This window comes from Rhinolophus sinicus, chromosome 12, assembly GCF_057876585.1.
Source record: "Rhinolophus sinicus isolate RSI-liver-muscle chromosome 12, RSI-T2T, whole genome shotgun sequence".
Classification (NCBI taxonomy): domain Eukaryota; kingdom Metazoa; phylum Chordata; class Mammalia; order Chiroptera; family Rhinolophidae; genus Rhinolophus; species Rhinolophus sinicus.
This window is the reverse complement of record NC_142512.1, coordinates 36,419,429-36,523,756: the sequence shown is the minus strand read 5'-3', so window position 1 is coordinate 36,523,756 and position 104,328 is coordinate 36,419,429. Positions and strand designations below refer to the sequence as shown.

Sequence of the window (104,328 nt, the reverse complement as noted above, 5' to 3'; positions counted from 1 at the left end):
GAAGACTTACCTTTCACTGTGTTCTCTTGTACCTTTTGGATTTTGTACCATATGCATGTGTATTTGGACCATATATATGTATAAATAAATATACATTTATTTGAGAAAATAAATGTTAAACATTTAGAGCATTATTCAAGTACAAGGTCAAAAAACCCCAAACACCCAAATATGACCACTTGCTGTATTCCCACTGCAGATTGAAGCTGAACCACAGGGAAAGCCAGAAAACCTATTCCTGAGGCCTTTGGGAAAAGTCACACAGGGTGACCCAGAGACCCACCAAGAGAAGGGGACAGGGGAGTGACCCAACAGACCTCTCTCTTAGGTGTGTCACTCAAGCTGGGTGAAGGGTGGCAGGTCTTGAACTGCACATGGTTCCCTTAAGGGAGATACCAAGGATGCCAGAGTAGTTAAAACAAAGTAAAGCAAAACAAACTCAGTACACCGGGCAGTGCCTCCCCACCCCCACCCCGGCTCCCACAGCACAGCTGTACACTTTATGAAAACCGCCTCGAGGTGTTGTGCTAATCTGGTTACTTGGTGGTCCCCTACCTCCAGTGTCAATTCCTCCAAGGCAAAGACCATATCTTGTTCATCCTGTGTGTCCAGGGCCTATGCCCAGCCCTGTTTACAGATTACATGCAAGTGCCTAAGGAAAGAAAGCTTCTCATTGCCCCACGTCAGGCATCAGTGCAATTGTTACTACTGCACCAACCAACCGCAGCAGTTTACAGCAACCAAACAGCCTTCCCTTCTATTCCAGCCGAGCTTCCTACAATCCTGTAAAACAGACATTATTATTACCTTCATTGAACAAAAGAGGAAACGGTCTTATTTCTACCATCTCGTATTTTGTGGCGTTGTCTTGGCCAAGTCATTTCACTTTGGTTTTGTCATCTGTAAAATGGAAGCCATTGTTGCTGATATATCCACAGGCCAGGGAACACCTGAGAATGCAAGTGTTCAAAAAGGTGACTAGCCAGAAGCAGTAAGGGAGGGGCAGAGGTCAAATATAAACCTAGGCTTTTGAAATGAAATATTTCTGCTGCCCCACCAAACTCAGGTAGTAGCTATTAGCTCCTTATTATATAAGATGGTGCAGAAATACTTAGAAAGTATTTTTCTTTTTTCTAAAAGATATTTTATTGGGGAAGGGGAACAGGACTTTATTGGGGAACAGTGTGTACTTCCAGGATTTTTTCCAAGTCAAGTTGTTGCCCTTTCAATCTTAGTTGTGGAGGGCGCAGCTCAGCTCCAAGTCCAGTTGCCATTGTTAGTTGCAGGGGGCGCAGCTCACCATCCCTTGTGGGACTCGAGGAGTTGAACCGTCAGCCTTGTGGTTGAGAGCCCACTGGCCCATGTGGGAATCGAACCGGCAGCCTTCGGGCATTAGGAGCATGGAGCTCTAAACACCTGAGCCACCGGGCCAGGCCCCAGAAAGTATTTTTCTCTTCTTGCTTTTAGTCGTTAGGAATTTGTTAGGAGAGAGGGGACAGACAAAGGTATACTTTTATACTTATTTAGTAACCTTTTATTGAGTAATGCTATGTACACAGGTGCTGGGGAGGCAAGTACAATTATGATACAGACAAAAAGAAGAAATTTTTAACTTCTTATTGCAGGCTGTTGCCTGTAGGGAAAGTATGTGAATCAGAATCCTGGAATATTAGTGCTGGAAGGATTCTTAGGGGTGAATATAGACCTTCTTACATAGATGGGAAAACTGAAGCCCAGAATGGGGAAAGGGCTTGACCAAGCTGCACAAGTTAGAACATTCAAGTGGTTTTTAATGAGATTTATTAGTGAGAAAATAGTATTGGTCCTTAGCTTCTGATCCAAATGGAGGGAAGCAGGGAAAGGTGGAGTGCGTGAGGAGAAGACAGGAGGGGGAGGGTGGAGTCATCCTGCAAAAGGAAGCCAGGGAGCCCAGAACAGGATCCAGGACCTCGATCCTCTCTCTTCCCCCTGGTGGGGAGATCCTTGAAGCCTTCCATTCCCTCAACAGAGGATGCAAGCAGAAAAAGAGGAAGACTGGCGCATCAAACTCTGAGCCCAGCCTCGGAGCGTTTTCCAGAGCCTCACTCCAGGGACTGACAGTGGAAGGATAGGAATTCTCTCTTTTCTGCCAGTTGTATCTCGCGATGTGCTTTTTCCAAGTCACTTCACCCCCTCAGTTTTGTCATCTGTAAGATGGGGCCATTGTCCCTGCCACATCGCAGGCCAGGACGGTTTAAGAGGATCAAACGAGAGGAGAGTAAAGCCGAGATTATTCGTGCCTGGCTTTTCCTGCAAACAGTCTACCCCCTCCCCCAGGACCTGTCCCAAAGAGGCGTCTGGAAATTCAACAGAGCCAGTCAGTCTGGGAGTTAAACAATCAGCAGCCCTACGCGGAGATCCGCCGAGACAGAACAGCTATTCAGACGGCGGGGGCGGTGAGTGGGGGCCTGAGCAGCGAAATGTGGAGAAAGAAGCGTTTCACACGCGTCCCCTCTCGGCCCACGCTCGTTGCCATGGTCGCCCCCCTCCCCGCTTCGCTCGCAGCCCGCACGGAACCCCGGGCTCGCACGGGCCTCGGCGCCCGCAGGGCGTTCCCCTGGGCTTTCTGGTTTGTGGTGGAGGGAGCGCGGAGCGGGTCACGTCCAGGAAGGACGAGTCGCCCGCGGCGAGGACCCGGCGTCCGGCGGGCAGCGGCCCCCGCCCAGCCCGGCCACGCCTCTGCAGGCGCCACGTCCCGGGAAGCGAGCAGTCGCTTGGAGCGACGCCCTCTCGGGGCAGCGCTGGGCCGCGGCGGGGCGGGGCCGGGGAGCCCCGCGACAGTGACCCAGGAGCCCGCGTCCTCGCCGCGCCCGCGTCCCCGCCACGCCCGTGACACAATGGCCGTGGGTCTGCCCTCCCCACAACCCAGGAGCGCCGCGCCCGCGCCTCTTCCCAGCCAGACGTGACGCTTTCCGGAGTGCGGAGCGTCAGCTCGCAGTTGGAGGCGTACTGTCGCTCACCGACCTCCTTTGTCAGCTCCGGATACTTGCTCAATTGAGAGTTGGCAACTTGGGGTCCGAAAGCCACCCGGAGAAGGAGCTCAAAGAACTTTCGCGGGGTCCTCGCCTCTGCTGCCTGGGGTCAGGTCTGGGAGCATTCCTTCTGCGCTTGGCTAACACGCTGTAGGAGCCAATGGGGAACTATAGGATGATAACCGGTGGCAGAGAGGGATGTAGAGCGCCTATGGGGCAACCCTGTGCGTTTTACTGATGAGAAAACCGAGGGGCAGTGAGGGGGCTGACTTATTCAAGGTCAAGGTCCCACTGTAAGTTACGGCACAGCCAGAATGGGAGCCCATGTTTGTGTAGCACAGCCCAGTGCGTTTCTCCAACACTCCCATACCCTACCTCAAATTAAATCAAATCCACCCTGAGGCTGAGGACAACCAGACTTTTTGCCAAGAGTGGTTTGGCTCAATTAGTGAAATGCCTGAAAAAATGGAAGGTTTCTATTAAAAGCTGTCTCCACGGGCTCAGAGTATTATAGGCGCTCACCCACTGGCTCCACAAATCACCTGCACAACTTCCTCTACATTGGCAGCCAGGCCGCTCTAGACCTCCCTGCAACTCCCCACCCCCCAACCCCTTGGCATTTTCTTCTCTGGCACCTGGAAGGGGCAGAGATGCCCAGAGACCTGGTTTGACCCCTACCTCCTGTGTTTCTTTGTCTTAAAAACATGCCCAAGGCTGGGAAAGGAGGTAGGGGAACGGGAGGTGGATTTGAGTTTTCTGCTATCGTATACCTCCAGTTGGGGTTCTTCCACTCTACCACAGGCCGTTCTCAAACTGTGTCCTAGCTCTATTTAGACATCCCTGCATTCCTGGTCTTTATGGAGTGCTAATTTAGCCGTTATCCAAACACACCGTGGCAGTGTTTCAGACCACACCAAGGAGGACCCACCACATCAAATGTGGCTCTTCCTAGATCACTGCCCTGCCCCCAAACATTTCAGAAAGGAAATGGCCAGCTACTGCCATTGTGGTAGATTGCAAACCTTAGCCTGGCCAAGACTTGCTTTGGTCAGGATAACCCAGAGGGGGAGCGGAGAAAGCCAGCTGAGAATCTGGATCACTCCCTCAACCTGTGGGTGCTTTAATCAGACTTATTAATGAGAAAATAGGGGTGTTGGTCCTTAGCCTCCTTAGCCACCCAACCCCTCTAGACATTCTGTGCCTCTCTCCCCATTCCCTTGGAGAACTCCTCCATCTTCTCACTTATTGAGAAACACTACCTCATGGGACACTGGGATGACACCTCAAAATGCTTTCAGATGACTGACCTATGCCCAAAGAAGGAAGAGAGGCATGTCTAACCCCCAAGTTCTCTTCATACCTGAGTACATAATGGATACACATAATTTCTTTGTGTCCCAGGGACCAACTAGGTTGGGACACTTGGATCAAGCGCCTCTTGATTTGAGGGTTTAGGAATCCTGGGCCTTTTAGGTCTCTGTGCCTCTCCTGCATTAGGGCCCAATCCTGGAAGTGAGGTTGAGGTCATTACATACTTTTTTTTAAATATTTCCCCCCCACCCTTCACCAGGCTCCTCCCCCCCTCCAGATCAAGCTGTTGTTTCTCAGTCTAGTTGTGTAGGATAGCTCCCTGGCCCCTGGCCCATGCTGGTATTATGAGCCTTGCGTTCCCCCCTGCTGAGGCAGTTGGTCACAAGTTGGTCACCAGTCGTCGCTTACAGCAGCTCATGACAACTCTCACCAGCTGCCAGCCACTCATGCTGGCTGCTGGCCACTCACGCTGGCCACCAGCTACCCATGGCGGCACACAGTAGCCCATGGCGGCACACAGCAGCCCATGGCGGCACACAGCAGCCAGCTGCAGCACACCACAGCTTAGGCCAACCTCCAGCTGCTCATGGCAGCCCAGCTCCAAGGAGAGCTGTTGTTCACAATCTTAGCTGTAGAGGGCGCAGCTCACTGGCCCATGTGGGAATCGAACCAGCTGCCTTCCGTGTGAGGAGCACCGCGCTCCAACCGCCTGAGCCACTGGGCCGGCCTCGTCATAGACTCTTCAGTAAGGAAGCCACTGTCAAGATCCACTGGCCTGACCCTCTCATTTTGTTGTGACTCCATAATTATTTATTTGTATATTGAGTACCTGCCATGTGCTATAGTTAGATGAAATGATCAAGACAACTCTCTTCCCTCGAGGAGCTCATAGTAGGAGCAGAAGACAAATAAGTCTGCCACTAATTACAAACAATGTGATAAGAATTGTGACAATTATGTGCAAAGTGCAGGAGTGACTGAGGAGGGAACAGCTTTGCTTGGGGAAGAATCAAATATACAGAGGATGTAATGCCTGAACTGGGTTTTGAAAGATGAATGTTGGCCCAGAAAGGTGGGTTGGGATAGAGGCTAAGTTAGGACTAAAACCTCGTTTTCTAGGCTGGTGTTCTTTCCATAAAACGTCACTCTTTCTATGATCTTGAGATGATTTGCTGGGGAAGCTGGAGGCCTGAATTCTTCGCTGCCTGAAGTGGGGCATCAATGCAGCAGCCTGGGAAAGGCCGTTGCTATGTTCAGCCTTGACCCAGTATCCATCAGCAAGACCAGACCTGCCTGGGCAGTTGAGGGAGGAAATGCGAGACAACCTTTCAGGCAGACAGCAGTGAAGATTTGAATCCTTCAAAATCTTGGCATGGCCTGGAAGGACGGCAGGGTCTAGTTGTTTCATTTATCCTAGGCAAGGAGAGGAGAGGTAGTTTCCATTTCTCTCTCCATTTGTAAGCACCAGACACATAGCCTGGTGCATTTGATTCTTGATTATCTGTGTGTGGCTTATCCACTGGTGAAGAAATTGTTTCCCAGACTTTTTGGTCCCTGCTATCTGGCTTGTGGTGCTCAGAGGATGCAAATGTCTCAGCACAAGACAAACCCAACTCCGAATGGCAACTTACTACATCACATGTGCAATTAATTATAGCATGAATGTCCAATAAAAGTGAAGTTACGTTCCATTTTTTTTATCAGTCTCTATATTGCTTCCACTCCTTTAAAATATGAATAAATTGGAATGTTTATATTATTTTGAAAGACTGGAATAAGAGAAATATCAATATGCAAGTGAAAGGATGAGAAAGGAGTGCTACAGGAGGTCCTGAGACTAACTTCCTGAGGGATGGAGCCTCAGCTCTGCCATGAACTTGCAGTATGGCCTTCGGTGGTCACCTCACTCCAGGAGTCAGTTTCTTCACCTATAAAATGAGGGATGAGTGTGGGGACAGAGTCCCAGAGAGCAGTTTCCAGGCTCTCGGCCTCATGTGGAAAGATGTGGGCTCACATAGTAGATGGCCATCAGCTGGAACTAGTTGGCCATCAGCTGTAACCAGTTAGCCATTGGCCACTGATACAACTGCCGTGGCTGAGCCAGTAAGTGCGGATTACAGTTTGCAAGGGGTTGGTTGGTTGGTTGGTAGGCAGAGAAGCAGACGGCAGATTGTGGATCGTGTGGCTCCTGCTTCCTGTGTCTCCAACCCAGCCGCCAGCGAGAATATAGTGGTATGACTCCCCTACCTATGGCTCCGTGGGTGTTCCTTTTTGGCCTCACCATATCCTGCGTTCTTGGGTGGGGAGTGGGAGCTGAGACCCTGCATGCCAGTGAGATGTCAAGGAATGTAGCACATGGTGTTTGACTTAAAGAGTTTTGACTCTTGACCCTAAAGCCCATCTGCCTGACTTGATCCCTACGTCACGTGGAAAACAGTGTCTCCTGGTGATTATCTAGCACATCAGTCCAGAACAACAAAGTGAAGGAACATACCTAGGATTGAGAAGCAAATGCACGTAGCCCAGGCCTGGGCGAGCACATGGAGAGGGAAGTCTGGGAGGTGGGCTCAGGGACAGGCACAAGGACCGGATGCTGGTGACAGGGCTGGCTTTGAGGAAAACCAAGGAGGCAGAAGTGGCTGTACACAGTCCTTCCAGTTATTAGTCAGGCGGCCTTGAGGGAGCCTGCACTCCTGCCATTCCCCCACCAATGGTTTAATTTAGGGGGCAGCTCTTGGGATTCATTCAAATGGTCCCTGATTTCGGTGGAGGTTTCAGACGTTCCACCATAGGTGTCTCCTGAGCTGGAATCCCCGGCTGTCTCCCTGATGTGTCTCTAGGGTCTGCAGACTTGGATCATAAAGAGATGGAAAAAACCAAATCCTTTGAAAAGGGCCCTGTTCTTTCACTCAAGACAGTGGGTGTGGGTCTTAATAGACCCAAACCAAACATGTCACATCATCCCCAAATACCTAATTCTATTTATTCTCCTTGTGGTAGCGACTTGGGCAGAAAGATATGGCTCCCTGAGGACAAGAAAGGTAAATAAGGGAGTCTTAATTTGTAACTAGCTAATGTTTGAAGTTCTAATTCTGTAACTTTCCAGGGTGAGCACTATTTTGTGGTCTAAGATTGTCTGGGATATTATTTGCCAGCCCAGGCCACCATCCTTCACCTCAGCTGGCCTACATTCCTCTTCTTCAGCGCTTCTGCTGCTCCAGGTCTGCACTGGGCTGGCATCTTCCCAATGAGTTCGCTGGGTTTTAATCCACCACCGTGCTGGCTTACAGGAATGAATATCTTCTCACCTGGGCCCAGTGTGAGGCGAAATGAAAAACCCAGCTGTGGAATCAGCGCACCAGTCAAAGCAGCTCAGTGGCTTCCTAAACTGATTTTTGCAAAGTCACAACCAGAAAGCCAGCAAAGTAATTTCTACAGGCTGAATACCGACTGTTCTCATTTTTCAGTTCAATATTCCTGACTCCAAGGGGCATCCCTCATTACTCTGACTGGTCGATCTCTATTCCTCTGCTTCTGGCCCTTTCAAGGCTTGACCTGGTCTCCTCACACATGAGGGACTGTGCTTCTGCATTCATCCTCCAGGGACCCCTGACTCCCACCCCACATCAACACCCATCCATTTACACCAGGAGGAGCCTTCTCTGCAAAAGTCTTCTTTGGATTAATCGGTACCCACCCACTCAGGATGGCCACACTCTGTGGTTACCATTCCGGCCATCCACTGACAACATTACATAGTGTGATTTACCACTTTACATGGTTATTAACACTTCCTGGGCACCAGTGGGCAACACAGAATCCCAGCCCAGAACACAAGGTCCTGCAGCATTTTCTTCCTCCCTGTCTTGTCTCTAACATCACGTCCAGGTGCTTGGGACAGTGGCATGGCCTTAAGTCGGGTTCCCTGGAAACTGATGATTTGGGCGTGGAAGTCTTTACTGCCCACTCCCACTCCTCCTTTTTAAAATGAGCCTTCAGATAGTGTTGTTGGCACAGGCCTTATATCAGTCAGAGCTCTACTAGGAGAAACAGAACCAGCAGGAGATGTGTGTGCGTGTGTGTATGTGTGTTTTATATATAGAAATAGTTTTAGATATAGATAGATATAATTGATATATTGCAAGGAACTATACAATTGTGGGGGGCTGTCTAGACGAGTCTGAAATCTCTTAGACAGGTTAGTAGGTTGGAACTCTCAGGTAGGAGCTGCTGCAGCAGTCCACAGCGGAATTTCTTCTTCCTCAGGGAAAACTCAGTGTAGATCTTAAAGCCTTTCAACTGATTAGATGAGGCCCCCCCAAATTATTGAGGAGGATCTCCTTTACTTGCAGCCAACTGGCTGTAGCTGTTGAATACCATCACAGCAACACCTAGATTTGCGTTTGATTGAATAAGGGTACTGTCGCCTGGCCAAGCTGACACACAGAATGAACCATCATTGGCCCAATGGCAGGAAAGTCAATCCCATACCCCAAATTTGTGTTGATTTCAGTCAAGATGAGTTGTTGCCTCATCCAGAGTGGAAGGGATCCAATGTAATCATCTCATCTGCAAGTGGCTAGTTGATCTCTGAGGAATGGTGGCGCCGTTATCAGGGGCATGGCATTGCTCTCTTACCAGCAAGCAGGTCGGTTGGCAGTAGCTAGATGAATCTTGGTGAGTGGCCGCCCATGCTATTCGGTCCAGTTATAGCTTTCATTCCCTACCTCCGTGGATCTCCATGCAGCCAGAGTGAGTACTGGGGTGACAGGGGCTGGCTAATGTCTACTGACCCAGTTATTCGGTCTGCGTGGTGTGTAGTGCATCTTCTGCTGGGTGCACTGATGTGTAATGTGAAGATCTTCGCATTGCATGCCCCTTCCCATAGGCCCGTCCGCATGTCTCTTTCCCATGCCTCTTTGTTCCTGATCTTCCAAACTTTATTTCTCAAGTCCCTAGACAACTAGTCAAGCTATCTGCCACTGCTCATGTCTCTGGTATAGTCTTACCTTGAACGACTTCTCTTTCCATACGTAGTGAATGTCCAGGTGCACTGCCAAAGCTCGGCCCACTGGGAGGATTTTCCTCGCTGCTGTTTTTCAGGACTACTCAGAATAGGACTGTAGTGCAACAACAGTCTGTTCCCAGCTGGCATCCAGCAAGCCAACCCATCTGTGAACCAGGCTCTGCTTTTTTTCCCTCTTCCTTCTGATGATCACAGTGAACTACCCCACCCCCACTCCCATGTAGCCACCACACGCGTATGCAAAGGGAGAGGCACTGGGCCGGCCGGTGGCTCAGGTGGTTAGAGCTCCATGCTACTAATTCCGAAGGCTGCTGGTTCGATTCCCACATGGGCCAGTGGGCTCTCAACCACAAGGTTGCCAGTTCGATTCCTCGAGTCCCACAAGGGATGGTGGGCAGCGCCCCCTGCAACTAAGATTGAACACGGCACCTTGAGCTGAGCTGCCAATGAGCTCCCAGATGGCTCAGTTGGTTGGAGCGTGTCCTCTCAACCACAAGGTTGCTGGTTTCGGCTCCCGCAAGGGATGGTGGGCTGTGCCCCCTGCAACTAGCAACGGCAACTGGACCTGGAGCTGAGCTGCGCCCTCCACAACTAAAATTGAAAGGACAACAACTTGAAGCTGAATGGCACCCTCCATAACTAAGACTGAAAGGACAACTTGAAGCTGAACGGCACCCTCCACAACTAAGATTGAAAGGACAACAACTTGACTTGGAAAAAAGTCCTGGAAGTACACACTGTTCCCCAATAAAATCCTGTTAAAAAAAAAGGAGAGGCACTGATGTAATGGTGGCGGATGACATAGGAGTCTGGGCCACATGCTTGTGTAGCTTATTTGTACGTCTTGTGTCCTCTCTTCATTTGTCAAGTTCAATCCTGGATCTATTCCTTGCATCTTAGAGTGCTACCTGACCTTATGCATTGGTGGGTCTGACAGAATCAAGCTCAAGATGGGCAGTTCCAGCTGCATGAACTCTGATGGCCATGGTCAGGTGTTCTGTTTCTATCAGGGTCCAGTGGCATTCCAGAAGCTGTTTTGCAAAAGGTTTATAATGATCTTATGCAAATGGCATGGACCTGCTCCAGATCCTATGTGTCTACATAATTCTCTTATTGGGACTTGCCATAAATCCCACATCATTTTTTCACCAATCCCTCTAATGCTGTACTTGTATGGCCCTTATGTACAGATGGTAGGCCTGTTTGCAGCATGGCCTGGATCTGGTACTCCACTCCAAAGATTTGTCCTTTATTTTGGATGCCCTAGATCACTGGACATCGAAACATTTCACCAATGGGGCAGGCCCTCAAATCTTCCTAAGGCTTATTTTCCACCCTCTAGAATACACGTCTTAGCAAAGCCTCCAAAATACTTGCCACTTCTCGTCTATCTAGTCTGCTTAATATAATGTCATCAGTGTAGTGGATCAGTGTCATGCTCTTCAGGATGTCCAGCCAAGTCCGGTCCCTTTGGACTGTATTATAGCAGAGGATGGGAGAGATGACACAGGTGGGAGGTAGGGGGAATAAGACCAATATGTAAACTTTAATCTATCTAACGTGAATGTAAATTTTTTCTGACTTTCCTTGATAGCGGTGGGAAAGAAAGCATTCACTAGATCAATGGCCACAAACTATGTACCCAAGCCTGTGTTCATCAGCTTTAGCAGAGATACCACATCTGACACAGCATCTTTCAGTGGGGCTATTACTTACTGAGTTTGCAGTTGTCCATTTTAACCCCCTAGTCTCTGTCTGGCTTTTGCAGGGGCCAAACTGGCCTCTATTCTGCAAGCATCCGATCATCCCCATTGTTACTGGGGAGTGTAGTTGTGTAATGTGGGCTCTGGCCTACAGAGAACAGGCACTTGGAGCTTCTCAGTGACGATGGAGGCCCTCTCACCAGATATTTCTTATCCCTTTGATAAAAGGGGGTATTCTCCAGGCTGTCCTGCAGGATACGGTTCGCTGTTCAATTTTCCAGCTTTTCTTAGTATACCCACTCTAGCATGCCCACTTCTCTGAGCCTCTACTTACTTGTCTTCTATAGCAGTTTTCACTTTCTGCTTCTCTTAGCGTAGGCCATTGCTTTCTTCCAACTTCCAACAGCCATCCCGGCAGCATGTTAGCACCAGCTCCTGGGATCTTTGTTAGAGGCCATTATCAGAAGGCTCCCATATTAATAAACTCTCACTTATCCAACCTTACACCACCCTACACCCTTGGGCCAGTCCCATAATACTGGCTTCTGTCCGTTCATGCTGATTAGGTCCTGCGACTTCAGGATATGGAACCTGGTCAGAATCCAGTCAGGAGACAGAAACCACACAGTAATTTGAACAGGAAATGTTTAAAATGTAGAAAAATGAAGTATAACAGGGGCCTGGAGTAATGAAGGCTTGGCTAATAAAAAAACAAAAAGAACTCAAAAGAGTGTAGGGATAGTAGATAAAAGGAATGGTCACTACCCCTATACTGAGACAGATCACCCAGGGAAGAGGCCACCTTGGGGCTGACACCCAGATCTCGTTGAGAGGACAGTCAGGACTCATTGGATGGCAGAAAAGTCACTGTGCTGCTGAGCAGCTAGGACCTTCTGGAAATCTGCAATGCAGAACTCGCCAAAATCTGTCCTTGAGGATGCCTGGGAAAGCCATGCACGAGGTGTGTCATTGGAGGCGGTCCACTATGAAACTGCGGGAGAAGGCTGCTGGCTGCTGCCGGCTGCACACGACACACTGGGCAAAGGAGAAGCTGCCTGTGCTGCAGCAGGCTGCCAAGAGTAGCACCCCAGACCTGGGAAGGAAAACCCCTTTCTCCTGAAGTTTCTCCATGGCCTGCTAGTGACAAAGCTTAACGCTGTGCCAGCTGGCAAAGGAGAACTATTTGAGGGGCTCAGATCCATTCTCACCAACAGGCAATGAAGGATATGTGGGCGCTAAGAGACAAAAATTGACAACTGGCAGAGTCCTTCTCTTCCTGGGAATGCTAGCACTTCCCTGGCTCGTGTGTTGTGACTTGAGCCTCGTTATTGGTCTGGGGCCAGGAGAGAGGTGGGGTAGATCCAGAGAGGGGTGCAGTATTGCAAGGCAGAGGCCTCTGCACCCTCTTTAAGCAAGAGGGGAACATCAGCATCTTACAGGGAGGAACGAATCACATGTTCACTCCTCCCAGAGGGTTCAGGGAGCTCTGGGATTTCATGGACTCAGACGTCCCCATTAAAAATCTCAGGGTCCCACCATTTCCCAAGCAGGGCCCTGACCTTGTCACAGAAGGCTTGCAGTGGATGAGAATTGAACTCTACCAGCTCTGCCTCTTCTATCATTAGTCATGGGCCTCACCCTCAGTTTTCTTAAATTCTGGGTGCAGAAGGTGAGAGTTTCTCTCTAGACGCTGCCAAGGCAATAACTTTACTGTGGCGGCATAACAAACTATCACAGATGCCTGAAAGCAATTCTGTAGGTAGGGCATCTGGGCAGGCTGAACTGGGTCAACTGTGTCATATATCGTGTTTCCCCAAAAATAAGACTAGGGCTTATATTAATTTTTGCTCCAAAAGATGCATTAGGACTTATTTTCAGGGGCTGTCATCCTGAAAAATCATGCTAGGGCTTATTTTCCGGTTAGGTCTTATTTTCGGGGAAACACGGTAACATAACATAACCATAGGAGTAGTAGCTCATGGTATTAACAAGTTCCCGGGATTAGGGTGTGGCATCTTGAGGGGCTATTTTTAGAGTTCTGCCTACTGCAGTTCCCCTCTGGCTTCCAAAGATTCATGTCCCTCACAAATGCAAAATACATTCACCTCTTTCCACGGTTCTCAAGCTTCTCATCCTATATTATGGCATCAATTCCAAAGTCCAAAATCTCATCTAAACATCATCAGCTCAAAAATCCAAAATTTCATCATTTAAGTCAAGTGCAGATGAGTCCCGAGTATAACCCTTTAAGTACAGCTCCTGGACACCATTGCTCTCCAATTACGGACCCGTGACACTGAAGAAATAAGTTCTATGCCCCCAACACTCCCCACATGCAATGGTGGGACAGGCATAGGACAACAATTATATTATGGTTCAACAACTATATTTTAGGAAAGGTCACCAGTCCAGAGCTGTGTTTAAATCCAGTCGAGCAACTCCATTAAGCTTCAGGCCTGGAAATAACCCTTCATGCCTCTTGACTCCACCCTCTGGGCAGTCAGATCCACCCTGAGTCACTCACTCTTCCTTTTTCATGAAAGATGATGGCACATGTTTGTAGCTGAGTTTTGTGAACCGGCTTCCTGCCAGTAAAATGTGGGGGACCCAAAGCCTTCTTTCATTTTCTACTCTTGTCTCTTCCAGTCCAAGCTCACAGTGTTTCTGCAGGTCTGAAGTTCTCAAGAACCTTGTGGACTTTGCATGGGCACAGGGATTCGCTCCATTCGGCAAAAGGTTCTCCCCATGGGTCTTTCTGGGATAATACCTCAGAATTCAGCTTCTGCTGAGAAGGCTAAGGGGAAAATACCCTCAGCTTCCTAGAGGTGCCCTCATTTTGATGGAGATCTAAAGAATTCCCTTGCTAAGGGTTAAACTGTGTCCCTTGCCCCAATTCATATGGTGAGATCCTAACCCCTACTGTCTCAGAATGTGGCCTTATTTGGAAATGGGGTTGTTGCAAAAGTAATTAGTTAAGATGAAGTCAACATAAACAGGGCGAACCCACAATCCAATATGACTGGTGTCCTTATAAAAGGAGAAAGTTGGATACAGACATGCACACAGGGAGAACACCATGTGAAGATGGAGGCAGAGATTCAGCTGATGCTTCTACAAGCCAAGGAGTGCCAAAGATTGCCAGCAAACCACCAGAAGCTGGGGCACAGGCCTGAGACAGGCAGATGTTCAGTCTTCAGAAGGAACCAAACCAACCCTGCTGACACTTTGACCTTGGTTTTGTAACCTGAAGAACTGTGAGACAATACATTTTTGTTGTTTAAGCCACTTAGTTTGTGGTACTTCAGTGTGGCGAACCTAGCAAACTAATACAACCTTGAATCTCGTGACTGACTGGTCTTTGGGTCTTTCTGGAGTTTCAGCTGAAGGTTGAACAGCCACGCACCCGGGCTTTCCTCTATGCCAGTTCTGACAGCCATTTCTGGGTTTTAGTATCTTTTGCAATCAGGATAGGCTGAGAATTTCCCAAATCACCAAGTCCTGGTTGCTTTTTGTTGAATAGTTCTTCCCTTAATTTCTTTCTCTCCTCTTGTATTTTACCATAAGCAGCAAACAGAAACCAGGCTTTGCCTAGAAAGTCTCGACTAAATATCCGGGCTCATTGCTTGTAAGTTCTGTTTTCCACATAACTGCCAGACACAATTCTGCTAAGCTTTCTACCTCTACATAACAAAATTACCCTTCCTTCAGTTCCAATAACATATTCACTTCCTTCTGAGCCCATTAAGTGTCTTAAAGTCCAGGTTTCTACTAATGGTCTGTTCATGGAGATTGAGGCTTTCTCTAAGGCAATTTAAGATCTTTCTATAATTTTCCTCATTTCTGACCAGCATCTTGAACATTGTATTTCTACCAAAGTTCTGTTCAAGGCAACCTAGGCTTTTTTCATCATACTCCTCAAAATTCTTCCAGCCTCCACCCACTGCCCAATTCCAAAGCAATCCCACGTTTTTAGGTATTTGTTACGGCATCCCACCTCTAGATACTCACATCTGTTTTAGTTTTCTATTGCTGCATAATGACTATCACAAATGTAGTGGCTCTAAACAACACAAGCCCTCTGACTTTCACACTTGGCCTTCAGTTGGTGATTGAACACGTCTGGCCTTTCATCTTTCCTTAATGTAGCAAAGGCATTCACCAAAAGCCTTCAGATTCAATGTCTTCAGAATTAGTACCTCCCCAACCTCTCAAAGGCCTGTGATATTACCACCTCCCTGCCGTTCCTTCCCTTCTATGGTTCACCACTAGTTGAGTTTGAAGAATTGTCCCACTTCAGCATCAGAAGGCTGTCAGTTCCACCTATCACTAGTGTGGGGGCAGAGCCCCAGAAAGTAGTTTACAGTCTCTCGGCCTCACGTGGAGGGGTGCTGGCTTGGGTAGTAGATGGCCATCAGCTGGGGCTGGTTGGCCGTCAGCTGTAGCCATTGAGCCATTAGCCACTAATATAACTGCTGTGGCTACGAAGGAGAGCCGAGGAGAGTGGAGGAGAGTGAAAGAGAGTCGTCGGTGGGTTGCAGACAAAACGGACAGCAGGTCGCACGTCCAGTGAACCCAGCCTCCAGTGAGACCGTAGTGGTATGACTCCCCTACCTATGGCTCCGTGGGTGTTCCTTTTTGGCCTCACCATATCCTGTGTTATGTGGGGAGCGGGACCAGAGACCCTGCAGGCCTCCCCGCACGACAACTAGTGATGGAGTCTTCACTACCAGCTGCCCAGCATGGGTCCAAAATCCCATTTTACAGTCAGCTTCCCTGAACCAGTCCTGGCACCAACTGTATGAGATCAGGTTCCCTGGGAACTGTCTCGAGTGTTGAGAATCAACCTGGAGAGACTTCAAGGTAGCAGGATTGGACAGAAGTCAGGATGGGCAGAGCTGAATTGTGATGCTTTCACAACAAAGGCCTCAGCTGACCTCACAGGGGGTTCGGGAAAGAGTGGCTCTTCAAAATTGCTCCACCTGGAGACAATAGGTCCGGGTCTTTATACCTCTGCACCAACCAGTCATTGGATGTGGGCCGCCCCTGGGGAGGGGAGGAAGTGTGACTTTGGGGGAGGTGGCTGTCTTCAGCTGGGAGCAATTCCTGGAGAGAGACAGCTGAGAGCTGTTAGCACAAACACAAGCAGCAGGGAACGTGAGGGCCTCAGTCCTGAGTGGGAGAATCTGGGTGGCATACCACCGCAACCCCTGCGACTACTGTTTTTTCTATCTCCTAAGAGCCTGTCTATTGCTGCACAATAATTTATCTCCAAACTTAGTGGCTTAAAACAACAAACACTTATTATCCCATAGTTTTCTGTTGGTCATGAATCTGAGCTCAGCTTAGACAGTGTCTCTGGTTCAGGGTCTTTCATGAGGTCATCAAGCTATGGGCGTGGGCTACAGTCACACTTGGAAGTGGGCTACAGAGCCCCCTTCCAAGTTCACTCATACGGTTGCTGGCAGACTGTTCCCGGTCATGTTCTCCACAGGTTGCCTAAGTGTTTTCATGATGTGGCAGCTGGTGAGTGGAGCGAGACCACGCCCAAGTGTTTTTGTAACGAGCCTTAGTAGTGACGTCACATCACTTCTGTTATATTCTTTTCTGTACAAGCAAGTCACTGAATCCAGCCCAACTGAAGAGGAGAGGAGAGGATGAGAGTAACAGGAGGTAAAGATCACTGGGGCCATCTTAGAGCTGTCTGTCACAAATACTCCCTGACAAAGACTGAGCTGAGCATTTTACCTGCATTGCTTTGTTTATTTATTTATTTATTTATTTATTTATTAATTTTCGTCTGGCGCGGCTTAGGCCCGGCCCGGGAGAGCGCGACGTCACCACATCGATCGGAACATGCATTGCTTTCTTTAATCCTCACAATAACCTTAAGGGAGTTGCTATTAATATCCTCTTTTTCAGATGTGGAAACAGGCTCAGAGTGGTTAAATAACTTGCTCATGGCCACACAAATTACCGTGTAGGAGAGAAAATTGAGCCCAGTTTTGTCTGTGAACAAGGCTGTGTTTCTAACTCCTTTATTATACCGTCTCCCTCAACATCTTGGGAAGCCTCAAAATTGTTGCAAAATATAGAAGCTAAATAGGGTGCTACTATGCTTTCGGTGCAGGGACTGAGGGACCTGTCAGAGGGCTCTAAAATCAGGCATTTCCTAACTCGGAAAGTTCAGGAATAAGGCTGGGAATGCAGAAAAGCAGGCTAGAAGACTGGGTGGAGGGGAATTCTGAAATGGTTGTTACTGGTGAGATCAGCTGCGGACATGAGAAAACCCTCCCTCCTTTCCAATTCATAGCTGCTAAGTATGGATTGGAAAAAGGAGTAGCAGGGACCTAGAAACGAATCAGCTAAAAGTATTATTCATTTATGACCAAAAAAGTTAACCTTTTTGCCTACAGGACTGTGCAGTTACAAGCTCCTAGTAACTGAGATGTAAATCTGAGGGCTGTTCCAAGTCATCTACTGCTGTGTAACAAACCACACTAAGTCTTAGTGGCTCATACAGTAATTTATTTCTAGCACTTCTGTGGGTTGGCTGGGCAGTTATTCCGCCGGTGTCACCTGGGCTCCTCGTCTAAGCACGCATCTAGTTGGAGTGTCAGCTAAGCTGAAAGGCCTGAAATGTCCTTCCCCACGTTGGGAGTCTTGGCAGGGACAGCTGGGACCTCTCCATGCAGTCTCTGGTCTTTCAGTGCTCTAGCCTTAACTTCTTCCCTCGGCAGTCATGTTCCAAGAGAATAAAGCAGAAGCTGCACAACATCTTGAGGCCTAGACTCCAGAACTTGCACATCATTTCTGCTGCATTCTCTTGGTCAGAGAAGCCACAAGCCCAGCCCAGATTCTAGGGAATGGAGAATGGCAAACCTCTTACTGGAAACTCATGGGGGGAGGGGCAAGGGCGTTCCGCAAAAGGGTGTGGACACAAAGAGGTCTGACTCATCCAGGGTCATTATTATTACCATTTACAGTGGAGATCTTGGGAAGGAAGTTTATTATGACTTTGGTACTGGCAGTGGGTTACCGGTCTATGAGAAAGGGCTGCAATGGGCCTGAGATTTGAACTGTCCCTACTGAAGGTGTTGGAATCAGCAATGGTTAGTCTGTGCCGAGGGCTGCAGAGCTCAGACCCAGTCAGCAACAGAAACACATAAGACTTCAGATGTTGGAAGATCCAGTTCAAACAACCTGATTCTATACAAAAGGGAATTCAGGCTGCTGTTGGAATTCAGTAATACACGTATGAGGTTTGACAATTAAGTTCGTGAACTTGTTGCAACGATGTCGCTAACCTTTTTTGACATCAGAGGGATTATTCATTATGAATTTGTACCAACTGGACAAACAGTTAACCAAGTTCACTATTTGGAAGTGCTGAAAAGGCTGCATGAAAAAGTTAGACAACCTGAACTTTTCGCCAACAATTCATGGCTCTTGCATCACGACAATGCACCAGCTCACGCAGCACTGTCTGTGAGGGGAGTTTTTAGCCAGTAAACAAATACCTGTATTGGAACAGCCTTCATACTCACCTGATCTGGCCCCCAGTGACTTCCTTCTTTCGCCAAAGATAAAGGAAATATTGAAAAGGAAGACATTTTGATGACATTCAGGACACCAAGGGTAATACGATGACAGCTCTGATGGCCATTCCAGAAAAAGAGTTCCAAAATTGCTTTGAAGGGCGGACTAGGTGCTGGCGTCAGTGCGTAGCTTCCCAAAGGGAGTACTTCGAAGGTGGCCATAGTGATATTCAGCAATGAGGTAGGTAGCACTTTTCTAAGATGAATTCGCGAACTTAATTCTCAGACCTCGTATGCACTGCTTTAGAACAGGTTTCCTCTAACTGCAGGCAGGACTTCTTAGCGGGTCTTTAAATTAATTTGGAAGTTCATGATCAGCAATTTAAAAATAGGATAGTAAAGGATAAAGGGGGTCAAATATGAGATGACAGAAGGGGATTTGACTTTGGGTGAACACACAATGCAATACACAGATGTATTATAGAATTGTACACTTGAAACCGATATAATTTAGTTAACCAATGCACCCCAATAAATTTAATAAAAATTTCAAAAAAGAATAGGAAACATCAAGTGTAGCACACACAAAGGTATTTTTCTTGACTCTTTAATTCACTTATATAAATAAGCTCATAGGTGTGCATATCGGATAGCCGAATAATGGAAAAATACCTATCTTACTATGGGTCATGGTCAAAGTTTAAAAGCTACTGATATGTTGAGGTGGGAGGAGTATCTACTTTAATCAATAAAAAAAATGTGTTAACATCAGTGTCGAGTCAGAGTTACAGGATGATCGAGAGTAAGAATGGTAATTCTAAAAAAAAAAAAAAAAAAAGAATGGTAATTCTGTGATTTGGGCAGCTTCATTCTGTTCTGAGAGGTTTTAAACAAAGGGAACCCTGAACAGTAAGATTTCCTTTCTATATGCTTACCTCCTTCATTGGAATCCTTAGACAGAACAAGACGGGGCGGGTCCTGAGCCCGAAAAGGTTGTGACGGAAAACAAGCAGTCTTCCCGTTGGCTGCCATAATGGCTCTGCCGGAAAGCCTCACGCGGGTCTCGCCACCTGACATTTTATCAGATAATTACTTGTTCATTGTCCCACTGGAACATGAAACATGTGCTTCCTGACAGCAGGGCTCTGTCTGGTTCACTGCTGAATCCAGGGGCTAGCTCAGTGCCCAGCACACAGTAGGCAGGCAATAAACATTGGTGCCATGAACAAACGGGCGGAGGAATAGATGGCGGTTGGGCAGGAGGAGGAAGCTCATCCTAAACGCCTCATTTTATGGTCATCGCTTTTCACTGAATGTACTTCGTAAGCTGTTTCCATCTGTGCTTATTTTTCTTCAAACCAGTTCAGAATGCAATCATGCTGCTTTTTTCAAATACTGTTTTCTCGGATATGTTCGGATTATTGCTCAGCCGGACTGAGTGGTGTTACTAAAACCAATCAGCACGGAGCCAGGCAGCACCAGAAAAAGAGAGAACTAATCACTTTGGCCAGCAGCCTTGAAAACACGTTCTCCTTCATAAAGAGGTCAGCAGGGTTTGTGGGCGGGGCAGCCTATTAGCGGGACGGAGACAACTGTTAATAGGAGATCCGGCTTGTTCATTTTACAGATAAAAAGGCAAGTAATTGAGCAAGGAGACCTCAGAATGTTGTCAACAGAGAATGAGGAAGAAATGAAGTGAAGAAAGACACAACGGATATGACTACTTTTTTTTTTTTTTTTTTTTTTTTACTTTGACCATTAGCATTAAGTTGGTTACCGTACACATCCAAAGGCCCAGCATCTTGGAAATATCATGAAGTGGCACACTTTGTACCAGAGTCTCACAAGAATAAAATAGACAATGCTACATCAAGTGGTTAAAAATACACAAAAAAGTAGTTTTAACAGTCTATAAATTTTTTATACTTAAAATCATGATTGAGTTGAAATAAAAAAGTGCATTTCAATTGCTAAAAAAATAATATTGGTATAGTTAACACAAGGGGGAAAATCAGTACACTGAGGGATCTGACAGGATGCTAGAAAAAAGATGACTCAGGGAAGCGAGGCTAGTTTGGAGATTCAGGAGGGGAGCTGTTCTACCTCACTGCGCTTCCTTGGGGCCAGGCAGCTCTCCTCTCCCTAGTATCTTTCCCATCCGAAGGGATCCTGTCCTACCTACCTGTCACATCCCCAACTGAAAGACTCTTCTAAACTTCTTTGCAGCATGAAAAGTACCTGCCCTACATGAGTCAATTTGACCTTCAATCACGTCTTGGCAGAGGTAGGAGAGGGACACTGCCCCCTTCTGGACTTGACACAAGTACCCCAGCCACACGGCCTCAATCCTTAGGACTTGGCAGGCAGAACAGGGACCAAGCAGCTTCTGTTTTGTCAAACTCCTTTGGACAAATGTTCAACATTCAACAACAAGCTTTGTAAACCTAACACTAAACAATTCCTGGCAAGCAAACTGGATATTCTTTTCTATAAGAAATGAGGAAAAGTGCAAATGATTTCAGTACTACTGGGGAAAACAAAAACAAAACAAACAAGTTACACCTGGCCACCTGTTACCTAAACCACTCACAGCTTTAGTTTCTTTTTTTTTTTTTTTTTGTCAAGTGTTGGAGTTACAGGTGGACACATCTATCTATCCGTATTGCTCAGGGTCAGACTTGGCTGGGAAAAGGAGCCAGGCAGATATCTGTTAGGAAGGCCATTCCAGGTGCAAATGCCTCCTGGCTCTACAGGAAAATGGTTACGGGCTGGTGTTTCCCTTTAGTTGATGACCTGCTTATTGTGAAGGTGATGCTGCAAGGAGCACAAACAAGACTCATGGTCAGAGAGCTGATGAGGGTTAGGAGGGAGCCCTAACACAAGTGACAAACTGAATTCTAACTGGGAGGGGGACTGGCTGCTGCAGGGGACCTCCCTGACCCCAGGATTTGCTTCCGGTGTAACAGACCTCCACTGGAGCAGAGCAGTGAGAAGCGCGTCCTCCTTCACACTCCAGAGTTACCCCCACTGCTCTTGTCCTACTCAGAGATGTGATGTCCTGCGCTGGTGGTAGGATTTGGAAGAGAAGTAAGGAGGGTGGCCTTCCTGCTCTGTATTTAGCACACAGCGGATTCCCCGGTGGGAAGGTCCGGGCTTTCAGTCTCGGGACACCATTAGTTTAAAACAATAATGAAGGTGCCTGATCCACAAGGACCTATAACTGACACATCAAACGTTGCATCATGAAGGCTGAGCAACTACTGGACTTAGTAATAAGGGAAAATGTCTTAAAAGGCAAGATCTACAAATAAGCATTGAGCCAAGAGAGGATATTCTATAAGAGACTTAAAAGCGGGATCTTTCTTTAGAAGACTTAGAATCAAGAAGCTAAAGTACTTTGTCGCTCCCTTGTGGACAAAGCCAGTACTGCTGATGGACTAGAACAGAGCCTACATCAATAAATGAGTAAAATGCATATTCCAACTTCCAGAAGATTGAGATGGACTCATCTGATTTTCAGAGGCTGCACACATATCTACGGGGATACAACTTTAGAAGTTAACACCAAAATGATGCGACACGGTTTCTTTCTTTCTTTTGAAAAACCTAATGAGTTGAATAATCAAGCTGACATTTATTTCTAGGAGGGTTTGAGATTCTAAAAGAATAAGATATCTCCCACTGACTTTCAAATGCAATTAAACACAGTTTCGAGTCCTTTACAGGGTATGAGTTGGCATCTCTGTCCTTGTGATCACATGGTCCCTTTCACCTGTAAAAGATGGGGAGGAAGCTGTGTTTGTTCAGAAGAGCCGAATATTCAGAAACTACTTGATTCTTTGGCACACCCGGTACAGAGACAGGCTCTTTGGTTGATCAAAACCAACAATGCAAGTATCAGATTTCCTTCTGCAGCAAAGTCCAGCTTCTACCCCTTCTTGCCCCATCCCCATTTCCTACATGTCCCCCAAATCATTTTCAAGTAATCTGTAACACCCTATCCGTCCCCAATCTCACCAGAGAAGCTCCAATAGAGTAAAAGGAATCTGGAACTAGAAAGTAGAGGGGACACTCTCAGGAGCAAGGGCCCTTTGATACTTGCACCAAGTATTTCTTATCACAGAAGACAGGAAACAAGCCAACAGTCTGTCTCTGGGATGTGGCTCCTCCCAGTGTAAACTCAGCACGGTGCTCCCACTTGTTACTACCTGTGACTCTGAAGAGAAAAGCCACATGTTTCAAAGGGGTCACTTTAGGTCGCCAGTTACTACCTAAAAGAGGCAGACTTCTAGGTCAGTAACAGGGAACTATCAAGGCAAATGAAAGCAAAAAGTATTTAAAAGAACAAGGAACACTTGCTACTTATTTCTGTAGGGACCTACCTTTTGCATTTTGTCACTAGTTTTCCCATTGCAAATAGCCAGTGAAGCCCTCCAATGTCTTGAATTTATTCATTAACAAACGTAACCAATTCTCACACTTTTGCACTGTCCCACCAAAACACACCATCGCCAGATAAAAAGGATGAAGAATCGATTAACAGCTGCCTTCTTAGACTCCCACTTCATGTGGTTATTAGTTAAGTCTCGAAAACCTGAGCGTTAGTATTATTAACTTTAAGAGGCATGACATTTTACGTCAACAGGAAAGATTTTAACTAAGGCCAAAATACTCAACCTAATAGCTTTCATTCACTTAAAAAAAGAAAAAAGAAAAAAAAAAACCAACACAACTCAATCCAATTTCCTCATTTTAAAGAGTTTTCAGTTTTGGAGAAGAACTGAAAGGGAACAAGAGACGTGTACACAGCCCAGACTTCAGTTCTGACTATGAAAGAGTAGCCAATTGTTAAAAGATGTTTTATTAATAAGGTGCTCACGTCACATGGAGAGCACACTGCAACTCCCTTTTTATTACATCCTTCATATATTATCTATCAATCATATTTTTAAAATTAATTATATGAGAACAAGTAGAACAGAAAGTATCTGGAAATTTAAAAACAAAAGGATGTCAGAGGCAGGTCAAAATTCAATAAAGGACTTTTGATAAACCCAGAGAGCACTTTTCAATTATTTGACTACAATGAAATTGTGGGTTCAACCTTGCAGAATGTTTCTGGAAGAGAGAGGGCACACAGGAACAGGGCACAGCCACAGCAGCATTAATCAGAAAGGGGAGGCATTCAGGACCAAGATGAGAAAAAGAGGCTCAAAAGAGATACTCAATGACCTTCATTTTAAAGGAACATCTAGTTTCTGGTGAAAGAAAAGAAAATGAAGAGTAAGAGAGGGATAAAATCTTTCATCATGAGAGATGCAATAAGTGAATAAAACATAAATAAAAGTTAAAAATGTAACCTAACCATTGTATGAGGGAACAGAACAGAAATATGTTCAGAATCCTCATCCAAGGTTTGAGCTGTTTTGTTAAGCCAAACCAATCGGAACAGGGTGAGTTCCAACAGTCACGGAGAAGGAAACAATCAGAGGTAGGATTCAGACCAGGAACAGAATGTTTCAGGATGCTGGCTTTTTGAAGGCACTCAGGAACAGAGTGAGAGAGACTGAAGCTGCAGTGAGATAATGGAGGCTTAGAGAGAGGTGTATACTCACAGATCTGTCATATGAAAATAAAACAACTCCAGGAACATTGTGACAATACATGTATTATCGAGTAATAAGAGTAACAAGGTAGAAATCCACTTTGTAAGTAGTTTCTTACAACAATATAGCTTCTACTTAGGGAGTAAGAAAGACAAGTTTGTTTTCCAAATAGGCAACTCTGCAAAATAGTTTTACCTTAAATGAAGAATTTGTTAAATGGTACATTATCTGGTTCTCTAAACAAATTTACTGAAGTCAAGCTTCAAAGTTGGGACAACCAAGGAGTTTGATTTTCCTTTGAATCTTGCAAAACCTATCCTCTAAGACAAAAAGATCTGATCATAAAGTCTATAAAAAGGCTACAGAGTATAAAAGTATAGAACTATGAAAGTGGATATATTGATGGCAACTTTTATGGCTTCCATAGAAAGTGTAGAGAGGATCTCTGGTTTGCTTTAACGAGGTAGTGTCCAGGGTTGGAAGGTCATCGTTACCTATTATAAATGCTACAGATGACAGAAGCAGGTTAGCTAGGGCGCTGTTATTGCATAATGCCACTATCTCTAATGGCTAAATGACCTCTCATTCCTGAAAAAATGATCTTTTGGGAAATTTCCTATCTTGGCTTAGGCAAAGGAAAATTAAAACCCAATATTTACTTGCTCAATTTTATAGTTTGAAGAATTCCAGGTGAGTTGATTTTCATAATGGTACATAACTGATAAAACTCTTAAATGTAACGTAACCCCTTTTCATTCAATCCTTCCCATCAGTCTAGAACAGCATCGAAATGTGGATCATGTGGATCAGCAATGTAATAAAACCTGTCTCGTCTATACAGTAGCTCAAACAAAAACGTTTCTCTAACTTTAGTTTTCTTTTTTTTTTTTTTTTTTACAATAAAACCCCACCTACCATCTGTGTTTTACTAACTGAGATCTGCAAGATGGGTAAATATATATACATCTGCAATGGATTCCTATTTTTGCTTGATCGTCTCAAAATTTAAAACTTCCTGTGAAATCAAAATGAAACGAAACATACATATCCATTCAACAAACATGAAAACTGCAAAATTTTTCAAGAAGTAGGAAATTCAAAGTTTACAAGCATCTCTGAGATATTTTGCCTTCAGTTAGTATAGTAGGGACAATCAAATTATAGGGAGCGTCTAACCACAATGAAAAGGTACCTCCAACAAATGTAGCTTTTGAAAAGATGGTACAACCATGGCACTGGCCATGCTCAGTCATTAATTTAGAATGGTTCATGTACATGGTAGACTGTAAAAGCATACGTAACTGATTTGCAAAGGTTTCTTTGAACTACTGTCCAGTTTTATGTGGTGACCTCCCTGCCGGCTAAAAATAAGAATCAAATCACAAATATATGTGGAAATGAAGCCGCAGGCCTTTAAACTGTTCATGTTATTTTCTTCATTCAAATTAAAAAATCTAACTATGAGCTTATCTGACTCAGTTTGAGAAAGCAGCAAGCAGCCTTTCATTAAGGCTAAGAGTTTATATTTGAATGAAAAATCCATGAGAAAAGAATAGGAAAAGAAAAAAAAAAAAAGGCAGTATCAACTCAAGAAAGTCCCTGGGAATTTTCCTCAAGTCTTAACCCTAGCAATGACACAAGCCTTTGGAGACAGTAAAATTAAGTAGTGAGAAGCAGCCTCAAGTTGATATCTGTATAATGCTGAGTTGTGGCCCTTGCTGTCTTTAAAAGACTTATTTAAGTACAGATAAGGTCTGAGAACTCAAACTCCACCATAGTTCTTTTTTAATAAACAGATAGCAAGTAGTAAGTTTTGAAGAAGTCATGGGGTGCTGTACTATATGTGGGACAGAACACACCACACAATGTCACTTTTATCTTAGTAAAGGTTCCCAATCAAATTTTTAACCCTGAGTTTGAGTCTCAAGCACGTTAAAAACTGCAGCACACATGTTTAAGGCTTAATCCCGCAGTTCTTACATCCACAAGCATTCAAGTTGTGAATATTCTTAATGCATTTCATTATTCATAGGTAATATGACACTGATGAGGAGCCATTATGTTCTGGCAGATTTTCCTGAAGACCAGAAATCCCGTCAGAAAAGGTATACTTATATAAGGAAAAAAATGGGAAGGTTCCAGATTGTTCCACAGTACATTTAACTAGAACTGTACTGTGTGACAATGGTGATTTAAAAAATAATAATAATAATCCTTTTTTGCTTCTGTTAAGGGTGGTGGTGATTATTTGCTTAATACTGGTTTTCCTATGTAGCAGATACTTTCTTATGGCTATATTCACTTGAGTAAAAAAATGAAAGATGACTACCTGAATTTTCCAGTGTATAATTATAGTACACCTCATAAAACGGTTGATTCAATGGCCTCAAGTCTAGAATTCAGAATTGCTGCCCAATACCTAATTAAATGTAAATTTAATTAGAACAAAATAAGGTATAGCCAATTAATTAAGCTGTAATTTACATCTTTTTTAAAAAAATTCATTTTAATATTATAGGCTTGGTAATGAAATAATGATAGTTATAGCTACGTAAAGGTGTAGATCCACAAACTTATCATGGAATGCAAAGGAGACTGTGGGAGTAACGGGAGGCAGACATTAAAGATACAACAGCCATAAACAAGGAATTAACTTTCCTTATTAGTATGGGTACCTGGGTGTTCAAAGAATGTATACAAAGATTTAAAATAACATTCTTTAGACATGATGTCCGAAAACAGGAAGAAAAGTGTTTGAGATACTTTTCTGCCTCATTCCAAAATTTTTCTACGCTCATTATAGAAGACAAAGGCAATAATCAGAAGGAAAAAAAAAAAAAGGAACTGTTACACCAAAAAGCTAGTAGAGAATGCAATGTTTCAAAAATAGGGACTTAACCTCAATGGAAAGAGTTCCATTTTTTCCTACTACAGAGCTAATCAGCCAGAAAAGTGCTTGAAGTATGTCTGCACATTTAATATTAAAAATAAAAATAAATAAAAGCCAGGGTTCTGATTCAGGCAATGATTTAAGAGCCCGAGGAAAGAAAAATGAAGAAATTTCAAGACTGAAAAATCAAGGGAGGGGGAGAGAGAGAAAGTAGACTGAGCTTTGGAACTCTGAGATAAAATAATACAAAATTTTTAGCTACAATTGCATCTAGATAGATTTGATCAGTTAAATACATGTTAACCCTTCTGGTCAGCCTTTCCTATAATAAGCTCCGGATTGTGCTCTTTTGAAGTTTCCCAAAGTTGAAAAAGTCACCTGCCTAAAGGTATTCGGATGCTGCTGTCCTTATCACCTCGGAACACTGCTATCACATAATTATTTGCAGAGGACAGGGCAGCAAAATGTAGGCGTTTTCGTTCCCTCACTGCAATTCAAACTGTGTTGGAATACCTAGCTCAAAGTTGTGGATCTCTCCAGTGATACAACAAACATTTTAAAACTCAGAACCAATTTATGTTCTCATCCAAACTTCTCAGCCACTATCAGCAACATCACATTTGTGATTTTAGCGTGCTGTTTTCTCTTTTCATAACAATTCTGGGAAAATAAAGCAACCTCAAAACGAGAAGTGGATTATGAGACTTCAATTTGTCATCCCATAAAGGTTGAACATGAACACAGTTCACAGGGAAGTGAGAAAGGACGTGACTGGGATGAAACCATCTCCACTACTTCCTCCTCTTAGCAGTGAACAGCTTTACTCTGATGTTCAAGACCTGCCAGCTTCAGGTGACTTCTACGGAAAAGGCCCAATACTCTGCAAATCATCCACTTAATGCACTAACTGAACCGAATGAAACATGGAGGACAGGAACATGTCAGTGAGCCCAACAGACACTTGAGTGTTAAGCAAAGATTTAAAAACTAACAAGAACTTAACGCCAAGTTATGAAAGCAAAAAACCTTATTTTTGCCGTAACCTGGTCTGGAGACCTTCTCAAATCCATCTAGTCTCTGAAGCACCTTTGAGTTGTACGGATGTAAGAATAACTTTGAACTATAGAAGTTATATGCATCTTTAAGAATCACATTTTGATGATTATAAAAAATTTTTTCTATTTTACAACATAGGTCCAGCTACACTGAAAAAATTACACTGCTTATTGAAATACATTTCATTTTAGAAACAGACTACTAAAGAAGTCTATACAAAAACTCTAAAATAATTTCTGTAGTAAAATAAAGGGTGCATTAGGAGAGCTACACAAAGAAGAAAATTTCCATCTTTCTCTATAATGCTTGATATACTGTGAAACATGGCTAGCTCAACTCTGTAGCCAGCACCAAAAGCTGAAAAGAATTACGATACACAGTGGTACAATTAATGCTCTGGATTAATCTCACAGCCTTCCCGATTAGTACAAAGGAAACCAGGTCTGTCCCCTCTTTGAGGAGAAGTCCAGGATATAAAAGCAAGCATACCTCATCAGCTGATATGAAATTATAAAATTCCACAAGTCTGAGTATCTGAAATTTATAAAAGTCACCAGAAAATGCAAGCAAATCGGGCTTTAGTTTGGTGGTTCCCCTGGTTTAGATGACAGTTCCCTCCGTGAGCTTAAGGTGGGTGGCTTGTTCACCCCCTTGGATGTGCTGACTCACCAAGACATGGACAAAGCTCTTGGCGGAGGCTGAGGAGAGTCTGACAGTGACAGAAACGCTCCCCCACTCCTCTCGGCAAACTCACACGTGGGCACTGCACTCGCGGAGAACGCACGCGAGGAGACGGATGTTAATGAGGCTGTGCGGAAGTGTTCTTCTCCGCCAGGTGCCGCAGGAAGGTGTCCTCCCCCTGGCCTCTGTGGTTTAAAGGCTCGCTCTTAAAGAGAGCTGGAGGTGGGGGCAGGTGAGGGACTGGGGGGATGGGGAGATGGTGAGGGTGGTGAGGGTGTGGGTGGATGTGCAGGTGTGAGAAGGGGTGCGGGATGGGTCGAGGGGGAAGAGTGTTTACAGGATTCATGTTGATGGGAGGGGCAGGGGTTGTGGGTGTGTTCCCCACAGACGGAACTGGGGTGGCTGGGGAAGTTGTCAGTGGGATCTGGACAGCAGGGGGCACGTTCACGGGGCTGGTCACCCGAAAGCACTTCTCCTTGTGGGCCTTAAGCATGTTGGAGAAGCGGAACCGCTGGCCACACACGTCACACGGATAGGGCTTCTCGCCTGTGTGAGTTCTGCGGTGCCTCTTCATGTTGGGGCGGCTGGTGAAGCTTTTGCCACAGATTTCACAGATAAAGGGTTTCTCTCCTGAAATGAACACAGACAGAAAAACATGCTTAACACACTAGGCGGTAATTATGTGCTCCTGTTTTTCCTCATATGAAAAAAGATTAGCGCTCTTCTCCCTGATGGCGTATTATGTTCTAAGCAACAAAGCAAGAGTGTCCCAAAGTTAGGACTTAACAAATAAGAGCAGACACGAGCACGACTTACACACAACCTATCACCTGGGCTTGGTTACAAAGAAAGGGCATCTGTAGCAGTGATCCTGCCCGTCTGTCCTACGGGAAGGACTGTCCACAAGGCTTTCTTTCCCGTGCTCAAGGACACTGACATCACAGGTGAATCTCTGCCTCTAAATTTAGGCAAGTTAATCTGTAAGCAATGACATTCCAACCAGAAGTACGACTTTGCTGACAATGTCCTGTGCAGCAAATTAAGTCTCGTGTCCACTCGTACATACTCCTTAGCACTGGGCTTACTCTTTGGTATCGGACTTGGAAAATACTGGCCAGACTCACCCTACAGCGTGAATTTCACACTGCAGTTTTTTTTCCCAACGGGAGTGCTACTGGCATTTCTTTATTATGTGGGACTACATGGCACATTTGAAGAGCACGCAGCATTCCTGGCGCCAGGCTACTACTATTACGTTGGTGCAAAGGTGATTGCGGTTTTTGCAATTATTTTTAATCTTTTAAACCGCAATTACTTTTGCACCAACCTAATAAATGCCCCCAAGAGATTCTGATGACAAAAATGTCCTCATACCATTTTCAAATGTCCATGGGTGCGGGGAGAGTTGAGAAGGGGGCTACTGCTCCTGGTTGAGAACCACTGGCCCAGTGAGTCAAAAAGGAAACACAATCCTATAGTTCTAAGGGCACTTAGGGAGAAGTCAGGTTTGGGTTCTAGGCGCTTCCTAACTTTCCTTCGGACTTATTGCTTAGTTCCAAGTTATGTCTGCCTGCTACTCTCCCCAGGCTATAGTGGGGAGATGGTGGCACATGTCCATTAATCACTGTATACAGAATGCTGAGCTGAGGGGAAGACTGCCTGTTACACGTGCTTCAGTGAGCATATGCTTGTACTTCTCAGTTCCTTCATCAATTCTCAGTGCGCCTGGCTTGCGTCTTCACGGTAACTCCTGCTGCAAGAGAGTACCGTCACTTCAATTATTGCTCCCTTTCTTTCCAATAGGTGGCCCTACTCTACTCTATAAGTAATAGCGATTGTGTACTGAGTCTTACTGTGTGCTCGTCACTGGCCTACTCACTTTACACCTATTAACCGTGGTGGTCTTCACAGTAACCCACCAACAGACCGACAGACCCTATGAGGTAGGTTTCTTATTACCCCTATTCTACTGATAAGGAAACTAAGAAACTCAGCCAAGATTCTATTCTATAGCGAGTGGCGAGCCAGGTTTTAAATCTCTGCAGTCTGGCTCCAGAGTCTACGCTTTTGACGCATAAACCCCAGCCCTTCACACCTCACCCCTCTGCACATCCCTGCGTACCCCAAGCAAAGTTATTTTCTTACTGTTTTCCTCCACTTTGGGACCCCTTCTATACCAGGAGCAAAGACCTCTTTACCTATATCATAGTCCTTATTTCTTCTCTCTGCCTTTAAAAACTGATTATCTCCTGTTGCTCTCCTCCCATGGAAATCAGAATTTTCCTTACTTCCCTGACAAAGAGTCGACTGAACAGTCAGGAGTGACCTGTTTCCTCCATCTCCGTAATCACCAGTACTATTTCCTGATTATTATATTTCTCTTATCTTTCAGCTTTTCATTACTCAATCACTGCCCCTGCTCTTCACTGTGATTTTATATTCATCTTTCTAGATAAGTTCTGAACCCAGCTTGTTTTCCTTTTTAATCCATTTCGTCCAATCACCTTAAAAACTTCAAATTCTATGTTAAATGGAATGGATTAAATAAATTATGATATGCCCATCTGATGCAATGTACCACTAAAAACAATATTATAAAAGTATAGAAATATAATTTTTAAAATGTTTTAAAGATTTTTATTAAAATATAGCAAACATACAATATGTTAGTTTCAGGTGTACACTATATTTATTCAACAGAAATGCAATTATTAACATGAAAATCTATACTCAGTTAAGATTATCTACAGTCTACTAAGTAAAACAAGCAAGTTATGAAAATGTGTGCATGGCATTATCCACTTTGAATGAAAAATATGTATAGAAAATAAATGGAAAGAAGTACAACCAATGTTACCAGTGATTATTCTCTAGGTAATGGGATTATGAGTGATGTCTTACTTTATTTTTTAAACTTATATGTACTTTCTGTTTTTCTAAACTAAACATGCTTCACTTGTTTAAATGCACACCTGTTTTAAAAGGCTTTAAAAGCACAACTGTTTGATAACCTATCGAACTCCTCCCTCCTGGATTCTCCAGAGTAGGTATTCTTCACTCCAAACAGCCATATGGAAACAGAGCCAAAGGACCTACTCTGATTATGTGTCTAATGGGAGCAAACACTCGCCACTTGATTCACTAACACTTCTTGGGTACACTGGACACTTCATTCGCAAACAGCATGGATTCGTTGTAAGTTTACTAAATGCTTAGACGTTTAATTTTCTGTTATGTGCTCAAACAACCTGGATCCAATCCTGGCTCTCTCTAATCATCTCTCATTTGTAGTCTTGCAGGCTATAATGGTTTGCCATAGAAACAGCAAAAACTATTAGAACTGGCCTACCATAAATCCATGGATTCAAATTAAAATGGGTCCTTTTTACTGCTTAATAATCTTTTACTCATTTCTTAATGTCCTACCAAATTGTCCACATTTGTTGTTCCAGACATACGCTCACGATCCCACCTACTTCTAACTCTGATTATTCACCAGGCCCCATCTCCTGACTGTGCTAATGACTGATGTCAAGGTTCCCCTGAAACCTCAAAGTATGATTACAATGAGGCTGAAAGAAGGAAAAATCAAAATGTAATATTTGAAATCAACCACCTGTATAACGTCCCACTTTAAGGAAGAGCTAGTAAATGGATGGCTGGAAGATTTATTAACAGCTAACTTCATCAAGGTAACCAGAACAGCCTGTGTATCGATATAGCTAAAGATCTGACCCGTTACACATGACAAAGCGAACCTGATTGTGAGGCACAGTATTGTAATGAGGCTGAAAAAAAACATTCTAAATGAAGACAGACAATCTGCAGGGAAGACAGGAAGGAGGAAGAATTTAGTTAGACGTCTTTTGTACTGTTCCAAGGAAAAGGCGATCTGGCCAATACACACAAGCAATCCAGTCTGCTTATTATGAGTGTCCTTGAGTAGCATCAGAAGTCCCTATATCGATATATCTAGCCTAAGTCTCTTGCTTGAGCTTTAAACCCATTTTGTAAACTGCCCGCTGGATATTTCCACTAGAATATCACATAGACATCTCAAAAGAACAAGTAAAAAAATAAATTCATTATCTTACCTAGCAAACCTGCTCCTCCCTCCACTATTTATCTTGACAAACGGTATATAAGCCCCAAATATGGAACTAACAATTCCCTCTTCCTTCCCACACCACTGATATCCATTCAATCTCCAAAGTTCCTTACACTTTACCTTGCCTATCACTTTAATTTCCTCCACTGCTATCACCACAGTCCTTATTATCACATCATTCACTGCGGGACTACTGGGTACGGGACTACTGCCAGTATCCACCTGACTGGTTTCACCACCTCCATTCTTGCTCCCCACCCTCTAACCCATTCTCCGCACTGTAGCCATAGTGACCTTTCACATAGTTGTGTCACACTCTGCTTAAAATCATTCCAGAACTTCCCACTGTCCCTAGAATAAAGTCCAAATTTTTTTACCAGACTTTTCTTGTTTTTCTCTTTGCGATCTGGTTCCTGCTTACTGCTCTCCAGTATCATGTCTTATCATACTCTCTGCCCCGCACCCCTAATCATCAAACTCTAGCCAACTTCTTTTAAGTTCCACGTACTTACTATGCCTTTATCACCAAACCACTGTTATGCCTTGCTTGTCTATCACCCAACCTGACTATAAGCTCAGTGAACCTAGGGACTATTTCAGTCTTGTTCATTACAGTAGCCCCAGTTAGCAGATTCTTATACATAAATATTTGCTAATTCTAGGACAGGTATTCCCCCCTACTTGGTAATACTCTCTGAAACTGACATATACTTACAATCGATGGCATGCCATTGTTTAATTTGCAGGACTGTTTTAGTGGTACATAAATTACGTTTGTCTTACAAATGATGGCTTCATGGATTCAATGAAGTATGGTACTCACCATTAAGATTATTTAATTACCTTGCTTTGCTGTAATTCCTTGTCCCTGACAATCTTTTGATTATAATTTAGCTTCTAATATAGTTTATTCTTTAGGCAAAGAATATGCTTACCAAAGACTATAAGAGTTCTGAACCACTTGCCACTCAGCCTTTTCACTGTAAATTAATAAATTAGCAATTTTATTTATATATCATTAAGACTATTTAGCACACCCCACTCCCTCTGATCCTGATCTACTTGAGTACACTGACAAATTCTAGAAGCTGCGAACCAGACTCTGGATGGTGCTTGTTGCCTTTATAATGTCCTGTGTATCCCTCCATTTTATGACTTGCTACATTAAATTTATATCAGAATCATTAAGAATGTAGTTCTGTAGACTGATGTAGACTAATGTAGACTGTCTTGGATAAATTGTGTAATTTCTGAGCCTCAGTTTCCTCATCTGAAAAATGAAGACAATAATAGGTGATTGTGATAAGCTGAAAATACAAGGAAAGTGCTTAGAATAGTATCTGGCACACAGTACACATTCAATGCACTTTAGTGCTATTGTTATTATTGTTATTACCACAATCACTATCATTGAATTGTAAGCTCCTTGGGGGGAAAAACAAGTCTTAATTCATCCTGTGTCCCTAGGCACTTAGCGCTGTGGCTGGTACAAGAAGAATCAGCAATTACTCTATGGGGAACTCACCCTGAGTCCATCCACAACATCCTAGGAAACCCTGCCTGAGGGCTGGTCAGTTTCCCTAGATAAGATCTGCCTCACTTCTCTTTAACTGCAAACAGCCCAATCAATGTCAGTTCCTGCAATGGCCTTAATCCCCATCAAAACATAGTCTAAATGTGGTTTCATCCAGCCTTAAGAGAGCTATCCCTCTTCTTTAAAGCTAACCCTTCTCCTTGTATCTCCTCAGGTACTACTGTCATCCTTATTTAATATCAAGGAACCAGAGGCTGACAGAGGTTGTCACAATGTCACTTAAGGTCACAATGCTAGTAACTGGCAGAGTCAGGTTTGTCCAACTCCACCATACATCTATTTTCCCAATTTGAGTATTACAAACAGTATTACAAGGCAGGTGACAAACCAGGGGAAAGTATTTTAACACTGGTGTTAAACAAGGTCTAGTACATATATTAGGTTGGTACAAAAGTAACTGTGGTTTAAAAGGTTAAAAACAATTGCAAGAACCGCAATTATTTTTGCACCAACCTAATGCATAAAGAGCTATTATAAACATTAAGAAAAAGTCAAACATTGCAACAGGAAGATAAACACAGAAAAGGTACAAGCAATCCAGAAAAGAAAATATACTGATACTCAATAAACATATGAAAAAATGTTCAATTTTACTTAGTAATTAAGTGCAAGTTAATACAATGGAAACCATTTCTCATCTATCAAATCAGCAAGGATTTTATTTAGCATTGGAGAGGGTTGGGGAAGTAGGTGTTTTCACGCACAGCTGGTACCAGTGTATGTGGATGGCTATTTTGCAACATACCATCAAGTCTTAAAAATGTACATATCCCTTTTCCCTCATAATCCCATTTCTAGGAATTTATCCTAAGTAAATAATCATGAATGCATTTAGCCACAAATTTATCATATATTATTTGTAACAGTAGAAAAATTAGAAACAGAAATCTAAATGTCTAATAGGGAACTGGCTAAATAAAAATGGAGATAACATGCTTTACTTTATAGGACTGTTGTAAAAATTCAATTATATTGGTTAAATGAGAATGTATGTAAAGCACTTAAGATAGTGTCTGGAATATATGTGCATAATAAATAATGGCTATTATTACAGCAAATTTACAAGAAGGAATATTATAGAACCATTAAAATGATATTGCTACTAATGACAATATAGTAAAATAAAAAGCAGGTTAAAATAAAGTATAAAGACCCACTTTTGTTTTATTATTAGGTACACGAACACATGAATACTTATGCATAGCATTTATCTATATGAAGAAACTAAAGAATTTTTAAGAAGTGTATGCCAAAATGTTAACAGTAGTGCAGTGATAAGATTATAGACCATTTTTATTTTGTTTCCAATTTTCATATTTTCAAATATAGTTCAATAAGCATGTACTACTCTTTTAATGAGGATAAAAATGTATGTAAGATTATTATTATTATTTAAGTAAATTTAGGTAATTATATTCCTTTAGAAGAAATAGGAAACGTTCACCTTGCCTATCTGGCCAAAGAATGCTTAACATAAAATTTTATTTAACAAATACATTAATCACAGACATATACACTCTGGATTCATATTATGGACACTTAAGGGTCTGAAGAAAGAATGAAGGACAAAGGGGAAGGAAGAAAGAGAAAAAATGCAGAGAAAAAGAGAGGAAGGAATGGGGAGACAGACGCACAGGGAGAATGGCAGAAAACCGGAAATGAGTGCAGAGGCAGAGGCTTAAATGGCTGGAGGTCCCTTTCAATCTTGTGACAAACATTTACGGGGCACCTACTATGTGCCAAGCACTGTGTATGAATTTCACACAATTTCTGCCTTCAAAAAACACTTATTTTCTGTCAAGTTCATAGTTTCCTGTTGAATAACTAAAAATTGAATCCTAAAACGTGACTCAAAACTTAGAGCCTATCCAAGAGCCACCAAATTAATTATAAGAGAAGTTGTTAAGTACTCCATATATTCTGCTATCCATTTAGGCTTCTAAGTTATTAACTTTTGAGGTGTAATTTACTTAATTCAATTCCTCTCATGGTCTCTTATCTAGTCAAATTCTTAAAATCTGAGTTTGCTCTGCTCCGAATGGGGAAGAAGTCTACCAGGCAGGCATTTTTCTTTGGACTTCCACAGAGAAATGGAAACTAAAGCGATCCAGTCATGGGCAGAATTTCCCCACCATTAGTTAAGCAAAAAGAACAGCAGGCTAAGCAAGATAACTTCTTATGGTTCTTTCTAGCTCTGCTACTCTGTAACAGACTAACAGAACCAAGAATCAATCCTATGATTAGATTTTATTTAGAAACCTGAAAAATGTTTCATACTGTGCAATTTGTGCAAAGACAGCTAATTCTGGTAAGACTGAGATACAATGATGGTGTTTAAAGGGGGAGCTGTTACTTTAGCCAGCTCCTTGGAAGGTGGATAGACAAATGCTTACAAGATTCAAATCCACGCTATGGAGCATATACCCCTGAAAACACAAAGTGGATAAAATACCAAACCTCATTTGATGGGTGTGTCCCTGAAAAGGAGTGAATTTTGGTACAGCAAAGCCAATCAAGCCTGACGACTACTGAGAGGGTATTCTATTTAAGGCAGTCAGTGTCCTCCATTTTTCAAAGGTCTAGAACCTGTTGCTTAGAAAAATAATATGCATATACACAAAAACAAGTTTTGTACCATTGCAGGAGATCCTGTGCCCCAAAGAAAGAATCCATTTTCTTGAAGGAATGTGCAGGTAAAAGGCCCTAACAAATAATCCTTTTTAAATAAACTGAGTTATGAAAGCCTAATTATTCAGTATGACAAATTGGTATGTTTCTGTATCGGGTTTATTTAAAGTGGAATTCCCACTCAGAATGCAAACCGGTGGTTTAGATTTTTAAACAGACTCACAGGTGATCATCAATCAACAAGTACGTGAGACACAGCTGTGCCCTCCCCCAGAAATTCTTACCAGTGTGTGTTTTCATGTGCTCGTCGAAGTACTGCTTCATGTTGAAGTCCTTGCCACACCACTGGCACATGAACTGTTTGTGCCCAATGTGGATGCTCATGTGGGAGCGCAGCTGGTACTTGTACTGAAACCTTTCGTCACAGTTCTGCATTGGACACAGGGGAGATTTCTGAATGCCAAGCACAGCAGCTTTACATGAGCCCACCCTACAGTCTCTGAAACAGGTTTATTTTTCATTCGCAGAACAGAACCTGCTTCTGTCAACTATTTGGCTCTGCTATATTTCTGCAGCTGAGTTATTCATAAAAGGGACATTTCTCATATAATGGTCACTGACGTATACCCAACTTCTCTGAATTACTAAGAAAAATAACTCATGTGTTAGTCCCAAATTTAACTTATCCCAAGAGAGTTCACAATGTGTTAAAAATGACATTTCTCTCAGAGCATGTGTTTGAGGTTCTGTGGAAATGCAGCCTGGCGCCCGGGACTACAGCACACCCTTCTCTCACTGCCTCACTGTCCACACAAAGGAGAGTCCCTAGGCCTGGGCCTGGTGGGTAGCACATTCCTTACCTCACATCTGAAGGGCTTCTCTCCAGAATGCTGCAAGGAGTGCACCTTGAGTGACATACTGCGTTTGAATGATTTTCCACAGGTTTCACATGTAAAAGGCATGTCTTTCGTGTGTGCTGCAACACAGAATGCACTTACACTCAAAATAAGTCCATCCCAAAGCCCGAACTGAAAAAGATAGGTGTCCTACTGTAAGGTCATCATGCCAGCTTCACTTTCTACACGCTAATTTGGGAGGCTTTAATAGCAATGTTCTGAAGAGAAAAATAAATAGCAATGTTGAAAAACCACCTGGGTGTGGAACACTGTATCACCCAATTTGGTGATGCTTCCTGAAGACATGTTGTTGCATTTAGTCTCAACAAGTCAAAAGTGACTAAAGTAAGGCAGGTCCTCATAGCCTGCCCAATCTAGAGCATAAAACACACCAAAGAACAAGGGAAAATTATAGGTGTGAGAGAAAAGCGGCCAACAAAACTTACCAACCATATGTTTCCGCACATGAGCCATGGTATAGAATTTCTTCTCACAAATTTCACAGGAAAATTTCTTCTCTGCATATCCATGGACAATCTTGATATGTTCATGAAGGGACCAGAGTTTCTTGAATGATTTGTTACAGGAAACACACTGAGCAGGATAAATAGAAATAATCTTTATTTACAGGGCCTCACCAAAAGCCAAACCTGCCTACTGGCAGATGGAATGGGTGTGCTTTCAATTCACGGCACAAGGCCAGAATCCAAACAAACGCTATTCCTCCATGGAGTCCACGTTCCAGCACCATCGGTGTGTTCTAGTTTCTAAGATGCATCTTTTAGGGACACTTTGGGAGTATGAAAACAATGGCAAAAAGACAAGAACAAATGGAAAGTGCCACTAATATCGAAGAATTAACTGCTTTTATCAAATTTGTATTGTACCAAAAAAAAGAACCTTCAAGTTTTTAAAAAATATATGGATTACCAAGAGCAGTTGCCTCCTACACATGGGTCACTATGCAGTATAATAGGTGTTTACCACAGATTACAAACTAATTTAAAATTAGCATAAATAAAAATAAGGTAAAACACATTAATAGTTACAGAGCAGAAGTATAACAATGTTTTTGTACCTCAGAGAATGTATTTAGAGCCTTCATTAATACAAATTACTGAGATTTTGTATTTTCTCAAATCTAACTTGCTCTACCAAATATTTCCCTCGGGCAGAATTTAATGTAACCTCTACAGTGTTAGGATCATCCTCCCTTTCCCCTTAGAGCCCAGCTCCGCGTCTCTCATATAAGCATCTATAGGAAGCACATGCAACCTTTCCTAGCTCTTTGTAATATGAATTATTAATAGTCTAGTGTATCAGGCATAAAGTGTATCAAACTAAAATGATTCTGGTTAAAGCAGAACAATACTAGGAAGTTCTACGTAACCATCAGACCCTGGGATACTTAAAGGAACAAGTTGGTATTCACTGTAAATAAAGATCTCTTAACATTAGTGTCACTTCAAGAAAACAAGGACTCTGAGAAGAGTTAAAAAGATAAGCCTCTGGCTGGCTATTGCTCGAGAAAAGCACAGACAGCTCCTTATGAACCATTTTTTGGGGGCAAGGTTTTAATTTTTATTTGCCATAGGTCATCAGGATTATTAGGATCTATACATAAGAACAAAGCAGGGTTCTTTAGGAAATCTAAAGAGTTCATTTAGCGGCATCCAAAAACCTGAACACAAGTTTAAACGTATAATGGTAAGGAATAGAGAGGAAAGTCACAAAAAAGATGTATTAAATGTTTCTGTACCTTAATAAAGCAAATTTAAGTTTTTTTAAAAAAGCTACATAAAGGTCAAGATCAAGATACACCTTTTCAGCAATGAATCACTACCAAGCCTAAGTTCGACCCCTAGGGTGCAGCACTGAATCACACTCCCTTTGGCCCGAACTGTTGGAGAAAGTCACCACCAAGCAGGGCACTGGCAGTTACTGGAGGGTATTGGCATCATGACTCAGTCTTCTTTTATTTACCCAGCGTTTGGGAGATCAAGTCACAACTGGCAAATCAAAAAGCAGTGAATTTTTAGCAAATGTAAATTATATTTTTTAAAAATCTCTTTCAAGTAAAGCAATGATCTCAATTGTTGATCAAAAAAAGCAAGAGGAAATGTGAAAAGTAAGTAGCACTCCAGGAAACAAAGCAAAAAACAATTTCGTCTTTTAAAAGAAATTTAGCTTAAATATGGTACAAAATATGTCTATTTCACATATGGAGACATTAATAGACTTACCTTTTATAAATATTCATTGCTACGCATTCACATGTACAAACCGATAAAGCCCAACATAATATAATTCACTCGCATAATATAATCACCTCTTAACCTATCACAGTACAGTCCTTTCAAGACACCAGGCTGGTTTGCACACCATGTTTTGTTACCTTACCAATATGGTACAGTAGCATTACATAACCCTACTGCCAAGTGGGCAACATTTTCAACCAGCTCAGCCTCTGTTTAAAGTTTGCACATTCCCATGGGCTCAGCCTCTTGACAAATTTAGTGTTGTCATCTCTCCACTGGTAAAAGCAAACTCACTCCTGGAGGTCTTCCATTTCCACGGGTCTCAGTCATTATGGTTTTTGTCAGCTGCTCTAGAATCTGGCATCCTTTTAAGCCTAGAAAGGGACCTTTCTCTACTCCTGAACTTTGCTCAGTATTTCCCACCTTGACAGAGAAGATGCCAGAATGAATATATTACATGTCCTACCACAGTGAATCTCAGTGCCAAGTCGGTGTTGACTCTACCTCCTGGGAATCACCTACAACAGATCCCCCTGCCAGTGTACCTGGGTTCCCACTAGTCCAGCATCAGTTATATTTAATGCTTGTGAAATAAAACGTTAAGCTTGGGTTTTGAAAAGACCAAAGCAGGAGCTTTTAAAAAGAGAAATTGGTGAAATCTGTCCCTTCAGCCTCTATTGTGTTTATTCTCTTGGGCGATACCAGGTGAGTCTGAACAGCCAGGTTCTATCCTGGAAAGTTTGCCCTCTCGGTGATGAAACCTACCTGAATATTTTTTTCACAGTCTGTTTGCTGGTGAAGGGACAGCTCACTTTCCAGGACAAACTTCTTGCCACACTTATCACAAATCTGCATGCGCCTATGAGTAACGTTCATGTGCTTCTCCAGGTACCAGCGAGTATTAAAGACCCTGGGGCACTTCTCACAGGTCAGAGTCTCTTTCTCTTCACACTTAGCTTTCTGGACTGGTGCTTTGGGCTCCTTTGCGGCCCGCTTCTTACGCTTAGGTGGCTCTACACTCTTCCTACGACCTCTTGTAGTTCTGGGAGTAGGGGAAGTGGCAGCTGCGGCAACAGAGGCAGCTCTCCTCGTTCTCCTTTGTGTAACGCTGACTTTCTCCACTATCTTCTCCTTTTTCTTCTGCCTTTCGTTCTCTCCATAGTCATTGCTGTCATCTGTGGCCTCTTCCTCACTCTCTTCCTCTTCCTCCTCACTGCTTGTCTTAAGAACAGGAGTCTCTTTGGACTGAGAAGAGACACCCTTTTCCCCTTTAGATACATTTAATGTTTGATTATTAAGGTTTACCTCCACTATGATCTGCTCCCTTTTGTAAGAGACTTCCTCCTCTTCCTCTTCTGTGTCATCAGAATTCTCCCGGTCTTCTTTAACAGCATGCACGTCAGACACTGCTCTTGTCTCCCTGAAATATGGCTGTTCCTCTGTTTCATGGAGATGCGGTTTGCTCATCTTGGTGTCCACTAACACAGAATAAGGACTTCCTGATTCCCTTTTGTACACTTTGGTGGACAGGTCAAGCTCTTGGTTGGCACCATGATAAAAGGTAGATGGCACTTGACCACGACGGCTATCCTCCTGTGCCATCCCTGCTACATGCACAGCACAGTTTTCAACCAGCTCCTGACAGGAACTGGCTGTGTGGCTCATTGGTAAGTGGCCCAATTTATTAAGCAGTTCAGACTACAGAGAAATAGCTTTAAAACAGGGTAATTATGAAGACTCAAATCTTTTTCCATCCACAAAGAATCAAATGAAAAATAGGTATTCCTGGAACCTGTGTGCAATTCTTCCAGTGTTGCAGCACCAAAGCATAAGTCAAAAGGTTTGGTATTATGGCAAGAGCAGAGCACTAGTGACTTTTCTTTTGAAGAACGCTCCAAGTGACTTGGAGCATTTTATCTACAAAGAAAAACAAAGAGGAAAAAAGGTCAGACACCACTATTTCTTCTTATAGCATGAACTTATATTATAAAACAAACACAGCTTAAAATAATTAAACTATATATATACAAATATGTATATATATTTCTTTATCTTGCTTAAATGGTTCAGTGTGGGCCATTATTTTACTGGGTTACATGAGTCATTATCCACCCAGGGTACTGAGATACCCTTAGCACAGCGCCTAGGTGTTCAGTACATATTTGATGACAGCTAAATGAATAGCTACTATTGCATAGCATCCATTATCCTACATGCTATGGGACATACTGATATGTCAGAATATACACTTGTACATGGTCTCTATCCACAAGGAGTTTACAGTCTTGTTATGTAATATGTGTCACACATGAAACATGCAAGCGCTATATACTGGCTGGCTTTCTTTACATGATTAGTCACTACAACCCACCAAAATGAGAGCTCATAGAACAAAAATGGTTGTGGGCTAACTAACCACTGTGGACCAGGAAAATAAAACAGCTAATTGACCTAACTCCTGTAGAGAGAGAAAATGTCCCTGGCTTTAAATAATTTATAATCTAAGTATAGATACTACTATAGATATTACTGTTTTCAGGTTTATTGGAGTAATTTCAAAGTTGCGAAGTATTTTTAAATTTTTTCTATCCATAGCTCACTAGATCTACTCAATAACTGGGTGATTTTTCATGTGTCAGTTGCACAGAAGTCTAAATTCTAAGAAACAGTAACCATCAGGTTGATATGGTTCCAAGAAAAATAAAACCATCAATAAAAAAAAAAAAAGATCAGAAGGGCACATAATTTGCTTTGTGATATACCTCACACTGCTGTTTAGCCAATCACCTAAACTCTGGGTCATATGATTATTTCTGCAAGCACATACCCTGTCTCGTTGACGAAAGGAAAAATACTGCTTTGTCCTTTTTGTGCAATGTGCACATGCATTGCAAAGGTCCTTATTAATTATTTCTATTTAATAACTACCACAAAACTTTGGGGTTGATTTTTTTTAATTACAAATTTATTGGGGTGACAATTGTTAGTAAAGTTACATAGATTTCAGGTGTACAATTCTGTATTACATCATCTATAAATCCCATTGTGTGTTCACCACCCAGAGTCAGTTCTCCTTCCATCATCATATATTTGATCCCCTTTACCCTCATCTACCACCCAGGGTTGATTTTTAAACTATTCTTATCTTCCATGTTCTTTCTCTTTATGGATGTCTTCTTTTAAAAAATTATTTTACTTTCGTTTTAGTGAAAGAAGTGGTGATAAATGCCACTATGTTTTACTTGTCATCTGAATAGATATATTTATACTTTTTTTGTACTTATGAATGAGAAAAATTATGCCTCTGAGAGGCTTACTAACTTGTCTAAGATCTATTCAATAATAAAAGCAATGTGTGACCCCAGGCCTGCCTGACTCCAAAGCTCCTGGTCTTCCTATTTCTACTATGACACATAACACTCCAAAAAACAATTTAAAATCAATTATTCCTGTAACCACGTATCTTTTTGCAACAAACAGTTTCATACCTCATATTTTAAGTAGAAAAATCCTGGTAGCTTTATTTTGCATGTGCCAAAACTTCTGACCCATGGAAATAAGGTAAACTACTATAAGTACTGTTAAATAAACTTACTCAGATTAATTATCTCAAATTAAGCAAGGGAGGAGAGACAGTAAAATTCAATTAACCAGCAAAAGCTAGGAATTAAATAAAATGTAGGAAGACAAAGAAAAGTAAATGAAGGGAAATCCCCCGTGGTAGTCATAAATGCATTCTTCCCAAACACTTCTGGGTGCGAGGTAGGGCTGCATTTTTTAACCCTGCCCCCTCCCTGTAGCTGGGTGGGGCCCTCTGACTACTTCTGGCCAGTAAATCATGAGTAAATATGACACACAGAAGGCCAGGGCATTTTCGAACCAATTTGAGACCCTCCAGACCTCTCTTCCCTCTGCCACAGGGACCAGCCATCTTCAAGGTGATCACTTCTATCAAGCTGGTTCAAGGGATTAAAATGACCTACAGGATATGCACAGTACAGTGGATTTTTTAACAATTTAATTGTGTGTGTGTGTGTGTTTGTATGTGTTTCCAGAGTGTGTTTGTTAAAATCACTGAGCTCTTGTGTTGTTTACTCCTGCAGCATCATCTATCCTAGCTGATACAAGTGGGATCCAGAAGTGGGGTGCTGTCTTATCAAAAAAAGTAAAATATATGGAAAGGGCTTAGGAGCTGGGTAGGAGGAGGGAAGGAAACTGTTACTGGAGGCTAAAAGGATAGCAACTCGTACTATGCAGTGGTCAGATTATTGGTAAAACTATCACCTAATTATCTCAGATATAGACATTATGCCACAGAACTTACAGCTCTAGTGGGAAAATGGACTATTCAGAGAAAGTGTTGGTTACTGTGGGCTGCATTGGACAAATTATTACATGAAAAGGATGAATTCAGAAAAAAAATTGATCTGTTTATAATCAGGAATAAAAGGAGTCCAGAAAGTCAGCGATTTGTAGGGTTAGAAGCAAGTGCTTAACATAAAACTAAGAAGGTCTTTGAGCTACAAATGCTAATTAGAATTCAGTCTTGAGGCAAGGGCCCAGTGGAAGACTTGGCCTTCATAACCATTGATAAAATACTCCAACTGATTAAGGTGGGCCCCAATAAAATAGCTTTTCTAAAATGAGACTAAAGATGAGGTTTTCTCACCCAAGCAGTGTCTTAATCTGTATGGCTACAAACCATATTTCCTAACGTGAATTAGTTTAAATGTTATTAGTAAATAGAGAAATTATGTCAGTAACACGAGAGTTACGTTGGTTTACACAAGATTTTTTTCCTGCAAGTTAATGTCTGAAGTGATCAGGAGAAAGCTGTCTCAAAAACAAACAAACAAACAAAACCATAGCAATATATGAAGACCTTAAAAAAGCTAAACATCCTACTTCTGTACCTTCCTTTAATGCAAGTGGTCAGCTGCTTCATGGGCCACTGTACTTTCCACTTTATATCCGGTGAAGCTGAGAGTGTTTCTCCTCCTGTGTTTAGAAACGAAAGTTTCTGATTGCTAAAGCCTCTACCACACCACAGACCAAAATTTTTATTGTAATGAAACTGGTCTCTATTGTAAGCTAATAGCTTCAAGACCCAATCTCAGAGGAGGAAATAACCAACCACGGATTAACTCTATAGAGGTTCAACTGACTGATGCTGGGTGTATAGGCCAGTGGAGATTTAATACGCTGCTATTTTTATTACACTTATTATAGTTTTTGTTAGCGCACAGGTTAGTGTTCCACAGATTTTGAGCGTTCTGTCCCAATGCATAAGCTCTGTTTATTTCAGTGTATAATTTTGCAGAATTCGGGAACGCATACATGGAATTATAGCAGAAGTATCTGTTCTCAAAATGAAGTCAAGGAAGAATTACGGGACCAATAAGGCAGAGCTATGCAGCAAATCTAAGAAATATGGTTAGAAAAGAACTATGGATGTGGCTAAGGAACGTGGAGCTGACCGGAAACAAATAAAAAGCCAAGGAAGTTTCTGAGAGTTACACTGCCAGAAGAACAGCAGCCTGGGCTAAAAGGGGCTGTGACTATTCAATACTTAAAACGGTCTTTGGGTTCCCAAGCATCTACGGCAGGAAGTGCCTAAGAAAGCTGTTCATCCCCTTCAGGGGGCATATTCCTCAGTGCCCATTTTGGATATAGCCAAGGACGAGAATAGAAAAAAAAGAAGATCCAAAAGGATGAAGCTAGGGAGCAAAGAAAAAACAGACAAGTGAGCTACTGCTAAGAAGCCAAATCAGCATCTATTCAAGAATATTCCCCACCCCTGGAGGGGGCCCATTTAATGACTGCTCAGGATTCCAGAATCTGCGGCAGTCCATTGACTGCTATGTCGCCTATTCCCCCGCGGCCTTTAAAATGGGAAGGTTTTTTGTTGTTTTTAATTATCCTGCCGTTAGTCCCAATTGTACATTGTATGTGGGGGCAGATCATTTGTCAATTGCTTTCATGGGTCTCTGGATCAAAAAGAGCAACATCTGGACCTGATGTAGAAACCACTCCGCATCATCTCCTCGTAAGTAGGCAACCAATCATCACACCCTTGCTTTACTCAGAAATCCTAGACTTCGACTTTGATGCCAAGATTGGATAAGACCTTGGGGTTCCCTACCTTGGGAAGGAAGAGAGTGTATTTTGTCTGTGAGACAGAATAGAGTGGATATCTGATGACCAAAAGGATGGTGCTGTTTACCAAGTATTTTCAGCTCTCTGTCCCCCTGGCACAGGCAGTGCTGTGCTTCCTGGTCCCCCATAGTTTCGTGGGACAGGACTGGTTCTGGCCATCATGTTGCGAAATAAGTGATGTGAGTCACTTCTAAGCTACTGTGTTTAATTGCTAATGAGAGACCTCTGGACCTAGCATGGCAACCAGTGGTGTGCAAGATGTGTGTTCCCGCAGCCTGAATCACTGAGCCATAGGAGCAGAGCTCTCCTGCTGACCTATCATGGCCACACAGTGGGAAAGAAATCCTTCATTTTTTCAAATAAAAAAGTTTTTTTCAATTACAGTTGATATGCAATATATTAGTTTCAGATATATAGCATAGTGGTTAGACATTTATGTTAAGTTACGAAATTATCCCCCCAGTAGGTCTAGTACCCACCTGATAGCACTCACAGCTATTATATTATTGATTATATTCCAAATGCTGTACTCTACATCCCCAGAAATCCTTATTGTTTTAAGCGACCAAGATTAGACAGTGGTTTGTGACTGCAGCATAACCTCGCTAATGTAGCTCTTTATGAATATGTAGATCTATACACACTACATATCTCAATTGTCTGTCTTAAGCTAGACAGCAGAGACAGAATCTAAGTGAAAAAGTTAAAAAAAATCAAAGACAAGCGGCTGAATTCACAAGGAATTCTCTACTTAATAAATTAGCAAATAAGACTATTCTTTCTTTTAAAAATTAGAAATAAAATGCTTTATTCTATTTTAAATGAGGTGCGAATATATGCATTCCCATGTGAACCTGAAAGTGACATCTCGCCACTATTAAAATCAGGAATACTCCCAGAAACATCAATAAATCTCACTGTCACAAAAGAAGATGCAGTCTAATCGTTCACTTTGAAACACACATGGGCTGTCTGCCCACATTTTACTTTCGTCATTTAATTTTGGCACCTTTCCCCTGTTTGAGTTTTGGTAATAATCTTCCTTTATTTTCTTTCCAGAAAACTTAAAATAGCTCCTAAGGGCAAAATAAAGTAACCTTTACAAAACCAAAAACACATTAGGGAAATTAGAACCTTCCATGTTCCATTATCCAACTCTTAATATGTATCCTTAGTTCTAACTTATTATAAACCATCTTAACTTAGTTTTTCAGAAGCATCTCTAGGTGAATACATTGAGTTCTAAGAACCTGAAAGTAGATAGAAAAAGCAAACAAGAAATAACCCTCATTGGTATTTAAAGCTGTTTACATTCACCTCTCTATGGTATTAAAATAACACAAGTTCATCTGTTCTTAGAGATCATTTTCTACTGTTTCATAAAATAAATTCCAAAAGAAAGTGGGTCAGTCCTAAGTGTCTTGCTATAATTAATGTATGCAACTTAGGAAAAAATGTGGTGTTTATGTTAGAGGGTATACAAATTGAGAAGCAACGAGTCCTGGTACTCTAATAGCTTGACCAGCTACTGGGGAGAAAATACAATTTTAGGAAAAACAGTTAGAGAACATGACAGTATATTATAGCTAGCAAAGTACAGCTTCCAGAATGTGCCTTTTTCAATGCCATTTTTTTCCAAGTGGACTACGAAATAAGTTTACAATCTTCAAGAGTGTTTATTTAATTGAGTTTTAAAAGGAAAACAATTAATTTTGTTCCACGAAAAGTTTTAATAGTTTTTGACAAATTCAACAGTTTTTTTTTTCTATTAAAGTATGTACCTATGCACCCTCCTCATACATTAAAAAGGTTACATCTGGGATGAGTCTTTTCAAGTTGAAAGGGCAACCTTGTAAGGTACATCAATGCTACCTCTGCTTACTCCACTTCCTTCAGAAGCACTTCCACAGACTTCCAAGGCACTGCCTGACCCTGGGCCTGCTTAATGGAGAGCTTTCTAAAGCATACAACTACCTATGAGGATCACGCCAAAACTAAAACTACCAAGAAACGGAAAGGAACAAGGAGGGAAAGATAAATATATATCAGCAAAGTTCTTCCAAAAAAATGATCCACTAGGAAGAATGAACAGGATGAAATTTAGGTCTGTAATCGTAATGGTCTGGCAATTTATTCAGAGCTATGCTACTTTTGCAGAAGGCTACTCACTTCTTTCTCATTTTAGGAAAGGATGCTAATGACTTTTGCCAAATAGCAACTAATCTCACAGTCTTTGGATGGTCAAATCATTATTTAACTATGTGCTTAATATGAGTAAAAAAAAAAAAGTGAAGATCTGAAAACTTAGAAGAGAAAGAAATCCTATCTAGTTGGAGAAATCAGGAAAAGTTTTGCGAAGGATAGTACATTTCAGAAAAGCTTGAAAGACAGGTAGGTTTTAGATTGGTAGAAATGAAGGCCAGTTTTCATGGCAGAAAGTCATTTCTAGTGAAGGAAAATCAGAATGGGGTAATAATGGGGTATATTCCTGAACAAGAGACAATTTAAGTTGTTTAGTTTTACTAGACTATAGGGCTTGTGGAAGGGAGCGATGGTAAAAACTATTGCTATGTTGTAGCCAACCTTGAAGGCTGAGATGAAAAGTTAATATGGATGGCAAAACAGAACCATCAAAAGTTTTTAAAGAAAGAACTCATATGATTAGAGTTGTGCCTTACAGGGGTCAAATTATATGACCGCAGACAACTGTAGGCCTATGTTTGTATCTTTGAAATATATAGCTAATGAAACAAATATACAATTAAGCAAGAAAGAAGAAATTTAAAATAAGTAAGGAAACTTAAATGGAAAAAAATAAAAGTAGGAAAGTAAGATATACCAGGAATTAGGATAAAATCAAAAGCACAAACCATTCTATACTAAGTCCTATATCAGTACTGACTAAAATTAAAATTGAAAATATTTGAATTGTAATTTTAAAAACTTTTTTACAAAAATGTGTGCCTTGTGAAATAATTACTTAATTTACCTATCTAGTAAATAAATAGAGTTTAAAATTATATCTATACTAAAAGCTTTATTTTTTCTTAATACTTGCCTGTAATGAATGAAATCTCACTATGTCCTGTCGTTTCCTTAAAAATAATCTCTAAGAGTAAGAAACCTTTCAGTCTACTTACAGTGTAACATGGAGGTCTGAACTACTTATGATGCTAAACTGCTATGTCATTTTAGCAAGTGTAGTAAGAATCATTTACATCCCTCCGATCTTGTTCTTTTATTGTATAAAACAAGCCATAACATTATGGCAAAGAATGTGTGACCAAACAGGCTTAACGATGGGACCAATAACTAGGGTTTATATTTAACCTAATTTTGGTACTGTCAACCCTTAAATTTTACCATTTTATATACCTCAGTCTGCCAACTTGAAAACCAGGAGCTAAGAAAAGAAACTGCAAAACTGAAAACCTTGGTAAATTCTACATTCTGATCTACAAAATGCATATAGTGGTTGAGATAATAATTTGCATTTATATGATGCTGTATAGTTTACATAAAGCACATCCATCATATATTTGTTACACAGTTATTAAGTGCCTGCTGTGTGTTAGGCACTGTAAGAACTGGAGCCATCAAGATGTTGAAAGGTCTAACTGGGGAGACAGACATGAAAACCAGTAATCACAACACAGGGATAAAAGGTAATCACAAGACAGCTTAGCACAGTGGTGAGGAGTACAATCTGTGAAACCAGAATGCCTGCATTAAAACCTGGGGCTGGCCTGGTGGCTCAGGTGGCTCAGGTGGTTGGGGGGCGCTGTGCTCCATGCTCCTAACGCCGAGGTTGCTGGTTCGATTCCCACATGGGCCAGTGAGCTGCGCCCTCTACAGCTAAGATTGTGAACACCAGCTCTCCCGGGAGCTGGGCTGCCATGAGCAGAGGGAGCGCAAGGCTCATAATACCAGCAGGGGCCAAGGAGCTGTGTCCTACACAACTAGACTGAGAAACAACGACTTGAACTGTAGTGGTGGTGGTGAGGGGAGGCAGAAGAAGGGGCAAAAAATAAAATAAAATAAATAAAAAATAAAACAGCCAATTACTTAAAAAAAAAAAAAAAAAAATCTGGCTCTCGCACATACTAGCCAGGTGGCCTTAGGCACGTTATTTAACCTCTCTATGCCTCATATTCTGCATCTGTAAAAATGGAGAGAATAGTGCCTACCTCATGGGACTATTACTGGAATTAAATGCTTACAAGAGTACTTAGCAACAGTAAGCACTATTATTACTGTTTCTTGAACACACTCATCAATATATACAATGTATAGTGGCAGTGTGGAAAAGGAGGTGAGTCAAAGAAAGTTTCAGAGATGAGCTAACGCTGGAGCTGGTCTTGAAGGACAAGCAGAAGTCAGAGATGGAGAAGGGAGGTAGGCAAGTTGCACACAAGAACCACTATATGAAAAAGGCAGGAATGAAACCACCTAGGTTGTTCCTCTTATTTAAGCATCAATGCCCTACAATGACTTGGAGTGTTGTTCCTATTTCACAGCTGAGGCTCAGTTGAATAACCTTCCCATTGTCACTGCTGGTAAGTGCTGAAGCAGGGACTAGAACTCTGGTTTTCTAACTCCTAGTCCCAGTTCACCCACTGTCTCCTATTGAGTCAAATGATAAACAACAATTATCTCAAAGATGCACTTAGGCCTTGAACAAAAAATACCTACACAACACAAAGTAGAACAATAAATTTTTTTTGTTTTTATTTAAAGGTCTAAATTTTATCCTTGGCTAGTGGAATTCACACCTCCCTTCAGAATGCCCTGTTATATTAATTCACACCAGTACATTTCAATTTGATCACCTGCAGTTTGTTTCACAGTAACCACTTCTGACAAACAAAAGATTGAAAATTTAAATTATATTTTAGTTAAATTTGTTGCAAAAAAAATTGTTCAGTTTTCAATGGATAAAACCTAAAGTAACTTAAATTTGCTGTGTAAAGTGGAAGACACAGATATAAAATTTACAGTGAAAAGGGTTCTCTATCATAGGATCTGTTTAGTCACATACTTACAAATGCCCTTCGTTTCCAAAGCTGCTCACAAAATCCACCTGGGATACTCTAGAAAAGCTACCAACACCAACATGTAAGTCAACTTTACAACAAACAAAACCTCAAATGACATACGAGTATATCACTGGGCCGTATTTTATTTTATTTATTTTGTTAAGGAGGGTGCAGCTCACAGTGGCCCATGTGGGGATCGAACCGGCAACCTTGGCGTCATCAGCACCATGCTCTAACCAACTGAGCTAACTGGCTGCCCCTCACTGGGCCATACTGTAGATAAACATTATAAAGAGTTCTCAGATGCCTATATTTTATATCATTGAAAAAATATAATTAATTTTAGTGCAATCTCATCTAATAAATTTTAATGTCAGAACCATATGAAACAATTATTTTTTAAGCAGTCCATCTAATCCACTACATTGAGAAATACATAGCTGGCACCTTTGGTTTTAGACAAAGCTTTTATAAAAATAAAATTTCACTGTCGCTTTTTACATATGCATTTAAATCATACTGACATTGTGTTTCCTCAATAACATGCAAGTAAAGCTAGCAGGAGAGGACAAAGGCGAGGTACTCCTCCTAGATACTACCTAATTACCTTCAAGCATCAACAACCTCACGTTTCCATATAAGACAGTAAAACTACTGTGCATTACTCATCACACAGCTGCTTAAGCAACCTTAACTTGCACCAATAACCCCCAAGGGCCAAAGAAGAAATCAAACACTAAGCAGGCTACAGCCGTGCCTGGATGATCAATGTATACTCAAAACATCTTTCCATCCTTCAATTCAATTCACAAATATCGTCTCAACAAAGAAGTTATTTTTAAAAGCAGGGTAAGAATTTTACATTACTGTTACCTTTTCCACTAAAATCTGACCATTAAAACCCTGACTACGTGAGTGCTTGAATAACACTCAGTGTCCTTAAAAGCAAGCAGAAGAACATATCCACAATATACACAACCTTGGAAGGTCTCAGTCTTAAACACCTAAGGTAACACCTTCGGTTAGCACTGAGACAGATTTAGAAGGTACCGATGCTCACACTACGGCTGCCTGTAATGTAAGCCATGATAAGAGGCCTGTGTACATGTCAATTTGACTAGATCACCGTGAACTTGAATTAAAAACTCATTTAGAAAATGAAAATAACTAAGGAATGCCCTTATTACATTCCCATATTTTACAAAAATTAAAATCACAAATATTTTAGATGTGTGAACATCAGGAAATATTGGAATTTGATTTATATATTTGACCTACCAAAAGACAAAGGACTGTTATTGTTTCATCATTAACAAAAATTTTTTTGACACTTCAAAAATTAATACTTGGGTGGGGCAGACGGGTGGCTCAGTTGGTTAAAGCATGAGCTCTGGGCAACAGGGCTGTGGTTCGATTCCCACATGGGCCAGCGAGCTGCGCCCTCCGCAACTAGAATGAAGTCAATGAGCTGCCGCTCAGCTCCCAGATGGCTCAGTTGGTTGGAGTGTGGGCTCTCAACCACAGGGTTGCTGGTTTGACTCCCACAAGGGAGGGTGGGCAGCGCCCCCTGCAACTAACAACAGCAACTGGACCTGGAGCTGAGCTGCGCCCTCCACAACAAAGATTGAAAGGACAACAACTTGATTTGGAAAAAATCCTGGAATTACACACTGTTCCCCAATAAAAATCCTGTTCCCATTCCCCCAAAAAATAAAAATTAAACAAATAAAAAATTCATTGATGGAATTAAATGGTATTTATTCATTACTTTTAAAAAAATTAACACATGGGGGAAAAAGTTTAACTGAACTAGTCTTAAACCAACAGGTATAAACAAACAGTCTAAGACACAAATATATGAAACCAGATGGGAAGGTTTAACCCAAACCATGACATACCCAAATCATGGCTCGTGGAAAAAGACAAATTGCTAATATACCGTCTGCCTTTTCTTTCCCATAAGTCTGTATGTTGCTCTCCTTAGCAGCAATTCTTAAACTTTAGAAAATCTTTGGAAAACTACAAATCTTTTCTCCCAGAAAAATGAACAGACAAAATTTTACATGCAGTTTCAAGGAGTTGGCCCATTCCCTGGATCCCATTCCCTTAGAGGGGTCCAAAAACCCGTCTAAGGACTTCTGTTACAGGGCAGAGTTAACTTTTTCATATTTGTAATGTACATTTAGATTAGGTTTGTAAATTAAATTTTTCTTTACCTTCTTTGCTCTTCTTCCTACCCCCTTTTCACCCAATATCTCCAGCATATCCATAGTCATTAATGAATTAACAGTTGAATGAAAGAACATCATTAAAATGTAGAAACAAAAGATCTTAGCATGAACCCCTTATGGCACCAAACCAGGTGTACGACCCTGGACAAACCAATTAATCTCACTCAATCTCAGTGTGTGCCCTGTAAAGCTAGAACAACAGTACTCAGACCTATCTAATCTGATAACACAGGAAAAGTTCCTAGTACATGGGGCTTTCAGTTCTGGCTCCTCCCTATTTGAGAAGATTTTTCCTTAAGAAGTTACAGATTATGGATGGCAGAGCAGAGATTTATGTAATTTTAGAGTTTGCTGCATGCATTTTTCCATAGTAAACCTGAGGTAGTGAAAATGGGAAAAAGGAAAAGATTGGGAAGAGAAAGCTGAAAAAAATAAAATAGGCTACAAACAACCAAAGAAAGAATATAAAATGAACGTTATCAAATTAAAAACGTCTGTGAGTCAAAGGGCACCATCAAGAAAGTAAAGAGACAGATAGGAAAAAATATTTGCAAATCACAGATCTGATAAGGGTTTGTATCCAGAATATATAAAGAACTACAATTCAACAATAAAAAGACAAATAGCCCAATTTGGGCAAAGCATTGACTAGACATTTCTCCAAAGATGATATACAAATAGTCAACAGGTACAGGAAAAAATGCTCAATATTTTTAGTTATTAGAAAAATGCAAACCAAAATCACAATAATATACTACTTCACACCTACGAGGATGGCTATAATCAAAAGCTGGAGAGTAGCAAATGTTTGCTGGGATGTAGAAACATTACTGATGGGAATATAAACTGGTGCAGCTACTTTTGAAAACAGTCTGGCAGTTCCTCAAATGTTTTAACCATATGACCCAGCAAATTCCTCCCCTAGGCATGCACTCAAGAGAACTGAAAATATATATTCAAACAAAAACTTGTGCATAAATGTTCACAGCAGCATTACTCATAATAACCAAAAAATGGAAACAATCCAAATATACATCAACTGATGAATGTATAAATAAAATGTATGTCCAAACGATGGAATATTAGTCATAAAAAGGAATGAAGCACTGGTAATGTTGTACAACCCAGATGAATCCTGAAAATGTTATGCTAAGTGAAAGAAGCCAGACACAAAAGAAGTCAATCACAAACTGTATGATTCCATTTATATGAAATGGTCAGAATAAGCAAATCTATGGAAACAGAATGTGACTGACAGAAGCTGGGGGTAGGAAGAAAGCAGGGAGTGACTGCTAATGGGTTCCAGGTTTCTTTTTAGGGTGATGAAAATGTTTTGGAACTAGACAATGGTGTTGGTTGTTACTTCTGAATATACGAAGAACCACTGAATTGTACGCTTGAAAATGATGAATTATATGGTAGATGAAAGTATATCTCAATAAAAAATAAATAAAATGAAACAGACTATCAGGACACTAATAGTCCAAAGGTGATATTTTATATTAAAATGACATTACTGATGTACTGAATAGGTCATAAACTACAAACTGCGCTCTAACAGCAGTGATGCAATGAGACTGAGTGCTGAGAGTCAGAGCATCTGGACAGGCTCTACTTGGGACTCTTCCCTACAGCTGGGCAGGTAACTGCATTTCGAGACCTCAGTTTTCTCCACTATACACTTAAGTGATTCCCTTCCTCCACTGACATTTACTGTTTGTGCTGAGCATTTGTTTCCATTCTCCTGCCTAACTCATCTGGTCGCCTACTTCCATACAGTAATGCCCAACTTTTTCAACATTAAGGGCTACCATATATTCCCCTCTCCTGCCCCCCTCCCTGCCCGTACCCATTTGCCATGTTCCCACAGAGCACTGATTCAAAAACTTGTAAGAATTTGCATTCAGGTCATACTTTTTATTTTTTTACCAACCAAATATAAAAATAGCCTAGCATAGCTTTTTGGTTAGACTGTCCAGCTTTGCCATAATTTCCATTTGACTTTTCGAACATGAAAATTAGTTTATGACTCTCAGATTGGGGACAGACACCTGGATTATCTACAGCCTTGAAATAAGTATGACACTAAGTTGGATTGAGACCACAACCTTACCCATGGTATAAACACTTTCTCAGGGTGGAGAGAGACATCACTACATTTAATATTGTTCCTCGGATGATTCTATTCAATCATCTGCCTTCATCAGAAAGCATTTAACGCAACCTGCCAAATGGGATGCAAAAGAAATCCACGAAGCCTCAGATACCTGCCGTATCCACTGCTACCTTTGCTTTTTTTATTTTTTATTTTATTTATTTATTTATTTTTTAGATTTTATTGGGGAAGGGGAACAGGACTGTATTGGGGAACAGTGTGTACTTCCAGGACTTTTTTCCAAGTCAAGTTGTTGTTCTTTCAGTCTTAGTTGTGGAGGGCGCAGCTCGGCTCGAGGTCCAGTTGCCGTTGCTAGTTGCAGGGGCACAGCCCACCATCCCTTGTGGGAGTCGAGGAATCAAACTGCCAACCTTGTGGTTGAGAGGATGCGCTCCAACCAACTGAGCCATTCGGGAGGCAGCTCAGCTCAAGGTGCCGTGTTCAATCTTAGTTGCAGGGGGCGCTGCCCATCATCCCTTGCGGGGCTCGAGGAATTGAACTGGCAACCTTGTGGTTCAGAGCCCACTGGCCCATGTGGGAATTGAACCGGCAGCCTTCGGAGGTAGGAGCATGGAGCTCTAACCGCCTGAGCCACTGGGCTGGCCCCGACCTTTGTTTTTTTTAAATGTCCCTCCTCCTTTTTTCTAAAACATGAGTTGTAGGCTGAGCAAAACAAAACCAGATAACAATGCCACAACTGTATCAAAATTCAAGGCAAAAGTGCCCAACTACTCTGTAGGTGGCGAAGAGCAGAACTTTACTCAACAGCCTGTTCTGTGTTGGATGCTGGCAAACTGACCGATGGCTCCGCCCCCTTGGTTGGGAAATACAGCGGGACACAGAGAAGAGGGGTCACTGGGGTTTGGGTTGGTACCCCAACCACACTGAGCTACAGTTAACGAGTCTTCACTGGACACCCAGGGTATCAGTCTTGGAAGTGGTGGGGCTGTGCTACAAGTGCTGCTACTCATACATGGCGGTTTTCTGCGAACGCCCACATCTCCTTTTTCCCTCCAAAGAGAAACAGACTTTCAATTTTTTTCTGATTGTAAAGGTGAAGCTTATAGGTCAAAAGGGTTTATACACTAAGTGTTTTCTGTCTAATTCCCATACTCCACGCTTTATTCACAAGCTTTGACTATCAACTACATGCAAAGGACCAGGGTCTAATATACGTATAAGGAGACGATATTTATTCATTTATTCCTTCAAATAATTGTTGTATAGGCCCTAACCATTACAAGCGTAAAATTTGTTTGGGAAGCAAGAACTATACACCAAAATAAGTCACAATTGTCAAACAAAACAAATGGTATTTAAAAGGTGCCATATAATTATTTAAAAGGGCAAGAAAGATGGAGAGTGGACAGGGTGTGGGAGGCCCTGCGCAGACAGAGCATGAGATCTGTGCTAAGTTCTGAAGAGTGGGAGGGAGCTGCAAAGGCCGAGAGGAAATTAGAAGACAGGCTGAGGAGAGGGCGATGTGAGTAAAGCTGTCACCATGAATAAGCACAGTATATTCAAGGGGTGGCAAAGATACAGGCCTAGCCAAAGGAATCTCACAGGAGATTAGAAGGTGATAAAGTTATAAATGTAGAGAGTACGGAGGGACAGAACATGGAGGTTTTGATTGGAGGGCTGAGAAATACAGGCTTTACTGAAGATGGCAGAGAGAGCCAAAAAAGGAGAAATCAACAGAACATGCTCATTAGATGTAAAGGATGAAGAAAGAAAAGGATCAAAGAAGATTCAGACAACTTCAATTTCCATTCCTATGTCTAACAGGAAAATACAGCTGGGAGATATCAAATTCAGAGATCACATCTAATTCTATCTTTTGCACAGTGTCTAGATGAGCTTTTCACTAAATATTACTAAGATTCCTTTATAATGACAACCACTGCCAAAAAATGAAGTCCAAACCTCCTTCAAGATTAGACCCTTCAACCTTATCTTGTAACCTCATTTCCCTCCTCATCCCTCCAAAAACCCTTTGCTATGCCCCAGATTTAGGGTCTACAGAATGTTCCCTGAGCATGCCACATAATTTCTCTGTGTCAGTCATTCGTGTATTCTGTCCCTTCCAGCTGAGCATATATGCCCTTGTCTTCTTCCCTAACAACTGAATCTCACTAATATTTAGTTCAAATACCACTTACTCCTTTTGAAATTCCCTAGCCCCTAGCACTTCTCCTGTTTGTATTTCCACTCTAATGCTCCTGCCTCTATTATACTTATTTCATTCTATATTGTATGAGAATCGTTCATATTCCCATTGCCAGTGATTGATTTAGAAGTGGGCCCATGACCAAGTTTCGGACCATGAGATTTAAGTGGAAGTCAGCTGGAAGGCTTCTGAGAAAGATTTCCAAACTCTTAATAAGCATAAGAAGGCAATATCCACCACCTTCTGCTGGATTTCATCTTGCCCAGAAATGATGCCTGGAACTGTGGTCCCCTTCTTGCATCCCTGATGGGAGTTGGCCACAGGACAAAGCAGATATGTCCAAGATGGCAAAGCAGAAAGGTGGATAGAACATGGTTCTTGATGACGTTGCTAAACCTACAGATTTAAAGGCATCATGTTACTTATAATGATAAATTTTCCTCCTTTTCAAATTATTTTGAATTGAATTTTCTATCATTTTTGCCCAAAGCATCTTAATTTACACAGTAATGTTTGAGATGCAAATCAGGCATCTAAGTAGAGATGTCAAGTAGTCAACTGGATAGATACAGAAAGAATTTAAATTTGGGGGCTGGAAAGACAGAATAAATAGAGCTATAGGGAACCCTAAAGGCAGGAGAAAAAGAGCCAACAAAAAAGAGAGAAGAAATGAACTCTGAAGTAAAACGAAAACACTAAACTACAGCGCACAGAAGCCAAGAGATAAAACTTAAAATTTCTTTCAAGAAAGAAGAACCCATCAACTTTACAAAATGCTGCTAAAAAACTAAGACAGAGAAAAGTGACCACTAGATTTACTGACGGAATAATTCCAGAACATGAAGGCTCCCTTGTCCTTCCACAAGGCTCCAACTCCCTAGAAAAACAGGAGTCTTGAGTTAGTGTAATGGTTACAGGACCAGACTTGGGCTGAGTTCGGGAGCTCACACTAGCTCTGGGGCCTCCTCAACCAGCAGGCTGCAGTGTGATGAGGAGGGAATGGACGCTGAGGAACAAGCTGCAGTGGGACTCAAACCAGAGAAAAGGTCTGAGTATGGTTTTTAAAGATGGGCGAGATTTGAGTATGCTTAAACGCTGATGGCGGAAGGAGCACCTCTTACCATAAAAGAACTCCATTACAAAAAAACATTTTGGAATTCATTACAACAGGAAGTTAGTTCATTAAGCTTTAAAAAATTAAATATAGAAGAAAAAGCATGATAAAACCACAATCTTAAGCTCCACCTCATTTTAGAACATATCAACCAAAAGAACAGATACGTTACAAAAGGTAGTAATAGTAAATAGTAAATGGAAAGTGCTTCATTTTCTCTGGGTTATACCGTGTTTCCCCGAAAATAAGACCTACCCGGACCATCAGCTCTAATGAGTCTTTTGGAGCAAAAATTAATATAAGACCTGGTACCGGGTATAATATAATATAATATAATACATACCAGGTCTTATATTAATTTTTGCTCCAAAAGACTCACTAGAGCTGATGGTCGGGCTAGGTCTTATTTTCGGGGAAACACGGTATCATAAAGATGATTCCAATAGTAAAACACAAACTCAAAGTCCTAAACCACAAAAGCCCAGATATTTTCAAAGCCCAGGAAATCTATAACATAACTACCTAAGACCATGTGGAATACCCTCCTAAAAACACTTTCAGTCTTCAACATGTTCTCAAACCTGAAGTATTTTTCCCTTTGGTTTTACTGAAGAAATATATTGTCTGGAAATAAGCTTTCTATAAACTAGTGTACAACAACCACATAAGAAAATATTAAGACATTTTTATGTTCACATCAGGAAATTCAAAAATTTAAAACCACTCCAAATTAAAATATGACCACTTCAAAGAAAAGGGGCTAATTTCAAAGTCAAGACCAGAACAGCTTTTGAGACAAACCACTGCATGTTGCAGAAACAGTAACCTAGTTTCATTTTGAGTACTGTGTTTGTTGCCCTCAAGGGATCTACAACTTTCGAGCAAGATTGTTTTATTAAATGCCAGATAACAGGTAAAGCAAAGAGGGGGGAAAAAAACAAAAAACAATACATCTTCATGCTACAACACATCTCAACTCTTTAAGGGAAGAAAAGCACAGTCCTGATGAATACATACACAAATATATGCATCCTATCGACAAGCATCTGTTATTGTGAGATAACACTAAAATTTTAACTCAAAGCTGAACTACAGAACATGTGGCAATTTAACAATGTGCTTGTGAGGAGAAAAGAACCCTCAGCCATCACCAAAATCATTCTTGGCTATTTGGTCCCTGGCACAACAATTAGTCAGTAATAACCTGAGCACGGAAAGCCAATAGATGTTTAAATACCCAAGTGTTTACCACATAGGATTCTTAATTATCTTTTCCCAAAACATGGTTCTCTATATGGACTTGTGAATGACTATAGTTCAGCAAGATAAAAATCCCGAATCGCCACATTTCTGAATGAACAACCTGTTTCAAAACACTATCCCCTCATAAACTCCTGAGAAGTTACTTGTAGGGTATAAACTAAATTAGTAACAATACACACTTTAGATATTTATATTTTACCGGCAATGGAATATCTAAAAAATATAAGCCTATGAACAGCAAAGGCACTAAGCCCAAGAGGAAGTGAACAGACTCCTGGCTTGCAGACAAATGAGTAGGTGGAGGAAACGCTTATGTGGGGAGATGTTTTATACAGTGCTTTTCTTAATCTAAAGAAAACCACAGCTCTTCACAATATATGTGCTATAAATAGATGTAATCAGTCAAAAACCTGAACAATTTGTTTGCTTGCTTGTTCGGTTTTTTTGTTTGTTTTTTGTTTTTTAACAACTTTTGTCATAACCCAAATGCAATGAGTGGTCAAGATAAGCAAGCCAACATAACCTAGCAGGTTGCCCAGTCAGAGAGGCCTGGGGACATATGACAAAGTCTAATTCCCCGTTATCTATTTATGTTGAAGAAAAGATTTTAATTAGTAATATAGGTTTTTATTGTAATATCTTTAAATATACTTCCCATTCCAAAGTCAAAGAATTTTCACACTTTTTCTATCATCACTTTGGCAATATATTTAAGAAACGTGGCTAGAGAAACCAAAGATAGTTTCAATCATAGAAACATTGTTCAACTAATTGCTCCCTCCCTCCCTAGCTTCTCCCTGCCAAAAAATCTAAGAATCACAAAGTTCCTGTCAAAGAAGTATTAGTCTCTCTTCTAAAAGGAGGAAATTTAGGCCCACTGTCTAAAAAGTGAGTCAGAGGAACTCTGAGCGAGCAAGAGCTCGCTGAATACATACCAGCAATGCTCTTTCCTTCCTTAACATAAAATCCAACCAGAGGATAACTGTGTTTTGGACGTGGAGGAGAGGGCTGGTGATAAGGAAGTTATCTAAATTTTCTAATGTTTTCACAATAAACATGTATTATTTCTTCAATAAACAAAACAACTAATCCTAAACTTAAAAAATAAATGAATTCATCAAACCCCTTCAGATTCAACATATGAGATCATTTAGATGCAAGTGTGGGTGAAAGAACATTTTTTTTAAAGTGCAAACATAGTGTAACTAAGCTAAAAAAACACTTAAAATCTACACCAAGCCTCAAATTATCAGCCGACTTTCAGTAACATTCAACAAATATTTATTGAGCACCTATTATGTGTGAAGTGCTACAGCTATAACTGTAGACATGATAGATACGATCCCTCGCTTCAGGAAGCTTACAATATTGCCAATTAGTTTATAAGTAGGGTGACCATATGTCCTACTTTGCTGGGCAAAGTTATGGTTTACACCCATTTCTCCCAGAGTAATTATTAATAATGTCCCTCTCACACATCTCCCAGTCTAGACAATAAATATACTGTTACCCATTGATGCAAAAACAAACTATTGTTCCTACAGGGCTACATGTTTGTAAAATGTATATCATTTCAAGGTTTTATCTCTTCTTTTATTCATTTTTATTACACATTAAACTTTCTTAAATTATAAAAACTAACATTTTAGACATTCATCTCATTTTGTATATGTTATATAATGAAATCAAAGATTTGCCTTCATCAAATAAAAGGAAATCAAAATCTGATTTTATCACATCCAAATGTATACTAAGTAAATAAATCAAATGAATAAAAAATAAAATCTTTAAAGACTGTAAGTCCCTTGAGGGCAGGTAGTTCTTTTTAAAATACTACATCAACATTCTAGTCTGTCTACCTCAGTAATGAGAACATAATGTGGTTTCCAGATATTTCCCACGAAAAGAAAACTGGACAGCAAATGTGTAAGAAGAGTCTGTAACTATCTGTCACAATGGAAAGCAGGAAGCTGTCAAAGACTACTGGAGCTGTGTCGAAAAGACTCAAGAGCCAGACTGATACACGCCTATGGACAAAGATAAGACAACTGAGGATCAACAGGATTAATAACAGTGGTGAATGGAAACACATCAAGTATGTTTAAATCCACTGGTCACCTTTAAAGGATGCTAGAAGAACCAATTCATTCTTTTGAAAACTGGTAAGTGAAGGGCAAGAATCAAGCATTTAGTTTGTCATTCCAAACAGATCTGTGCCATAAGGAAACTAAATACTTGTGGAGGGGAAATTTCTTTTATAGAAGTATTCCAGCTAATAAATGAAGAAGAAACTATAGCATTAGACATCATTTTGCAAACCCAATGAATAGACACAGGCAAGCTCATCAATGGCTGATAACCGTACCAAAAAAGAAACCAGCACTATATGTCTCCTGGTAGAATTATATGTCACCAGCTATTAAACAGTCTTGTCCCACACTCACCAGAAAAATTAAACTTTAATCTGATCAAGGCTGTAGATCTAAAAACCAAATTACAGGAAATAAAAGGGATTGAGGAACATGTTAAATGATACCACATAGACTCAATCAGCAAAACCCAGACTATGGGAAAGTATACAACAAATGATCTGGATTCTTCAACAAAAACTGCAAGGAGAGGAAGAGAGGGAGAGAGAGGGGGGGAGAGGGGGAGAGAGGGGGAGAGAGGGGGAGAGGCGGAGAGAGGGGGAGAGGCGGAGAGAGGGGAGAGAGGGGGAGAGAGAGGGGGAGAGAGGGGGAGACAGGGAGGGGGGAGAGAGGCAGAGAGAGGGAGAGAGGGGGGAGAGAGAAAGGGAGAGAGGAGGAGAGGGGGAGAGGGGGGAGAGGGGGGAAAGGGAGGGAGAGGGAGGAAGAGAGAGGGAGAGAGAGGGAGCGGGGGAGAGAGAGAAAGAGAGAGGAAGGAGAACCAACAGATTTTTTAAAGAGACTTAACAGACATATTAGCCAATCACTCTTCTTTGGACCCTAATTTGACATTCTAGCCTGTTTCTGAATGTTTAAAAAACAAATATGAGTCAACTGGGAAATACGAACACTGACTGAACACTTAAAGATGTCCAGTAAGTGTTTTAGTGTAATGATACTGTAGTTTTTTAATTGTGTGTATACAGAATTTTGAGTTTTCCATAAAGGTTATGTAACCTTTTTGAGCTATGGATTCCTTTGGCTCTCTGGTGAAACTTATGAAACTCTTCTCAGAAAAATAAAATTAATAAGGAAATCAAGCATATTGTATATTAAAATACAGCTGTCAAAATAATAAATGAGTTATGATATGGTAAAAAAAAAATTCTTATATTTATAAATAATATGTCTAGAATTGCTTCAAAATAATTGGAAGGAGGGGAGTGTAGTGAGGGTGGATATAAATGAAACAAGATTGGCCATGTCTTAATAATTGTTGAAGCTGGGAAATGGATATATTAGGCTCATCGTACCTTTTCTTTATTTTTTAATATTTGAGAATTTCTCTAATACAGAAAGGTTTTTTTCAAAAGCAGTATTTCCTCTTTTGAAAGACCAATAGTAATATCATAATTTAGAAACAAAATAGGACACTATAGCCTAACGAAGAAAAGTTTGTAACTACAATTATCCTTTTGATATGACAGATGAATGACAGATGAATTACAGATGAAACAAGTGTGAAAATCCTCCCCATATTATGACTATATTTAACTCTCTTTATACAACTTAAATTTCACATCTCTGAAGACTATAATGTAAGCAATATGGTATATTTCTGATTTAATAAAACTTGAATCCCAAATACGCTAACTTGTTAGAAAACAATTTGCCTAGTTAAGATCCTCACTGTCAAGATTAGAACCCAACCTTCTAGACAGTAGCCACTACTCTATTCCAGACACTAATTTAGCTTTTAATTTTTCAAGGACAGAATAAAACTGAACCAAAAACTTCGTTTGTCTTCATGTGGAACTTACTATGTAGACCCGCCTACAGGTAAGGTTTTAGATCTATGTGGCCCAAATGTTTAGTAGCAGCTGGTATTAAAGCTGCTTTGTATGTGTTCTCCAGCTGACATACTACATACCATGTTCTGCCACCTGTGTATGTATAGGTCCAACTAACAGACCGTTATCCAAACAAAGTACATGCATGTTTACTGTGAGGCTTAAGGGGGAGCAGAAGACTGTTTTAGATGCCTTTCTAAATTTGCTGTGCTATGAAATAGCCAGGATTCTCCGCTTATTCAGTCAGGATTATGGTCGTCTTGTTACTGTGAGTACAATGGGCTGAAGCATTTCGCTGTATAAAAATCAGATGTAAGCACAGGCCATGACCATGGCTCTCATTGTTAAATGAAAACCCACCTTCTTCCTTCCCTGGATTGCTCCCTCCATCCTGGGTCAGCAAATGTCATGTGTCCTCAATGCTAAGCTGCACATTTTATTGTTTCTAAACCAAGAATGCTACATACTTTTCCTCAGTTCTAGGATGTTAATCATTTTAAGTTCTTGTTTTATGGTCTAGTTTGCGGAAGATCCAAACGAAGCAGCTAGTCTCTGACTGAGGCTCCAAACCTCATGTTCCATTTTGGCTATTTTTTCTACCTTACTCTACTCACTATCTAAAGAACCAACAAGTCCTACTTTTAAAAATTGCCCTGTTCCAACTGCTAACATAACTTCCCAGTTCAGGCCCTAATCACTTCATACCCAGATTATAACAGCTTTTCAAACGACAGAGATCTTCTAAACTACATTTTCCTAAAGAATTAGGATCAGGTAACTCCCTAGCTACAAAACGCTTTATTGGTTTCTACTGACTTGGAATAAAGCACAACTCCTCAGCGAAGCATTCAAAAGCCCCTCACCATCTGAGCCCAACTGACTTTTCAGTCTTGGCCCCCGAAGTCCTCCCCTCCCCCCAAACAGCCTCACGCGATTTCTCAAATGCACCCTGACTTCTTCCACCTCTGAACCTTTGATTATGTCACTTTCCTTCTACCTAGAACACCACCACCACCCCAAGACAATTATAAAATAAATCCTGGCTTTTTTCTTCTTCAAGAACCACTTAATACTTAAATTCTCTCAGAGCAAGATATTATAGAGAAACCATTGGCATAGTAGACTCTTGACTATCACTTTCTTTTTTTTAACTTTTTTTTTTTTTTTATTGGGAAACAGTGTGTGGTTTTTTTTTTTTCCAGGACCCATCAGCTCCAAGTCAAGTCGTTTTTGTTTTATTTTTAATCTAGTTGTGGAGGGCACAGCTTGGCTTCAAGTCAAATGGTTGTTTTCAATCTAGTTGTGGAGGGCGCAGCTCACTGGCCCATGTGGGAATCGAACCGGCGACCTGGGTGTTATGAGCACTGCGCTCTAACCAACTGAGCTAACCGGCTGCTCTTGACTATTACTTTCAATTAACAGACAAGTTATTATCATAGTAAACAAAAGGTGGCTGCTTTCCATGTGCTCCTGGAGATAGGGACTTGTAACTGTACTGAAAAGGGTACCACTGTGCAAGAGCTACACTCACTGATGTTACAAATCGTGTTTCCGCAAAGACTACAAAAAAGGGTAGAGACAAATATCTTCAACACTACCCTAAAATGGCCTCGGGCAGAACTGTCTGTGAATGTCAAAAGATAACTTTCAAAGGTACTGATGTCAAAGGTAACTTTGTTTAAACAAATACAGAGCTCTAGGTGCGTTATATATGGTACATACATTTGTATGACTAAAATTTATCTATGAGCAGATATTCAAACTTATTCAAGTATAGAGTTTAAAAGCTTGATTTAAGATGTTTCCAAATAGAAGAATATTAGTTGAAAAACTAGTGAAATCTGAATCAAATCTGGGTTAACACTAATATACCAATGTTGGTTTTAGTTTATGTAAGGCTTTACCATGGTTATGTCAGACTTTAACAACAAGGGGAGCCACATGAGGGGTATAAAGGTACTCTCTCTGCAACTTTTCTATAAATCTATAAGTATCTCTAATTTTTAAATTTATTTAAAAACCGAAAAAGGAGAAATTATTGGGATAACACAACTTGAGTTATAATCACTTTAATTAAAAGATTTTCTTTGAATTAAAAAACCAGGTTGCTTTATCAGTCTATTTTTCTCAAAACTGAAGTTTTAAAAACTGACTGTTTAAGCTTTGAAGTTTTTAAACATTCGCAGATTTACTTGGTAAAGACTAGCAATTAGCAAACAGGCTGGGTTTTTTTCAGCAGGATCCAGGTCCAAACATGTGTAGATATGTGTTATGGCTTAAATTCCAAACTGGCTAATGCCAAGATAACCTGACTGACTTCTGACATTAAATGGCATGGCCAACTATAGCCCATAATGCTATGTGAATACGGAAGAACCTTCCTTAGAGCAGTTCAGCACTATTTTCCTAAGTGTGAAGTGTGCTTATTTTTGGACCCAGAATTCACCAGTAGAAGATAATGCCATAAATATAAAAAGATGTGTATACAGGGTATTCATTATAGGATTTATTAATTGGGATATTTTTAGAATAATTGGTATCCCCTTCTTAATTAAAACACCTTTGCTTTCATTTTTGTTGAAAGCAAGCAACATTTTCATTTTGTTTTATATGCCAAAGTAAAACAAATATAATTATTGCCTTTTTCTTCCAAATCCTTAAAGAGATTACTATCTAGCACTACTTATTATAAAAACTTGAAACATAAATAATAAGTACAGACACTGACATACTACATAGCCATCTAAATTATGATATAAATTTATACAAACTAACAAAGAAATATGTCCATATTGAAAAAAAAAGGACTAAAGAACACGTGGGAATGGGATCATGCAATCGCATAATGTAAGACCATGTACACTCACTCGCATGTATGCATACACCGTGTTTCCTGAAAATCAGACCTCACCGGAAAATAAGCCCAGCATGACTTTTCAGGATGACATCCCCTGAACATAAGCCCTAATATGTCTTTTGGAGCAAAAATTAATATAAGACCTGGTCTTATTTTTGGGGAAACACGGTATGAGGTCGGACCATTAAGTTTGCAAACTCATCCTAGAAAAAGTGCTACACACCTCATTGCTGAATATCACTACAGTCAGCTTCGAAGTACTCCCCTTGGGAAGCTACACACTGATGCCAGCTTTCTGGAACTCTTTTTCTGGAATGGCCATCAAAGCTGTCATCATATTACCCTTGATGTCCTGAATGTCATCAAAATGTCTTCCTTTCAATATTTCCTTTATCTTCAGAAGTAAGTCTTTGGGGGCCAGATCAGGGAGTAAGGAGGATGTTCTAATACAGTTGTTTCCTCGCTAAAAACTTCCTCACAGACAGTGCCGTGTGAGCTGGTGCATTGCCGTGATGCAAGAGCCACGAATTATTGCTGAAAAGTTCAGTTGCTGAAAAGTTCAGGTCGTCTAACTTTTTCATGCAGCACTTCCAAATAGTATACTTGGTGAACTGTTTTTCCAGTTGATACAAATTTATAATGAATAATCCCTCTGGTATCAAAAAAAGTTAGCAACATTGTTGCAACAAGTTCGCAAACTTAACTGTCATACCTCATATACACTCCTGTTGGGAGCTATCTCAGGACACGGTGGGGTGTGGGTGAAGAAGGACATTCTTTTGTTTTTTTCTTTATATCTTTCTCTAGTCCTTAGTTTTAAATAAGCATAATTATTTTAGAAAATAATAAAAGCTGTTATTTTTAATGCTATTATAGAAGCAATTTAATCTCACATGCAAATACAGACATTAAGGACAAGTACCTAAATACGTCATTTTTTTAAAAAGTGTCCCCAATTCATGACAGAAAATGGCAAAATATTTGTTATTAAACTTACTGTAAATGATAACCCCAGAAAGCGAAGAAATATTATAAAAACATCAGATATTAGCCAGACTATAGGTTGTCAATGTTAACTGCAACATTAGCTATATAATTTTAGCATATAGATATGACACATGCTATCACAGTATTACTATGTTTAGCTCCAAAGGATAAATTATAGTTATAAATATCAAGTTATTCCATATGGATTCTCTCTCTCTCTCTCTCTCTCTCCTCTCTCTCTCTCTCTCTCTCTCTCTCTCTCTCTCTCTATATATATATATATATATATATATATACACTGCTTAAAATGTTTGTACGTTAGCTGAGATCAGTCAATAGATTTTTTTCTACAAGCAAACACAAATGTGTCCTCTTGCCAAGGATATCTTTCCCCTTCAAAGAATTTGGGGGCTGCAAGAGAACTTATATTCAATATTCTCTATCATATGAGAGATGAGGAAACTGAGAGATGAGGAAACAAGAAGCTCAGAAAAGTTAAACGGCTCCTCTAAGGTCAACAGCTAGGTCAATGGCAGAGCTGGGCCTGTCACTCATATTTTGGTCATAAAGCTCAAAATGAATTATTCCTATTTACCTATTAGAATGACTAAAGTAACATACTGACAATATCAAGTACTGACAAAGATCCAGAACAACTGGAACTTTCATATGTTTCTGGTGGTGATGCAAAAGAGTACACTCACTCTGTTTATAATCACCCAAAACTAGAAACAATTCAAATGTTCTTCAACTGGTGAGTGGATAAATTTGTGGTACAGCCATATAATGGAATATTACTTGTCAATAAAAAGGAACAAACTGCTGATACACACAAAAACTTGGCTGAATCTCAAAGGCATTATGCTGAGTAAAAGAAGCCAGTCTCAAAAGGTTACATAATGCATGATGCTATTTACATAACAGTCTCCAAAAGACAAAAGTATAGCGATGGACCCCAGGTCAGTGGTTGCCAGTGGTGGAGGGTGGGGGAGAGTATGAATGCAAAGGGATGATGGAGGGAGTTTGTTTGGGTGATGGAGCAGTTCTGTATCCTGATTGTGGTGGTGGTTACAGGAATCTACCCATGTACTGATGTTCACAGAACTGTATGCACACCAAAATGTCATTTTTGTTGCACACTAATTTAAAAATTCAAACAACTGACTTACTCAGTTTCTGGTTTCTAAAAGCCAGAAATATTTATGGATTTTAAATTCTGGTTTTTGAAATGAATTTTTCAACTAGCAAAATGATTTAATGGGTATTTGCTTTAAAAAAATCTCAATGTCAAGAAAAGTACATACTCAGCTTGGCAAGTTACATAACCTCACTTTGTCTCAATTTCCCTGTTGGCAAAATGGGGGTAATAATATGTACCTCAAAGGGTTACATAAGGATTTAAGTGGTAAATGCTATGTAAAAGGTTACATAAATAAATAAAATATAGGCATGTACACAGGATATATAACTTTGGGTACAGAAATGAAAGAAAACTCCAACGAAGCAACTTTTAAATTTTGTCCTTCTGGAGAACCAGGTTCTGAGGACTGCTTTTCTGATAGGGCCATCTCTGAAATATAGTCCAAGCCAGAGTCTGATTCAGTTCACACAGAACTAAACATTCCCTACTGAATTCTTGCTGTATTTTTATTCTGTAACCTCTCTACACAAGTAAACTATTGTTTGAGCCAGGCTTTGTGTTAAAGGAAGTTATACTGTAGTGTTTAAAAACTCTCTATGTGTTTATTAATCGTCTCAGTTCTGCCTAACTTAATGAATCAACAGGCAGGCTGTGTGCATAGTAGCAGAAGGTGTACTGCCTCCTGGAAGACCACAGCTTAAATGCGAGGCAAAACAAGGACCTGACCATAAAACCCTGCCCGCGTTCTAGGCAGGCTAGAATTAAGAATTATTCTTCTATGAAGCAAGTAAGTTCATAAATATAAGGATTTTCTTAATGACACATTTCTTAGCGTTCTACTTGAAACTCATACTTCTAAGCATAGATTTTATCCCTCCTGCCTACCCCCATTTCATCTACTTCAAGAAAATACATTTTGTGAAGCACTGTACAGGTCAGTGATTTTCAAGCTGCCTGTCCCAACCCAATTTTTAAAAATGAAATGGAATAGAACAAAAAAATAACAGACTGCCTCACATAGTAAGGAAGTGCTGTTTCATGAAGCTATGGTTTCAGATGTGGTGAGAGTGTGAATATGAGTGAACAAAGGTGGGCATGCGTGCACTGCTTCTTACCATGGATCATGGTCAAAAAGTTTGAGAAATCGTGCTATATAGGGAATCAAATAAACAACAGTTCTAGATTTAGAACAGTCCCACCCTGCAACAGTTGGCACCTGTGGACATGTCTTTTAGCGCTCAGTGCAGCACCTGGCCTTAGAGACATAAATCATTTTTAAAGAAAAGCAAAAACCTAACTTTCAATTTGAGGTGATGAAAAGGTTGAAGAGGGACTGGAAGGCAGAACAAACTACCTTTTGGATTTTGTTATAATACCTGACAAGTTAGGAGAGACACAGAAGTGTAAATATTCTTTACCACAACCTCACAGGAAAAAATTATCATTTGAAATTAGATCATTTTTCTGCTATGCATGTATTTTCCAAATTTAAGTTAAACATTTTCTTACTTAGCAATATTAAGTTTTTCTAAGTTACCATAGTATACAAGATTAAAAAAAAAAAAGATTAAAATATATTTTATGTCAAACAGCCAATATTTTCTTTTAGAAGAGAGCAAGATATACATTAGGATAATAAAAGTAAAAATGTCTCTGCTTTTGAAAAAAATTATACCTCTAAAAGTCTTTGCTATGTAATATATGTAAAGACTTTTTCTCTTTGTGAATAACCTTTTAGATAATAGCTATATTCCAAGAAAATCTGGCTTTACCCACTAGGAGACTGTAAATAGCCTATCAAAAAGATGAGTGGTCCACTAAAACTTATACTAAAATCAGTCTTCACATTTAAAACCCTCTTACTATTTTAAAATTACCTAGCTTATTTCTTCTCTAGACTAGCTAAACTAAGTGAGTTTCATATGCTAACTCTAACAAGGTCAGTGCTAAAATTGCTATTTGCCTAGTAGCATCAGTTTAGTGACTAGTTACTTCGCAGCAGGGTTTCTCAAACTCAGCATAGTTGACATTTTAGACCAGATAATTCTTTGTTATGGGGGGCTGTCCTGTGTACTGTTGGATATTGAGCAGCATACCTGGCCTCTACTCAGGAGATGCCAACAGCACACCCCCAGCCATGCTCGTGACAAAGATGAGTCCAGACATGGCCAAATGTCCCTCGGAGGCAAAATCACTCTTGGGTGAAAACCACTGGTTTACAGGTATAAACTTTAATCAATATTTTCATGTTTGGGCAAAAAGGAGGGGAAAATGGCATTACTGCAATTAAAACAAAAAATTTGATCAAATTCAGTTTTTAATAGAAATAATGCTTCAGCAATTATTAAAGTGCATGGAGTATATACAAATGCATGCCACCAACCAACTGGTTGACGGGTCCACCAAATTTCTAAATATTCAAAACAAGGTAAACTACATTTAAGTAAGTTTTTCATGTTGCTATTTGTTTAAAACCTTGGGTTTCCAAAAAGTTTAAATATATAGCAGTTATAAAAATTATATTAAATAAAAAATATTTTAATAATTAACAATACAGGAAGGATTGTGATTTCAATATTATGAAATGATATAGTAAAATAAATAGCAGTTACAGAAACAAATCTTTCAAAAGTTGTAATTATTTTTAAGACATTTTCTATCATACTTAACCCCTCTATTTCAGGATAAAAGAATACAGGGTTTTCTGTTAGGTTGGCTTGGGAACTCTCTTAATATTGTGAAAATTCAAGCCGGGTTTTTGAGAATGTAAAAAAGAAATAGTTTGAAATTATTGTGCCCCATTAAATATCTTAATATTTAATTTAAAATATGACATTACGGTTTTCCTATGGATCAGTTGGGGGATACTTTTAAAATAAAAAAACTATTTAATAGGTATACATTCACATGGACCAAAAATGTTAAGTACAGAAAAGTATGTAGTAAATAGAGCATCATTACTCATGCTAGCCAAAACCAAGAGCAACCCAAACGTCCATCAGTGGTAGAATGGACAAATAAATTATAATATATGCATACAATGGACCAGTATATGAGAATAAACTATTGCTCACACAACATGGGTAAATCTTACAAACATAATTCTGAGATAAGGAAACCATACACAAATGAGTACATACTGTATTCCACTTACGTGAAGCTGGAAAAAACAAGCAAAACTAATCTATGATGCCAGAACTCAGAATGGTGGCAACCTTTGGGAGAGCGTTAACCGGCAGAGGACAGGAAAGGCTTCTGGGATGTTAACCTATTTTTCGTTCTAGAAATAATCTGTGTAATCTGCTGATTACACAGAGAAAAGTCTGTGATTTTTCTGGGTACTCCTATGCTTTCCCTACTTTTCTGTTACTGTCTACTTTAATTAAAATTTTACTCTAAAAAATAATACAGTGAAGCATTTCCCTCGAACTCAGTTCCTTCATTCATCCAGTTCACTCCCCCGACTGACAACCAATATTATTAGTTTCTTATGACACTGATGATTCATTTCTTGGAGTTATTTTATGATATGTAGGAAAATCCCCAAATATAATCACTCTCCCATCCAAGCTTTTATACAAACAGTAACACATTATATTCCTGTTATTTTCATTAACAATATAGCTTAGAAATTTTCCATAGCTATATATAAAGTTTACTCATTCTTTTCTGTAGCTATGTGAAATTTGTTCATTTCATGAATATACCCTAATTTATCTAACCAATTCTATACTGATGGACATTTAGTTTTTTTCCCAAACTTCCGCGGAATTAATTTAAATGAATTTGTATGAAAAGGAAGGAAGGAAGGGACTGTAGGGTTCTCTACAAGGAGGACCTTTAACCTCAAACTCCAGCTCTAATAGTACGTTAATACAGGAAACGTCACTGGGCATCTGGGTCACAGTCTTAAGAGGAATTGGGGGAAAATACAGATTTATCCATATAACTGAAATCACAAACACCCCTCACAACAAAACAAAAAACCCCCACACTTTACCATATGTTTCAATGTTCACAGGCCACTGGTACTACTTTAGATATATTAAAATGGTTATTCAAAAGGGTGAAAACAATTCATAAGGGCCTAGTCTTAAATCTCATTTTGTAAGTCACACAGTGTAATTAAGAAGTTATGTTCCAGGCGCAGCAGCCGGATGGCTCAATTGGTTAGAGCCAGAGCTCTCAACAACAAGGTTGCCAGTTCGATTCCCGCATGAGATGGTGGGCTGCGCCCCCTGCAACTAAAGATTGAAAATGGCAACTGGACTTGGAGCTGAGCTGCACCCTCCACAACTAGACTGAAGGACAACGACTTGAAGCTGATGGGCCCTGGAGAAACACACTGTTCACCAATATTCCCCAATTAAAAAAAAAAATTTTTTTTAAGTTATGTTCCATTGAATCCCAAAAACTGAATCAAACTTCAAAACTGAACCAAAATTCCAAAGCATAAATATGTTAAAGACTATATTCTTCACTAGCATCAAAGACAAAAGGAATCACCCAGTGCTGTATATCTTTGTGAAATCTAGCTAAGAGTCATAACCCTCTGATGCTACATGCATAGTAAAGACCATAAAATCAGGCTACGCAGTCATTCTTTGCATCCTTCCGATGTCTGTTCTCTTCCAACAATCCCATCTCACCACACACTGATTGACTGGTTTTAGCAAACCAGAAAAAAACAATAAAGAGAATAGCAACCCCTCCCAAGAAAAAATTTACTTACAAAATGTATTACAGTTGAGAAAAAAATATTTAACTCCATCATCTAAATTGTATTTGTTTAGTTAGTCTGGGCTCGCAAAGCATGAGTGCTGTTATCATTAAACATTCTGGCCAAGATTAAGTTCTTTCAAGTGTTCTGCAAAATCTAAGGTGAGGCTAAGACCATTATTTGCCAATCTCTATCAGCAATCCAATACTACTGACTGCTTCCCCTGGTGGGCAAGCCCCTAGAGATGGCTCAGTACCAACAGAAAATAAGGATTAGCAGATTCCCTTGAGGTAAATCCTGGTGCACTACTGATGTACTTATCTGAAAAGTTTCTAGGTAACTCTTGTCGGCTCACAGACTCGTCACAATGACACCCTTAAAAAAATGATAGAATAACAATTCTGGAGAACCCAAGAAATCCTATTTTAACAGTTCTATGCACTGAATAAAACTCTAACCATTTACTTTTCAAAGTAATCAATCTCTTAAACTGTTTTTAAAAGGGGGGGGGGGAAATGGCATCATAGTTTATCATAAAACTGCCCTTTTGGGCTAAAAAAACAAGGTTAGGAACTACACACAGAATCTGTAGATACACACCTAAAGTGGACAGTTCATAGTATTTGACAGGTAAAGAGATCTTACCTTTCTTTCCTTCTCCAACCAAAGCAAAAATGCCTAAGGCACTCAAACCTATAGCTCTAATAAGAGTTTATCATCAAAACTTTAGAAGAGCAATGGGAATTCTTTAAGAGAAAATGTTCGTAAGTGTAAAAATCAAAGCTAACTGCTATATAAACAAACAGGTTAACTAAAATAAGCATCTGACGTCCTCACTGATTCTACCGAGCGCTTTATAGCTTGCACTAACCATGAAAATTTACACAAGGCTTTGCATGTGACTCAACTCTGGACACTGAACTCATTGAGATAAGTTAATGTCCTAAAACACCCCTTTCACCACCATAAGCTCTGAATAGGCTTAAAACAAGCACAGCCTGTGGGTAACTCTGTAGAATTTGGAGCTAAGTTTAGTCTCCACCAAGTTCAGCCAGCCAGAGAGCAACAAATCAAAGTTCCACACTGCACCTGCAAGACTTAGGTATGCTCCAAGACAAATATTTGCAATTTTTTTCATCCCAAATCTGCACAAATGAAAGTATGCAGATTGCAGCGCCAGACTTCTAAAGCTTGTAAGCCAAAAAGATCTGTAGTTATACTCCCCTGTCACCTGTGTCCTATCATTTATTGAGTCTTTACATGTACTTGTGCCAGGAACTGTGCTAGAAGCTTGGATACATTACCTCTAATTCTCATAACAAATCTCATTCTGCTGATGAGGAAACTGAGGCCAGACAGGTCGGGGTGACTTGCCCAATGCCATAAAGTTAATACATGGTGGAGCTGGGATTCAAACCGAGTTCTGCCTGGCTCCAAAGGAGCATCTCCCAGACCCTCCTTCAGCTAAAGGCACTCACTGCAACACCAATTCACCTCAATCAAAGTAAATTCAAGGGCTAACTGTCTGAAACAATGACGATAGCTGAGAAAAATACTATATTTAAAACCGTAGCACAAGACCCAAGAATTCCCAGTGAGGAAATGCAGACACCTCCTTTAGGATAACTAGTTCCAAAGGTGATGGTTCAAAATACAAGAGATCCACAGGTTATTTTTGTTGTTGTTGTTGCTGTTGGCTGTCTCTCAACTGACTTTTTAGAACAAGGGAAATGAAACTCAAGAGTATCTTCACATTTCTGGTGAAATTATCTAAAACCCTTGAGAGAAGGGTTTTTTTTTATTGTTTTGTTTTGTTTTTTTAACCGTTCACTTTTACAGTTTACTTCTTCAACAGGCTTCAGACATGCAAAAACAAAAATCACATCAGTAGCATTACTAATCAACTTTTTTGCTACAGACTTGAAAAGTATTTTCTTACCACACTACGAGATTACTTCCCATACTCAGAGCAGAAATGGAAACAGCTCTGGGTGTCACGAATCAGATCTGGAGGCCACAGTTGCAGAAAGTAGGTGTTGTTTCCCCTGAGTGGGAGCTGCAGATCTGAAACCTCCTAAGGGAAGGGAATCTGAAGAAGAGTGTTGAAGAAACTAAAGCAAGCTGTTCGTATGAAGTCAGGAGTGAGTTCCTGGCACCACTACTCCTGAAGTGTTCCACTGCTATGCAATTGTTTTCCAGCTTCCAAGCTCTGAATCTGGCAGAGAGAATGCTCTTCTCACAGCCATACGTGTTATATGATCAGCTGCTCTGTGGTGTGTGGGTGTTTAACTAGGTAAGTGACTGGTTGGAAGAGGTTCTACAATATTAAAAACCAAGGAGGCACCCTGGCCCGAGATTTTAATGATCTGTCACTATACTATGCTGACAAAGGAAAGTGACATATTTGCAACTCTGAAATGGTTTGGGTTTAGGATAGGCAAATAATTTCCGACAGTAAAACTTCAGGCATGACATGAACAAAAAATGTAACCTGTAATATAAACCACTTCAAGCATGTTTATTAGATAATAAAAAAATGCAATATATGTAATCTCAGCATGCTTCCAAACTTCTTAGGGTATACTGTACAATTATTAGACTAAATGCTATTCTTCAGGTGTGTGGAAGATTCCAAGGCTCCCTTGCCTTCCAAAAAGCTGTTAATACCATGAATTCCTTAGCCTCTCAGAACCCCCAAAATGCAAAAAATATGAATGTCTCAAAGGATTACGCGAAAAATAGTCAGAACTGTAAGCTCCTGGAGAGCTGAGGACTGTACTTCTTTAATGTCCTGCCCATCAAAACACAATCACAAGCTAGAATAAATGTCTCTTGATTAAAATATGATCAAAAGGCAAAGTCTGGGTGCAGAGCGATTTAAACAAGAGTAGATGATAGTTACCCCCTGCTTAATCATAGAATGGTACAACGTTCATCCCTAGTTCTAGGTTTTAAACATGGAGACTGAACTCCCTAACTACAATTAAAATCCTTCCATTAAAACAAATTTTAAAATGGATGATTCTGATGGTAACATTGCCCTGAATAAAGACATGAAATCATATTTAATAAAGTTGAAAAAAACTTCACTGAGCAGGTGCTCTACTATGGGAATGATAAAGCCTTCTTTTAAGAGATCAGATCAACCTCAACCAACACATAAAGATTCCAGATAGGCATCATAAAACAGACCACTGGCTTTGCTGTTGAAATTTGCTACATTTAAAATACAGTGAAAGGAACATACATTATCGACTGGTCAAATTTAAACAAATTTTGACTCCAGTTGTAACTTTTCCTGCAACTCTCACATACATCTCCTTTTTCACAGGAAGACTGGGAAATGATACAAGTATCTAACTCATTGTAATCAAATAAAACACAAGGATACACATATAGCCTACTTTGTTGCTTATTGCTCAGGACCAAAGTAAAGCTAATCCCTAAGGGAAAAAAAAAAAAAAAAAGCAAAACACAAAACTGAAGTTCCTTTCACTTTTGCATAATATAGATCTTAACCTGAGGTCCCAGGACCAGTTTCAAGATGACCGTAATTACATGCAAAATTATGTGTGTCTATTTCACTGAGAAGAGGACCCTAAAAGATTCGATGACCCCAAAGAAAGGTCAAGAACCACTGAAGCAGACATTTCCAGATTTACTAAAACTCAGCAGTGAACATTTTAAACAAAAGTATACTAAAGATAGTACCTATTTGAATACATGTGCACAGTCCTGATACAAACAAACAAGCTGCCTGCCTGCTCTGAGGATCACAGTGCAGCTCGCCCCTCTCAAATCAGCTTTACATGGGAACATCACCTGCATGCAGCACACACACGCGCGCACGCACGCACACTCACAAGCCAGCCACAGCAGCTCTTCATTCCCTAAACATACACGTTGTCAACAAAGCAGATACTAGTTGCCATTCCCAGAACAATACGGGCCCAACCGTCTCTGGAAAAAAATACACATTCTTCCAAAATATTACCCTATTTATTTACTATGCCCTGATGATAGGTGCTAAACATTACAACAAAATAAATTCCCACAGACCGTATGGATCTAATTAACTGGGAAAATGCATCACTCAGGTATTACTGAGGGTCCACGGGAGATGCATAATAAGGGAAACAGTATAATAATGAAGCTTGAACATGGGGACAATCAAAGACAGACTCACGCAGGAATATCCTGAGAACATGGTTGTGGAAAGCACCCTTCTCCAAAGGCAAAAGCACACTCCTTTGATTGGCACAAACCATTCCTGACAATGGATCGCGATGACAGGGGCTGCTCAGCAATCAGGAAGTGTGTGTGTGTGTGTGTGTGTGCGTGTGTGTGTGTGTGTGTGTGTGTACGCGCGCGGGCGCTGTGGGGGAGGGATGTACTAGATGTGATCAAACACTGGACCTCTTCAAAGAGCATATGGGAGCTTAAATCGTAAAGACAGACTTCGAGGGTGAGGCAGGGGCATTTATCATTTCTACAGGAGACATCCTTCGACAATGAACATGTTACGTGCCGATGTAAAGGGGGTGCCACTACCTTTAGTGTCTCCCATCTGAGAATCTTAAGTAGCACCTGATTGGAGGGGAGGAGAAGGTGGGGGTGGAGAAAGGTCTGCATTACCCGTGGGGGTGAGTGTTGGGCGGCTGTACACTAGATGCATTTTATCTTGGGCGGCACAATACTCCCAGGGGTTGGAGGTTTAGGCGCAACCGCAGGGCGGGGGAGGCAGTGGGTGCAAGCCACCAGCTGCAGGGCAGGAGAATGCTCGCAGGAGGACCGGTGCAAACCTCCCCTTGGCCCGCTAACCCATGCAGCTCCAGCCTTCCCTTGGGTCTCGGAGCAAGCAGACTCTGCAAAACTGGAGCCCGGGTCCGTGAGGGAGGGGGCGAAGGGGCAAAAGCGGGCACCCCCGGCCAAAGCGCGGCGCAGCGCCCCGGGCCTCCCAGCCGGATGGGAGCTGCTCCGGCCTAGTGCACGCAGCTGCCTGGGCGAAGGGTTAACCCGGCGCTCAGAGCCCCGGCCGGCCAGGCGGGCAGTTGCAAGAGGTGCAGCCGCGACTGTAGCTTGTGCTTGGGGGGCAGGGGCCCCTACTCACCCGGGCCGGCCGCCTCCGCCTCCGCCGCCCCGACCGCCGCCTCGGCGGTCCATCCTGCGGCGGGGGGCCTGTAGCCGCGGCGCTCGAGTAACAACCGCCGGCCGGGCCGGCCCCTCCCCCCCGCCCAACGTCTGTCCTCAGGGCCGCTCCGCAGACCCGGCCTCGGCCGCCGCAGCGCTACGTGGCCGCCGCTCCGACGTCTCGCGACTCCCTTCCGAGCGCGCGAGGCCGAGCGGGGCCCGCTGGGCGGGCGGCGCGCGGGGAGGGAGCAGGGGAGGGGGTGTGCGCGTGTGGATGTGTGTGCAGAGAGGGGGGCAGGGAGGGAGGGAGAGCGGCGGCGAGAGCGCGCGCGCGCGCGCCCGCGGCCCCTTCCCTCTCCGGCCCCCCCGCCCAACCGGGATCCCGACACCTCCCTCCGCCCGCCCCCTTGGCATCCCGGCCGCTGGGAGCGGCGGCGCGCATGCGCAGCCCCTGGGTCCGGCCCTAGTGCACCTTTTCTCCCTCCTGCCACATTGTGAGCGCTCCGCCGCCCAGATAACTGCCGACTACCGCTCCACCCCCGCCCTCCCCCACTCCGCCCACTCCCGAGCGCCCAGGTAAACGCGTGGACTGCGCGTGCGCACCGTTCTCCCGGGGTCTGGGGGCGTGGTTGCTGAAAGGAAGCCAAAACGTAGAGTGGAAGGGAGTTTTGGGCAGAAGGTGTGGGACTACACGAAATAGGGGGCGGGTTAGTATTAGGCAAAGGTAAAGTGAAGCAGGGGCCAAAGTAGAAAAGTAGGCCCAAATGAGATTTAGAAGTACAAGAGCCTTTGGTTGATGAAATAAAGTAAAAAAAAACTCTTGACTGTGGCCTCCTGTTTACAGGAGGGCAGCGTGAGTGACAGAGGACAGAAATAAAGGAGGCAAAATATAAGCAGCGGCATTGGACAGTTGAATGAGACAGCTAACAAAAACTGGAGAAATATATAGAGATTGCCAGAGTGGTCAGAAAAACAAATTGAGAGCCGCTCTGGTTCTGTGGCCAGGAATAGGGAAGGGGAAATGTGTGTGCTTGAGCCATAGAGCTGCTGCAAGAAAGGAGGCCTCCACTGTAAGTATTACAGCATTATGACTAATTAGCTATTAATCATTAATATAATTAATGGTACTGTTAGCTAACAAGGTAGCATTTATCCAAGTTCAGAGCCAAGAGAGGGTATCCATAACGAAAGTGCTTGGAGTACAGAGAGGGAAAATGAACAAGGCAAGGTGAATGCCTAAGGTGGAGAAGACCCAAGACAGCAACTTGGAGGATTTGGATGACATTTTCCCACCATAAAACAAACTTCCCTGATGTTTTCCAAATCTTACCCTAATTGCAACTTATCCTCTTTCTGTTACTAAAATCACACTTAGCAAATGTTCCTGCACTAAGGCTGACCTCTACACATTTTTAATACAGATGCGGGTTACTTCTCTCCAAAATAGCACCCCCCCCCCCACACACACACACACACAAATTCTTGTTCAATGCAAAATGACCTGAGCCTGGAACAAGGTTAGGGAAGAGATTGAAACATTATAAATAAAGGGGTTCAAGGGCTAACTTTGTCCTTGTTCCTTTCCGAAAGCAGACACTTGGTTTTTATTACACTTGGACTCTATACTCCAGAGATCGTAATTCGGCAACTTAGGGTCGTGTTCTTCAATAGAGGATAAATACTAAAAATGATATCATATTTCAGCAGATAGAGAAAATCTTTAGGCAGAACAGGAGGAAATAAGCATTAGTAGTAGAAGGAAAGACTTAGATCTAATGCAAGAAAGAACTTGGCATCGGTGGGGACTGGTGAGCCCAGAACACCTGACTTAGATGTCTAGCTTTTCCTTCTAGGACACTTGATCCCTTCCACCACCACCTCCCCACCCCCCCTGCCTGTCAGGGCTATCCTGCTTGGAAGAGGGGTGTGCAGAGTGATGGCTAAAGAAACAAGGTGACCTTCCAGTCTCTATGACTCTCCACCCACACAGGCCAACCTGCTGAAGGGCTCCTAGTAATTAAAATAGTAATATTCTTACCTTCCATTTGAGAGTGCTTTATGGTTTTTTTCAGGGAGGTTAGGTCCATTATCTCATCAGATCTTCCAGCAACCCTGTGAGACAGGAAGGACAGGTATTATTCCCAATGAAGGAAATTCAGGCCAAGGAATGTTTAATAGCTCAGCGAAAGTCGCCCAGCCCAGTAAACAATGGAGCCAGAACAAGACCTGGGTTTGTGACTTCCAGTGTGCTGTTCTTTTAGAGGGTTTGACAGGCCCACTGTGAAAAACTGCTACATATTCCTGTGGAGTCAAAACAAGTAACCTTGGCATGTGATGGAGAATAATTCTAATACTCAGTTCCACGTCCGCATCTCCTTTATTTATTACAATTGTTTCTCTTTTTTTCTCTCTCCAGGATCCTGGGACTTGCCCCTGTGTATCTGAAGCTTTGGTGACTGATATTTTGGCAGGCTTCAGGCCTCAGGGCTAGCAATGAGATCCCAGTTCCTCTGCTCTCCCTTCACTCCTCCCCTTCACAAACCTACCAAAAGAAGGGTCTTCGCTCAACACAGCTGGCAACATTTAGCACCCACACCTGGCATTATTGGACCATCAGGCTTCTGTTATACTGGTTTCCTGGCCTTGGATAAAGTTCTTCACTAACGTTCTCCTTAAGGCAGTGGGCAGACACCAGCAGAACCCATTTTTTTAAATTACAAAGTTTAAGTAAAAAGTTCTGTACACTTTGACAGTTCTGACAACCTTCAAGATTTAATTTAAACAGCAGCAGAGCTCTCTGGTTTCTGTAAGGTGAGCTGGATGGCCTGGTACAAGCTCCGTGTTCACTGCATTTCCTTGCTTCCCAAGTTTCCAGAGATGTACCCTTAGTCACAGTTTTTACCGCCTGGAGGGGCAGTAGCCGTGGTCTCCTGCCCACCTATTAACTAATGTCCTACCTTATCAGACGTGGAACCAGAGCCGTGGTCATGGTCTCCTAGGCTCTCATACTTTAGTGCTGTGACCTTTGCTCAATCACTTCACCTTTTAAGCTTTGTAAAACAAAAAGGGGGATTATATGGCTCTTAAGAGTCTTCCAGATCTGATACCCAGGATTCTACAGTAGAAAGCTGACCGTGTTTCTTAATACCTTGTAATTCCATTCGTTTCCTAAGAATTACTATCCAATTCTCATCTGTAAGCCCTTCTTACAGGAAACTGCCCCTTTTATAGCATCGATAGGGCTGTCCTGGATGCCCCTCTTTTGTTCACTTTTTCTCATATTTCTAAGTGACAGTGTTTAGAGATAGCTCAGAAAACTGGACTTTCGGCTTTTCTGTCATGGGGCTTGGATGTCTACGTGCACGCATGCGTATATGTCCAATTTTAAAGAGATACGGGCCGTGGGCACCTTCACTCTGTGCTCCCTTACCTCCCACCACCCCCACCTGAATTCTGGTGAAAAGTTACAAATAAATACCAGGATGCCCTAGAAGGGAAAAGGAGGATGCACTAAAAGGCCAGCTTTGTGACTGCAGCTGTTTCACCATGGGGACAGAGACGAGGGATAGCCAGTGTCCCTGGGTCTCAAGCTTGGTTTTAGCTGTAGCATGGCCTGGAACCATCATGTGGTTCACAGTTCCCTACAGCTGTGGTCTCTGTACATCAGCTTCTCAGTTTGAAGCATCTCAGAGTTTGGATTTTGATTACTCTTGGGCATTTTATAATTTTTTAGAAACCATATATATGTGACAATTTCTACAAATCTTTCTTTTGCATTGCCTCACTTGAATCCTTCCTTCAACCCTGGGAAGTAGGAAGGGCAGAAAATGTGGTTCCCACTGTTTGTTTGTTTTGTTTTGTTTTGTTTTGTTTTAAACACTGAATAAAAATGAGGTCTGTATTTTAAGGGTCACAAGGCCAGACCTAAAACCCGGGTCACCAGGGTCCAAGTCCAGGACTTTTCTGTGACACTGGACTGCAGCCCTTTGCTGGACACCATACAAAGCAAATCGAACAGATGTGGTCTCTGCTCTCTGGAAGTTTGGACTCAAATGGACAGCCAGAATTTCAGCAAACATAAAAGGACAGAGTGAATCACAGTCAACTCACGCCAATAAATAAATGAGTTAAATAGATAAGGAAATCCATGTTGACCTGGTCTACTAATGCTGTTTATTTCCAGTTGGGTAGCGAGGATGATGTTGATGAGACTAGTGTTTTAGGCCAGTCCCATCTCTGCCTGCTTGCTTTACACATAGAAAAATATTTGTGGCTGCACTGCACGCTCTCTCCTCTCTTTAGCTTTAACGTTCTATCAGCTTTCCTGAAGCATCTACCAAATGTCACACAAGGTGGGAATCGAGGACCATTAAGAAATCATCTCTGCCCTCAAGCAACATCTTCAACCATTTTCCTAATTCAAACCACTGTGAAAGCATCAGTTAACCCTGCATATACCATCTCTGCTGATGGACAAAGGGACGGATCAAGTCAGTCCCCGTCCTATTGTTAGAGGGCCTGAGATCCATCTTTATCCATACAAATTAGGACAATGGGGAGGTGGACTTTAGAATTTGAGGGACATTGGTATTAGTGAAGCGAGGCCACCACACCATCCGCAACAGGTCAGCTTCCTGGCTATCTAAGGAAAGGCAAGGAGGAACCCTGGGGTCAGGGAGTATGGGCAACTGAGGGCAGGGACCCAGCAGGAAACATCCTCCTATCTCTAAGTGGACCCATTACAGCCTAATTCCTACCTTGGAGGGTTCTGTCTCAAGGTCTGTCTACAGCAGAGTGCTTTAAAGCAGTTAGGCCCAAATTATGTTTGAATCTTTAAAAAGCTCACAGATTCTTTTAGGCAGCACGCTTCATTGTTGTCTGTAATTGATATGACATATGCCCCAGAGGCATGTGCTGAGGTCCAATTGGAGAGATAGTTTTGTAAAAATTGGAATTAATTAATTAAAGAAGGCAGCTGCCCGGGCTGTGAGTTAGTGCCAAACTTCGTAACCCTAAACCAGCCAACCCACCCAACCGGCCTCACCACCTGAAGAACAGCCCTGAAGTTCTCACTGAGGTGGGATGGGAGACCTGGGATGCAGTACAGGAAGTGGGGACTGCAAGGGGGAAGGGTGGGCTCAGGGAACCCTCTCTTAGCTTTCGTGACCCCCAAAAGGCTTGGCTCTTGAGAACTGTTTGTGCACCAAAAGAAATACGTTGGGGAACTAGGAAACTGCAGAAAAGGGAAGCTAGATCAAAGGAGGTATGTGAGATTATGGGGAGGGGGTAGTAAAGGGAGGAGGATGGTGCAGAGTTGGGGGACCCTGTGGGCGGAGCTCAGAGGGGGTGGGGCCGGAGGTAGGGGGCGGCAACAGCGTGCCCCGGGCCTCTGGCATTCAGAAGAGGTATTAATTAAACCCCCGTCCTGAGGTCATTAAGGAGCTGTAGCAGCTTTTCGTGGGAGTTGGGTTAAGAATAACAACAATAATAATAACAATTAAGGATAATGAGACTTTATCTACAGTAAGTTGTTCCTAGAGCTTTGTAGGCATTAAGTCATTAATTCTCCTGGCCCTGAGGGCCACCTTTTTCTAGAAGTAATGGAAGTACAGGAGGATGCAGGCAAACCTCAGTTCGGCCGGTTGCCATTGGCTGGATGGGTTTGTTCACTTACAGAGCGATAAAATGCAGGGTTCCTATAAACTGTTATCATCTTTTGCATTTATTTAGCGGCTCTGAAATGGTGCTTAAAGGCGGTAAGTTCAGCAGTGTAGAAATTGACCACCACAAGATAGCTAAACAACTTTGATGTGAAAAGTCAAGTCCTACCTGAGAGCACTGGGCTGAACAATATGCTGCAGCGGAGAGTGGCCTGAAGATAACCACGAAGTGACCATCCGGGTAAAGCCCGAACTGCAAGGCTTGAGCCTTGGCCTGTAAACAAGGTAAATTGGAGGACTTCAGGTGTCTAACCCCCACAGACCAAGGAGGGAAATATAGAGTAAGGGCTCGAGGAAAGGGAAAAAGAGAAGGGTCATCCTAGAATGGGGGAGGCACATGGGATGGAGCCTGGAAGCCAAAGTCTTGAACAAATGTTAGTGCCAACACTGACTAGCCTTGCAGATTTCAACTGTTCTTTCATTTGTGTTTTACGTAACAGTGGTTACTACGAATTTTACACATTCAATCCCAAAACACTGGCATTTGCATCCCAAAGATGAGAGAGTCTTTATCATTATCCTAGCTAAGATTAAAAACAGCAAATGGAGTGTGCATTATATAGCACTTTTTTTTTTTTAAACAAAAACAGATGGGTACCCTGGTGATCCTTAGGTCATGGAGTAGCAGGGATGATGCTCCCCATTAATGAAGGAGGCAGGTGAGATCCAGAGCAGGAGCTGAGCTTGTCCAAAGCTCAGAGCTGGGCAGTAGAAGAATCTGTATCACAGCTGACAAGCCACCACCATTTATGACAGTGAAATTAGAGGGACCAGTCCTCACTACACTGACCCATGCCATCCCTCTAGAACCTCAGCCTGCCTTCCTTTCTTGTGTTATTACTGTACAAACAAAGTCACCCGTAAGAAGGTACTAGAACTTTTAGGGCTTGAATACCAATCTCCTTTGTAGAGGGCATCAAAGAACACAGTCAAGTGTTACAGGATGAAGCTGGGGAATGAAGCGGTCAGGTTCATCAAATCATCTGGTTAACAAAATAGTATTAAACACAGAGTAACATTTGAGACATACTTATCCTAAAGTTATTTATTGTTTACCTGAAACTCAAATTTAACTGGATGTCCTGTATTTTATCTGGCAACCCTACTTGCAGGTAAAGCACGAGGAGATCCATAGCCACACCTTTGGAGTTGCTTAGAGACAAAAGCAATAGGAAGGGGAGATACTTTGATAGCTTTAGGTTCATTGGTACTAGGAAATGGGGACAGAGAAGATGGCTGAAGATCTATCAGGGAAGCAAGGGACCCGGAACCAGGTGCCCATGGGTAAGATGTCACCAAGTCTTTAACTGGCCCCCTGTCAAATAAGTTTGTCTCAGAGATTTTAGAGGAGAAAGCTTACGACAAAACATTGCCTATTCTTTAATATTATCCAACACCCAGACAGAATCTCGACCATAAAATGGGAACAGATAGGGGCAGTTTCTATCCCTCATTTCTTTATGCCAACAGAGAGGAAGGAGGTGAGTGCTTCAATGGCAACGTGGTGCCATTCTGGGGGGGCATGTTTCCTCTGTGCCAGGAAATCCCCTGGTGCCTGGCTCCCTCCTTCCCCATGTGCTGATGGTCCTTTGGAAATGGGTCCCCTAGGAAGCTAGGTTCTGCTTTGCACGGCATCGACTGTGAGTGTCTTCTTCCTGACCAGGTCACTGTTCTTAGCACATACTGAGTACAAAGGTGTCCCCAATTTATTGTAAAGGGGGTCAACTATATGGCAATGAAAGGAAACTTGACTTTTGGTGCTGAGCATATAATAGAGTATACAGATATTAAATGATAATGTTGTACACCTGAAATTTATATAATGTTATTAATCAATGTTACCTCAATACATTTAATTTAAAAAAAGATGTCCCAATTTATTGCGTCCTTTCTGCTGTTCTAAGTGTTTCACCTCTATTATCTCATATAATCCTTCCAACTACTCTTTGAGGTAGATATTCCTATTTTACAGATGAGAAAAACCAAGGCAGAGAGAAATGATACAAGGTCTCATCACTCTCATGTGGCAGACTCAGGACTGAACCCAGATAGTCAGACTCCTAAGCCTGCTCTTTTAACCACAAATGCTATAGTGCAGAACCCTCCAATTCAGTCACACCACTCTCCTGGGCAGAATTCTCAGTGGCTCCTGTGGTAGGCAAAATACCCCCCACATCCTAATCCCTGGAACCTGTGAATATGTTACTTTACATGGCAAAAAGGGATGTTGCAGATGGGATAAAGTTAAGCATCTTGAGATGCAGATTTTATCCTGGGTTATCTGGCAGGTACAATGTCATCACAAAAGTCCTTAGAAGAGGGAGGCAGGAGTGTTAGAGTCAGAGAAAAAGATGCAGCCACAGAAGCAGAGGTCGGAATGATGTGACCTCATCCCCCACGCTGTGACAATGGGACAGGGACGTGAGCCAAAGCATGCGGCAGCCTCTAGAAATCGGGCTTGTCAAAGAACGGACTCTTCCTCTAGAGCCTCCAGAGAGAATGCAACCTGCCGACACCTTGAAACTCTGGCCTCCAGAACTGTGAGAGAATAAATCTGTGTTGTTTTAAGCCCCTCAGTTTGTGGTGATTTGTCACAGCAGCATTAGGAAACTAACATGGCTCCACGTTGCCTGCAGGGAAATCTGAACTGCTTTGCAAGGCATTCAAGGGTCTAATGTTAGCTGCCGATCTGCACCCTCCCCCTTTGCTTTACATACTGAATTTCTCCAGGATTCTCAACAGGTCACGCCCTCACGTATTTCCAGGCCTTGGCATGTGCTGTTTCTTCCACCTGAACACCCGCTCCCCGCTTGTTTATAGGGCACAATCCTCATCCTTTGCCTCTCAGCTCAAAGAATACCTCCTCTGTGAAGCCTTTCCTACTTTCTCCCAAGGAATTTAGGGCTCCTTTCCTGTGCCTCTGCTGCATTTCATTTGCATTCATGTTAAAGTAGTTTTGCTATTTTGAGGACCCCTCTGTTCCCTCCCTGGACTATAAGCCGTTGGAGGGCACGGAACCTCTCTTCTCACCTTTGGTCTCCCTTAGCACGAGCACGGTGGCTGCCACATCAAATAAAGGTCCCCAGAGACTAGAGCTCGTATCCCGACTGCCACTGCACCCTGGACCAATGACACAGCCCATCCAGCCGATTTTTCCATCCATAGCAAGCACTGGGGGAATCATCCCTTCCCTTCTCTAGTGAGAGATGAAGACAAAGGAAATCAGACATGGAAGTGTTTCAAGTCCAAAGAAGAAAAAGGTGCGACTCAAAGTTTTGTAATATTCCCATTATATCCACGGCATAGCTTGCTTCCTCTCCAAGTCTCACTTTCTTCAACTGGAAATGCATTTTCATAGGCTTCCCGAAGACAGGAGTCATGTCTGCTTCACACCCCATTGTATCCTTGTGTCTAAACTGCTCTTTAGGGTGAATTCTCTGGTGTTGGTTGGGGGAGATCTTGGGGGAGGCTTTCCCACGTTCTTCGGACTTGTGGTTTCTCTCTAATGTGCACGCTGATGTGGGGATCATCTTGAGCAAAGGTTCCCCCAGTCACCGCACTCATGGAATGAGCTCCACGATATTGAGTTAGATGTGCCTTCCCAGCCTCCAACTCACCCGAGGGCTCACCCACAGACACCTCAGATACAGGGTTCTTTCCCGTAGAAATGACCCCATGTTGTATAAGGTGGTTACTCCACCCAAAAAAAGGTTTACACGTCTATTATACTTATGAATGTTTGAATATGTGTTTTTTATGTGAATTCTCTGATGTTTAATGAGAAATGAAAGGCCAATGAAGGTCTCTATAAAGGCCTATTATGTACCCAGCCCTGTGCCCAGTGTGTGGAGGGACTCCAAAATGTAGGGAAAGGCCTCTGTCTTCTGAAAGTTTATAACCTGGCTGAGGAGACAAGATTCATGTACATGAAACAGCTGGGGAACACAAGACATGGTGTAATCATGCCAAGCTGCATAGTTTAGTGGCATTAAATGGGAATTCAGAGAAAGGAGGGTTCACTGAGAGGTTGACTAGATGGGAAGGGTAGCATGAAAGCTCAACCTGAAAGGATGGCAGAATTGAGGCTGGAAGAGAAAAGAAAAAGGTGTTCAGGAGGTGGCTTTACAGCAGAGATAGACACTCTTCTGTAGGGACTTGCTGTGTTAGATTCTGGATAAGAGAGAGAGAGGGAGAGAGGGACGGAGGGATAGAGGAGGAGGAGAAGGGGGAAGGGGGAGGGAGGAGAGGAAGGAAGGACAGGGAGAAACTTTCTGATGTAGTGATTTGTCCCCTTGATTTAGGAAACTCCCACAAACTTAGGGCAGCAGCCTTTGGAAATTGTATTCCTCTAATGCTGTTCTCACATTAGAGCTCAGGCCACTTTCACTTTTACCAGGACTACCTGAAAAGGAAGGCTTTACAGCTGCACTTCAGAAGCACAGACCTCCCCATGGCTCCCAGCATTCTTGGGGCCCATCCCAGTTTCCTGCCCAGGAGTGTCACCATTCCCAGGGGACAGCGGAACCAAGTGGGGAGAGAACTCCTAGGAGAGGGCCCCAGGAAAGCGCCCAGGGGGCTATATTTCAGCGCCCTCTTCTCTCCCCCACATCACATCCTCTTTAAAAAATTCCACGTGGGATGTTGACATTTAGAGAGAATGAGGGGCATCCGATCCAAAGGCTTTTCTTATGTCAGTTTTATAGAAGTTTTTCCGGAGCTTTCGTCGTAGGGAATACTTGATAACTTTTCCTGGTTTTCTCCATTCTGCAGAGGGTGGCAGACAAATAAGAGGGTGGCGGACAAATAAGAGGGTGGAATATGCAGCGTCTAGTCTTGGTTAGACAGTTGGAAGACGTTTCTACCAATTATAGTGGTTATTAAACCCTGACTCAACAACGGCATGAGGTGTTGGAGCCTTCATTCATAGACAAGTTTCAAACTGAGACACTGGAGGACAATGGACCTGTCATGGGCAACGTTGACAGAGGAGTGGATTTCACACCCAACACCGCGGCTGCTTCTGGAGAGGTTGCAGGACCTGATATTTTCAACACAGTGAAATTGTGAAGTGCCTTTTGTCAATGTCATTGCCCAAAGGGGTTGTTCATATGTGGAATTATTAGGCTCTTAATCCTGTCCCTGCTTCCTGTGTCACTTCCCTAGGAGACTGAATTCGGGAAGGGAAGGACCTCACCCCTGGGGAAGAACAGATTGGGGGCTGGTGCCTTTTGGGCAAACATCCTGTTGGAACAGTCTCCGTTCCTCTCCAGTAAGGCCCGCTCTGCTCTGTGAAGAATGCAGGCAGGAAGTGAGAGAGACCTGTGTAGCTTCAGTGGAAGTGCCCAGACTCTCAGGAGCTCCTGGTGGTCACCCAGTCTGACCACGCACCCCATGCTATTTTTGTTATTAGTGTCTGTCCTGCCTGCTACTTCATGGGCTTCCCCAGGGCAAGGGGCATGTCTGTTCTTGTCACCATCAGAGCCATCTCAGTTCCTGTCACCTGATACACAGCAGCTGTTCATTAAACGTTTCTTGAATAAATCAACTATAAACGTGAAAGTTTACAGTTGAATAACTCATTCCCTTAAAGAGCTCGTTGTTCTTGTTCAGAAGTAGAGTTACGTTACATACACGTGTTGGTGTGCTGGGGATGGAAAGGGACATTGTTGGGTAATAATAAGAACTAGAAACGTGTGGGGGGCCCTGGAAAATAGCCCAAAAGTTCAAACGGCACCTGATAAGCAACACAGAGCCACGGCAGTTCTTTGGGTCACCAATAAGAGACAGCAAACGGGCAGAGGCTTTACAGGCTGTATTTCATCCAGAACATGGTGGAGTCACTAAAGAACAGTGTGTCTTGGAGTGGCCTAATCACAGTGGTAAGCTCAAGGGATGATTTCTGTGGCCGAAGGCTGAATGCTTCAGCTGGATGAACGGCAAGAAAGCAGCAAGAATTCTAGTGAGTGTTGCTTCTGTGTGAATTCAGAGAGCTGGAGGTGGAAACAGAAACAAGGGCCAGTACTGTCGTGACCAAACATGGCCAGGGAGAAAGAAGACACCTCAGGAGTCTGGTAATGTATTGTGTGGAGCAGGGGGTGAAACCAAAAAGGAAGGTTTGTTTTTCTCCAGAGAGCGCCTCCTGAGGGCAGAGGCCCTTATGCATCTGTACCCAGAGCTCCCAGCAGAGTTCCTTTCATATAGAAGCTGCTTGATAAACACTCAATAAATGAATGCTTGCTTGCTTGGCCAACTCTGGGAGACATAGAAGATGCGAGAGCTTATGAAGGCTCCCGAAGCTGTTTACTGTTTTGTCTGCTCCCACTCCTCAGCCTGCTCTTGTGTTGTCCCACCTCTGCTTTCCACCAGAAGGTGTTCCCAAAGATTGCTGCTCTCTAAATGGACAGCAAATCGTGGGGAAGGGGACTCTAGCACCTACAGGGTGTGTCTCAGCCTGTAGCCTGTCGGACCACGCTCTCCCTTCTCCGTGGGGTTCCCACTGTCCAAAAGGGTCCCTGTGTTTTGTAGGATTCCACTGAGCCCCCCACCCAGTCATCGGGTTGTTGTTCACCTTTCCTTCTGGTCTTTCTCTCTTTGAGCTCATCTAGGCAGGTAGGGACATGTCACTGCTGGAAGCCTGGTGTTAGCAATTACACACACACACACCTTTTTCTGTTTCTGAGCCATTGTCTGGCCCTCTGCCCCTGGGCCGGGCCCATCTTTACAAGACCCAGGCTCTTCCTATCTGAGGGTGCTGAGTGTGGCCTCTGATGCAAGACACCTGGGCATTTGGCACGCCTGCAGCATCGGCCTCCCTTGGGGGCTTGGGGCCGTTCCACCCAGAAGGCAGGACCTTCCAAAGAGACCCGAAACCAGGAGCCTAACCTCGTGATGCCTGCAGCGCCTGGCAAGGAGGGTACCAGCTCTGCTGTCCTGGCCCCAGCCCAGTTCTCTTCTAGAATCCACACCTTCCCTGGCTCCCCTCCAGGCTGACAAGATCTGCCCCAATTGGGGAAGCATAAGCATGGGCTGGTGAATAGGGGATGGCAAGGGAGGGAGCGAGGGGGGAGCGAGGGGGGAGCGAGGGGGGAGCTCTCCCACAGGACCTTGCTCAAATCCTTCCCTGGCTCTGTGCCTCAGTTTCCCCCTTGAGAAATTCGGTCCATACTTCCAGGATTAGGGAACTGCTCAGCCCTTAGAAGTTTCCTGAGCAAACTGGGGAAGAAACCCAGTCATGTGGTGTTCCCTTGCGGCCAGGAGCCACCCACCCTGCCCCACCCCACCCCAGGAGGCCTTGCTAGTTGGTGACGCTGGGCTAGCAAGGCAGGGTCCTGCAGGATGAAAGCTCAGCGAAGTCAGAGCAGGAGTAATAATGATAATCATCAGCTGCAGCGTCTTAACCATCCAGGAATGCAAAGCCCCACGCCCTGCGCGCCTCACACCCCAGGACACTCCAAGGGCTCCTCTCCCTTCATTTTATTGCTGTGATCCCACAGTCTGCTATTCCCAGCCCAACCCATTTGGGTTCCCAAGGACTTCAGTCCAGTCACCAGCTCATCCACCACCCAGGTTCCATGGGAAGATTCAGCTTGACAAGGCGCAAGCCAGCAGCAAGGTAGGACGCCCAAGGACTCGGAAACTCAGGTTCCAGGCTTTCCCAGAGAAGCAGTCTGCCCGCCTCTGGCCTGGAGCACTTTCCCACAGACCCATGTCTGTCTGGTCAGTGTGAGGTCCAGGAGCTTGTGTCAATACAAATCCCTACTCAGGTTCTGGCTGGGCCATAAACGAACTCATCATAGGACCCTGAGCAAGTTGTGTTTTGTTTTGAACTTTGGGGTTTACTGCCTCGCCTGCTCCAAAACCTTCCAAGGCGCCTCCTCACTCACTGAAGATAAACTCTGGTCCTCGTCGTCCAGCATGTGGCTGTTTAAAGTCTGTTTCTTATCCACCTTTCCAACCCGATTCTTCCTCTTTACCTTCTAGATGCCAGCAGGAAGTATCTTCTCACTGGTGGTCATACATATCCCACGCATTTCCATTCTGTGACTTCGATCCTTCTTCGGGAATGTCATTTCCTCCATCTACACTTGGCCGCACCCTCCCAGCTGTCAAGGCCCAGGCCAGAGGTCATTGCCTCCATGACTATGCCTGACTCTTGTCCCACCTTGGGACGTTGGCTTCTCTTTGAACGTCTCAGGCCCCTGTGCCCACCCCGTGCTGTGGTTATGTCCATATCATAACTTGCCCACTGGATCATGGGCAAGCTGAGGTCTTGTTCATCTTTGTGTCCCCAGAGGGCAAGTATAGCATCTTGCACACGGGGTACTTGCTCAATGAATAAGAGTTGGACATAAATTGTGGCAAATAATCATCCCCATCCTCTTAACTTCTTCACATAGATGGGCTTTGAAAAAGTGAAAATCATGAATGTAAAATTTGATGTGTGAATGTTCTCCCCAGCTCCCTCTGTAGCAGGTGAAGGGAGAAAATCTCCGGTGAAGGCGTCAGCTCTATGGCGTTGGCTCCCGGCTGACATGTGGGATGCCCTCCTCAGCCAGTCACTGGTCCAGTCTGATCTTGGGCTCTGTCCTTCTCAGGGAATGGCAATCCCACCTTTTGGGGGCTTCAGTTCGTCTAAGTCCCAGCAGCCTCCATGCCCATAGGACTCCTACACTAGAAAGCCCCTGGATCCCTGCGGTGTAAGAGATAAATGGCTGGATGTGTTTAGAAACCTCTCACCTGGCTCCTTATGAGAACCCCTTGGAGCAGTGTTCACCGCTGCTGCCTATTAGTGTTTTTAATAATAGTAACAATTACTTCGGCAACGCCTTGTATTTACTTAATGCTTTTCTCCAGGGAGCTCAACGAGTCATTCCCTCATCTCCACAAAGGAAGAGAACGACCAAGACGATGAAAGACAAGTGAGCCACTGCGGCCATGCTCTAGAATACAAGCATCCTTTGTTCTAAGAGGTAAATGCAATACATGGCATTTCAGATGTGTAGAGCTGATAAACTAGGAAACGAGTTCCTTTCCTGGGATCTGAAACCTGTGACTGAAGAATTTTTACCCAAATCAAATCCTATGTGAGACGACAACTCCCATACTGAGAAGTTACATCTCATCAATAATAAAATTTGAGCACGCAACCTTAATATATGTTCAATTATTTACAAGCTGTATACATGGCCTATCGTCATCTGTGTCTCAAGCACATGTATGTACTTGGGGTGAGGTTCGTTTTTTGGTTTTGTTTGTTCATTTTGTTCTTTGTATTCTACATATAAGGTCATATAGTATTTGCCTTTCTCAGTTTGATTTATTTCACTTAGCATAATGCCCTCAAGATCCATCCATGTTTTTGCAGAGGTTCGTTTTTTAACGATGGCAGAAGTGTAAGTTCCCATTTCAGATAGTCACCTTGGTCATCACAAATTACAGAAAAAGTCTGTGGCCGTCTTTATGTTAGACCTGATCGGATTGTCATTGTTTTAACCTCAGAATGAGGCTGACAGGGCTGGCCCGGTGGCTCAGGCGGTTAGAGCTCCATGCTCCCAACTCCGAAGGCTGCCCGTTTGATTCCCACATGGGTCAGTGGGCTCTCAACCACAAGGTTGCTGGTTCAACTCCTCGAGTCCCGCAAGAGATGGTGGGTTCCGCCCCCTGCAACTAAGATTGAACATGGCACCTTGAGCTGAGCTGCCACTGAGCTCCAGGATGGCTCAGTTGGTTGGAGCGCATCCTCTCAACCACAAGGTTGCCGGTTTGATTCCTCGAATCCCCCAAGGGATGGTGGGCTCCGCCCCCTGCAACTAAGATTGAACACGGCACCTTGAGCTGAGCTGCCTCCCGGATGGCTCAGGAGCGCGTCCTCTCAACCACAAGTTGCCGGTTTGACTCCCATAAGGGATGGTGGGCTGCGCCCCCTGCAACTAGCAATGGCAACTGGACCTGGAGCTGAGCTGCGCCCTCCACAACTAAGACTGAAAGGACAACAACTTGAAGCTGAATGGCACCCTCCACAACTAAGATTGAAAGGACAACAACTTGACTTGGAAAAAAGTCCTGGAAGTACACACTGTTCCCCAATCAAGTCCTGTTCCCCTTCCCCAATAAAAATATTGAAAAAAAAAAAAAAAGAATGAGGCTGACAAAGAGCTCACGTGAGAAGTGCCAGCATAGCCGTTTGCTCCTGTGCCTCGCATTTGCTGAATTTGGGTGATCTTTAATGTGCATTTTCTGTGCAGGGATCATTTTAACCCCCTTGTCCGTTTTGTGAAGGTGAATTACAGTCCGTAATGTCATTTAACCAGGCAATGCATATTGTGCCACTTTGCAATTTTCTTGCCATGAACTAATGAGCGAGGGAGCACTGTCAACCCCTCTGGTATATTTCTGTGCTTCTCCCAGGAGACTCTGCAGGCCACTCGGGGCCCAGGACTCAGTGTCCATCCATGTGGTACAATAACAGCAACGCTTCCTTGACTTATCTGAGGGAGTCTTTGCAACCTCACCTCATTTTCATCAGCGTAGCTACCATTTCTACTAGCTCCACGGCCCTCCTGGCTATCTCAGCCACCTGAAGCTCCTTCTAAAACCTTCTTTATAAAGTTCACTTCTCTCTCTTTCTTCCCTGCTTCCATTGAGGACAACACTACATGTTCAGTGACCCGGACTAGAAGCCACAGAGCAGTCTCCCCTCCTTCCGTCTTGCCATCCCTTCCAATTAGTCCACTTTCGAAGGGTCTTCCCCTCTTCGTCTCTGGCCTTGACCATCGCTGGGCCACTTAAACCAGTTGGGCTCCCTGCCACCATTCTCTTGCCCTCTTATTTCCCCTCCTCATTTCTGCCAGAGAAATCTTTCAAATCCACGAGTCTGATTTGAGTCTCCTCCCTCCTAATCTCTCCACTTGCCTCATGCCTATAGGATCAAGTGTGAACTCTAGCACTTGGTACAAAACTCTCTTATATTGAGCTGAAATGTGATTGGTGGTAGTTTGTGTCCTCCCTAAGATATCGATTCCTGAACACTTGGGCCCATTCTTATTTCTCTCTATACCCTCTGTTCTCCGCACCCTCCTAGCCTGGTGTGGTGGCAGGTTTCTCTGTGAAAGGCTGTTCCATTGACATGAGGTCTTAGGAACTTCTTTCCCACCCATCCCTTGCACTGCCCCCTGCTCCACCCCCCATAGCTAACACTTAAAAAGCAATCACTAGGTATCAGGGACTGAGTGTACTAACTCACTTAATCCTCACTATAAGACCATGAAGTCAGCACTACCGGCATCTCCATTTTTACAGATGAGGAAACTGAAGCAAAGAGAAGATACGTGACAGTCCAAGGTCATGCAGCTAGTAAGTGAGAGTCAGGAGTCAAACTCAGCATCCCGGGTCCAAAGCCCCGATTATAAGCTCCGTGGCGTAGAGTCAGTGCTATGCGACCTCACTCAGCCTCTCACTGTTCTCCCTTTTCTCCACGGGAGTCGCTGCTGTTCCCAAGACCAGCTGAACACCCTTATACCCTGAGAGTCTCTGGCTCAGGCAGCTCTCTCTCCCCAGAGAGAATGACTGACACGGCAGCCTCCCCTCTGGTCACCCTTGCTCCACTGTCCTGGGGGGAGACCGTCTGTCTGTCCACTCCATTCCTGGGCCAAGACTCACTGAGGGGACCTGAATCCTGGCCTCAGCGGGTCCAAGTCAGTTCTGTGGGAGGGCTTACCCGAACTGCGTCCATCGCCCCATCCCCTGCCCACCCGCCCATCAGACACCTGGAGGACGCTCCCCACCTGTTCTCCTGATCAGTTTCCGACCATTGATAACAGCTCATTCTCCTTCTCTGGGGCTTTTGTCTAGTCTGCCTTGCCTCCCCACACTTCCTTCCTGTTCTTCTTTCTCTTTACAACAAGACTGGGTATTTTTAACCTGAGGTTTCCACTCACCTTTCACTGTCCAAGTGAGACTGGGTGGGGCTGCTTGCATGCTGGGAGGGCTGGGAGCATGTGGCTAGCCTCGGAGGCTGCAATTTGTGACCCTCACTGCTGGGCCCAGCCTTGCCCTCGTCCTTACCATCTCTGTTAAGCTCTCCCAGCTCTACTTCTGGAGTAAACACCCTAAAGCAGACGTGGGTTGAAGCTTTGGAAACTGCACAGGGCACGTAGGGAGCCGAACTCCCCCAGGGGAATGCTGTGAAGACTGGATATAAAGTTAGGTGAAGATCACGGAGCACTGGAACCTCACACGTCCCTGGAACAGCCACCAGGGTCATCTCTCGGTCCACCTGTGTGCCCCACATCATTGATGCTCTCCGGAGCACGAGGGGACTTGCAGAGCTACTGTTTCCTGGTCTGCACCGTCTGCTCTCAGCTTGGAGATGCAGCTCAGAGAACGCAGCTCTCCTTCCCCGCCCTCCTCTCACCTCTGCAAAAGTCTCTGCTACTGGGAAGCCCTTTCTGCTCGTGCTCCACCTCAGCCCCCAGCCTGGCCCACCTGTGGTTCTCCACTCCCCTCACCTGCTGGTCTCCAACCCCCACGAGGCTCATGCTTAACAGAGCGTGACAGAGAAACTTTTGTTTGAAGCCCAAACAACTGCAAAGGGGTGATAACGGGGCTTTTAGGGTTTCGGAGTTAGGATTGTTTGTTTTTAAGTTTCGGTTCTATGCCCAGCTTTCTTAAAAAAGAAAACAGTGGCAACTAAACCAGTAGATATCAGAGATTCTTTTTTTTCAAGCAACTGACAGTGAGTCACTGCAGGCTGCTGGGCCCACGGCTAATGTTCTCTCAAGTAATTGATAGTCCTAATGATTGCCCGAGGCACCGTGATAGCCTACTGCTTGCTCTGAGTCACCGAAAAGGATTAAATAAATATACGCAGCATTGTTTTGATGTTGACTATGTTTTAAAAAATTCTAATTCCTTAAAAATGGGCACTCCCTGTATAACGTGTGCTTGTGTGTATATATACATACATACGAGTATATATATCCCAACTGATTACTGATTGAAAAGCAGGGAACTGATTTTCAATGGGCCCCAGGGGACCTTCAGGACATGTTGACTAGATAGAATATTTGCAGTTCTCATCATTGGCCTCCGTCCAAGCCACACCTTTGCTTCACACTCCGAACCGTCCCCACCACTCCCTCCAGCTCAGCTGCCCCTCAGCCTCAAGTAGCGATGCCCTCTGGCCCCACTGTGAGCTGTGGTTGCAACCCTGTGCCGTTTCCTTTGTCCCCTGCCACCTCTTTTGGAATCGGTCAGTCAGTCTACAAACATTTATTGGGTGTCCCCATGAGCAGAGAGCACCCAGATGAGTGGGGTCTAGGAAAAACCAGGAGAAAATGTCAGTGCTGCCTTCAGGGAGAAAACAATCTCCCACCACAAACACCCACAGAGCTGCTTATTACAAGTTCAGAACTCCATCTCAGAACCATAGGAGTAAGGGGGCAGGAGGTCCAAACAGGGTGGGGTTTCTCAGAACAGGCTACCCAAAGGGGACAGATCTGAGCCTAACTGTGATTGTCAGGAAGGCTGCCCCAGCTGGGCAAATAGGTGCAGAGCTGGGGAGCCCATCCTGGAAGTGGGACCCAGAATTCCCCCACCACCTCTGCCAGGAAGCTGCCTTGTGAATCCTGGGCTGCCCCTTCCCCTCTGGGCTAACTGGGCTATAAAGACAGGGGACCAGCCCCAGCAAGGAGGAAGTGGACTGGCTTCCTGTTTGTTTGTGAATCTCAGAGCAGCACCATGTGGCCATGAACACCAGCTAAGCAGAGCCTGAGCCAAGAGCCTCCGGGAACCCCTCTGCCAACCCAGCAAGCCCTCAAGCAGCTGGAAGATACAGGGACTCTATCCCAAAGCAGCCATACCCGGATAGCTAGCCTGGTAGCAGCCATGCCAGCTTGGCAGGGATAGGAGGTGGAGTAACAACGTCCCCAAAGGAGTCAGAGTGACACATTCCCAATAGGAAGCCTGTGGGCAGCTCGGGAGACTCAAGCATTGCCATCCCTCCACCCCAAAGGTTATTTCCTAGGCCCCTGGGCACAACCCTTTTGCCCTGTAGGGAAATCTTGTGCAGAGATCACCGGACCCTTTAAAAAATTGGGCAGCAGGCATTGTGGTTTTGTTTGCAACAGCAAAACACATGAAAACCACCAACGAGTCGTGCAGAAGCCTACCGGTGGCCACAAAACATGAGATAGATCCAAACCGGGGAAAAGGATGGAACCATTAGAAAGAACGCTGTGGCGACATGTCCAAAATGTTTTAATAAGTGAAAACAAGGTGCAGAGCCGTGATTCCTTTGGTGTCTGTAATCAGAACAGCAGAGGGTATGTCTGTGCATGAGGCTTAGAGATATGTGTGCTGCTGAATGCGGGACCTTTTTTTCTGGAAGGAAATTTGAGCAATCTAACAGCGGTGCTTTTGGGGGAGAGGAACTTTGGGAGAAAAGTGGTGGGAAGGGTTTCACTTTTCATTAGTTCTTTCTATACTGTTTGCATTGTTTTTAGTGATGCTTATGTATTTTTAAAAGACTGCCTACGGGTGGTGGCATTATAGTCCATTCTGTTCTATTCCTTACATGTCCCTGTATCATTTGAAAGAAAAAGTGTTCCATCACTAAGTATTATTTTGAAGGCAATTTAAAGAATTGGCTGGCATGCATTTGCAGGATGAAACAGGATAGGGCTAGGATCACAAATTCTCCAGGAAAAAAGTGATGGGAAAATGCTTTGCTTTCAGACCTGTACACATCAGTAACAGACGGCACACCAATTTTACACTCCGTTTTGTGGATCCTTATGGCAAACATTTGAGCTGTCTCTGCCTTCCTTCTAACCCTTCCTTTCCCCTGTTCTTCCCCCATTTCATAGCCTCATCATTTAAGTTTTGACCTGAACCAAACAATAAGGAACAGAAATCTGAAGAAAGAAGGAGAAAAACATAACGAACTTCAATACACATGACCTGATCACCTGTTATTTAGACTAAATAGCATTAGTCTTTCGATAAAGGACTTGTGTCTGATTCATCTTCTAATCCCCTGACACATCTAGCCCAGGACTGCACACAGTAGGTACTCAATAATGGTTGGATGAATGAATGGGCCAACTTGTATACACAACACTTGTCCTTTTCAGGTCTGTTCATTGGAGAGCATCCACAAAATGGAAAGTCAGGACTCCCGTAAGTACTTGTCAGCCTCTTAGGTTTAGTTTTGCTTCTCCTGAGGGTTTTAGGAAATTAGAATGAAACGCCTGGGGCCTAAGAAAGAGACTTTGATGTCCCCTCCGTGTCTCATTAACTCATTAACCACTGGGTTAGCACCCCAACCTGACCTCAGGCTGCCGAAGCCTGAGTATCCAGCATCCGGGGAGCTGCCCTGGTTTAAGGAAGAGTTAACACTGAGCTGGGTGGTGATCTCCCACCTGGCAAAGAGAGGCGCTGCACCAGTTTGGCCGGTGGTTGGGACGGAACACTTGGTGTATTTACAGTCACAGATGCCCAGGGGTTCTATATCAGGAAGTCACCCTCAGAGGGTCACCTCGACCTATTTACTTATCTTCAGAGCTGGCACTAACATCCTTCTAGTGCCTTCCCTGGGATCTTTGAACATCTTGTACTTGTCCGCGTAGCCTGGCAGCGGCAGCAGCAGGCAGGTTGCTGCCATCTGGTGGAGAAGAGAGGTGGAGACGAGGGGCTCAGTCTGAAACAGACGTACTTGAGAGAGGAAAGGGACCTTTGAGAACAGCTTGCAGGACAGGATCTCAAACTATTGCAGCCATGGAACCCTTCCTTCAAACAAGAGATGCGACTAAGGACATCAGGTAAGACTGATAAACTCACCACTGCTCCGCCTGTAGGGGGGAAGGAGGGACTCCCCACTGAACCCGCTTGACGCTCCTCTAAGCTCAGATGGCGAACAGCTGACAGACTTATCCCCTCCTTGTAAGGACGGGAAATGGAGACCTAGCGATAGGAAAGGACTTGTGTACACATAACAAAGAGTACAACACACATTCCTTGTACAAAACACCCTTCAGCACTTGCCCAGCCAACCTGTACCTTCAACGTCACGTAAAGACCGAACACAGCTTTCTGAATACCGGGTCAGGCTCCCTATCCCACGACATCTGGACTCCTGCAGAGGAAGAAGCTGGAACTCAGCCCCTTCTTCAGCTGCTTGTTTGAATCAAACCAGGTTCACACCTATGCTGGTCTCGATGCCCCTTCTCAACAGCTGGCATGGTATCAGAGGCACACAGGTACCCATTGCCATCTCAGGATTCCAAAGAAGTGTCCTGGTCCCTGATCTTGTGGAGAGGCAGGCAGTCCCCCTAGGACACAATGGGGAAGGGAACAAGACTGTTTGGAGCATCCGCTCTCTGCTGAGCCCTGCGCTAAGCATTTTCACATCTGTCATCTCATTTACTCCTCAACTAAAAAACTGCACTGTGGATATTCATCTCCTTAGTTTTTTGAGAAGGAAAAACAAAACAGAAAAAAAGACGTTTGAAGTATTCAAGTAATTCACCCAAGGTCTCCCAAGCGAGTAAGTGGCAGGAGGCAGAGTCACAATCCAAACTCAAAATCTCTCTCATTCTAGAACCCGTCTCCTTCCCACTAAACTGCGTTGCCTTCTGGAGCGAGAAATCTGGGCGGTCCAGCCCAGCCTGGAGCTTCACAATGTCAGCAAGGATTGCTGGAGTTCACTGGTGCGAAGGGCCTTCCGAAAGAGAAGACGTTGTCTCTGCCTCCCACCTGTTTGTTACACTCTAGCCGAGGACAAAAGTGCGCTCATGAAAGGAAGGAAAACTACACATGCACTCGCCCACCTGTGGTTGCAAGGGAGGGATTTAGAGAACGAGGCGCCCCAGATACAGAGCATCGTAAAGCTGAGAGATGGGATGGAAACAGCACAAGACAGAGAGTCTGGAGACCAGGATTCCAGCCTTGGCTTTGCCACCTGCATCCTGTGGGGCGCGGGGCAAGTCCCCTCACCCCCCTCACGCAAATGAAGGGCTTATTCCTGCGAATCTGAAAGCCTCCTGCTCAGTTCTGTGCCATTGTGATTTCAGTGGGGTGGAGTGGGGAAAGGAGCCCTGAAGAAAGTGAGTGTGGGACAGCATCTTGAGGAAGGGAGGGTTGTGGACAGAATCAGAAGAGGGAAATGGCATTTCAGGCTGAGGGGTTGGCACAGGCAAGTAAGGAAAACAAGCAGTTGCTAGACAGAGATGGCAAGCTCAGCTGTTCTCAAATGCTTGGTAGAGGTTAGATTTGGCACAATCTACAATGAAGAGCATTAGTGGGCTCTTTTGGGGCCTGGTCATCTCCAGGACAGACAAGGTCTTAACCAAGAGATGCTTCTGCTCAGAGGCTAATGCTCCTAGAGGCCCCCGTTTTTGGGGGTCATCCCTCCACTATACTCGGCTCCCTTCCTTGGCTGTGGCCTCCCCTGGCTTTGGAGGGGCAGTTCAGCGGCAAACCCTTCCTGGAGGGCAGAGGAGTGGCAAAGAAGTGGTTTTACCCCCAGGCCTGGAAACCCTCACACTTTGGGGGACCACAGGATTCTTCCTTCCCAATTCCCACCTGTCTGCTACCCCCATTCCCATCCTGTGCCAAGTTTGAAAACATGTGCAAGCCATGGAGAACGGCAGCTGTTATAAATCTGTGTGCCAGGGCCCCAGGGTGACCTTGCTTCCCAGATCACTGCAGCCTTGGACACAATCAAGGACACTGGTGACAACTACATTGCACCTGACTTAAATCCCTCAGCCTCTTGTGGTGCCAGAGGCACCCCATTTCCAGGGTTCTTCCCCTTCTTCTCCAAGGTGATCTAATCCCCTAAATCAGGGGTCAGCAAACTTTGCCTGTAAAGGTACAGACAGTAAATACTTTAGGCTCCGCAGGCCACAGTCTCTGTTGTAACTATTCAACTCTGCTGCTGTAATGCAAAGGGCATAGTTATGTTGCAATAGAACTACTTATGGACACTGAAGTTTGAATTTCATATCATTTTCATGTGTCATGAAAACATATATTTAAAAAAATATTTTTCAATCATTTAAAAACATAAAAACAATTGTTAGCTCGTGAGCTATACAATAACAAACGGTGGGCTGTATTTGGCCCACAGCTCATATCGTTTGCCAGTCCCTGACCTAAGCATTTGCAGCTTGTTCGACCACATTTGGACAGTCTGAGCTTCTCTTTGACATGGTTTTTCTGGCTAATCCAGGTGGTTTGGCCTGTCCTCCAGGGAGGACGGCAGCTTTCAGCTCCTTCAGGGTAGCTGTGCCCTTTCAGCTTTACTCTCTTCCGAAATAGCTAGATTGGAGGGTGCTGGAAAGACACCCTCTTCCCTAACCATCCGGTGTCCTATGCACAGGTATTCTATTTCAACTGGAAACTCGTTTTCCCAGACCCAGTCCATTTCCATTCTCTCTCTCCCAGCTATGTGCATCTTGGCCTTGCCAAAGCACAGCCTCTACTGGCTGGGGCAAGCCTCATCACTCCTTTTTTGTTCAATTCTCAACCCCAACGTTGCCACAGTTTCAGAGTCAATGTCCTTTTTATAAAGGAAGAACTTATATGCAAGGAAAGCTGGGGAGAGTTAAGCCAGAAGTAAATTCCTGGAGAAGAGAGAATTTTATTTTTTAATCTTTTTTTTTAGATTTTATTGGGGAAGGGGAACAGGACTTTTTATTGGGGAACAGTGTGTACTTCAGGACTTTTTTCCAAGTCAAGTTGTTGTCCTTTCAGTCTTAGTTGTGGAGGGCGCAGCTCAGCTCCAGGTCCCGTTGCTGTTGCTAGTTACAGGGGGCGCAGCCCACCATCCCTTGCGGGAGCTGAACCAGCAACCTTGTGGTTGAGAGGACGTGCTCCAACCAACTGAGCCATCCGGGAGCTCAGCGGCAGCTCAGCTCAAGGTGCTGTGTTCAATCTTAGTTGCAGGGGGTGGAGCCCACCATCCCTTGCGGGACTAGAGGAATTGAACTGGCAACCTTGTGGTTGAGAGCTCACTGGCCCATGTGGGAAATGAACCGGCAGCCTTCGGAGTTAGGAGCATGGAGCGCTAACCACCTGAACCACCGGGCCGGCCGAAAAGAGAGATTTTAAATTGGGCTTGGGACAGGGAGAGGGACAAGCACTGAACAAGGGAGGGGAGGAGTGGCGCTGCAGACAGAAGCAGGAGAAGGTGAGCTGTGGGCAGGTGACAGTGAGGGGAGAGTCCGCACACAGAGGCCACATAAAGCAGAAGAGTGAGGAGACTGGGGCATCGGTCAGGGTGGGGCTTCAGTGGACGGGGTGGCCTGCCACTCCCCAATTCAGAGCGCTGGAGGCAACTGAACACGTGGTGTGGGAGAACTCAAGGGCCTTA

General features: G+C 42.8%; 1 protein-coding gene, 1 long non-coding RNA gene and 1 pseudogene across 4 annotated transcripts; 2 read left to right on the top strand and 1 right to left on the bottom strand.

The window, feature by feature from the left end:
• The first annotated feature begins 1,537 nt into the window (after positions 1-1,537).
• Positions 1,538-5,940, top strand: LOC148756546 (uncharacterized; annotated as a pseudogene).
• A 15,244-nt stretch (positions 5,941-21,184) lies between these two features.
• Positions 21,185-79,499, bottom strand: ZNF652 (zinc finger protein 652). Of its 3 annotated transcripts, none has more exons than XM_074320612.2 (6): positions 79,217-79,499; positions 41,069-42,220; positions 38,492-38,639; positions 38,010-38,125; positions 37,434-37,578; positions 21,185-29,449 (listed from the first exon to the last, which is right to left on the bottom strand). In XM_074320612.2, the coding sequence occupies exons 2-6, from the start codon at positions 41,966-41,968 to the stop codon at positions 28,938-28,940; spliced, it is 1,821 nt and encodes a 606-aa protein (XP_074176713.1). In that variant the 5' UTR covers positions 41,969-42,220; positions 79,217-79,499; the 3' UTR covers positions 21,185-28,937. The 3 variants fall into 3 exon arrangements, with proteins under 3 accessions (XP_074176713.1, XP_074176714.1, XP_019596193.1); XM_074320613.2 differs by lacking the exon at positions 79,217-79,499 and adding an exon at positions 78,293-78,421; XM_019740634.3 differs by lacking the exon at positions 79,217-79,499 and adding an exon at positions 45,217-45,300.
• Positions 79,500-79,668: 169 nt separating this feature from the next.
• LOC109451951 (uncharacterized) lies at positions 79,669-83,380 on the top strand. The gene is made up of 3 exons (XR_002138065.3): positions 79,669-79,812; positions 81,653-82,047; positions 83,145-83,380. It is a non-coding gene; the product is annotated as an uncharacterized LOC109451951 (long non-coding RNA).
• Positions 83,381-104,328: the final 20,948 nt, after the last annotated feature.

Coding starts and splice junctions, on each gene's coding strand:
- ZNF652 (XM_074320612.2), bottom strand. CDS start 41,968: ATGAGCCACACAGCCAGTTCCTGTCAGGAGCTGGTTGAAAACTGTGCT. Junction 38,640..41,068: donor ACTGTGAAAAAAATATTCAG/GTAGGTTTCATC, acceptor TATCCTGCTCAG/TGTGTTTCCTGTAACAAATC. Junction 29,450..37,433: donor GCACATGAAAACACACACTG/GTAAGAATTTCT, acceptor TGTTCATTTCAG/GAGAGAAACCCTTTATCTGT.